The sequence below is a fragment of the Paralichthys olivaceus genome, chromosome 18 (assembly GCF_024713975.1).
Source record: "Paralichthys olivaceus isolate ysfri-2021 chromosome 18, ASM2471397v2, whole genome shotgun sequence".
Classification (NCBI taxonomy): Eukaryota; Metazoa; Chordata; class Actinopteri; order Pleuronectiformes; family Paralichthyidae; genus Paralichthys; species Paralichthys olivaceus.
Genome location: NC_091110.1, coordinates 7,066,934 through 7,191,723, shown reverse-complemented (window position 1 = coordinate 7,191,723; position 124,790 = coordinate 7,066,934). Strand labels below are relative to the sequence as shown.

Sequence of the window (124,790 nt, the reverse complement as noted above, 5' to 3'; positions counted from 1 at the left end):
AACTTTCCTTATGCACGGAGGATGGTTTTTGTCAGCTCTGTGGCTTTTGCTAATTTTGTTAATACATTCAGAATCAATATTTTGCAGTGTCCTCTTAATGTAAATTAAAAAAACTAAGACTAAGAAGGTATTTATTGTAGCAAATTGGTTGTATAAAATGTTTGGCCCATATTGATAGAACTTAACTGAAAAGGGAAGTTTTATTAGCAGGAATTAAAATGAAAAACAGGTACTTAAAGGTCCAGTGTGTAAGATTCAGGTGAAAGGGAACTATTGGCAGAGATTTTATGTAATAATCCTCGTGTTATAATCCTAAAGTTCAATAAATAATATAATAATTAATTAAAAACTATTTGCTACATTGAATTGTTTTTCTTATAATAATTATAATTTTCATTTTTTTTGCATTAGTCTATAACTTATTTTTTTCTGTTCATATTTGTTATGTATCTTTATAAGCTTGTCAAAAGAAAAAAAACAGCAGGTTAAAGTGCATCAACTGTGTCACACAAATTCTTAGTCGTCTTTCCCAACAATCAACCATCTTTAATATTCTGATTCATTCAGTTATTTTGAGCATATTCGCTGGAGTGAAGAGACCCATCAGCATTCAATTAAACCATAGATTTCATAGTTAATTTAGTTTCTGTTGGAGCTTAAGATTTCCCTACGGGACCCAGGGTCTATCTTCTTCAGGAAATGCAACAGGAGGCATAAGGTGTGATTGTAAATGAGGTTATTACAATTATTTCATCATGCAGTAAAACCTTTTTGCTTTATAGGTTTATGTCGAATGACTCCACCGGTTGCACTGCTGACGGCAGATTATCAGTCTGTCCTCACTCTGACTTCCCCTTCCTTAAAACTATATAAACTGAATTATACATATTCATAGTAACAGAGGCTGCTGCTGGATATTTGGGTGCCTCCACCCCCCAAACAAATATTTAGCAGTGAAGATGTCTGAATGTGTTTTCAGAGGCGGACTGTTGAGCCTTTTACTATAAGAACCAAACAATCATGTGCAGGATTGACAACATATAACTGCTTATACTGTAAAAAAAAAATGCTTCTACTGTAAAAACAAACATAAAAAACTAATATGCAATATTCTATAATATTCTATACATTAACAACTCTGTACCAAAGTTCTTTTAGCCTTATAGAATCTATAAACGTATGCTGATAGTGACAATAGCGCATGTTATTACAATCTGTCTCGAAGTGGCTTTGTTGCGGTTGTAGCAGTGCATACATAGAACCATCTTGACAGCCTGTGCAGAGGGTGATAATAAGGTTGGTCTGTGGAGAATGATGCTGAGAGAGAGAGAGATGCTGTGATCGAAGCTTTTTCAGTATTTAGACAGAACAGACCCACAAACAGGAAAAGGTGCTGCAAGAATCGGGAAGACGCTCACCACCAGATCTACACCATAGTGATCAATTAAAAGTGTTTATTTGCATATGCCTTTGCAGGGTTCGTTTGAATCTGTGGTCTCTGACACATTTATGAGTCAACTGACATTCATCCCCCTCCCCCTGTCATGAGGCTGTTTCTTCTGTACAGCATGTCCGGGCCCCTCGCTCGATACCAAAAGCAAACAGAAGAGCTGAGGAAGACTGCAGCGCTCAGATTGTGTTTTTTCTGACAGCACACGGGGCAAAGACAAGGTTTGAGGGGGAAAAAGTGAGAATGTTTTTTTTTCCAGGGGTGGTGTTGCTTTCCTGAACTCATTTGACGACTGGCTGTGAAGTGGGGTGAGAGGCGCAGTAGGGAGGGTGTCAGTAACTATCTTTGATGTTACGGTTTTCAAGCAGCTAATTTGACATTGATGTGTTTTTCCTAGGAATGTGTGACCACTGCATTCAAACGGGTGAATGAGAAGATAGATGTCAAAGCCGATATACAGTAATAGTTATTTGAAGGGTGAGAGGTTAGTGGATAGAGCTGTGTTTGCCAAGTCGGACCTCATCTTAAAAGTTTATTTCATTTGTAATATTGAAAGAGAAGCTTATTGAACTTTCACACATGAACAACACAGCAGGAGATTCTCTGCTCTGTATAATAATGGATGAACTCAAATATAGATAGTTTTCAGGAATTTTGAGAAAACAAAATATAAATGTCACCAACTAAACTCTTATGTCATTAAAATTATCAAAAGAATTTCACATCTTCTGCATTAACACTTCCACACCTCCAACACCTCCACTTGTCCCTGACATCGTACCTCCTGGGGGTACACCTGTCTGCCATACGTTACCCAATTACCTTCTTATGTGATGTTTAATGTTTTGACAACCTCATCCTTACCTCCTGCAGGTTACTTATTCTTTACACATTCACAAATCACATCTTCAGCTGTGAGTTCAATAGAAATCACTTCCGTTCAAAATAAAAGTGTGCTCATTAAAGAAAAGAAGAGCTGCAGGGAGCAGATCTGGTGAAAAAACTCCCACTGCTATTCCCATGTCTTACAACAGCAGAAATATTAATTAATGCAATGTTTTTAGGGTGTTTCAAGTTTAATTTGCAACTTTTGAAGACCGATGAGGGAAACTTGACACTTTCCCATAAATGAAAATGAAGTGAAGCAGCAGGTAGAGTGTTGATTTGCACCCCATAAATCCTAGTAAATCTACCTCGCAGCCGCATTAATTAATTTCACTATATCTCCGGTAAACAGAGATGTCAAAGGTACAAGTAAAGCACGCTCGTTGCTATTCATGTTGATGGATGCACAAATCTTAAGTCTCCATAATTTACCTGCATGTGAGGAATTTGAAGACCCTCATTTTATTTTTGATGGAACTAACTAACCCTAGCATTTCAACGACTTTTTAAAGGTCTAAAATTCAGATTATTAGATTCTATATTATTTAAACCCTCCAGAAACCCTGTTATGTTGAAGCTGTTGCTGACGCGGCCTGAAAATCAAATCCAATGATCGTTTGCGGTCGAGCAGGTGTTGCATTCACTCAACGCTGATGTCTGAGTAAAGGGGAAAACTGTGAAATGACACCCATCCTCAGTAAATACCCACTGTTGCTCTGCATAAAACTGTTGGTGCCCATTATTCCATGCAGACACTGTAATTAGGAACCAAACCCCCCCTGCTTTTAATGTGGATGAGAGCAGGTGATGACTCCATTATTACTGTTGTGAGCTCGTGCTGTGGTTTTGCTGCACTGGGTACCTCGAGCCAAGTTATCACAAATCTAGGTAATATCACATCTGATGTTAAACAATGCGTTACTTCACATATTAGTCTAACTGTTCGATATTGATTCAAATATCAAGTATTACTTAACCATTCACAAATAACGCTGCTATATTCACTCCAATATGAAGCATGGATATTGTACTGACTTTACAGAACTGTGTGCTGCTCTCTTATGCTCATACTTATGCTCTCAACAGTCATGAATTTAATTTTCATTTGGTGATGAAACTCATCTTTACGTTGTCACTAAACTGACAGAAAATGACTTCTCTTTAAGTCCTAAAACCTCCAGCTGCATTCCTCCACATGATGGATTTCCATGGATGTCTGCCCCTACGCCATCGCTGCAAGGGGATGAGCACATTTTATTTAATGCTGGAAGTTACAAAAATAAAAAACTGACTAAAAATGTTATAAAATATTAAATTGGAGTAAAGTTTGACAATAAGTGGGTGAGCCAATATCTGCTACAGTGTTCTGTTGTGTACTTCAATTTTAATGCGATTGCAATTTACTCAATAGTAAACACCGCACATTACTGAAAGAGCATATTGACTTAATGCTTTAACTGCTCAGTGGTGTTACAGTAACAGTTTGACATTTTGGCAAATATGGTTCTTTGCTTTCTTGCCCAGAGTAGGATGAGAAGATCAATAACACTTGTCAGTTAAATTTAACCAAAGGTACAAACTTTCACCTACCAACTTTAAAGGTCAGAAAATTAACATGTTGTTGCAAACTTTGCTCAGATATAATGTTACACAGGAAACTGCTGTCTCTATGCTATGCTAACAGTCACCTCGCTGTCGCGTCACATTCAATTAACAGACATGATGGTGTATACAGTCTGTATATGAAGATGGACAACATGACCGCTCTACAAAAGAGACCAGCTTCCTCCATGTTAGCAGATGGACACAGACCAAAATAAAAGTCAAACAAACATAAAATATTTTGTTCAAGTGCCATATTTCTGGTATGTTTGAACGGGTGAAACGTCATGATTGACAGCTGACACTCATGACAGCTGACACTCATGACTGGACTGTGTATCCATGGGACCTTGCTATTTTGGCTCAATCCCCCCATCGCTATGCTGTGCACAGCCTGGCTTCAACTCTGCAAGATAGCGTCATTCACGTTCGTGAGGTTTTGGCTTTATTTTTGGATAGTGGGAGGCAGTGGAGACGTGTTGTCCATCTTCATATACAGTCTATGGGTGTGTCAAATGAAAAAAAAAAAAATCACCCAACATGTTGCAGTTATCCTTTAAGAAATATTGACTACTTCAGTGTTGCAGTTTTGTACATGTACATAAAAATAACTATTTGAACAGCTAACAGACAATTAATGTTCCTTACCATTCTGTATGAGGAGTGTAAATAGATATCAATTCAAACTTTGAAGCAAAATCGCCAAATTCACTTTGAGAAATTCACAAACAACAGACAAGTGCTCCAAGCATTGAATACTTCTTTAATTGTTTGTTTTCTGAGTGTTCCTTGAACCACTATCTACAATTTCAAGCTTTTTTATCAGTTAAATGTACCTTCACCATCATGCAACACTTTCCATAACAAATTACATTTTGGTATGTAATTACACTTTCTCAAAAACACTTTACTTTGAAAAGGTTTATAATGATTAAAATTAGATGTTGATGTGTATTTGTCAGTCTCTATTCTCATTCCTTATCAGTAATTCAGCTTTTGTAAGAACAGAAAAATCTCTCTTACATAATTTAAGTCTGTCACCATTTCCAAAGTCTCGTCATCGTGACTAAACGTGACCCACAGACAGGGGATGTTTGAGCTTTTGACAGAGGCAGAAACATGGAGGAACTATAAAAACAGAGAGGTAGGCACTGTAAGTAAGTACGACTCCTGAACACGGGTAGTGTGCTGTTGAAGCCTGACCCCAACCCCACAGAGGCCAAGAGGACTAATTGTTAATTATGCCACGCTGATGAAAAAGAGCTCAAGTGTAAATGAACGTGTCAGTCTGGAAGAGCACTCAGACACACCTTTTACCTCCGCAAAGGAAAATCAGCATTATTTTAAACTTGACAGTGCACTCCAGCAGGTCAGAGCGTTGGGTTATTGTTGATGGTGAAATTAAAGTTTGGATGTTGTTTGTGTCTTAAATCTTAAGAGACCTTGTAGATTTCTGTAGCTTATGGTAGAAGAGTGTGTGTGTGTGTGTGTGTGTGTGTGTGTGTGTGTGTGTGGATGCAGTGATAGTAAATTGTACCTTTGGGCAAAAGGTGGAAAGAAGAAAGAATATAAAAGGATATCATTGACTTTTTTGAAGCGGTATAAAAAAATGACCACAGATCCTTTTATTAACAAAATCCTCCCAGACTTTTCTGATGTTCAACTGTCTTATCAATAACTAAATCCCCCCATCATCCTCAGGACCTACCCTTTGCCTGCACCTGAAGCCTGGGGGCAGGACTGAGGCAAGTTTAAAGTAATATCCCTGAGACTGTCTCTCTCCTCCGTGATCTCCTGTAAATCCTGTTCAATGAGGGACAGCCGGCTCTGCTGCTCCTTAGCAGCCGACTGCAGCTTCTGGATCTTCGAGCCCAGCGTCGGGCTCTCCACGCTTCCGCGGAGCATGCTTAGGCGACGCGCTGTCTCGTTCAGGATTCGGTCGAAGCGCTCCAGCGGCAAGTTGGCATCTGGTCCGTACATGCAAGAGAGAGGACAGATGGAAGACACAGGCTTCAAGAGTTTGTTTTTCAGATTGTAATTGGCGATCCTACATCAATGATACAACTAGTAGATCCTTCTGCCTAATTGCAATGATTTATCATTATTCTTGCTGTCTGATATTAACATATTGACCATAAATCAGTGCCAGAACCTTGCCTCGCATATTAACTCTACAAACTGTTTAATATATTATACATTAAATGAGTCTGAATAAAGAGGTCAGATAATAATAGGCTAAATACAAAGCTAAATTATTTTGTTACACTTAAATTTACCCACAAAGAAAATGCTTCTGGGCGCCATGAACTGCAGTTATTCTTGCTCTAACGTGGGGATACAAAATCTAGGAAATATTTCCATGTTAAATGAGGCAGTAAAAAGCACAGAGCACTTTAGTGATCTGACATTTAAGGTATAATGAAGATTAATCGGTTTATAGACAAAGAAGAACCAAAAGGTAGCCACAGTGGAAATCATGTATAATAAAGTGACTTACCAATTTTACTGATTAGGTCAGTTAGTGTGACAGAGTAGGTCTCCAACTGGAGCTTGGCTGCTTCCATGTCGTCCCTCATGTTGTTTAGGGATACCTCGGACTGGGAATAAGAAGACATACCGTAGTGTATTAAGCTGTACACAGGAAGTGTAGATCAATACTCAAAGATTATTCATGTGTCTGTGTTCAGTACCTCTGAAGGGATTTGGGACTTTGCGATGTCAGTTAGCGTCTCCTGTTCAGCCAGCTGTTGTAAAGCAGAGTCAATATGGGAACTAAGGTGAGCGGACGCAGTCCTGGTGTGTTTGGCCTGGGTCAAAACGGCCTTGGATTGCTGAACACAAAGAAAAGAGGAATAATTGAAGTGACTATTGATCGTTAACCTACTTAAGGTAACAAGAGTCTATTCTGGAACTGGTGGCTCTGTCAGGCTGCACAATTTTAGCTAGATTCTAATGTAATGTCATTTCATGCTGCTAACATGCTCAATGACAATAGAGACATACAAAGTTTAGCAGGTGTAGTATTAAGCATGTTCATCTTCTTAGTTAGCGTGGCAGCATGCTAATATTTATAATACTATTAATGAACAATATGTACTTTGTTTTTGTGCTAAAATTTGCTAATTAGCACTAAGAACAAAGTAACGCTAAGACTGACATGATTGATGATGTTAGATGAAAAATGAAGGAATTACCAATGTTGAACTCAAATAATTCATCCTGCAGGGACATTGATGATCTAATATATATATATATATATATATATATAGCGTCAGAATAAACATTTGAACTGCAAGTGGCATTGCATGAAAAGATGAGGTCATTAGGACTCATCTATGCATCTACAATGCAGCAATGCCACACCCAAAGCCACTCTGTTAGCATGACTAATATAAACAAAGTCTCATGCCTTTGCTGCATTCTTTGCTGTTTTTTCTGCCTCTTTTATGGTGTTGCTGGAGAGGCTGGAGTTTTCCAGAGCTGGTTTTAGCATCTCCTTGATCTGCGAGACCCTTTTCCTGACATCAGCCAGGACCTTTTCCTCCAGGGGTCTCTCCTTCTTAATTGCAGCCTTGGTCTGGGCCTGCCGAAGGGGCCACTCCCTCACCATGTCTTAGTTGAGATAGGGAAGAAAGCAGATGGTGAAAATAAAACAGATTCAAAGGTGTAAAGATTTAATAAAGATTTAATACATTTATGGATCAGTGTTAAGTCCACTTGCCGAATTTTATGCTAATATTTTCATTATCTAACATATGCTTATATTATTGTATGATCTCTAGTATTATTTCAATAAATGTGTGATCAGACAAAACTACTACAGATCCTCTTCATGTGCCATAAAGCCAATGTTTAACTCATTTATGCTTGAATTCCATGCCATGCCATTGCATTCTTCACATAAGCTGCTCTGCATTCAGTACATGTCGAGCAGGTCAAAAGTTTACAGTGGTGATGAAACATTCATTACAGAATCTGCAGTTTGTTTTCACTTTCAGTATTTGACATTTGGATGTTCAACAAAAGCAATAGTGAGACGGTCAGATGAGCTAGATGGAGACTTACTTTCTAATTCTTTGTGAAGGTAAATGGCTTCTGATTCCACCTCTTTCCCAGCCACCACGGACGACAGAGCCAAGACCTTTGCGCCTTGAGCACGAGCTTGAAGCTTCAGAAATAGACACATAGGATCCAACTGTATTCAAAGCTTATTATAAAATCCAAATTCCTACTGTGGAGGAAACTGAAAGGAGGACAGCTAATGATCAAAAATTCTGACGTCATGCAAGTAGCGGTATGAAGCTTGGGCATAGCAATAGTTTGAGATAAACGTTAGCGTGCTAACATGCTCCCAATGCTATCTAGAGAGTAGAGTCAAGTACAATTGTACAAATTTAAATTTTGAGACGATGTTTTGTAGAGAGTTCAAGGTTCAGTGTTAAAGATTTAGGTGGAAATTATCTATTGGCAGAAAATGAATATAAAATAATCCTAGTGATGATTTCACTAGTATGTTTCATCTCAATTGTACAAATTGCTGTTTTATTTACCCTAGAATGGGCCCTTTACATTTAAATACTTTATATTTACATCTGGAGTGGGTCCAACCATGATTTTTACAGTAGAAAACTGTACAAACTAAACACCTTTTGAGTTTTTATGACAACTGTATTCTCCCACAGGTTCTCTTTCTTTGGAAGGGTTGGGCGAGGTAAGGGGTATTCAGCTACAACATGAAAGTTCACCACTAGATGTCACTAAATTCTACACACTGAACCTTTAAGGGATCAGCAAAGCCTATATAATTTATCTGCTGAGGAAAATGAACATCTAAAGCAAATCAGTCCCATAATCTCAATGCATACAGTATATGTAGCCTACAATAGATAGGTAGATATAGGAAGATTGGTGCTTTATTTGTCCTAGTAGGGTAAATTGGTTTGTAGCGACAATCTCAGGACCTTTTCCAAAAACCAACAAAAAAACATCTCCAGACATGACCAACACTTAAACTTAGATTGCACTTTGGGCAGTCCAACATTTGATCCCAACCAGCTGGAGATCCGTGCCTCTCATCACCCACAAAGATATTTGCCCAACTCGTGACTCCCTCTTTGTATGTGCATTCCACACTTGGTCATGTAAAACTCAGGTGCTCCCTGGCTGTTGATAATGTGACATTAGATCAAATATTGATTTAACTGTCTGAAGATCACCAAAGTTAGTCAACCAATAATAAAAACCTTCACATTCCCTTTCCACTGAGCATTAAAAAGATAATTCAATACATAGCTAACATATCTTAACACAGCACCACTTGTTGTACTAACCTCACTGATGCCATCCACGCTCTTCAGATTCACACTGACCGTCTCTTTCAGAGGCTCCACCCCGTCTGTGATTTTACTGATGAGATCATCTTTGGTCTGAATTTGCTGCTCCAGCTCTTTCGTCTTTTTCATCAAGTCATCACCCCACTGAACAGGAAGCAGGAATATACAAATGCTTTGGTTGAAATCAGCCTCATTTTGCTTCCTCCCGCAAATTTGCAAAAACATTTACACTTCACAACAGGCACATTAGCTTCAGTGTTTTGTCTGCTCAAAGATGCTACGTTGGTTAATCGGCCTCCAGTGGAACAGCATGTACCCCATGTGCTGCAGATCCTGCCAGAATCTCCTCTCGTGTGCCTACTCAGTGTCCCCCTCTGAAGGCTCGCTTGCCAAATGTTAAATCAAGAAAAATATTAGGCAGAGTTAACTGCCCACTCATCAAAAATCAAGAAATATGCTTTTATCCCTACATGAGTCTTGTTTGAATGACAGGGAAGCGTTTTCTTGTATAAAGCGTGCAGCTTTAATTCTACTAAATGATTCACTCATTGATGGATAATGTGACATAATAATGCTTCAAATCTCATTTGCACACTGCAGGTGCTTTCCACACTGACCTGTGCTGTGTGGTTGGTGGGATGTGTTCGGTTGAGCTGTGTTTGGTCGGGCTCTGGTGATGGGCTGGCATCTGTCAGAGCCAGCTGATGTAAGGATGATGTGATGTTACCCAGGGCAAGCTTTATACCGGCAGCTTCCTTCTCCAGGGACAGCTGTTTGGCAACAGTAGCGTTCACCTGCGCTGTCAGATTCTCCTTCTGCTGCTGCATTTGTGTTATTCTGAGGATTAAGATGACGAGAAAAAGCAAAGGAAATGTAGTAATATACAATTGTAGTAACAACGATAATAACCTTTATTCATTTAGCTCCTTTCATAGCATGATCCTAGCTCCTCCTTTCTTACTTTGCAAGAAAAAGGTAGTTACAACCAGAAGAACAGATGCTTAAAGACAGAACATATTCAGACAATAAAGGACAATAAAACAATAACATAATCTCAAATAGCTGATAAAAGAAGAAGACACAGGCAAAAATACATGTGGTGGAATTAACAATAATGTTAAGTTTACAACAAAAAGAACAGATGAGGTTGAAATGACTGAAAATCGAGACCATAAATAAAAGCTTAGACCGTTTTTTTTTAAATACACTTACAGAGGTTGCTTTTCCAATATGTGATGGGAGGATGTTGTAAATTAAGCGTACAGAGACATATAATGTAACAGACACTTTTTTATATGTATGTTTGTATTATATCAGGATGTCCTCTGTTCATCTGATTGAATAATTCTGTTGAGAGAAGATAGAGATGCTTTGCTTCAGCCTGACACCTTGAAGAACTCACGAAAGGTGTTAGGCAGAATGTAGAACATGTACAGGTGTAGTTATAAACAATCTGTTTTCCCTCAGCAGAGCAGATCCCCAGAAATGACAGTAAATATTTCACTCCAGCACAAACATTTCTCAAGGGCCACTAAACTTAATTGCAGTGCCAAAGCAAAAAGTATAAAAATAATTTATTGCAAGTAAATGTGCAAAAATGACATTGTTAGTCATTCAGTCTGTACTCCTGAAGTATTTTATACAACAAGCGGAAGAGCGAGGATGGTAAAACTGTCACTCTTTAAGAATTCAATTGATTTCTCAGGCTTATCATAGCTAAATAAATTTAGCGGAGTGGGAACTAAAATAATTTGTTGTGAAATTGATTGGTGTAGATGTCTAAAGAAGCAGAAACTAGTAGTAGTGTGTGAGTATCTATAACGGAAAAAAAGTACCCAAGTAAATGTACTTGATTAGTTTCCATCACTGAACTGTGTTAAAGTCACACACTTTCCTTGCGGTGTGATGTAATTCTGCTTCTGCTGCTGCTGAATATAGACATAGAGATTGACTGTAAATAAAAGAACAATAAATAAACATTAAGTTGGTCTCTAAGTTGGTGTTAGAACAAATAAGTCTCCACTCCTGTTGTTGGTCCTATCTGAGGCTTTGTAAAAAAACAAACTCTATTGACTATTGTTGTCATTTCTTCTGATTGGATGGCCGTCCTGTCTATAAAACCCATTCTATCTGAAACATGCGTATGTAAGTGTGGGAAATGCAATTTTATGCTGTCTATCTGTGCATAAAGTGCTCAGTTCTACAAAGTGACACAAACACATGCATGTGCTGTCGTGCTCCGGAGATTAACAGAACTGTCCCGCACCCCGGCTGACGACTCTTAGAAGTGGGTAATCAATTTTGAGTTCCTCGCCTCTTGCTCTCGTCATGGCCACCGGAGGGCTTTTTGCATCATTCTGTCTAGCATTCAGGATAATCCTCAGAGCAATCACACGCTAGGAGATGCAGCGAGCGTGCGGCAAATCCAAGAAAGCAATAGGCTTACAGTGGAGAGGAGCCGTCCCCCTGTGGCTAAATGTCTTACTCCTAAACTCCGATGTGCTTTAAAAAGGCTGCTGAGGAGACCTTGAACTGTAATACGGGGATAGGTGCACTTTGTTTGCAATATACCGAGAAAAGCAGAATAATCCGGGGAGTAATGCGGCTTGTTGGGATTTCGCAATAAAGGCTGCCCCATGAGAACAGGAGACATTCTTTCTGCTTGTGTTTGTCGGCGTGGGCGTGTGTTTGGGTTGGCTGTGTTGTGCTCACCGCTCTGTTAGGTTCCTGATGTACTCCTCGGTGGAGTTGTCCTGCAGGAGATCCATCAGGAAGGCCAAGGTTTGCTTTGAGGCTCTCACCGCCCTGTGGGCAACGGCCTCAATGTGGTCAGCTGTTTCTTTGTGTCTACACAGGAGGAAAAAAGAGGAGGATGGGGGGGTGAGAGTAATGTACAAATAATAGACTATTCCAACTGCCTTAGGAGATATGAAATGGATTTCGGCATCAATGACTTCCCATCGCTGGCTCTCCAGTTCAGATTTCTGTAACTACCACATAATAGCCCTGCATACTCTGAGCAGCTGAGGGCATCGATTCACAGTGGCCTAACCACAATGTAAGTGACAAGCTAAAGGACGGAGAGAAGCCAGGAGAGATGAAGTTCCACAGATTACTCCAGTGGTCTCTGCCGATAATCGGCCACTGAAAGTCCATTCACCGAACTCACCTTTGCATTAGGACCTGTGAGTCATTGACCATTATGTTCCATTTGTTAGGTCCTGACACAAGATCAAAAGGAATGATCTACGAGAAAAATAGAAACGGAGAAATCAGGTATAATAAGAAGGCGTAGAAAAAATCTGAAAATTCAAGAATAATCATTATATTTCGGGAATAAAGTTGTAATTGAGAAATGTAATAGTCATAATGTGATGAGGAAAAAGTCACAACATCATGAGAATAAAGTTGTTATGGTAGATTATCTGTATAATATCATGGAAACGTTAAAGAAATTAGGAGAACTGGTTCTTGCTGACATTCCACTCCTTCTGAATCCAGATCTTGAATCTAATCGTTTCTTGAGAAACTATGAAACTGCTTTGAATATCAGCCAGATGTAATCAACAAATACCTCACAGTCGACCACTCACATTTCCTCCACATAAGAGGCACTTACTTATAAGCCTGTGTGGCTGTTTCTTTTGAAAAAACAGTTTCATACCAATTTTTTTCAAACCTCTGATACTTCTGATAATGTGGTGCCGACGACCCAAAAGATATTTAAAGATAAAATATATCATAGAGTATTTTGACAGTTGTGAAACTTATTCTAAAACGTAACTGAATGCTCCACATCCCTCATTTTAACGCAGGCGACAGGCTGAGCTTCTGAGCATATATTCCTCTTCTGAAATGACACGCAGCTTAAAATTTTTACTTTATCCGAGTACATTTCTTTTCCATCTAATTTGCCCCAATACACCGTTGTAGAATTTTGCATCCATGAAAAATCTGGTGGGAGTCATAGTGTCTGCCTCAGACTGTTAGTGTGGAGGTTTGCTAACAAACAATAAACCTCTCCACAAACAATGAGCCTCTCCACTTAAGTATATGTAATCAGAAGGTTCAAAGCAGGGGTATATGGGAAAAAACCTCCCGCAAAATAAATCCCCTAAAGTTTTAGTCTCGATAAATGTAATGTGCGCACAGTCGAATGCAGAATCCTCCCCCGAGTGACATTTAATTTGAGAAAATGCAAATAAAAATGGGAAAACTAAATCAACAATTGACACAGTGGCATTTTTTTCTGCTAAATAATATGGAATTAAATTGCAGCTGCTTCAGGCTTAGCCAAGTGATAAGGGCTACAGAGGTATTCATGCACAAACACACACATGCACAGTCGCACACAATCAGAAAAAGAGAGCTACTGTATATACTGGCAGAACAAGTCCTCTCATCTCCCCAATGCTAAATAACACGGCAGCGGTAACCATAATAGATTCCGTGCGAGCATTGAGGAGAGACAGTGAAAAGCCTCACGGTGGGTGAGGAACAAGTTGTTAATTTTAGCGTCCGTCAAACATCAGTTTGCGTTTGCCACTCACGAGGAGGGAGGGGGGGTTGGTGTGAGGCAGGGTGAGAAATATTGTTTTGCTTTGGGGGATCTTTATGGATCTATATGAAGGAGTTCCACCATGGGTAGTAAACTGCAGCTTCTCATAATACAGACAAGAAATCAATCACGTTACATACAATAACAGCATGCTTTTAGAACGAGGGAGCAATTACATCACAGCCACCCTTGAGCCTTCTGTGAAATTACCCAGAATCCCTGCTACCTTTGTGCACAATGAACACAAGGTTGAGGATGAGGTGTGTTTGATTCGCCTACCATGGTGTCCAGGTCCACTATTGCCTGCTTTAGCTGTTTCTGAGATATTCTGATCATGAGCACAGTGTCTGTGAGGGTCTGACACACAGCGCTGCTCCCTTCATCCTTCCCCGCTTCCTCTGTCATGCTGATGCTGCAGTTCAAAGTGGTTGTAATGCCATGCAGCTGGGCTAAGAGCGCGCCCGTAGAACCTTCCAGCGAGGAAAATTGCTTTATGAAGGCCTCTCGAGCTTCTGCAAGAACAAAGAGCACAAAGCAAATAAAACCATATTCAGACTGTGGCACATTATTCCACCAAGAATATTCTCCCTCCAACTCTTTGTAGCTGGTAAACTGGGTTTAAACACATCTCTCTGAGCTGATGTATGAAATCAGACTCTTGTCCCTACTATCTCTCTCATTGCAGACAGAAAAAAAATCAAAGCCATAATGAAATACTGTCCAGATGTTAATGATTTGTCACAGTCTCACTTTGTATTCTGAGCTGTTTCTAACTGGGTGCATTGTCAGTTTAGAGACAATAAGTACATGTGTGGATGCTTTTTGCTTTTCTCTGTCTCTGTATTCAAATAATTCCAGAAATGTCTGTGAGAACTGGTCATCTTCTCAGCTTCACATTTGGCATGTCTGTTAAAGGCCTATCAGTGCAGTGTTGAATTCGGTTTGGACACGAAATACATTACAAATATTGATATAAACAATAACTGCAGGTCACTTTTACAGATTTTAGACCAAAAGCTGCAACCAACATCACCACAGGACAAGCAAACAGCTCATTCCATACAGGCAGGTTTAGAACACATGCACTCGTTTTATAGAATGAGAGATAAATGTGTGTGTATGTGTGTGAGGCTGTGGGTGTGTCCACACAGTGAACCTGTCGCTCCTGCATACTCATTAAAACATTAGTGGGCCAACCAGGGCCAAAAGAAGCACGACTGGTAACTGTGTGTGTGTGTGTGTGTGTGTTTAAGTATGCAGAGGGGTCTTCGCGAAAAAGGTTTCTGTGATTGCAACTATAATCATAATAAACCAGAGATTACAGATGTGCTGCCTGTCACATAAATAGGGATTAAGTTGGTCACATAGCGCCTTGTTCTATATTGTTATGATTTGTCTCCATTTGGCCTGTGCAGCTGAGACTGGAAGCCCCTTCCCCTCCAAAGATAATGACGATCTATCAGCATTGTGTTAAAGTAATTGGGAGAGGTTTGCATTGTTGCCTGCCTCCTGATTTAATTGCTTTGTTGTGGTGTATCTGTAACGGCGTCACACTGAGGAGACACAGACAGAGCAGCAGCCCATTTGCAGAACGCCGGGGGCGGTTTCATGTCATTTATCTGAGCCATGCTTGCTGGTTTTGTATGTACTGATATGGCATGTTATCATCTCATAGCCAAAATGAGACACAATAGTTACAATGGCACATTAGAGAGAGAGAGAGGGCTTCATGTTTTACAATGCAACAGCGGCCAAGCATCTCTTCAGCTGTCATGACCATATAGGAAATATTAAAAGGAGTGACAGGCCGAGCGGAGTTATCTTGGCTCGTGGCTGCTGTTACCTTGAAATGCCAGGAAATCCTCCAGAGCGTTGGGTAGAGTGTCCTCCCGCTGGTGATCAGGCTCATAAAGCCTGGCTAGGTGATACTTCAGCAGGTGGTGCTGCTTCCCAAATCTACCCCGGCAATCAAAGTGAGCCAGGAGCTTCTCCAAATCCTGCAGGCGAGTCTTCAGCTTTTCCGCCTGTAATAGCACCGAGATATATCACTGATGGTGTCAATGAGAATCCAAATTTTGTGAAACCAAAAGAAAAGATAAAAACAACAACCCCACACACAGGGCTGCTACAACACATACCACAAGAAAATATCTATCCATCCAGATCTGTATTTATTTATTCAGACACAGGGATTGAGATAGGACTCTGATTCTTGCTACACCGTAACATCAAAATGTAGTATTTCAACAAAAGCAATGAATAAATGAATATCAACAACGGGATAAGGATAGAATACGGTTTTCATACCTGCACCCACTCTCACTGTTCCCTGCATAGCATGCGGCCTGAGGAAGGCATTTCAGGAGATAACTAGATAAGACTTCTGTGAGAATGGAAGTGCAGGTCTCCAAATGGAACGGAGGGGCTGTGATTGGCACCAATTTCTTGACCCGGGCACTTAAATGGTCCAGAGCTATAAAAAGAGTCTGTGAATGTGGCTGTGAACATGAATCTTTCTTCATGTCCCACATTTCGCACACCCGAGGATGCTAAGCGATCTGAGCTTTAAGGTGTTAATGAGTCACATCTTTAATCCAGTTAATTTAACACCATGTACAACATATGGTTTATAACAAATCACATCCTTCCCTGCAGTGATTTATTTTTGCTTTTGAACAAATACGGGATCCGTTTCATTAATTTCTCTCCAGGTTCTTTTGAATATCTTTCTTGATCATCGATCTCAAATCTCTCATCATTTCCAACCTTGTTCTTTTTGTGCTTGTTAGTCTTTTTTTAATCCTCCTCCCTGTGCGTAAGCCAGAGGAAAATGTGAGCGGAAAAGATAGAGAGTGGGCAGCAAGGGAGAGCTGGGGGGAGACAGAGGACAGTGAGAGTAATTGCAGGTGTTCGGAGCAGACAAGGCTAGGGATGTTCACTGAATTGCTAACACTGTGGAAATCACAGCATGCATTCACACAGGTACAAGCTTGTCCAGAGAGAACACACGGCCACTTTACCTCAAACAAGAATATGTACAGAGGGAAGACAGGACATGCTGGTGGTATTTGAATGGCCTCATAGGGCAAATCCAGGGAAGCAGCACCTTAGCAAAGGGACGTGGGTTCCAGCAAACATAAAGGGACAGAAAGACGCTGCACAGGAGATCATTAGGGCAAATGTCTCTTTCACTGCACATCCACTGTTTACTTGCAATCTACAAATACAAAAGAGCCATATGGCTGCTGTGAGGGTCTACAAAGGCAGGATGTGCTGAGGGAATGAGCTGTTTCAAGAGCACATTGCACCTCATCATAGTGAGAACCAAGACACAGTCTACACTTGATACAGGTTTGCAAACCATTGATATGAAGATGTGCAACCATAAATGCAGCAAAAGCACATGAATCAACCTGGATAAACACGGGGAAAGATGAAGAAGATAAAGATTCAAAGCAGAGGCATTAGCCCATTTACTCGAGTATGGCTGCAATTTTAACACCGACACTTACTTGGAATGTATTATAGAAAATGACTCATATTTTCCCCACTTCATTTCAGAGGCTATAATGACACTTTGAGAATCAGAATCTGACAGCGGTGTTTTCATGTGGCTTTGCATGTGAACATTCAACAAGTAAAAACACTAGTGCTGAAAATAATTGATTGATTTAATAATCAACAGGAAATTAATCAACATTTTTGCTAATTAAAAGTCAACTTTCAAGGAAATGTTTTTCTTTGACACATTAAATGTGAATGAAAAGGCATTTTTCAGTATTTTGGAATTCTGCAGACTGGAATAAAAATAAATATAATTAAAAATAAATACTAGTCAGTAGGTAGTCAGTGACCAACTCCTAAACTTGTGTCTTTAAGTGGCTACAGTCAACATTTTTATTTGATCAGTTTTGTGTTATATTAACAAGACCACTTACACTGTGAGGTAGCTCTACAGAGTGTTTCTTTTTCTTTCAATTCACTTGTGTAGTTTTCCTGCCTGCAACATAAAGGTTTTGTTTCACTCTGTGCTCTAATAGCTCTATTTCTGGCCAGTGAAAAAAACACCCAACACACAAAGCCTGTCCAACAGGAACCACCAGAGAAAGTGACATTTTGCAGCTCTACTTCTTCTTCTCTTTCACTTCTTTTTATGGAGGTTGGCAAATAACTTTTAGGTACATTACAGCTACCTTCTGAACTGGAGTGTGGAACATATGCATGATTCAATAGGACTTTATAACTTCAAATTCTTTTGTGGGGACCCCTTAACTGTCAGAGACCCCTTGGAACTCTCAAGGACCCTAAGGAGTCCCCGGACCCCACTTTGAGAACCCCTGGTTTAAAGACCTTCTGCAAAGCTAAGATGAGCATGCAAATAATTGGCTAAAAATCTAATATGCTCTTGAAGGATTAAGTTGAGTAATAATTCAAATGAATTACTAATATGTAATAACTATGCAATGTGGATGGATGTAAGTTGTCCAACAATGTCCATATCTACAGGAGGGCAATATTTTCCTCACAAGTTTGCCATGCCATCTTAAAAGGTGATAATATGTTAAGGTTGCATTCACATCTTGTTTCTGTAGGCTTCGGATCACCATGTTTGGTATTTTAAAATAATCACAAGCAGCCATGAACTCACCTGTTTCTTGACGAGGCCATAGCAAACTGGGCATTCCTCACACTGGTGCGTGGCTCGGTTGTGGAAATAGTTCAACTCACATTTGTCACATTTGTAACCCACAAAGCCCTGGCGACAGTGGCAGGTGCCGTTTCTGTGACACTGCATGGATATGGAGCCCATAGGGTCACAGTTACAGGCTGGTGGAGGACATAGGACAGGAAGGAAGGATCAGGGACCACGTGGAGATGGGGGAGCAGAGATAAACATTTAAAGAGTTAAAACTTCCTCCATGTGTGATCTGTATTAAGAGGATTAGAAGATGGTACCAAGTGCAGTTGTGGTGCCTCAAGTTAAGTCCTGTACCTCTGCAACCTTGAGAAGAGAATCCAAAGAAGCCCACGCGGCACAGATCGCACAATCTCCCTTCCACTCCTGTGCGACACACACACTGCCCTGTGATTGGATGACACGCGATGGACGACGAGCCAATTGGATTACACTTGCACCTTAGGGAGTGGCAAGAAAATGATTTTTTTTTAGTAGCCGATTTCGTTTTTGAGTTATATATTTTCACATAATGCACCATGAATGTTTTTACCTTTCACATCCTACACTGGGTTGGAGATGGAAGAAGCCAACTTCACAATAACTGCAATCCCGACCGGTCACGTGAGCGAGGCACGGGCAATCTCCTGTCTGAGGGTGGCATTCATTTACATGCCCTGAGGTTCCATCAGGGTTGCAGCTGCAGGCTAGAGAAAACAAATAAAGTGATTTCATAATTAAAACACATATTAAATTATTCATCTTAAATTTTGCCAATGGATCACCTTGTCACCCTGAGGATATTTATTGACTTGATACTGCTTGAGGCCAAATGGGAGGAAAAAGAGAGCCATTTGCCCACCCTGTTTTCAGCTTTTACCTTTCATGAGTCAAGACTGCAACATCTTTTGAATCTGAACTCCTCAATTAGTAAAGTTTATTTCATTGCACTGCACGCTACGTCCCTTTGAAAGCTAAAACCCGAGCCATGTTCTGGATATTCTTCAGACCACTACTTGACCTCACCTGTTCTAGTAAACAGAGCAATGTGAGCTCTAACAGGATTGTTTGGCTTGTTTATAATATATAATTGTTTTTTAAAGTTTTTTAATTTTCCTTCTCCAGCCACTTTTGATTACCACCAACACCCCTGACATCAATCAACTCAGCATTCACGCTGCATTTTCAACAGGAAATACATTTTTTTGTATAAAAATGTTTTTCACTCTCCCATTGTAAAATACAGAATCTACTGAAATTCAATTATTAAGTTAAACCAGTGGATGTCTCCTACTTCACTTAAAAGTCAATTATCAGTGTGGGCACAAGTTCAGACATCATACTAGTTCAAGTGTAATACTGAAACCAATTAGCTCCAAAAACTAGTTCCAAAACACTTGCTCAAACATCTTTAGCATGGATGAAAATTTTTCACTCTTCGGGTGATTCAGGCAACAGAAAAGCAAAATACATTTTTCAAGTGGAGGCAGACAAACAGTGTTTTACAGAAATAAAATCTTCTCCTCTCTACATTTATGTCAATAAACTAGATACATTATATTAAAGAAACTGACGACTGATTTACCCTTGCACTTCTGACCAGCTGCCTGGCTCAGCGCATCGCCGTAGAAACCCCGCTGGCAGCGTTGGCAGTGCTCGCCCTCTGTGTGTCCCAGGCATTTCAGACATCTCCCGGTGACACGGTCACATATTCCCACCGCGTTGAAGTCTGCGTTGCCGTTGCAGTCGCATCTCACACATGACCGAACTGCCCCAGATTGTCCCAGCGGATCGCCATAGTAACCGTCTTCGCACATCTGACAGCGCATTCCTACACAAGGGGAGAGGTGGAAGAGATGGGCAGGAATTAGATGGAGGTCAGTCTCATGTCACCACAAAGAGTCTGTGTTCCTGGATCTCAGGTGGCACCATGACACAACTGTGAATGAGCTGCCTTGAAGCAGCAGACTTGTCAGCATCAAGATCTCATGTGGAAATGCTCATATCAATTTGTTCTCGAAACCAAGCTCATTATTTACAATTGAGTTCGATTTTACACCATCGGCCGTCTCATCTCACCTGTCTGTCCGGGTGGACAGTTGGTACAGACCACCTGTCCCGTCTCCGCGATTTGTGCACAGCTGGTACGGTCCGGGCAAGGACAAGGCTGACAATCACCAGGCGTGCCAATCAAAGCGTTGCCATAGTAACCATCCAGGCAGCGTTCACAGGTCGTCCCGGCGGTGAAGTCTGAGCAGTCACACACACCTGAAACAGAGAGAGGAGTGTAACAGTGACCTGCTCCTACTATAAATAACACACACACACAGAAACACCCACACACGCGCACACACACACACACACACACACAGTACTTCATTGTCTCTCGGACACAAACACACTGCAGTGGGTGGCGTTTTCCTCGTCTCCAGCAGAGTGTGCTGTGTCTCCGACCAATAACTGCAGCTCCTCTACAACAAATCCTCCACTCCACAGCCCAACCCTGTATGAAACCATCCCCACAAACCCACCATGGAGAGCAGAAGACAACTAAATTCACCCTGGCTATAATTGCTTTGGGAAATATAAGAGCCAAATGCAGTCCGAAAGACCTTCAAGAAGTAAAGCAATTCCCCCACCAAGCAGGAGAGATTACCAATTCTATGATGTCCTAAAAAAGGAACTGTTGTTTCCAATGCCAAAGAAAAACAAGTCAGGGTTTTTTGAGTGACTTTAAAGTTCTTCTCTTGGCATTGATTAAACCCCTAAAAACTCTCTGTTCTGCAACATTACATATTTATGAGTTTTATTTATTAGCCCTGCCAATCTCTTCCCACCCCTCAACTGCTCGCCTGCAGCGCCGAGTCTGTTCATCACACACAAACCTCTGGCTGTTTTATGCTTTGATAGCTCCTGAACACTACAAACGGTAATGTAGGAGAAATTCAGACATACATGTACACCTGAAAACAGACTCCGGAGATGAAAATCGGTGAGGGGTCGCCTTCAAGTCAATGCATCAAAATGTATTATCTCTCTGCAATGTTAGAAAAGTATCTAACATGAGTCTCAGGCTTGATCACATTTTCAAACAGCTAAATAGAATGGCACTCAGAAGAGCACGTACCTCCAGCAGGGCCCAACAGTCCCTTAAAATTCAAACAAATAGCTAAAACTCATAAATATCACTACCCTTTTTTTCAACAAGATCCAAGAATGATTCACTGTGATATAAAACAAAAAATCAAATAATGCTCTGTTAAAGAAGACCCAGATCCATTCCGAACATTTTGTGGTGATTCGTCCTGTACTTGTTGCGTAATCCTGCTAACTAACAGACAGACAGACAAACAAACAAACCGACTGAGGTCAATCCTCTTGACAGAGTTAATATAGTTTTTCTAATGGGATATTAACCTTGGCCCAGATCGCCACCATTAGTTAAAGCTAAAAGGCTTCGCTTGCCACTAACCCTAGCTGATATCCCTTGCCTTGCCAAGGCAACACAAGAGAGCTATAAAATGTATGCTATGGTGAAATGATATTGAAAGACGTGATTGGTTTCTAAACTATGAAACACTGGCTGTCTGAATCTGATTATCTGAGAGCGTCACTGGTGCGCTGCAGTTCCGAGGTGGAAATACTCTCCTAGCCGAAGGCCTTGGCACTGCTTATTACCGCTGTCAAGGATATTATGTTAATATGATTACTTAAAAACTACTATTTTGTGAAGGGGTGGGTCAAGACCCAGGGGACCCATACGATTTTGGGGCATTTCTGGATCGGGGGGGCAGATTGAGGATTTCTTTTCACTTTCTTCAATATGCATGATTTTTTAAAAAACATTTTCATTGATTTCTGAATGAAAAAAACATATATTTTACGGGGACTGATATTTATGAGTGGACGATTTGGTGCAGATCCAAATAAAAAAATCTGGATGTAGTGATTTTCATAAGGGGACTGTCGGCGGCGGTATGAGCTTAACTTAGATTCGTTCTAGTTTTGCTCATGATATGAGATAAAAAACACCATGTGGACAAGTTAAAACAAGGTTAAAAATGTGATTTTCATCTTTTAAGGATTTGTTCATGTCCTACATGTGTAATATAATGAGATGATTGTGAGTTTGATTTACTGTAATTTATGGGCTCTGTAGCTAGTACACTGTTTTCTTTAAGTACTGGTTGTAAAAGTGCAAACGGATGAAGGTGTAAGTCACACATACAGATGTATGCACGAATAAATTAACATAATAATAGTTAAAAAACAATCAATTAAGAGGGACCAGACATTTTATTAACAGACTTTCTGCAACTGGAGTACTTTTGAAACTTAAGGCTTATTCCCTTTCTTACAGTTTTTTTTATTATTTTTTAATGAGAATTAAAGAATGTCATTTGTCAGTTTGTAAAGTAGACTTATGCCCTGTTCGGATGAATGTGGATATTTTGCAAAACAAACTTTTTCCTCTCCTCCACATGCAAACAGCATTTTAACACTTTAACATTCCAGTTTATCCACGTGTGCATTTAAAAGTGTTTGGGAAACAATGACGTCACAGCTTACATCACGTGTATCTACCGTTGCTTTGTGTAATTAGCATGCACCGGAAACAACAACAAGTCTAAAAATATCTCAGTGTCTGTGTGCTCTGTCAACACCGAAAACAAAGCATGACAATGTTGAGCTTATGTGCTGAGAAGACGCAACAATATTTTCAGTTTATCATGAATCGTAGACTTTTGCATATCACACATCCTTCTTCATTGATACATTTTTAATGTTCTGATGAAAAGTTAGATTTAAAGGTACAGTGTGTAGAATTTTGTGATATCTAGTGTTGAAATTGCATGTTGCAGCTGAACACCCCTCACCTCAGCCTCTCCTTCCAAACATGAAAAAGAACCTGTGGTAGACTTTAATTGTCATAAAAACTCAAAAAGTGTTTAGTTTGTCCAGTCTGGACTAATGTAAAAAACATGGCGGGCTCCGTAGAGAGGACCCCCTCAATGTAAATATAAAGTATTTGAATATGAAGGGCCTTTTCTGGGGTAAAGAAAACTACAATTCATACAATTTAGAAGAAATAAACTAGTGAAAACACCATGAGAATTATTCTACATTAAATTTCTGCCAATATATCTTTTCACCTAAATCTTACACACTGGACCTTTAAACGCCAACTGACCGTTATTGCCACAAGACTCATGTGACGTGTGTCTCTGTAGCTGGGCAACATCCAGCTGCTCTGATATCTGCAACAAATGCAGTGGTCACCATCTGTAAAGGAAATCGCCACCTCATTTAATTTTGCACACAGGTGTATGTTGAGTGCAAATCTCAGGTGTTTGCACGTGTTGAGATCTATGTGTGATGAGCAAGGAGATGTGTGACGCTGCAATTTCAAGTGACAAAGAATTTATTGAAGTCTCTCAGAATGAGTCATGGGTTTGGTGGTAGGAATTACTCTGCTCTTTCTTTGCTCCATCTCCTTTAACTCCTCCTCAGAGATTTCAAAACTGACATTAATCTTTGGTCACTCCTTGCAGAGCTTGAAGACTCCACAAATAAAACAGGCTCCTTTTCATCCAGCTTCTCCTGGATCGTTGTCTTTTCTTGTGCATTTTGATCCAATTCTATCTGTGGTTTCTTATCCACGGTAGGCTAACTTGGACGAGGCAGTTGAGCGTGAAGCTATATCCTTGGCCTGAGGAACTTCAGAGTTCTTCAGTCCCAAGAATGAATTTTGCCTTGACTTGATTGTGCTCTCCAACATGAAAGAAATCCTGGGGGACATCTTATCTTTTGCCATGGCCTCCATCTGGTTATAGTATGAATTCATGACTGACATGGGTGTTACCACCTCAAGACCCTGGCTGATAACCTTGAGGAGCTCACACAGGCACTCCAGAGACTCTGCATCTTTCATATTTAGAAGTCCCTTGATGCAGCTGTGCATGGCAGCCTGGCTCAGAAGATTTCTCTTATAGAGCTCCGCTATGAACTGAATGGTGCTCACTGAGCGACTGAGTGTTGTCTCCCTCTTCTCATTGAGGTTATTACTGCCAAAGATGCTGTTATACTCTGTTTGGCAGAGTCTACCAAGCAGAGTTTGGAAGCTGACAACAACTGTTGGATCGGCTGTGGATGGGACTTTGACCTATAGACGAGAAATTCACAGGAGAAACTTGTTTAGACAATTTCAACTCACATTCCTTGGGAAACATAGTGAAATTATATGATTATATATGTACAGTCTAAAAGGATTGCATGACTTACCATAGAGAGGCAGTGGCAAATGTTGGCATAGAGTCCAGTGCATTTCGGCCTGACCATCGCCTTCTCAAAGGTGAGGTTCACCAACTCCTTCAGACACTCCTCAGTAGACAGGTTCAGTGTCTTCAGCTTTGTGATCGAATCCTGAAGAGTTTCAGGAGTCAGCTCACTGAGGAGGATTGCAGCAAAGTTCAGTCTCTTGTTATTGAGTTGCTCATCGCTCTCAGCTTCCTTAACCATCTTGGTGGATGAGGAGGCAGTTGTAACCTGTGGCTGCTCAGGCTTGGCTTGAGCACGTCCCTTCTTCCTTTTCAGGTTAGATGAAGCCTTTTGTTTCACAGGCATCACAGAAACAGCAGGCTTCTTTGCAGCCATACTATTCTGCAAGGTCTTTCCTTCACGCACAATATGCGCATACGTCAACGGCATGGTCTTCTTCTCTTCCACTGCCATGTTGTTTGTGTTAGCATTGAGTGCAGGGCAGTTAGGCCTGACCATCGCCTTCTCATGGGTGAGGTTCACCACCTTCTTCAGACTCTCCTCAGTAGACAGGTGCAGTGTCTTCTGCTTTGTGGTAGAATCCTGAAGAGTTTCAGGAGTCACCTTAACCATCTTGGTGGATGAAGATGCAGTTGTAACCTGTGGCTGCTCAGGCTTGGCTTGAGCACGTCCCTTCTTCCTTTTCAGGTTAGATGAAGCCTTTTGTTTCACAGGCATCACAGAAACAGCAGGCTTCTTTGCAGCCATACTATTCTGCAAGGTCTTTCCTTCACGCACAATATGAGCATACGTCAACGGCATGGTCTTCTTCTCTTCCACTGCCATGTTGTTTGTGTTAGCATTGAGTCCAGGGCAGTTAGGCCTGACCATCGCCTTCTCAGAGATGAGGTTCACCACCTTCTTCAGACTCTCCTCAGTAGACAGGTGCAGTGTCTTCTGCTTTGTGGTAGAATCCTGAAGAGTTTCAGGAGTCACCTTAACCATCTTGGTGGATGAAGATGCAGTTGTAACCTGTGGCTGCTCAGGCTTGGCTTGAGCACGTCCGTTCTTCCTTTTCAGGTTAGATGAAGCCTTTTGTTTCACAGGCATCACAGAAACAGCAGGCTTCTTTGCAGCCATACTATTCTGCAAGGTCTTTCCTTCACGCACAATATGCGCATACGTCAACGGCATGGTCTTCTTCTCTTCCACTGCCATGTTGTTTGTGTTAGCATTGAGTCCAGGGCAGTTAGGCCTGACCATCGCCTTCTCAGAGGTGAGGTTCACCACCTTCTTCAGACTCTCCTCAGTAGACAGGTGCAGTGTCTTCTGCTTTGTGGTAGAATCCTGAAGAGTTTCAGGAGTCACCTTAACCATCTTGGTGGAGGAAGATGCAGTTGTAACCTGTGGCTGCTCAGGCTGGGCTTGAGCACGTCCCTTCTTCCTTTTCAGGTTAGATGAAGCCTTTTGTTTCACAGGCATCACAGAAACAGCAGGCTTCTTTGCAGCCATACTATTCTGCAAGGTCTTTCCTTCACGCACAATATGCGCATACGTCAACGGCATGGTCTTCTTCTCTTCCACTGCCATGTTGTTTGTGTTAGCATTGAGTGCAGGGCAGTTAGGCCTGACCATCGCCTTCTCATGGGTGAGGTTCACCACCTTCTTCAGACTCTCCTCAGTAGACAGGTGCAGTGTCTTCTGCTTTGTGGTAGAATCCTGAAGAGTTTCAGGAGTCACCTTAACCATCTTGGTGGATGAAGATGCAGTTGTAACCTGTGGCTGCTCAGGCTTGGCTTGAGCACGTCCCTTCTTCCTTTTCAGGTTAGATGAAGCCTTTTGTTTCACAGGCATCACAGAAACAGCAGGCTTCTTTGCAGCCATACTATTCTGCAAGGTCTTTCCTTCACGCACAATATGCGCATACGTCAACGGCATGGTCTTCTTCTCTTCCACTGCCATGTTGTTTGTGTTAGCATTGAGTCCAGGGCAGTTAGGCCTGACCATCACCTTCTCAGAGGTGAGGTTCACCACCTTCTTCAGACTCTCCTCAGTAGACAGGTGCAGTGTCTTCTGCTTTGTGGTTGAATCCTGAAGAGTTTCAGGAGTCACCTTAACCATCTTGGTGGATGTAGATGCAGTTGTAACCTGTGGCTGCTCAGGCTGGGCTTGAGTGAGTCCCTTCTTCCTTTTCAGGTTGGATGATGTCTTTTGTTTCACAGGCATCACAGAAACAGCAGGCTTCTTTACAGCCAGACTACTCTGCAAGATTCTTCTGTTTCCTTCTCGCACGATGTCCGCATACGTCAACATGGTCTTCTTTTCTTTGTGAGTTGCTAAGAAATCTTGAGAAACTCTTATTCTTTGTCGTTGTTTCAGTTTTAATAAAAATAACTTGACCGTAAGTTATTTCCAAGCACACCAAGTAAATTTCACGTACCAAGAAATGTAAGCAAAATGGAAGTTGTCTGTAAAATACCAGCAATAAGCTCAACTAAAGTGTACAAAGCCAAGTACTGCAAGTGAAGACTGAATGTCTTAGTCAGGGTTTTATAGCTTTCGGGAGGTCGGTAGGGCTTTTAATGCCTTTGATACATTTTTATCAGCCATAGCTTTGATCCATAGCTACGATGTGGCTTTGATGTCACTGATCCCTGTTGCCCAGGCAACAGTGGGTGTTTGGGGGTGGGGTGAGTGGTGGTAGTGGTGTCTGTGTGTGTGTGGGGCGGGGCATAGAGTAAGATGTAAGATGTATGCTATGGTGAAATGATATTGAAAGACATGATTGGTTTCTAAACTATGAAACACTGGCTGTCTGAATCTGATTATCTGAGAGCGTCACTGGTGCGCTGCAGTTCCGAGGTGGAAATACTCTCCTAGCCGAAGGCCTTGGCACTGCTTATTACCGCTGTCAAGGATATTATGTTAATATGATTACTTAAAAACTACTATTTTGTGAAGGGGTGGGTCAAGACCCAGGGGACCCATACGATTTTGGGGCATTTCTGGATCGGGGGGGCAGATTGAGGATTTCTTTTCACTTTCTTCAATATGCATGATTTTTTAAAAAACATTTTCATTGATTTCTGAATGAAAAAAACATATATTTTACGGGGACTGATATTTATGAGTGGACGATTTGGTGCAGATCCAAATAAAAAAATCTGGATGTAGTGATTTTCATAAGGGGACTGTCGGCGGCGGTATGAGCTTAACTTAGATTCGTTCTAGTTTTGCTCATGATATGAGATAAAAAACACCATGTGGACAAGTTAACAAGGTTTAAAATGTGATTTTCATCTTTTAAGGATTTGTTCATGTCCTACATGTGTAATATAATGAGATGATTGTGAGTTTGATTTACTGTAATTTATGGGCTCTGTAGCTAGTACACTGTTTTCTTTAAGTACTGGTTGTAAAAGTGCAAACGGATGAAGGTGTAAGTCACACATACAGATGTATGCACGAATAAATTAACATAATAATAGTTAAAAAACAATCAATTAAGAGGGACCAGACATTTTATTAACAGACTTTCTGCAACTGGAGTACTTTTGAAACTTAAGGCTTATTCCCTTTCTTACTGTTTTTTTTTAATTTTTTAATGAGAATTAAAGAATGTCATTTGTCAGTTTGTAAAGTAGACTTATGCCCTGTTCGGATGAATGTGGATATTTTGCAAAACAAACTTTTTCCTCTCCTCCACATGCAAACAGCATTTTAACACTTTAACATTCCAGTTTATCCACGTGTGCATTTAAAAGTGTTTGGGAAACAATGACGTCACAGCTTACATCACGTGTATCTACCGTTGCTTTGTGTAATTAGCATGCACCGGAAACAACAACAAGTCTAAAAATATCTCAGTGTCTGTGTGCTCTGTCAACACCGAAAACAAAGCATGACAATGTTGAGCTTATGTGCTGAGAAGACGCAACAATATTTTCAGTTTATCATGAAATCGTAGACTTTTGCATATCACACATCCTTCTTCATTGATACATTTTTAATGTTCTGATGAAAAGTTAGATTTAAAGGTACAGTGTGTAGAATTTTGTGATATCTAGTGTTGAAATTGCATGTTGCAGCTGAACACCCCTCACCTCAGCCTCTCCTTCCAAACATGAAAAAGAACCTGTGGTAGACTTTAATTGTCATAAAAACTCAAAAAGTGTTTAGTTTGTCCAGTCTGGACTAATGTAAAAAACATGACGGGCTCCGTAGAGAGGACCCCCTCAATGTAAATATAAAGTATTTGAATATGAAGGGCCTTTTCTGGGGTAAAGAAAACTACAATTCATACAATTTAGAAGAAATAAACTAGTGAAAACACCATGAGAATTATTCTACATTAAATTTCTGCCAATATATCTTTTCACCTAAATCTTACACACTGGACCTTTAAACGCCAACTGACCGTTATTGCCACAAGACTCATGTGACGTGTGTCTCTGTAGCTGGGCAACATCCAGCTGCTCTGATATCTGCAACAAATGCAGTGGTCACCATCTGTAAAGGAAATCGCCACCTCATTTAATTTTGCACACAGGTGTATGTTGAGTGCAAATCTCAGGTGTTTGCACGTGTTGAGATCTATGTGTGATGAGCAAGGAGATGTGTGACGCTGCAATTTCAAGTGACAAAGAATTTATTGAAGTCTCTCAGAATGAGTCATGGGTTTGGTGGTAGGAATTACTCTGCTCTTTCTTTGCTCCATCTCCTTTAACTCCTCCTCAGAGATTTCAAAACTGACATTAATCTTTGGTCACTCCTTGCAGAGCTTGAAGACTCCACAAATAAAACAGGCTCCTTTTCATCCAGCTTCTCCTGGATCGTTGTCTTTTCTTGTGCATTTTGATCCAATTCTATCTGTGGTTTCTTATCCACGGTAGGCTAACTTGGACGAGGCAGTTGAGTGTGAAGCTATATCCTTGGCCTGAGGAACTTCAGAGTTCTTCAGTCCCAAGAATGAATTTTGCCTTGACTTGATTGTGCTCTCCAACATGAAAGAAATCCTGGGGGACATCTTATCTTTTGCCATGGCCTCCATCTGGTTATAGTATGAATTCATGACTGACATGGGTGTTACCACCTCAAGACCCTGGCTGATAACCTTGAGGAGCTCACACAGGCACTCCAGAGACTCTGCATCTTTCATATTTAGAAGTCCCTTGATGCAGCTGTGCATGGCAGCCTGGCTCAGAAGATTTCTCTTATAGAGCTCCGCTATGAACTGAATGGTGCTCACTGAGCGACTGAGTGTTGTCTCCCTCTTCTCATTGAGGTTATTACTGCCAAAGATGCTGTTATACTCTGTTTGGCAGAGTCTACCAAGCAGAGTTTGGAAGCTGACAACAACTGTTGGATCGGCTGTGGATGGGACTTTGACCTATAGACGAGAAATTCACAGGAGAAACTTGTTTAGACAATTTCAACTCACATTCCTTGGGAAACATAGTGAAATTATATGATTATATATGTACAGTGTAAAAGGATTGCATGACTTACCATAGAGAGGCAGTGGCAAATGTTGGCATAGAGTCCGATGCATTTCGGCCTGACCATCGCCTTCTCAAAGGTGAGGTTCACCAACTCCTTCAGACACTCCTCAGTAGACAGGTTCAGTGTCTTCAGCTTTGTGATCGAATCCTGAAGAGTTTCAGGAGTCAGCTCACTGAGGAGGATTGCAGCAAAGTTCAGCCTCTTGTTATTGAGTTGCTCGTCGCTCTCAGCTTCCTTAACCATCTTGGTGGATGAAGAGGCAGTTGTAACCTGTGGCTGCTCAGGCTTGGCTTGAGCACGTCCCTTCTTCCTTTTCAGGTTAGATGAAGCCTTTTGTTTCACAGGCATCACAGAAACAGCAGGCTTCTTTGCAGCCATACTATTCTGCAAGGTCTTTCCTTCACGCACAATATGCGCATACGTCAACGGCATGGTCTTCTTCTCTTCCACTGCCATGTTGTTTGTGTTAGCATCGAGTCCAGGGCAGTTAGGCCTGACCATCGCCTTCTCATGGGTGAGGTTCACCACCTTCTTCAGACTCTCCTCAGTAGACAGGTGCAGTGTCTTCTGCTTTGTGGTAGAATCCTGAAGAGTTTCAGGAGTCACCTTAACCATCTTGGTGGATGAAGATGCAGTTGTAACCTGTGGCTGCTCAGGCTTGGCTTGAGCACGTCCCTTCTTCCTTTTCAGGTTAGATGAAGCCTTTTGTTTCACAGGCATCACAGAAACAGCAGGCTTCTTTGCAGCCATACTATTCTGCAAGGTCTTTCCTTCACGCACAATATGCGCATACGTCAACGGCATGGTCTTCTTCTCTTCCACTGCCATGTTGTTTGTGTTAGCATCGAGTCCAGGGCAGTTAGGCCTGACCATCGCCTTCTCATGGGTGAGGTTCACCACCTTCTTCAGACTCTCCTCAGTAGACAGGTGCAGTGTCTTCTGCTTTGTGGTAGAATCCTGAAGAGTTTCATGAGTCACCTTAACCATCTTGGTGGATGAAGATGCAGTTGTAACCTGTGGCTGCTCAGGCTGGGCTTGAGTGAGTCCCTTCTTCCTTTTCAGGTTAGGTGAAGCCTTTTGTTTCACAGGCATCACAGAAACAGCAGACTTCTCTGCAGCCATACTATTCTGCAAGGTCTTTCCTTCACGCACAATATGCGCATATGTCAACGGCATGGTCTTCTTTTCTTCCACTGCCATGTTGTTTGTGTTAACATTGAGTCCAGGGCAGTTAGGCCTGACCATCACCTTCTCAGAGGTGAGGTTCACCACCTTCTTCAGACTCTCCTCAGTAGACAGGTGCAGTGTCTTCTGCTTTGTGGTTGAATCCTGAAGAGTTTCAGGAGTCACCTTAACCATCTTGGTGGATGAAGATGCAGTTGTAACCCTTTGTGGCTGCTCAGGCTGGGCTTGAGTGAGTCCCTTCTTCCTTTTCAGGTTAGATGAAGCTTTTTGCTTCACAGGCATCACAGAAACAGCAGACTTCTCTGCAGCCATACTATTCTGCAAAGTCTTTCCTTCACGCACAATATGTGCATATGTCAACGGCATGGTCTTCTTTTCTTTCACTGCCATGTTGTTTGTGTTAGCATTGAGTCCAGGGCAGTTAGGCCTGACCATCACCTTCTCAGAGGTGAGGTTCACCACCTTCTTCAGACTCTCCTCAGTAGACAGGTGCAGCGTCTTCTGCTTTGTGGTTGAATCCTGAAGAGTTTCATGAGTCACCTTAACCATCTTGGTGGATGTAGATGCAGTTGTAACCCTTTGTGGCTGCTCAGGCTGGGCTTGAGTGCGTCCCTTCTTCCTTTTCAGGTTAGATGAAGCCTTTTGTTTCACAGGCATCACAGAAACAGCAGACTTCTCTGCAGCCATACTATTCTGCAAGGTCTTTCCTTCACGCACAATATGTGCATATGTCAACGGCATGGTCTTCTTTTCTTTCACTGCCATGTTGTTTGTGTTAGCATTGAGTCCAGGGCAGTTAGGCCTGACCATCGCCTTCTCAGAGGTGAGGTTCACCACCTTCTTCAGACTCTCCTCAGTAGACAGGTGCAGTGTCTTCTGCTTTGTGGTTGAATCCTGAAGAGTTTCAGGAGTCACCTTAACCATCTTGGTGGATGTAGATGCAGTTGTAACCTGTGGCTGCTCAGGCTGGGCTTGAGTGAGTCCCTTCTTCCTTTTCAGGTTAGATGATGTCTTTTGTTTCACAGGCATCACAGAAACAGCAGGCTTCTTTACAGCCAGACTACTCTGCAAGATTCTTCTGTTTCCTTCTCGCACGATGTCCGCATACGTCAACATGGTCTTCTTTTCTTTGTGAGTTGCTAAGAAATCTTGAGAAACTCTTATTCTTTGTCGTTGTTTCAGTTTTAATAAAAATAACTTGACCGTAAGTTATTTCCAAGCACACCAAGTAAATTTCACGTACCAAGAAATGTAAGCAAAATGGAAGTTGTCTGTAAAATACCAGCAATAAGCTCAACTAAAGTGTACAAAGCCAAGTACTGCAAGTGAAGACTGAATGTCTTAGTCAGGGTTTTATAGCTTTCGGGAGGTCGGTAGGGCTTTTAATGCCTTTGATACATTTTTATCAGCCATAGCTTTGATCCATAGCTACGATGTGGCTTTGATGTCACTGATCCCTGTTGCCCAGGCAACAGTGGGTGTTTGGGGGTGGGGTGAGTGGTGGTAGTGGTGTCTGTGTGTGTGTGGGGCGGGGCATAGAGTAAACAATATGAATATGAAAATACAGTTTGAAATAAATAGGGGGAATTAAGCCTTCTGAAGAAGTTTGGAGAAGAAGAAGACACAGTAGATGGCGGTTATGCACATTGATGTTGGTTGCCACCTGCCAATAAACCAAACAAAGAAGGAGAACAAGAAAAGCAGAAATAGATAGGCAACACAAGAGAGCTATAAGATGTATGCTATGGTGAAATGATATTGAAAGACATGATTGGTTTCTAAACTATGAAACACTGGCTGTCTGAATCTGATTATCTGAGAGCGTCACTGGTGCGCTGCAGTTCCGAGGTGGAAATACTCTCCTAGCCGAAGGCCTTGGCACTGCTTATTACCGCTGTCAAGGATATTATGTTAATATGATTACTTAAAAACTACTGTTTTGTGAAGGGGTGGGTCAAGACCCAGGGGACCCATACGATTTTGGGGCATTTCTGGATCGGGGGGGCAGATTGAGGATTTCTTTTCACTTTCTTCAATATGCATGATTTTTTAAAAAACATTTTCATTGATTTCTGAATTAATCCACTAGTCTTGATGAAAAAAACATATATTTTACGGGGACTGATATTTATGAGTGGACGATTTGGTGCAGATCCAAATAAAAAAATCTGGATGTAGTGATTTTCATAAGGGGACTGTCGGCGGCGGTATGAGCTTAACTTAGATTCGTTCTAGTTTTGCTCATAATATGAGATAAAAAACACCATGTGGACAAGTTAACAAGGTTAAAAATGTGATTTTCATCTTTTAAGGATTTGTTCATGTCCTACATGTGTAATATAATGAGATGATTGTGAGTTTGATTTACTGTAATTTATGGGCTCTGTAGCTAGTACACTGTTTTCTTTAAGTACTGGTTGTAAAAGTGCAAACGGATGAAGGTGTAAGTCACACATACAGATGTATGCACGAATAAATTAACATAATAATAGTTAAAAAACAATCAATTAAGAGGGACCAGACATTTTATTAACAGACTTTCTGCAACTGGAGTACTTTTGAAACTTAAGGCTTATTCCCTTTCTTACAGTTTTTTTTATTATTTTTTAATGAGAATTAAAGAATGTCATTTGTCAGTTTGTAAAGTAGACTTATGCCCTGTTCGGATGAATGTGGATATTTTGCAAAACAAACTTTTTCCTCTCCTCCACATGCAAACAGCATTTTAACACTTTAACATTCCAGTTTATCCACGTGTGCATTTAAAAGTGTTTGGGAAACAATGACGTCACAGCTTACATCACGTGTATCTACCGTTGCTTTGTGTAATTAGCATGCACCGGAAACAACAACAAGTCTAAAAATATCTCAGTGTCTGTGTGCTCTGTCAACACCGAAAACAAAGCATGACAATGTTGAGCTTATGTGCTGAGAAGACGCAACAATATTTTCAGTTTATCATGAATCGTAGACTTTTGCATATCACACATCCTTCTTCATTGATACATTTTTAATGTTCTGATGAAAAGTTAGATTTAAAGGTACAGTGTGTAGAATTTTGTGATATCTAGTGTTGAAATTGCATGTTGCAGCTGAACACCCCTCACCTCAGCCTCTCCTTCCAAACATGAAAAAGAACCTGTGGTAGACTTTAATTGTCATAAAAACTCAAAAAGTGTTTAGTTTGTCCAGTCTGGACTAATGTAAAAAACATGGCGGGCTCCGTAGAGAGGACCCCCTCAATGTAAATATAAAGTATTTGAATATGAAGGGCCTTTTCTGGGGTAAAGAAAACTACAATTCATACAATTTAGAAGAAATAAACTAGTGAAAACAACATGAGAATTATTCTACATTAAATTTCTGCCAATATATCTTTTCACCTAAATCTTACACACTGGACCTTTAAACGCCAACTGACCGTTATTGCCACAAGACTCATGTGACGTGTGTCTCTGTAGCTGGGCAACATCCAGCTGCTCTGATATCTGCAACAAATGCAGTGGTCACCATCTGTAAAGGAAATCGCCACCTCATTTAATTTTGCACACAGGTGTATGTTGAGTGCAAATCTCAGGTGTTTGCACGTGTTGAGATCTATGTGTGATGAGCAAGGAGATGTGTGACGCTGCAATTTCAAGTGACAAAGAATTTATTGAAGTCTCTCAGAATGAGTCATGGGTTTGGTGGTAGGAATTACTCTGCTCTTTCTTTGCTCCATCTCCTTTAACTCCTCCTCAGAGATTTCAAAACTGACATTAATCTTTGGTCACTCCTTGCAGAGCTTGAAGACTCCACAAATAAAACAGGCTCCTTTTCATCCAGCTTCTCCTGGATCGTTGTCTTTTCTTGTGCATTTTGATCCAATTCTATCTGTGGTTTCTTATCCACGGTAGGCTAACTTGGACGAGGCAGTTGAGCGTGAAGCTATATCCTTGGCCTGAGGAACTTCAGAGTTCTTCAGTCCCAAGAATGAATTTTGCCTTGACTTGATTGTGCTCTCCAACATGAAAGAAATCCTGGGGGACATCTTATCTTTTGCCATGGCCTCCATCTGGTTATAGTATGAATTCATGACTGACATGGGTGTTACCACCTCAAGACCCTGGCTGATAACCTTGAGGAGCTCACACAGGCACTCCAGAGACTCTGCATCTTTCATATTTAGAAGTCCCTTGATGCAGCTGTGCATGGCAGCCTGGCTCAGAAGATTTCTCTTATAGAGCTCCGCTATGAACTGAATGGTGCTCACTGAGCGACTGAGTGTTGTCTCCCTCTTCTCATTGAGGTTATTACTGCCAAAGATGCTGTTATACTCTGTTTGGCAGAGTCTACCAAGCAGAGTTTGGAAGCTGACAACAACTGTTGGATCGGCTGTGGATGGGACTTTGACCTATAGACGAGAAATTCACAGGAGAAACTTGTTTAGACAATTTCAACTCACATTCCTTGGGAAACATAGTGAAATTATATGATTATATATGTACAGTGTAAAAGGATTGCATGACTTACCATAGAGAGGCAGTGGCAAATGTTGGCATAGAGTCCGATGCATTTCGGCCTGACCATCGCCTTCTCAAAGGTGAGGTTCACCAACTCCTTCAGACACTCCTCAGTAGACAGGTTCAGTGTCTTCAGCTTTGTGATCGAATCCTGAAGAGTTTCAGGAGTCAGCTCACTGAGGAGGATTGCAGCAAAGTTCAGCCTCTTGTTATTGAGTTGCTCGTCGCTCTCAGCTTCCTTAACCATCTTGGTGGATGAAGAGGCAGTTGTAACCTGTGGCTGCTCAGGCTTGGCTTGAGCACGTCCCTTCTTCCTTTTCAGGTTAGATGAAGCCTTTTGTTTCACAGGCATCACAGAAACAGCAGGCTTCTTTGCAGCCATACTATTCTGCAAGGTCTTTCCTTCACGCACAATATGCGCATACGTCAACGGCATGGTCTTCTTCTCTTCCACTGCCATGTTGTTTGTGTTAGCATCGAGTCCAGGGCAGTTAGGCCTGACCATCGCCTTCTCATGGGTGAGGTTCACCACCTTCTTCAGACTCTCCTCAGTAGACAGGTGCAGTGTCTTCTGCTTTGTGGTAGAATCCTGAAGAGTTTCATGAGTCACCTTAACCATCTTGGTGGATGAAGATGCAGTTGTAACCTGTGGCTGCTCAGGCTGGGCTTGAGTGAGTCCCTTCTTCCTTTTCAGGTTAGGTGAAGCCTTTTGTTTCACAGGCATCACAGAAACAGCAGACTTCTCTGCAGCCATACTATTCTGCAAGGTCTTTCCTTCACGCACAATATGCGCATACGTCAACGGCATGGTCTTCTTCTCTTCCACTGCCATGTTGTTTGTGTTAGCATCGAGTCCAGGGCAGTTAGGCCTGACCATCGCCTTCTCAGAGGTGAGGTTCACCACCTTCTTCAGACTCTCCTCAGTAGACAGGTGCAGTGTCTTCTGCTTTGTGGTAGAATCCTGAAGAGTTTCAGGAGTCACCTTAACCATCTTGGTGGATGAAGATGCAGTTGTAACCTGTGGCTGCTCAGGCTTGGCTTGAGCACGTCCCTTCTTCCTTTTCAGGTTAGATGAAGCCTTTTGTTTCACAGGCATCACAGAAACAGCAGGCTTCTTTGCAGCCATACTATTCTGCAAGGTCTTTCCTTCATGCACAATATGCGCATACGTCAACGGCATGGTCTTCTTCTCTTCCACTGCCATGTTGTTTGTGTTAGCATTGAGTCCAGGGCAGTTAGGCCTGACCATCGCCTTCTCAGAGGTGAGGTTCACCACCTTCTTCAGACTCTCCTCAGTAGACAGGTGCAGTGTCTTCTGCTTTGTGGTAGAATCCTGAAGAGTTTCAGGAGTCACCTTAACCATCTTGGTGGAGGAAGATGCAGTTGTAACCTGTGGCTGCTCAGGCTTGGCTTGAGCACGTCCCTTCTTCCTTTTCAGGTTAGATGAAGCCTTTTGTTTCACAGGCATCACAGAAACAGCAGGCTTCTTTGCAGCCATACTATTCTGCAAGGTCTTTCCTTCACGCACAATATGCGCATACGTCAACGGCATGGTCTTCTTCTCTTCCACTGCCATGTTGTTTGTGTTAGCATTGAGTCCAGGGCAGTTAGGCCTGACCATCGCCTTCTCAGAGGTGAGGTTCACCACCTTCTTCAGACTCTCCTCAGTAGACAGGTGCAGTGTCTTCTGCTTTGTGGTAGAATCCTGAAGAGTTTCAGGAGTCACCTTAACCATCTTGGTGGAGGAAGATGCAGTTGTAACCTGTGGCTGCTCAGGCTGGGCTTGAGTGAGTCCCTTCTTCCTTTTCAGGTTAGATGAAGCCTTTTGTTTCACAGGCATCACAGAAACAGCAGGCTTCTTTGCAGCCATACTATTCTGCAAGGTCTTTCCTTCACGCACAATATGCGCATACGTCAACGGCATGGTCTTCTTCTCTTCCACTGCCATGTTGTTTGTGTTAGCATTGAGTGCAGGGCAGTTAGGCCTGACCATCGCCTTCTCATGGGTGAGGTTCACCACCTTCTTCAGACTCTCCTCAGTAGACAGGTGCAGTGTCTTCTGCTTTGTGGTAGAATCCTGAAGAGTTTCAGGAGTCACCTTAACCATCTTGGTGGATGAAGATGCAGTTGTAACCTGTGGCTGCTCAGGCTTGGCTTGAGCACGTCCCTTCTTCCTTTTCAGGTTAGATGAAGCCTTTTGTTTCACAGGCATCACAGAAACAGCAGGCTTCTTTACAGCCAGACTACTCTGCAAGATTCTTCTGTTTCCTTCTCGCACGATGTCCGCATACGTCAACATGGTCTTCTTTTCTTTGTGAGTTGCTAAGAAATCTTGAGAAACTCTTATTCTTTGTCGTTGTTTCAGTTTTAATAAAAATAACTTGACCGTAAGTTATTTCCAAGCACACCAAGTAAATTTCACGTACCAAGAAATGTAAGCAAAATGGAAGTTGTCTGTAAAATACCAGCAATAAGCTCAACTAAAGTGTACAAAGCCAAGTACTGCAAGTGAAGACTGAATGTCTTAGTCAGGGTTTTATAGCTTTCGGGAGGTCGGTAGGGCTTTTAATGCCTTTGATACATTTTTATCAGCCATAGCTTTGATCCATAGCTACGATGTGGCTTTGATGTCACTGATCCCTGTTGCCCAGGCAACAGTGGGTGTTTGGGGGTGGGGTGAGTGGTGGTGGTGGTGTCTGTGTGTGTGTGGGGCGGGGCATAGAGTAAACAATATGAATATGAAAATACAGTTTGAAATAAATAGGGGGAATTAAGCCTTCTGAAGAAGTTTGGAGAAGAAGAAGACACAGTAGATGGCGGTTATGCACATTGATGTTGGTTGCCACCTGCCAATAAACCAAACAAAGAAGGAGAACAAGAAAAGTAGAAATAGATAGGCAACACAAGAGAGCTATAAGATGTATGCTATGGTGAAATGATATTGAAAGACATGATTGGTTTCTAAACTATGAAACACTGGCTGTCTGAATCTGATTATCTGAGAGCGTCACTGGTGCGCTGCAGTTCCGAGGTGGAAATACTCTCCTAGCCGAAGGCCTTGGCACTGCTTATTACCGCTGTCAAGGATATTATGTTAATATGATTACTTAAAAACTACTATTTTGTGAAGGGGTGGGTCAAGACCCAGGGGACCCATACGATTTTGGGGCATTTCTGGATCGGGGGGGCAGATTGAGGATTTCTTTTCACTTTCTTCAATATGCATGATTTTTTAAAAAACATTTTCATTGATTTCTGAATTAATCCACTAGTCTTGATGAAAAAAACATATATTTTACGGGGACTGATATTTATGAGTGGACGATTTGGTGCAGATCCAAATAAAAAAATCTGGATGTAGTGATTTTCATAAGGGGACTGTCGGCGGTGGTATGAGCTTAACTTAGATTCGTTCTAGTTTTGCTCATAATATGAGATAAAAAACACCATGTGGACAAGTTAACAAGGTTAAAAATGTGATTTTCATCTTTTAAGGATTTGTTCATGTCCTACATGTGTTGATACACAGCGCACGTACACACACACCAAATCTCTGATGAATTCAGCTCAGTTTATTGAGCAGATTTTCAGTCCTCTGTATGCCATATTTCAAATCCAGTAAGCTACAGGCAGTGCTGACTGATAGAACATGATAATCAGAGAAAATACTCACAGCAGTGAAGTGAAGTGGTAGCATGACTGTAAAATAGCTCAAACATGTTTGGAGTAAAACAACCCCGTCTCCTGCTGCAGTTCAGTGACCTGCTTTGGCTCCGACGTCAGAGATAATTGGAGCTATATAGAGCCTCAAAACTTTTATTTGAGATGCAAGAGTAAAAAACTGACATGATGTAATGTGGCATTTTGATCTAATGACTGAAGGACTAACGTTCACAGACCATCACAAAGTAATAAGTGTTAACATCCTTGGAACACCACAAAGACAAAAGCAACTGCTCTGATGCGTGCAAAGTTAAAACCATCATAATGATCACAATGAGCAGATATTCATCACAGTTTAATCACCACTTTAATCTGCAACAAAACAATAGGTGCTGTTGTGCTGCAGAGTATAACTGCAAGGAGATATTTAGCATTCCTGCTGCACTGCATGATTTTCTTTTGCTTTCAGTATTCACAGAGCGTCCGGATGTCGGAGACCCTACACCAATTTTAATTTTGAAAATTTCAAAGTTTCTCAAACGTCCCCGGTGTGTGTTGATAACAATAATTGTGCCGATTTTCTAGTGCAAACCAATAAGATCTCAATGAAATTAATCACAGGCATGCAATTTTTTCATTTGACTTCTCATTAAAATTTCCCAACACTCCCTAATAGCCTACAGTGTTATTCACAGAGAAGCTCTTTGCTGCATTTTTAAATCAGCTCCCACCGCTGAATATTAGAGTAAAGAAATCCTTGCCTGTCGTTAACTTCGGACCTGTAAGTCAAGTGTATAGATAGAATAACAGCAGCAATGATCAATTGGGCACATGGCCATTAGGGGGAACAATTATCCTGTTGAAGTAAAGACGTCTGGGTAAAAATCATTAGTTCTTCAGTTGAAGTGAGGTGAATAATACATTACTTCCAAGCATGTAATGCAACTCTATAAAAGAGAGTATCAATATCCAGTAATAATTATTGTTCCGAGCATAAAGAAGTGAATTTTGCTTGAATTTCACAAGGCATTACAATGACACTGATGGTGTGCAGTGTCAATCCCCAATGAGCCATAGTAAATTTAATGGCAGCAGAAATGTGCTGACTTTACTGGGTGTGAAGATGACTGAGCATGATATGAGGCAGCGGAGCCACCGAGGGCCTCCTTGACACTATTATCATTCCGCAGGCTCCTCGGAAAAGCTAACGGTACGCACCACAAACTGTCGGGCGAAAGGTGGGATCGACGATATTCCTCATGGTCATGCTAATTCTAACATTATACTACATAACATCCGTGTGGAATAATCTTTTATCAATGAATCAATGACCGTTCATTCAGTTTTAATGAACTGGGATTTCTGTGAAACTCCCCCGCGGCGTTGCACTCTTTGAATTCTCTGACAAATCCGCACAATCCCACTGTTCTGCTCCCGCTCTCTTGTAGTCCCTGCTCTTTCAGAGATCGGCACTTCAGCTCGCCGCTCTCTGCCTCAACCCTGCGTGTGTTCTGTTGCGGCAAAGCGATATTTCTATATAGGAAACAAGCCTCTGAGTTTTTATTTATTTTTTAATCTTGTTTTCATTCCTCCTCTGTGCCCCTCATTGCTCTCCACAGAAATACACATATGTTCAGGACTAATGCATTACATTAAGGTAGCCACTTGTGAAGGCTGTGAATACATCACTCTATGAAAGCCACAGAGGAGCGGACAGGCACCAAAGAATGAATAAAACACTGGTGGTTTTTGCATTCCACTATTTTTTCACATTTCTTCTTTATTTGGCGTAATTATACTCCACCATTCGATATTGCTCTCAAACTAGTGCGTTGAGTACCTCTTCCTAAGATAGTAGTTATCTTTGTTTGCAGAAGCCTGTAATAGACTTATCACCAGAGGGGCACAGAAAGAAAATCCGAGAAGAAATGGATTTTTAAATAAGTATGTTTTTGTTTAGGAGAAAATCAGAGCGCCCCGTCTTCTGTTCTCGCTCTCAAGCTCTCCAGATTTATTTTCTAATCGAGGTGAGTTGCTTAAGATCACCGTGCGCCATTCTGCACCATCTTGGGAGGTCTCGGCGAAGGAGATGGGCAACATGTGAGGTCTCTGATGTGTGTGTAAAGCCCAGATACACAAGGAAAACAAAGTCACAAGAGTTCAAAGCAACATGTGACTGCTCATTTGTGTGACTGCTCAGACAATGTTTAACAAAATAAATCAAGCCCGAATTTGGGTTATGTAAGCAAATTCACAAGGATGTCAAAAATAGGAGCTTTTCAAGACCTCCATATTTTCCAAGAGGCTTCTGAGCCCACTGGAACATTAAAAAGCTCCGGGCCAAGGGAATCTATTTACTAATGCATGTGAGCACCCTGTTCTAATGAAGGGGAGAAGGAAACAAGACAGAAAGAGAGAGAAACTTTTTGTCTGCCGCTCTAAAGGCTCCAGGGTAGAAGTTGGGGTAAATCTGCTGCAGGACTGTTTGAGGGTGATGTTACTCTCTAATTCAACACAGATATGCTGCCAGCCCCGGCAGCTGCAGATGTAGCTTGTCAGTGGGGTCTGAATGAGTGGACTGCTGCAGAGGAGAGAGGGAGGATGTTGAACGAAACGAGGAGGGGCCGTATATTCTGTCCACCTCCGTGCATAATGTGCACAATACGGATGACTTGGGAAATATGTTTTGTCACACTGCGACTGAGGAAAATAAATGCATCAATTCCTGTTTTGTGTACAGAGGCTGTCAGCCAAATTGTTATGGCCAAGGCCCTCGGGTGTCGGGGACGGGAACACTAACAACAGTGGCTGTAGCTCATGTTGACTCGCCAAAGTTCTGGGTCACCTATAGAGGAGCTGTGCAAACCTCTTCCTGTTTACTGTGCAAAAATGTCAATGCATTCATGGAACTCATGGAAGCAGATAATTATCATATATTAATAGTGTTTTAATATTTACACTTATTATTATAGTACTTTTACATCAAAAGCCACAAAATCAACGGTGACGGTGGTGCTTTCTGTTTTCTTGAACCAAATATAAAGGAATTGATTAAATTCCACCTCAATTAATCACGATGTAACCATCCAAACGTGTCAAAATTAGTCCACCATTGTTATCACTGACTCTGCATGTTAACACTAAACATCAGCATCACTGCAGAGACGTGGTAGCATGTTAATGTTAGCACCTAGGTCAAAGGACAAAAGAAAAGTGATCTAAATTAGCCTCTTCTTTAAATCTATTGTTGAGGGAGTCTCTGTCTCAGTGGCTTTCTCCATTGTCTTCAACAGCAAGCACTGCTACAGAATACACCATAGTATAATTTACATACACAATACTATGCTAATTTGGCCAAAAACTATAATTGAATGTTTTTTGATTTCAAAAGCCAAATAATCAAAGGCAACAGTGGAGCTTTTGTCTTTTATTGAACCAAACAGACAGAATGATTAAATTAATTTCCTTTCAGCTTAATGAAATTATTTAAGAGAAACATCACTGAGGCCAAAAGTGATTGAATCAATATCAGTTTTTTATTCATCTACGCTCAAAAGGCTATTGTGTAGATTTATAAGGTGATACACTTAAAGCATGAAGGATTTAAAGATGAAACCACATTGTCACCCCAAACTTTTAATCATGCTGTTATGAAGAGGCTCATCTTTATTAGCTACATTCTGCTAACCACAAGTACCTGGATGCTGCATGTGCATCTGCTCCACAAATCCTAGCATAAATAAGGACTTTGTGTTCCTTGTTCTGTTTCATAACAGCATATGCTTGTTTCCAGCTTTGACATTTGTGCTGGGCCAAATTTTTTGAATAATGCACAGTGGTTTTGTACAGCTAAATGTCACGCCCACTGCAGTCCAGTGGAGGAGACTTATTTGGTCTCTGTCTGGGAGGGGGAACGGACCACCAGGGGCTCCTGCAGCGAAATGCATTGAAGTCGGCCTAATAAAGGCCATCACCCAGAGTACCTGTCCCATTGTATCAATTAGGGTGCGGGTGAAGAAATGACCAAACATGCTGCTCATTACAATCTCATTAAAATGCGTGGGTAAAGAGAGGATACTGTGAGTCACTGTTTACCAACAAAGGGCTGCTTTACAATGAGAGAGAGGAAGCCAGGGCGTGTATTTCCCACTTGCCTGCTTAAATGCCATCTTCAGCCCTCGGAGGTCATTAGTTACAAAAATCTATGGGAGAAAGTTGAGGCAGACAAACTGATGCGGAGTGAAGCTGGCTCTTCCGCTGGCTTATTCAACCCGCTAATCTCTCTGGTGGGTTGTGTCTGTTGCAGGCTAAGCCTTGAGATGCCTGGCCTGTATCAGCCTGATGGGATACAAGCAGCGACAGCGGGGGGAAAAGGAAGTGAGAAGGAGCAAAAAAAAAGATGGATGTAGTCAGCTTGAATGAATCTTACCATGTAATTTCTTCTGCTGATCCTATTCAGTATGCTTTACTTATCTGCTCACAAGCAGCATATTCGTTTTTACACAAAAATAAACAGAAAGATAGACAATGTGCACACTCTGACTGCCTGCCTTGGTTTCTAGGCACACAGTATGAGATCGCTGGTTTGAAAAGGCTTCAGATTTTTCCCTTAGTGAGTTTAGGCAAAAAAAATATTTTGCACAACCAAGCTGGTGCTGGCAAAAAAAGTGTTCTGATTCTAAAAATAGCCAAAAAGAAAGGAAAACCTCTGGAAATCAGCATGAGCACCATATCTGTGTATTAGGTCCACAGTGAAATACATTTTGAGAATAATTTCATGATTTTATGATAATAAAGTAGTAGTATTACAAGAATAAAGTCAGAATGTTAGAATATTAGACCCTTACTAAAGTATAACTTCACAAGATGCTGCACAGTCTTTATTTTAACACAGGCAACAGGCTGATATTACTTAGTGTAACTTATGATTATTATTCTTGTAATATGACTTATTTAAATAAAGATTCTACTGCAATTTAGTGCTGCACTTTCTTGAAGTTGGGAGACATAGACTGATTGAAGAAGTCAAAGAGTCCACAGCCAGGCTATAGCTGCTCTGTGAGGCCATAATTGGGCACAGAGGTGCTGCACATGTCTGTTAAAAAGTGCAGCCCCCTCAACAATAACACTTGAGTAAATTTCTCAGACTTAAGAACGTGCTTCCCTCTATATTCACTTACAGTTTTCACAGGTTGAGGATTTGAGTGATTTGACTTTGAGGAGTGTCCCAGTAAATCAGTAAACCAGTAAAAAGTAATTTGGACTCGCAGACAACCTCGACTACTTGGACTTGTTCTCTGAGGATGAGAGTGTGGAGGACTAACACAGGTCCATTAGGATGCATGGACTAACAGAGGAGCTCTAATACAGCACCCGAGCGCCTAATGTCCAGGAGAGAGAACACTGTCGAGAGCATCATGTGTTTCATTTGTTTCAGTGATTAATGATCCCTCCCCTACAGCAAGAGAAAATTGAGTGTCTCCATTTTATCTATACATTACAATCATCTTTCTTCTTCCTCAACACTCTCCCTGGAGCTTGTAAATCATGGCCTCTGCCTAATTTTATGGATGGTGTGTATGCAATTAACACAGTGTCCACACTTAATGGACGCATATCCACTCCACTGGTGCACCGAAGCCAAAGTTTTGTCCAACAACCCACACATGGTTTTGTATCTAAAGGACATATGTTTGACTTCATCATCCCAGCAGCACCGGCGCTCAGCAGAAGTCGCGACACACTCGTTCCACCACAAATATTAACATTTCCAATCTGTTGTGTTGCTCTACAAGCAAATAGAACCGACACGACTGAGGGAATGTTAATAAATCATGATTATGAAGCACCATTGGCTGCGGCTTCCCTCGGCAGCCATCGAATAAACTCCATCCCAGTTTTGTCGGCGGGCACACCCTGCATGATGATGCAAGTCGCTGGGTAATTATACAGCAATTAGGATTCTGATAGGAGAAACAGCAGGTTTGTCCGCCCTCCCGGTGACAGTTGATGAACAGGGTGTCTCTCGTCGGCTTACTTTGATAGCTCCCCTTGACCTGAACTTATAGATTTATGGCCAGCTTGTTTGCTTCATTCCTTATTAAAGAGGAGCCAGCGGGCCTTCGGAAGATGACATGCCATCATCCATTTCAAAAGGAAAGGCTAATTTTAACTAGCTTTCTTTTGCTGATTATCAGCTAATGCTATTCAACCCAGGAGCCTCATGCCAAAGGACGCAGCACACAAGGGATTTTTGATCCATGACTCATCGTGTTCCATATTTCACGCTCATTCATCATTTTTGTGTTGCTATAAATATTTTTTTAAATATCCTGAAAAGCATGTCGGAGAAAAGAATCTTTCATTTACGGAGATGTGTCAGGTGGAAACTCTGTCAAGATACTGCATGCTGCTGAGCTCCACCTGCTTAGTGCAAACCAAAGCCACTAATAAATACAGCTTTTCTTCCAACAGCTCAGAACGCAATCACAAAGTGTTCAGATATCCCAGGAACAACGAATCATCTTCTGACACTTTCAATCTTGCTTTTTATCCAGTGTTTTCCTCTCATATCTGCTCTCACAAGTTCAGGTTATTGCTGAAACTAAATCCTGTTCTATAGTAAAACAATTACAAATCAAACATTGCATGAGAAAAACAGCATGGATCCACCTGTGTGGATGTTGGGGAATTTGGTAACACAAAGGAAAGACAGCTGCGAAACTCAGGAAGAAATCCAAAGAAGAGTAGACTTCAGAGGAGTAGGCACAGAAGGGAGTCAAGGACGCCAAAAACTCAAATGAAGGTGACTGGAGGGAGCAGTTACAATCCTATAGCTGAGGAAGAAGTGAGGAGAAGAGAGGCTGACTGGAGAGTCTGGGGAAACGAGAGGAGTCTGACAGAAATGTGTGTGTGAGAGCGAGCGAGCGAGACAACCAGATTGAGAAGAGACATAAGAGACACAGGAAATCTGCAAGCAAATTAGACATCATTAGCCGAGAGGCGGTTAACAAGTCTAATTAGGGGGGAGGCAGGCAGGCAGGCAGTGATACCAGACTTGCTTCCGGACCTTAGACGCACACACACACACACACACAGTCATACAAACACAATATAGTCACAAACATAACGCACACACAGCCAAAGCTTCAGGCGTCTCCTAACTAGGTCAGATCTCTGAGACTTTAAGTTGGAGGGTGGGAGAGGGAGATCGAGAGGAAGAGAGAGATTGAGGAAAGATAAAAGACGGAGGGTGAGACCTTGGAGGGGATAGTTGTCTGCTCTTGGTGAGATGGAGAGACTTGTTTAAAGCTGTGAGAGTGAGATAGTGTGGAGAAAAAAAGAAAACTCAGAGAGAGTGCATCTAGTACACACCAACAGACACAGACACACATAAATAAGTGCATCCAGGTTGTTTACACACCCAACAGCTGTTGTTTTACTTCTGTCATTTACTTGACGTTGTGTTTAGGATATGAACCTGAAAGAGTGCGGCAACTTGCTGTTGTTATCTCCCGTAAAAATGTCAGGTGCATTAAATACACACTTCTACTTCGGCTGTTATTACAAAGATTAGCTGTGTGAGATGAGGGTATTGCTGTATTAGTACAGCCATCCAGTTCTCATTTTGAGTGATAGCTTGCCAGTGCCCCAGAGGGATGACTGAGTTATGTTCCCCTTGATGCGATGATGACTGAATGTCAGTTCTGGAAAGACAGAAAAATGCTTCAGTCGAACAGCCTGCATCTCTTTTCTGCTCCCTCTGCTCTCTCAGAGGCGCAGTGACAGAAAATATTGTCTCAACAACCTCTGATGATCCCTCATCTCATGTTACTCTGGCTGGATGCTTCAGAGGAATGGCTTTATTGTCCAACCAGCAACTTGGATGGCTTTTATGTCGCACAATACCATGGTGCTACTCTAAATTGTTCAGTTACCAATAAGAAAATGTTGTCATATCCAGTCCCGAGAGCAGCAACATTGAGCAGTGACTTGTGAAGTGGTCTGCCTTTTAAATCACTTTGTGAAAACTCTCTAAAGTTACTCAAGCTACAGTATGTTATGTGGGGATTTAGTGTAAAATGGGAAGTTATGGTTTTTACCCTGTGCGCCGGCTTAGCTGGAAGCAGGGTATTGTTCTCTCCCCTGTGTGTGTGTGTGTGTGTGTACAAAACAACTCAACAATGTACGCATGGATGGATTTTCATTCAACTTGGCAGAATTATTACTTGTGAAGGAATCTCCAGATGATTCAGTCTGAGAGCTGATGGGTCAAAGGTCAAGGTCCAAAAAAACACATTTTCCAAGACTTCTCTGCAAATAATATAGCAAGAGAGACAATCTAAAACTTATATTGAAAATATTTTAAGAAGATGTCGTGAAGAAGTCACACTAACAATAATACACAGTTCAAACTTTTTGGAGAAGTCTCTCTGCATCTTAAAGGACTATAGACAATTGATGATGTCATCATGAAATCTCATTCCGACAATATAAAGAAGTCTGATTGGGGTATATTCAGATTGGGTCATAACGGGATGCAAGTGATTTACTTTCTTTCTTAAATGATTCCTCCAGCACACAAAGAAAGGTTAGACTTGGTGCAGCAGACTCTAAAAGTGCTGGACCCGACACTTCCCATATTGCCAGCTTGATAGCCTTCTCTCATAACGCGCTGGTTATGTAATGGTTACGACTTGCAAGGAACTCGACAACTCCACAACAGAGATGACTGAGTGATGGTTGTGTAATCCATAAAGTTTGGGGTTTAACGCCTTGAACATGAGACTTCTGCGTTTGTTTGGTCAACAGATACATGTTGTTAGAAGATAAATCTTTCTGCTAATGATCCGTCAGTTGTAATGAGACTTAAATGCTGTTTACAAGATGGAAACTGGCAAACATGAACACAGCATTAGACCATTCCTGGTTGTAAAATGTAAACATAGCTTTCCCTTATGGCTCAAGTTTCAGCTGACACACTCAGCGATAAAGCCAGAGCAGACACAATACGGCTGTTTTCAGTCTGCGAAAAAAATCACCATGACTCCTAAATATTCTGCAATTGATTTATTATCTCACCTTTTCAGCCTTTTCTACCTCAGCAGCAGCATTGAAACAGAAACACTGCTGATTGTTTGTCAGTGAAGTGACACCAAAGTCATCAAGACTGACATTATTCCAGATTGGCTATTGGAACACAGTTGTGTATACGAACCAAATATACTGTAAATGTTTCACACAATACCTGTCTCGGGATGGCAGGTTCCGTGCTGGTGGCAGCTGCATGGCACGCATGTTGAGAAAGGCCCCCTTGCAGGGACTTCCCACGTGAATCCTGGGGCGCACCGCTCGCAGAACTGCCCTGCGAAACCTGGGGGGCAGGAGCAAGATTCCACCCATGGAGCAGGAGGGCTGGCCGGACCGGTGGAGATTAAAGCAGAGGTCAGGGATACAGCCGAGAGCTGTGATGTGTCTGGAGAGGAAGGAAGAAATAGAAAAGATTGCTTAGTCATAAATTGGACACTTAAAAAAGTCAGTAGTCAACTGATAAAGTGTTTGGGGCACCTGAATGATGGGTATATACATACACACTGTATATAGTTTGTGTGTGTATGTTATCAAGCAGTAGGTTATCAGCATTTGTTGCAGTGCTGTCCCTCCCTCCGTCATTACAGGTTGTGGCCTAGGTTTACAGTGTGACACACGCACACACACACACAATAATAGGTTTAGCCACCCACATGCCCGTAAATGGCACACTTAACGCTCACTCACACATGCAGGCACCCACACACACGCACACCAACCAGGTAATCTTTGATATAGCAAACGAATAAATCACTGCAGCCAAGCAAGACGAGAAGAAAAAGAAAACCGGGGATTCGGTGGAGGTATGTCAGACGTGCAGCTCCTGCAGGGTTTTCAAGATCCCTCTCTCCTCTCATGAATAGTGATGGGGCAGGACATCCTGAACCTAATCACTTTCACCCTGTTCCCGCTAAACCAAAGCCACAAATGTATATTTGTTGCCGGCCCCAGAGAATGCACGAGACGGACAGATAGACAGATGGACAGATGCATGGATGGAGAAAGAGAGAGTGTGAATGAGCTGCTGCATAAGAAGGAAAATTACAATCGAAGAAACAGTGAGTAGCGAGAAAGTTGAAGAACCAGAGGGAAGGATGGACCTTGACTTCTAACAAGTCGTGATCCAGCCATTCCTTCCACGGTGATGAAACCTGGTCTGTGTGCCGCTCTGAAGGATAATGAGTTGGCGAGTCCGTCCTCTTCCCTTTTCACAACTCGCCTCAGTCTGTACCTTTCACTCTCCTTTACCCCTCCGAATCCTATTAGCTCATTTAAAAGGGGAATAAATTTGTGATTTCAGTTAATTAAACACTTCTTATTTTAAGTCACGCTGTGCAAGTTCTACTGATCAATCCTTCCTCCGAGAAACCTTGTCAGACAGGCTGAGTTTAAGTTTCCTTGACTGGAACCTCGACAATTTAGGCGTCTTTAGGTACCTGTAAATTAAGTCATTAAGCCACTGTTTTCTCTGAGACATCAAATATGGCCACTCTCCAGTCAATATGTATTTTTTTCTGGCTGAGAAAATGAATAGCTCAGTGTGACTTTATAGACTAAAAACAATACTGTCATTCCAAATACACCTCTGTTATACGAGTCGCTCTGTGGTGAAGAGTGAAATCTAAAGATGAAAGGAGTACGTGAGATGGAAAGCGGAGAGAAGATGACAACTTTAAGGGAATTTGGGAAGTTTCTCATGCAGCCTGCAGCGATAAGGCAGCCCCCCCCCCCTTGTGATGATGTGGTGCAAAATGTAAGCTTGACTTTGTTTGCACTTTCATGTGGGTGGGTGGGTGGTTACAGGAAAACAGTTTAATGGAATATGCATGACTGTGCTTCTGTGCCTCTACAAACTTCTGTCTTTTTTTTCACGCCCAACTGCACGTGGAGCTACAGGCCAGTGAGTGTCACACTGCCTGCACTGCCTGCAACTAATTAAAATGGGTGTAAGTAAGCGAGAGAGCTGGTGATTTTTGGCCAGATGTTCTGTGTTGCCGTTGCCTTAATCCGCCATAATGCTGCTCAGATCCTGCCCGTGCTTTACAATGCAGACTATCAGATAGAGAGGGAGGAGGAACAAGATAAAAATAAGAGGAGGATTTTCAAGAAGCAGTTACAAACATCTGGGAATAAATGTCCTGTTTTCTGCTAAGCCAGATTTGGAACAGCTGAACTCGTCCCTGAACACAAACACTGTGTTTGTTTAAGAAAGTATGTTTGGTGCAAATTGAACAAGTTGTGCTGCTTGGTGATGAAAATCTACTTTTTTCTATTGATATGTGAAAGTTTTGAAATATTCTGTGGCACATTCGGTTTTATTTGAAAATGGCCATGCACGCAGCAATAACGTTACATCATATTTATTTTTCTACCGAATGTTATCACAACCATGCACCTAGCTGAGTGACAATGCTTACAACAACAGGAACACATATGGTATACTCTGTGTGCAGCACAACATATATGTGCAGCTAAACAACATTAAAATAACAAATGCCTAGATCCCACACCAAAGACTGAATATAGATACACTACCATCAACCATCTTGAGTGTGTGCAGCAGCGATAAGAGGGTGAAAGCCCTGCTAGCAAGGTCCCGCTGATCCAGGCACTCAACCAATCATGAGTCAGTCTCAGCTGTCAATCATGGCACGTCACCTGGCCTTTATAGCATCAAGTTACTATTTAAAACTAAACTTGCCTGAAACATGAGCACTTGGACGAAGTTATTAGTGTGATAACATTTTGCACGTGCACTTTCAATTTTTATTTTGTGCAATGCCCCATCCACCAGCACGGAGGAGGCGGGATTTATGACCTTCACTGCAGCCAGCCACCAGGGAGCGATCAACACACTTTGGCTTTACTTTGTAGGAGCTGCCATATCTTTATATACAATCTATGTCCCACACTGTTTGTGTTGCACACATCGATAGCAACGTCTGTGCACACACTGGTACACACAAACACACACTTACAATTGTGTCCTCCAGCGTTGCTGATGCTGATGGCAGTCAGGTTGTACAGGAGATGCTGAAACTGAAACGCAGACAACGTAGGTCTGAATCTGGACTCATGGAGCCTGTGAAAGAGAAGAGAAACAGAGAATTTATAGTGTGTTTGTTCTGTGTGTTCAAATACAACTAAACTTTGATTAAACACCAAAGGTTCCACATGTTAAAAACCTCAACAGAGTAAATTTGTTTGTGAGGCAGATTTATGTACAACTGGAGTGGCTTTTGGAGCTATTTAATTACTCTCCATAACTAACTAGGAAGATATAAAAATGCCCTGCCACACATGCGGTTGATTTTTTTATGGTAGGCTATATAAAGCACTACCATATAGTGGAAGAAAAAAAAAATGAATGTGCTGACTTCAACACATATTCAAGGTCTTGATCACTGAGCTCTGCCGTCTGCTAAAGGATGTTCTGCAAAGCCAGACTGTGCAGCGGACATCTGCCCGTTTTACTCCAGGTTTCATGCACTCTTTCTATCTTGATGACAGGTGCTGTGTCAGCCTCACACAGCTGATGTTATGTTACATTTTCCACCTCAGTATAGTTTGAAGGTCCCAAGGGAGAGGAGCAGAAATGATATTCATATAATCTGCATGTAGGGAAAACTTTCAAACAGGAGAAACCATTATTATGAATTCCAAAAATTTGATTAAGCCATCAAATCTGAAGATGTTGATGAAACAATTTACGGTCCAGATGCTCTGCGGCTCTTATTCAGAGGTTACACGTCTTATACAATATGTAACAGCTCTGGGTCTCTCAATCAAAGCTTAGTTTGATGATGTTGTGGAGCAGTGTGGGATCATGGGAGTTGCTGAAGTTTACTTTATTATCCCAGATGGGAAACTTCTAGTAAGCTACACAGGACACACAAACACAAAATGAAAAGAACAGCATAGATACATACACAATATACATAAATGATCCCTAAAATGTCTAGAAGTCAGAAATAAGATGCCAAGTATAAAAAAGACCTGAAACTGAATTTAAAATTACATGTGCAAGTTTAGCAAAATAATTGCACAGGGAACAAAATAGTTTTTACTCCTTTCTCACCACATGAGAAATTAAAATTCACAGTGGAGGAGGGGCTTCTTGTAGTCCACTATAGACATACGGAGGACCTGCTGGTGTCTTCAGCACCATTTCTTCACCCATAATCCACTTGGGTCATTAAGTAAAATAGTGGAAGTGAAAAAAAACAGCTAACTAACTGGCTAGAAGCGTGCTTTAATAAAGAATTACTAAATATTATATCTCAAGAGGCTGTTACCCCATCAATAACACAGTGGATAATTTCTAGATGCACCACTTGTGTGGCTCCATGGAAAGCCATACTGGTTCACCACATTCGTTCAGACTGAAACTGAAACTATGGGATTAACAACCATAAAGGTTTTTGCAGACATGCAAGGGATGAACCCTAACTACCACTGTTGTAATCTATAAACCATATTTATAGTTTTTAAAGGTTCAGTGTGTAGAATTTAGTGACATCTAGTGGTGAAGTTGCATGTTGCAGATGATAACCCCTCACCTCATCTGTAGCCTTCAGTTGTCATAAAAACTCACAATATAAATATTATGTATTTAAATATAAAGGTCAAGAAAACAACAATCTGTATAATTTAGTAATTACACACTGTGAAAACATCACTAGGATCATTTTATATTCAGTTCCTGCCAATAGATCCCTTTCACCTAAATCTTACACACTAAACCTTTAATTGAAAGTGGTGTCCAATTACAAAGCACGAGTGTTGCAATTATAGGCTAAAAGAATAAAATGTAAAGCCTTTGGTTTGTTGACCATATCAGCCTGAGGTCAGGCCTTTCATGTCTTAGTGTTCAATGGCCTCCATTTTATTAGGTCAATTGTTTTCAGCACACCACTAACACTCGTTTGCAAACGGCCTCTGTCTTAGATTCCCATTTACACTGTTTGTGTGTATGCACATGCACATTCCGAGCATGCCATGCAGACTCTCCATTTATGCGGCTGGTCCTTGTTCCCTGGCCTAACATGTAGGCATGGTAATAAAGAGAGGCAATTACAAACTGGGCCTGAAAGCCATGGTAATGAAGCTGGTCAGAAAGCGATAAGCAGAGTGTGCATGAAAGTGAACAAACTCCATGTCATGCTTTCCCTATGGAGCATCACTGTCCCTTTTAATCAGCACCGAGCAGAGAGCAGGGAGCCGCACTGTAATTAAGCCTGCTCTGCGGAGGATGTGTGGAGATCATCAAGAGAGAAAAGCCCAAAAGAATACTGCACATACACATGTCCACACACACAGTTTACAGAGTGTGTGTGTGTGTGTGTATCCGTAGAGAAAAGAACAGATGAAGATACAAGGTGGGCAAGAGAGCAAGACATAAACAGTGTGTGAGGGAAACAACCGATAGAAATGATAAGGTACTGGGATGGTTAGTAAAGCATGTAAGTGATTTGAAAGATGGAAAATAAAGATAAGTTACAGAAAGTAAAACATGTATAGTTATAATAGTCTAATTGTTTCATTCTGCTCAAAAACACTTTATATTCAGATTTATGTAAATTTTAATACATATTGTTACAGTGTAGACACGGCTTGACTAAAGAAATGAGTGTTTGTCAACATCTCAAAAGCCTTATTCTTTATGAGTAAAATGAGCTTATTAAGGCGTTTCAAGTCAAAAGACAGTTCAGTTACAAAGTGTATTTACTTTATTACATTTTTTATGCATCAAGTATTTTTATTTTTAACATTTTTTAAGTAATCAATATCACAAAGGGAATTGGTCCACTGATCCAATCATTAATTAATATGTCAATGCAACTGTTTTCAGTAGTATAATTTGCAGTATTTTCTTTATTTATATGACTTTGTCTTTACTATTCTTTTGTTAAACCAAATATACAGAAGGCACAGTTAATGATGATTGACATTTGCAATCGGTAGTAGGGTACATTCTGTACTTTTGGAAAAGTTAATCTGGTACTTTTACATTTACTTGAGTACATTTTTGTCTATTTATTTGTACTTTTACCCGAGTTAAATGTTTGAGTATTTCGTCCTGTACTCAGAATACGAACTGCCTAAAGCACAAGGTAATGTGATGTTCCTCCTGGCTCTGTCACCTGTATTCTGTCCAATATATTCAACCGGCCCTGATCTATGATCAAAGTCAGTGAATTTTTGAAACATGACAATGTTTGAAATGAGAAATGAGCTCAGTGCCAGATGGAGAAGGTGCCCACTCTACTAAACTACTGCTCTCCTGTCTGCTGTGAATTGGCCCGCTCCCATTTCATTTGAGCAGTTTTCTGAAACACTTCTTTTGGCTGTTGGAAAAGTGGACAGCTGATCACCGGTGAATCACTACATGTCGAACATTTATCAGTTGATTGTACAAAGTGGCTGAGCATCTGAGGGGCGCCTTGTGGCATAAATATTATAGCTTCCGAGCTGGAGACGTGCACACGCAGCTACAAGAAGGGCAATAAAACCTCCCCGCCTACGTGTTCCAAGGAAACACACAGCGAACCGAGGGAACATCGGAGAATGGATGCTACCTTACAAAAGCTGTTCACCTCCTCCTCTCATCAATCCCTGCTGCATGAATCCCCACGCTATCACACATTTTCTTCCTCATCTGATTTTGCAATGCTCCATATTTACCAGCTATGGAGGCCAGTAAAGGGAGCTGTGGGGTGTGTGTGTGTCTGCTCATGTTTAATCATGCTTTCAAATGCCTTTAATGAAACACTTTGCCGAAACATGATTATATTTGATGCACATGTTGCACCTGACTGTTTGAAATCACACAGCCAGATCAGCTTAAACTTCCACAAATATGTGTGTGTGTGTGTGAAAAAGTAGGAGACAGAAGGAGTAAGAGAGAAAGACAGAGAGCATGTGCTGGGGTGCATCTGTGCATGTACTTGAGGAGTGTAATGAGATCCGTAGAGAACTTCTCCAGAGAGGAACACTTCATTGCAGTTTGTGTCCCCCCCCCAGCTCCACTGAGTTTCACAGAGTGAACCACAGAGCACCTTTGGCCTGTGCTCTCTGTGCTGAGGGGGAAAACTCATTACGAGAGCGCAGACACCGGAGTGTGCCATGGAAGTATTAGAGGGGACAGAAAGAGACAAGCTGTGTCCCATTTTTCAGTTCGAGTTCAGGGCTTCAGGTTAAGAGGGTGCCCTCTTCTGGAGTTAAAAATAACCAAGCTCAAGTCAGCAAGAGTCTGAAGCACAGAATCAAACTAATGGTGCATCCAAGAAACATCAGCTACGGCTGATATGTTTTATGGAAAACTCTGGCCAGTGACACATTTCTGTCTCTCTTTCCCAACACCTGACGTTAGGGAATACCAAGTTTCTGCAAGACACAACTGTCCTTTGTCAAGTATGGTTTTCCACAACCACAGAAAACAGTTTGAGTATAATGACTCATGCCCCAAAACGATTCCAGAAAAGCAACTGCTCTGTGGAGCCTTCGATGCAATCACAAGCCGATCCTGTAAGTTTCTTCTTTACAACATTTATCAAATCAGACATTTTCGTGGTTGAGGATTCAACCTAGGGACAACTTACTCCCGATGCTACAAACCTACATTTTCTTCAGCTTAGCATTTTCTTATCATTTATCTGCCTTCATAGATACCTTTCAGCAGCAGTCAACAGCCTGCTGCTCATATCACTCAGTCAAAGATTGTGATCCCAGAACTAGGCAGTATTGTCAAGTTTTCAACTAATAGCCTGGTAAAGCACACAGAGACGGCAATGGAGATAATCCCTGTGCGCAACATGTCAATTTCCATGTGAAGCCTTAAATTACATTAAACCATTTGCTCTTTCCTTTGATTCACTTTAAACAAACCCCGGAAAAACAAAGAGAAATGAAATCCCTTCTTAGGGAAGAAGAGGGCTTCCCGCACTGGCTACAGGGACGAAGTTAAGTTGCTCAGCGGGCGCTGGAGAGGAGAATTTAAGATAGAAATAAATTGAAGACAAATTACAACAAAACAGTATGAAGGAGGTGCTGAGTGGGATGAGAAGGATTACTGGCTACAACACGCCAGGCCAAGCTGGAGACGAGAAAAAAAAAAAATGGAATGACTTAATGCCTTTTTTTTTTTTCCCAACAGGTTCAATGTGGAGGCCGGGCCAGCTGCACCCACTCCCTAAGGTTGACAAACTTATTGAGATCTCTCCACAAAGAAGTGACTGATTACACTGCCGCTTCCCCACAGACTGTCACACCGGGGTTCACCTCTTCAAACCCAGACTGCCTCCTCCAACGAGTCACGCCTCCGGATTGACCACTTAACCATTAAGGGGAAAAAAAGGAAGCTCTGCAGGAGTCTTGCAGGAGAACCACTGGAGGTCTAATATGAGATGAATGATCCGCCGGAGCATTTCCAGCAGAGAAAGTGGCGGTGGCACAATCCTACGAATAGCTGGGGGGGGGGGATGCCCTGAGAACACAGCCTTTTGTCATGTTACCTGTCATCTCCTCACCATTTAGCCAAAACTTTGACCAGCACCTTTCTGCTCACTTCCTTTTCTCATTCTCTTTACTTTGAGCCCCTGGTTGTTGGTGACTCTGCGTTTCTACTGAAGTCAGTTTCTGGCATGTGATTGGAACACCTGACTGGCAAAATGCAGCATATAAATGGTATTTTTCAGTGATAAGTAATTCCCCTAAATGATCACACTAAGGGGCAACCGGGATCAACCATAGACCCTTTTCTACCCCACTGCCCACTGTCCATTTGACTACTTGCATTAACACAATACTGCAATGTTTACAATTCATATGTGCAATTTTAACAGTGCAATACCTTTTGTACTGGCCACCCCTAAGTACAATAATGTCTTTGTATTTTTTACAGGGATACTTATTCATAGGATTTGTCTTTTTCTTTCAGTGGATGTCTCTACTCGCACAGTGGATTCTCTTTTTCTTTGCTGAATTATAATCTTGTCGTACGTACAATGACAACAAAGGGAATCTTGCTATCTACATGACCTCAGCATGAGCCTGAAGGTAGCGCTGCTTTCAGGAAGGACAAGGCTGATATTGTCACTAAGCTTGACACAACAGCTCGAGGATACATGCAGATTTTTTTCTGGGTCTGTCTTAAAAGAAAAATCCCAAACCCTAATGTTTTTTAAAGTCAGGCTAAGGCTAATGTGAGTCTCAGTGAAATCAAGCCTTCAAAAGTTACATCATTTTTTGTATGAAATTCTGTCCTTGTGTTATTATGACTAGAACTCTGAATGGCTCAGAAGGAAGAGGTTTTGCACTAAACCGATTCTACTTGATGTTTTAAATGAACACTGAGGTACAATTATATGTTTTATATGTATCTGAACTATTCAAATGTATTATTATACAACAATAGGACTGTGGAATTCATTATCAGTACAGACAAGAGGAAAATTACAGGCTTTTTCAGTATACAAGGCAATGTTAGTATTCCTCAAAGATAAAGTATAAAATAAAACATCAATTTTTTAACTCAACTGAATCTCTCACTACCTCAGATGCACTTGTTTAGACAGTAGCATAAATAAACTAAGGGACATGGCGCAGTGAAAAATAAAATGCTGGGTGTCTCGAGACAATCGGTGCTTTAGTTTCATTTTCCAAATAGAGATGCTAATCAACCATCTACAACACAAACATACTATTACAACTGACACATGTACAACTTAATAGAAACTAACAGCAGACAGGGAGAAAACAAGGAGCAGACTGCCAGCTGAGGGGAGTTTAAACACCATCAGCTCTGTGTGACAGGAACTGTGTCGCAGCTTGAGTTTGATAGCTTCTATCTTTATTACAATATCCAGCCTCTGATTGCTGCAGTATTCACAGAGGTGCACTAATACTTCAATTATTTAAAAACTACAGCTTACCTACCTGCAAAGTCTAAATAATAATAATATTTTTTTACATAAAGTACTGGTGAAAAAATACAAAATGTGCATTCACATGAAATCGCATGAATAGATCTGTATATTTGGAGGTGTATGAACTTGAACGAGTGTGCTTCTATAGCAGGTGTGGGAGGCTATAGAATCCATTATACCCACTCTGACATTTGAAAGCTACAGCTCTTAACAGTAAAGTGCTGTTGAAGGTCAAAGATATTTCAACCCATAAATTTGTGGATAGAAAAAATATGAACAAAAATTTTAATTCAAACTTAACTGTGCCGTAAAGTATGAAAATCACTGAGCCAAAACCTGCAGGCTTCAGCGGTCCACACCATATGCATGCAGGGTACATCACACACACACACACACACACACACACACACACACACACACACACACACACACACACACACACACACACAATAAATATAAAGACAGACTAGAACTACTTGCCCTGAGGTTGTATGCCTCTCCCAACCATTTTTTTCCCCCACTGTGACCTTTGCCCCCTGAATCATTTAATGTTTCCAAAGAAAAGAAAAGATTTTCTCTGGATGTTCTTAAGCTAAACTGTTCAAAAGAAAAAGTGCTTTGTTAGATCCCAGTGACCTTGACCTGTGATTTCCAAGATCTAATCAGTTCATCATTAAATCCAAGTGAAAACTTGACAGGCGGTAAATATAATTCCTCCGGCTGCTGGCTGTCTCTGATGCAGTGACATAAAAATCCATGTCAAAAGAATGTATTTGTATGAATTTGCACGATCTTCATATGAGTATTTTGGTGCAATATCATTTATATTCTACTTTGCCTTTGCTCCCTCAGTGGCCTCGTTTTCTCATTGATTTAAATACTGTTTCATTCGACTGGCTGGCTGGAGCTGCTCGATTCCAGGAAGAAACCATGGTTTTGGCATATTAGCGCCCACTACCCACATACTGTACCTCCAGGCCATGAACTCCCCATATTCACTGGATCTATGTGCTCTGCGTGCTGTTTCCATTATCCACATGGCTCTAATTTCCCTGCTCCGACATGATCGTCGATCCAGGAGGACCCCCCCTTCTGCTCCCTGGAGCTTAATAACGGAGTGACGTCCCCACTTCGGTCACAATATCAGACTTTAAGAATCTTAGATTGCTGCAGAAGAACCCAATATCCTCCTCTCTCCACTCACTTTATTTGTATCTCAAATCTTTGTTTACCATGATCATCTGAGGTCCATGATGAATTTCTCATTTGAGTGAATGTTTGATTGTTGCTCTCCCTTACTCTTTGTGACTTTCCACCGCAGCACACATTTCCTGCAACTCTGGGTGGGACAAACGTATAAAGAGTAAATATGGAAATGTAATGCTGCAGCTCTGTACCTGCCAGACCTACAAGACAGCCAGCGCACGGGGGAGCTGGCTCATCACTACATTCATGTCCTGACATCGTGCAGGGACCATGACAGCACAGTCAGTGTGGGTGAGCCGCAGTCACTACATTGGGATCCAGGACAGTCTTACTCTGCAAGGCTCGATATATATTATATAACAAGGAGCGAGTCAGGCGAAGGGGAGAGTCAGATGCAGCGAAAAAACTAACATCACAACATCTATTGTTATGCACAGATTCGGGCAAACACTTTGGTATTATCCATGGAGACTCAAGTTCAACAGTGGGGAAAAAAAACTAAGACAGAAGGACGGAAAGAAAGAAAGAAAAACACATGCACAGACTCACAAACTGACAGCAGCATGCCTGCATCTAGTACCTGACGACGAAGGAGTGCCATGGGGAGCGGCCGGGGTTTTGGTGGAGCACTGGTTGCGGTGAGATGTCGGCGGACAAGGTGATACCGGAGCCTTGGAGGTGCAGGGCGACGTGGTCGGGGAGCAGCTCGGGGGTCTCGGAGGTGAAGGTGATGGAGAGGAGCTGGCCGTAGCTGTGATCACGGCGACCCAGGAATTTCTCTAATGGGGGGAAGAGGTGGGGTCAGCGGGGGGAGGGTTGAGAGGTGAAAGGAGCTTTATTATTGAAGTCTGAACCAACTCAACATCTAACATCTTTTAAGTAAAGTGCACACTGTTGTCAGTTCATTGAACGGCTGCCATCAAAACATACCAATGGGCTACATATGTGCTAGTTTAGGGGCCTACTAAACCTAGACCACTTGGTTAAATAGGATGTCATCACCGGTGGGGTAGGAAAGGTTTGGTATTGAATGCTTAATGTTTCGCCATTTCTCAAAAAGAGATGTTTTTGGTAATCGACATTTTGGATTCAGGTCGAGGCCGAGTTCTCTTTGTTGCTCATTCCCTAGAAAAAGGCAATCATTACTCACTATATGGTCCACTATAAAGTGAGTTTTGCCATTTTGTAATCCTGTCAGAATGTTAAGTGCAATTTTGCATTCATCGTTTTGCACAATGCATCACCAAAAGTCGCATACAACCGATCACCGTCACTAAGCGAGCAATATATACCATCATGCATTGCAGGAGAGGAGAGAGGACAGCAGGAACATCCGGACCTGTCGTCCAAAACTGAGGCAAACAAGTTTGTTTCTACATTTAAACACAGTCATTCAACGTGTTTCTGACCTATAAGTATTAATACTAAGTGTAAAATAAACATTTGAAATTTATTGTGGGAATTTCCACAAACCGAAGTAATCGTGTTATAATCGAGTTGAGTAGTGTCTGAAAGCTTTTCCTTCTTTTGCCAATGAGCTCATTAATATAGTCCTCTACATAGAAGTCACTGTATAGTATAGTCAGGGTTAGTGAATGAGTTGGTAATTTCAGACATGATATGATGACTTCTCTTTTCAAAACATTACATTATTTTTGTAAGACTTTTTAAAAAAATGAATTACAACTTTATTCTTGCAATCTTAGGAACATCTTTTCAGTAAAGACTTTCTTCTTCATTATTTTCAAATTTTATACTGATACATCTTTTTATTAAGAGTTCGTCGTGATTTCCCAAACTGCTTTCTTCAAAACAATATTGTTTGATTATCTTGTAAATATAATTTCTAGTTGCTGGCAGCCACATTTGCAGACTGCTCTCCAACAACTTTGGCTCAATGAAGTAAAGAAGGCTTAGTAGGCTGCTTCTAGCTCAGTATGTGACAGATATGTGATATAACGTCCATTTACTGGCCTGATAACAGTCCAACTGTATGCAAGTGTGTTGTGGTAGAGGCCGAATTAGTATTTATTCAGAAATTAGAATTTAGAAATATTCTCCCTGCTCCTTTCTCTTCCAATCTCTGTATGTGTTTCTTAAATCCACAAGGAGCACTGCAGGAGTCTAAGTGTAATTACCCACCCACTCATCTCTGCCTCATTACAGCACATTAACAGGACTTCAAAGATTCCCCCCACCCACACATTCTCCCTGTTCCCAACCCCCCGAAAAGGAAAAACACAAGTTTCCTTTAAAAAAAAAAAAGACACAGAAGTCTCAGCCGCCCTCAGTGTGAATACATGGGACATCAGTATTACAGAGGGCTTTAAAAAAAACTGATTAGAACAAGAACGACTTCGCTGGCTGCCAGCTCTGGATGAGTGAGTGAGTGTGCAGAACCTGACATGGTGCATGACTGGTTGCCACCTTGTTTTTGAGTGTAATCGCTTGTGAAGTTCATCCTGAGCTCCTCTGGGGGCTTCGCGAGGGTGATTTTTGCTTCGCGAGCGGCCTCCTGCGTCATTCGGACCAATTCAAACTGATCTGTCTAATATCTGCTCGACCAACAGCACCTCTGCTCTTTTTATTTGACCTGCACCACTTTGCTGAGGACCCACGTTATGAAACTGAATTGAGCTTGTTGGCTGCTCATGGTAATGTATTACTCAGCGATGTGTTAAAGGGATTAGTTAAAGTTATGAGTTATTACTTTTTAAAGTAAAATGCAATTACATTAGTATTTCAATTAAGTCTTTCTTTCATCATTTCACGAATTTCACAGTCCAGTACATAATGCTATTTTTTTCACAAATCATTTAATGGGCTTTATTATACATTAAATATACATTATTTTGTTCAATTAGTATCTCCACTGTATCATTCATCTGCTTTCACAGCTGCAGTGACTAAAATTCTTTTTTTAAATTTGAAGTAACACATACTGAGTCCATTTCCTTTCCAATAAACTGCGATTCAAACCGAACTGTTTCAGCTTCTTTTTTACAACATGAACCAACACATCCTGCTTTCATCACAGGTTTTAAACACTTTCATTTTCACTGTGGGGACACACAAGTGATTGAAGAGCGAGAAAGTTGTTTATCATTTGGCTGTGGGATCAGTATTTGTAGGAAATGAAAAGCAGTCCGAGCTGAAAGGGGAATGCTTCAATTACACGCCTAATCAATAGCACTTTCTGTTCTTTGTCCAATAGGACATCATTCATGTCAATGTGACTTGAGAATCAATGGAAATAGATAATTACAGCCAATGAGTTGCAGAGGAGCGGCTTTTCAGCAACCAATCATCACTGGTGAGGACGCAACTGTTTCTCAGTGAAAAGAACTGCCACACATCTCAGTGAAACTTCAGAATCGATAAATATTGATGACAAGGAATAAAATAAATGAATAAATCAGGAAGAGAAACGCAGATTAAATTCACCCACAGACAGGAATGCTTTAAATTAGCCTTTTCATATCTAAACTTCTTAAGCAGTGGAAAAACAACCAACAGAGGGTGAGAGTTCTAAATGAAATGAGTGATCAATACGTGCTCTGAGTCTGACACCACCACTCTTACCAGGACCAGACCCAAACATAAATGACTCGATAGGATGTCGTGAACGGAAATAAACAATGTGTTTATTTCATGACTGCTTTCAAAACACAGTAAAGACACTTAGGTCTGAATAGATTCTCCAGTGCAAATTAGCATCAGGTAAAGATGATTAACATTAGCTGCACTGGGTGATGAAGTAATATAAATAACTAGCAACTAACAATCGACACCTGGTGGTTGGCTGCAGTATAGGTTATAAATCCTGCCTCCTCCATCAGTGGATGGGACGTAGACCAAAAATAAAAACTCAAAGCACACATCATATCATTTTTTTATGTCAGTTAAGGTAGTTCTTCTCAAACTGATGTATGTCCAAGTTTGGTTTAATTTGTTATTAGATGCTATAAAAATGGGGAGAAATGTCATGATTGACAGCTGAGATTGGCCCACGATTGGGAGAAGGCATGTATCAGTGGCTCCAAATGTGAAAGATGGCAGTGTTTATATGCTGGAATTTTTGGTTTAATTTCTGAATAATGTGGAGTGGAAAATTGTTAACTGTGGTGATGTCCACCAAAATCTTGAAACACGCAAGGGTTAAACAAATAGGGTTTCATTTATTTAATATAATTATAATCATATTATATATTATATAATAATTGCCTTTTCTCAATAAAACACCTTTGTGCAACCTTTTTGTAAAAGTCATCATCGCTGTACTCTTATCCCTCCTCTGTTAATTTGCCATTAAATAAAACGTGGCCTCTCTAGTCAGTCATACACGCACACCCACACACAGTAGAACAGCATCTGCCAGCAGATGATCATTGTTGCATTAAGTTTACAAATGAGAACACTCAGCAGAGCCACCTTTTTTTTGTGAGCAATTACCTATATTTGGGCAGTGACGCACTGTAATAATGAGTAATGTAAGAACTCGTGTTCACAGAAAATAAAAGTCAACGAATATTACTTTTGAAATGATTAATAGGAAATATACGCCGCACATTCCTTGCATAACGGTGGGTAATGAGCCCAGTAATGCTATTGTGTGACTAAGCTAATATTCTCCCATAAAGTGCACCCTTACAGTTGTGAGTGGTTATGTTTCAGGTATGCCCTGCTGGCCATTACTCTGCTGGGGTCAGTGTGGCATCCTGGGAGTTCTCCCTCTGCCTCTGATGATAGAGGCACCAAAGCAATAATTACTCACAACCTTAATAGACCAACCAAGAATGGCCCCACTGGCGGATGCCTCTCCAAAGCAATGAATCACTATGAAAACACAATGAAAGGATTATTCATGTGTAAGTGATCAAACGTCCGTGTATTGCCGCGGATTTATATTCATTATTTTATCTCACATGAAAAATAGGAGGAAATTAAAAAGTTTAGCCTTCTCCAAATACCACAGTGTACAAGCTCTGCATATGTGAGAATGCTGTATACTGTATCTCCTATCATACTATTTGTAACACTCAGTGCACTGCTGGACCATTTGTCACTAAAATATTTGCCTTCTTGCCAAAAATGTATTTAATTGCTATTTATTTCTAGGATCAACAGGGAGCCTACACCATAACCTACATGCCGACATGCCCTCTTGACTCATCAGTAAAGTAAGCCAGTAACGTTACATTATTTTGCTGCGGAAAAAATATATGTACTGGGAGGTGCACATTAGGAAGAGGGAAATTGAAAACAGGAAAATTGCATAATCAAATGTTGTGGCTTTGGCATAATTCTATACTTTGGTTTTCATAAGGTTCCTAACAGGATATGACCTTTTTATTTGTTAGCTTTGGTGGTGCTAGTAGATGGATTTTATACCTTTTGACAGAACCAGGCTAGCAGTGCTCATCCCCCAGTGCTCATCCCCCTCGTATGAGTTCTGTATTTCCAAATATGATAAAGTTATATTTTTTGTCAAAACAGAAAACATTGTCTGGTTTCATGATCTCTAACAAGCTTTTTTAAGATGTCAACATTAGGCATGGGATCTAAAGAAATTATCAGCAGATTATCCGACATTACAAATAAAGTGTTTTAGCCCTCTGTTCCTCCAAATAAAAGCTGCATCTATTTCAGTCAACATATTGAAGAAACAGAATGGAAATAAAGCACAACTTCAGTCTGCGCCACTCTTTTTCCATTTTGTCTCTATGAGTCTGTCAGAATGATGTGAAGTCCACTGACTGTGCTGCCGTTGACATTCTGCCAGGAACACATAAAACCACCATCACAACAAATGATAGATGCCCGAATAACTTTTGGGGAATGGCGGAGGAGCTCACGATCAATCAGGGGGTTTAGACTTTGCTCCAAACAAATTAAATCAACTCCGTTTCAATTAAATCACTGCCGCCTTGCACAAACACTGAGTTCTACTGAGGCTCTAAGATCGACCACCATGCAGACAATCTGGAGGCAAAAACTGAATGGAACAACTTGGGTCAGTACTGTCAGGACACAGAGTCCAATACTAAACTACACTGCCTGCAGTCGCATTATGGGTGACCCAAAACACGATTACATAAAAGGAACATCTTTAAATTCAAGGGAACTGCTAATGCAGGCTGATACACATGCACATTCAATATAGCTATGAAACCAGCATAACATATTTCTGTTCTGTAGTTGAAGTAACAGTCACAAATTGGAGTGTGGAGAAGAGTGAACCCGGGGTCGAGTGGAAGCAGAGAACGACTCAGCAGACTCGTCTCGGCTCTGAGGGTTCTTAACCAACAAGCACAAAAGAGGTTTGGCACAAATGAAAATTGAGTCATACTGTTATTTTTATTGAAGTGTTTAGATCAAAATAGAACTGCATTAAAATACAAAGTGCTTTGTCGGGAACATCCACGATGCTAAGTCTGTGGTCTGTTATAATAGAAAAAAAAAGCTATCTGCTGGTCTGAACCATAGACTGAATGTAGAAATGGACATAGAAACAGGGTCTTGAAAGTGAAGCCAAGTGCCTGAAACCTGTATTCTATTAAATGACCAGATGAGGGAGACTCCGCTGATTTCAAAAAGAAGTCTATAGAAGGTATGGATAGCATGTGATTGACATCTTATACCATCCAATGGGTGCAAGTTAGTCAGGCTCATCCCTGCTCCTCCAAATATGGCTACTTCAGGTTTCCAAAAAAAAAAAAAGCTAGCGCTTGTCAAAAGGGAAAACTCAAGGCTTGGCACCAATGGTTGTCACAATGGGTTTCCACCTAAACTGATCAGCCTTAATCCTAGTACCTTAAATGAAATTGCTTGTCAGATTGTCCAACAATACCCAACACTATTCTGACAGTCTCCAACATTTTTAGTTGACTTTCCAAAACAGACAATGTAACCATCACATCCACACAGCGATTGTTCAGGTGTTCTAAGGTGAAGTTGTTACAGTTTGAATTTGAGTACAACATCATTAAATGCAGTAAAATACTTTGTAAAAACGCATTAGACAGAAAGAACTACAGGACTAGGAGATACATTGGGGAGGTAGTGTCATGCATCCAATAGTACACTATAGTGCCAGGCTATTCACCAGTGAGTGTGGCCATTTGGAATGGGTATCAACATTTTTATTTCAAAATGTGCTGGGAAGACATGTCATCTCACTCATACTGAACTCCTTTCTCTCCAACACGAGCTGCACTCAAGCACTCAATTCAAACCAGTCTTCATTTGCAACTCATTTCAGTTCCATTTTGTATAAAGTCGGATCACGTATTATCTCAAGGTAGTGAACAGCAGGTTGAGACCTTACAGTATGATAGAGGGACACCCAACAGTGACAGAGGAGAGAAAAGAAAATTCCCTCCAACCTCCAACAGACCCACACTTATTATTAGGTTATCTGCTTTTAAAAGGACAAGACATAGTGGAGAAAGGGGAGAAGCATAGATGAGTTGTATACTGTATAGCAATGTCAGATTTGTTCTTAGAATGACAATAATATTAATGCAATAGGATTAAAGGGACAAATTAATTATATTTTTAAATCATTTTTCAAGTCAGGTGACTTGCTTCTTTTCTCTGTACTCCATATTTCTTGATTTCATTCTCTTCCCTACCTCGCTATTTCTATGTCTCCACTCAGTTCTTTGATTTCGCTTTGCCCCAGCTCCTTTCTGTTTTGCTTATTCTTCCAGATGACAAGGCCTCCAGACTGGATTACACGCAGACCCGGGTGCAGGTAGCGTTCAGGTTGTGTGAAACTACAATTGCCGCTTGAATCGGAGTGACAGGTCGCCTGGAGCTGCTCTCATGGATCTTTGCTCTTCTTTCTCCCTTCCACTCCTCAACTTAACACAAGAGCAGCCATATGCTGCTCTCTTACCTTCTACTAGAGGGTGATCTCATTAAAATTCTGTCTATCTTTCCCTCCTTTTTCTCTTCTAACCTTTTTTTTTTTTTTTTTTTATAATTCAGCCTCCCTGCTGCTCCAGGCTAGGCAGGTTGGCCTGTGCTGCAGATATGAAAAGGGATCAATGCTGCAAGCTTCTCAACAGATGGCTGCAAGGACTTATGTTAGATGATGTCCCCTTCAGCATGCTGCTCGGCCAAGAGAGCCCCGGTTACTGTCCAGCAGATTCAAGGGGTGACCACAGTTGCTGGAGGCAGGTCAAAGCAACTGTTTAGGGAGGTACTTCATGTTTGTCTATGATAGTTCCTGGCAGCTGCGCTCAAGTGTTCAGCCTGTTGAGTCACTGGAGGGGCTTGAACTCAGCTAGTGTCAACTATCAAGCAGATGTCCAGGATCAGGATGGAGACAAGTGCTGATGCACATGTTTCGGAGGAAGAATGTTCCCATGTGCACACACACATTCACACATAACTATGTACTACCGATAAGCAGCTTAATGTTTTTAATGATCCACACCCACCTCATCCATTACGAGTGCCAACCCACACCACCTGATCTGCATAAATGTGCCTTAATCTACAACCTCAACCCAACTGACCCTCATTGCAAGACGCTTTGCCTATAATTATGACATTTCGAATTCTACAATGATCTTTAACCCAGTTTAGTTCCATCTTCCCTCTCTCCCTGTTGTCTTTTTATGCCTGTACATTAAAGTAATGGTCCTCACAATACACAGGCCTGCAAGCGGGGGGTCATTTTAAGTTACATGACCTTGAATTATGTAACCAAGGCAGTTGAGTGCAGTCCAGTCACAGCAGGTTAATTTCCTCGCATTACTTGCTCCACTGTAACATTACACCAAACATCTATTGTAAAATCTACACCGGATTACAACTTCAAATTGATGATAGAGTTACTGATGAGGAGGACAAGACCAGGCTAATTATAAACCGTAGTTTGGGTGCAGAGAGATGTGTGATAGATGCAGGTGATCATAGGTTACTTTGTATTGCAGTAATGCAGTTAATTGACAGCCAAGGCAAAAGGGGATCACTACTCTTCAGTGCAGTAGAGTGGGCAAGTCACTTTTTGACCCACCCTGCACAGAACCCACAGTAGTTTCTAGAAAGCTGATTAACCAGGATTAACCAAAGTTCACAATTCTCCAAAATAAAAGCTCAATGATTCCCCTTGGTATAAAGCATTGCAGCGGCAAAATCAACATGTACTTTTTTTAGTAGAACAATTGTTAGATAGGAAGGGTTGTTATAATGATTGCGATCCACACCCGGGACATCTGTGAATGACTGTGTCAGTCTGATATGATGAAATAAAATAATAAAATGATCAATTATCTGGTGGGATTTCTGGAATTCGTAGATAGATTGAATGTCTTCATGTAATGAAAAAGAGGATACAATTATGATGTCCTGGCACAAGTAATGTGTTGGCATGGTTTTCTTGAGTTATATTCTTTGTCCCTCTCTTTTTTTTCATGCTGTCAGGCACTCTCTCTCTCTGGTCCATCAACTCCTTGTCAAACGCAGTTGAGACTCTGTGATGTCTTGTCCTTTATCAAGGACCAAGTAATATCTCTGAAGCCAGGTGAGCCACTCAGATCCCAAACACTTCTCTCTAATGCTTCATCAGTTCAATAAAAAAAAAAAAAAAAATCACCCAGATTGAATCCTGTCTACTATGTGGCAGCTTAAGCCCAAGAAAAACTATGGTGACAAATACTGTACATTCACAGGAATCACAGAAATTGCAGTTTGTGTGATGTTTGACATTGAGTTGTCACTCAGAATTATCTCTTACTTTGTTGAAGACACACAGTGAAGGGATTTCAGCACAAATCAAAAGTGAAAAAGAGCAGAGGCAGCGGCTGAGTGAGAGAGAGAATTCCAGAGCTACTTCTAAAGCCTGTGCCGCTCTGGTCTAATCTTTAAAGTAACTATACACATGCACCGCTACAAAAAAAGGCGAGAGAAAATGAGATCATTAATAGGGATGGCAAGGCAATAGATTTGTGCTTTTATTACGTGGAGAAACAACATAAACAAGCACTGGGCGAAGTAGATAAGCAGGCTGCCACAAAGCTGTTCTTGGCCAGTTGGGCCACTAATCTGTGTGGCCTACAGAGACATCACTATGGACTGTGTGAAGAAGAAAGCAACTTTAAAAAACACCATAAGCCATGTGCATTTATAATTATACATATATATGGGGGAGGATGCAAGTACTCATTATGGACTTGCCTTGTGTACATATACATGCAAACAAACAGTCACACTTACACATTCATAACCTATGCATTTGGAATGTCGTTCTATAATTTATGCCTGACCACCAGGGTTTGTAATATCTTTCAGCTGTGGGCATTTTATCGTTCTAAAAAAAAGACAGAAAAAAGATGTCTCCAAATGGAGTCGTTCTCTGTGATTGTGCGGTTTGGGCATTAAACCTCCAGGATGCGGAGTTAATGGGATTGCTCCTCTTTTGCTTCTGGCTATGGACAACTCTGGGCCTGGAGGGGCTGTGAGTTGATGTCTAGAACCGACTTAGCGGAGACAAGAAGAAACCAAGCCAATTTTCCCTTTGTTGCCTCTCCAGCATGGCCGAGACATCCAATTCCATCAGGCCTTAGCTGCTGGGGCAGCTGATAGAAATGAGCCCTAAGTCCTGTAGCTGGGCCAACTTATTCCCTTATCTTCTAATGGCTCTGATAAGGGCTTGGAAGGAATGGTGTCAGAATAACCGCCGTATGACCCACTGCCAAAGAACCTGATTAATCTCACTAAGGAACAACAGGAACAAGCTATGGGTATTACAGATGCTCTACTAACACTAATATAATTCCCACATTTGCTATGAGTGCGACAACTGGAGGATTTCTTATCAACTAACCCTGGAAAACACGCACACACACCCTCCCCTCAGTTGACCCAACCTGAGGTAACGATATGTCCTCGTGAAAGAATTCAAATGTCTTTTATTCTCTGTTGTGACTCACCAGGAGCTTTGTAGACACCGATGTCTTCCTCGCTAAGGGGCAGCAGGTACACTTCTCCCTCCTTCCACAGCAGGGGGTACTCTTGTCCCTCAGAGAACTTCCCCAACCAGTCATCTTGATCTGAAGAGTCAAGGTAGACAGTTAAAAACATGAGCATGCTTTGCTCCTCTGCGTCAGAGAAGATCAGGATCAGTGCTAACCCAATACAAATGTTTGAATATTTTTGTTCTTGTAAGAGTTATGTCCTGTTTATTTAATGTTTTACTTTTGTTTGTTTTGCAAGTTAATAAGTGGATTTGAATACATAGGCAGATCCAAGAATTTTGTTTCAATTTCTCTGCTGCGTTTCCCACAGAATTCATTCAACCAGTAGCAGAAGCTGGGAAAAACACATACCCTTTAATGCAAAACAGATTCCAGGTGGCAGATAAACAAACTAAAGTGTGAAAGAGAAATTCTAGATTGACAGAAAACTGTATTGCATGCCACAACTGCAGCTAAAACTATTAGACTTTCTGCATGTTTCATCTAAATTATACGAATTGTTGTTTTCTTTACTCTAGAATGAGCCCTTTATATTTAAATACTTTATATTCATATCAGAAGCGGGTTCCCTCTTCGAGGCTGCTATGTTTTTACAGTAGCCCAAACTGGACAAACTAAAGACCTTTTGAGGTTTTATGACCACTAAAGGCTACCACAGGTTCTCTTTGTTTGGATGGGGAGGGTGAGATGAGGGGTATTCAGCTGCAACATGCAACTTCACCACTAGATGTCACTAAATTCTACACGCTGAACCTTTAATGAAAATGAGGAGAATGAGGATTCAAAGAGAACTTCAACTGATAATCTTGTCAATAAGGAACCTTATTAATGGCTGCATATTGAGAGAATACCTTCCATAAAGTCAGAAGTGATGTTGACAGCAGCAAAGTGACCGGACGACGAGCAGGCCAGCGAGTGGCCAAAGCAGAAACAAGGCTGGCAGCCTCCTGGGTTTTCCTGTTGTAGGTTGAAAAATCCCGGCTTGCATCTGTGGACACACACACATACACACCTTCATGCATAAAATGCTATTAACGCACTAATGCTGCACACTCTCCTCAGTGCAGCTATTTACCATACCCCCGCAGTAATGTTATTCTTACTAATCTCTTTAAGTTGTTCTCACTGCAGCAGCAGAGGAGGCCCGCCCCCTGAGTCTTCAATAATAAGTAAAAAGGACCAAATGGAGCTTAGCTGCACAGACCTTGACCTCTGACCCACAGATGCTAACTGGTACATGGTTGGAGAGGAACACTGCTAAAATTCAGGAAATACACAAGTCACATTACACAGGAGAGGCCTGCCCAACGAGCCATGAAATCAGCAAAAAAAAAGTCAACAAACAGGGAGCACAGAATTATTCAATAGTTGGAGACCTGGGGCTGTGTGCATTGCTAATGTCCCAGTGAGTTTATCTTGTATCCCAGAGGAGCAAGATAGAAACACACAGCGAGAAGCAGAGACCTGACTGCTGACATATTGTAACTGTCATATTCAAAAAGTCAAAATGACAGATACCCCAAAACCAAAAGTATTTTCCTGCAACGAGGATGTGCCGACCCATCTGCTATAATTATTATAATTCTTTATATAATTACATCACTATTGAATTAAGGAGTGATAATATAAATGTTGTATTCATAAAATCAATATTTTGAACAGAATGTATTATTAAGGTGACTATATTATGTCCATAAACCAGTGAATGACTTGAATTCCTCTGTGGTTCAGGAATTTAACAGTTGCCTAGGTAACCACAATGTAGTGCGTCATGCAAGCATCAAGCTTAAAACACACCTGTCACAGCTCTGTCCCTCCACGTTGGACTTGCAGTGACAACGTCCATCCAGAGGAGAGCAGACGTCCACAATCCCGCTGGGGTTACACTCACACAGTCTACAGACAGAAGGTGATGTGAAGATGACAGATTTATATCCAGGAAACAAACATTTGTACAAACAGGAGCCAATAATTTTTAAGATACAATTTAATGTTTTGACTCATAAGGTTATTCTTAATTTGCTTGCTACAAAACAGCAACTCTGCAACCAGTAGGGTGTCTTGCTCTTCAACAACGTGGATACTTGTCCTGAGGCTCAATCCTAGGGCGCCCTGACTAGCCGACCCCGTAGATGTGCTTTTTTCCATGGCTGCGCTCGTTCATAAAGCACAACAAGTGTTCGTGTGACAAATCATCAACGCCGAGATGCTTGGTAGCACACAATCCATCATACAAAGTTTAAAGTCCGTGCCAACAACCTTGATAAAAGCAAGTGAGTAGGTGTATGGGTCAGCAGTGTCTTGGATCGTGTCAAACTGGGTTTGATCATCTTCACTGATTGATTACTTTTGTTTGGAAATGTAACACAGGATCTATTTTTAATGAGGCGCTATTACAAATAATTCAATTATCCCAAGGCAAGCTGTCTCTGCTTGTTTCTGCTTCACTGGTCTGAGTAATTCACACCTCAACTCAACAGCCTGATGTTGCTGCATGAATGAGAGAAAGGGGTGTGCATGTGTGCATGCACATGTGTGTATTGCACAATCTTGTTATTGCCAATCTTGCGATATCTAAAAAAGGGATAAAAGCAGGATGTCATTCCATAAAGATTTTCAATAAAGCTGCCTTCACCTAGAGCCTTACTGAGGACCTGCATTATTGATGTTTTTGGCCATGTGTGACGAGGAAATGAAGTGTAAACAAAACACCGACATATTCTCACCTCTTAAGCTGACATGTTAGCTAACGTTTCCTCACACATCCCTCAGATATGGAGCAGCATTGCCCTGCTTGTGTTTTTGGCAACTTGGTTAATTCAGATTAAATGTGCACTCTCATTTTAGATCAGATTTGGTCTCCACCAGCTTCTGAGAAACATATCTGGCTCTTTATCTTAACCGTCTTTGGTCTCTTAATGTTCCACTGTGTTGACAAGCAGCTCACTCACATTATCAGTCTGTCGGTGCTGGATAGGAAGTGTACAATAAGATTTTAGAGCTGATAAAAGGACCCTGTTGCAGCTGAAACAACATCGATGAGAGCCGTGAGAGTGAAACTCAGGAGCTGTAAAATGAAAACAATTAGAGAGATGCTAAAAAGCGCAGATGAGCTGAGGGAAGCGGCAGAGATTGGTAATCGTCTGTGGTTCATAACTATGAGCGACCCCTTTCACATTACACGGAGTGATTAGATTCATGTATAAATATTTATTAGAGCAGGTTTAAAGTCACGAGAATAAATATCAAGACGGTTCATCGTTGATTTTCAAAGCAAAAGCTGAATGTCTGTTTGTCTGTCAGCCCACTGCCCGTTGTCACAGTGTCCACAGTTAGGTGGTGGTAGAAATAATATTATTACCAAACAGTCATTGATATGCGATTCAGCACCATCACAACTTAGCATTCCCTCAGTGGGTGCAGGGGGTCAGGGAGAGCTGGGATGGTATATGAATACAAATACTGCATCATACTTTTCACACACACTCAGACACACATATATGCACTATAATGGGGATTTAAATGCAGGCTCGTATGTGCACATACTTAGTGAAAGAGCTCTCAGGTCAGAAAGTTGGAATGTGCTTTTCATCCTCAAAATGTATGCGGCGTATGAAAGCTGCAACAACGGACTCAGAAAAACACCCAAATAGAGAGAGTGAGTGTGTGAGTGTGTGTGTGTGTGTGTGTGTGTGTGTGTGTGTGTGTGTGTGTGTAACACTCTCATATCTGAGGAATGAAAGCAACTTTGCTTATCTTACAATGAGTTTACCCCCTGAGCTTAGCATAAAATTAAATTATTAAAATCACAGAGAAGTACAAATATAGAAAGACGTTTTTCAAAAGATGTAATATTTTATTGTTATGCAGGGTGCCAACTCGCCTAATGGGGAACATTTACAATCAGCCATCAATCTGACCACTGTGATGTTAGTGATTAGTTTTTCTCTGCAAGAAAAATAAACAACTTCATATGAATAATAGACATTTATTGACACAACACACCGTTGTGTCCATTTCTCCATTTGTGTGATATTTCCTGTTTTAGTCTTGTGTCACTTTCCCCTTTCCTCTCGTCTAAGACCCCCACTTGAGTTTTTCATGTCTCTGTGATTACCATTTGTTGTTTCTGGATTTTAACTTTGATTTATTCTGACCACTTCACCTCACATGCATATTCCTTGCAAAATTGTATTGTAACAATGAAATGAAAATTCCCTCATTATCCACTCACCACTATGCCGATGGAGGGGTGGGTGAAGTGTTTGAGTCCACAAAACACTTCTGGAGTCTCAGCCTTGCAGCTGAATCCAGTACAATTGAAGTCAATCGCGATGGCTTCTTCAGACGTAATCCATCGGCATAGTGGTGAGTGGATGATGAGGGAATTTTCATTTTTGGGTGAACCATCCATTTAAAGCTATTCCATTAGGTTTCTGAGGTCAGCGAGGCTGGATCCAGTCACCATGACAACAGATGGAGTAAACCATACGGTCTCTGGCTTGGTTCTAAGGGATCTTCAAACGCCAGATCTCCCTCCCCTGTAGGCCAAGACAGCTGGGTGACCAACCAAAACACTGACCATGTGCTGCAGAAGATAATTCACAGCAACAGTCGGAGTTGTGGTATATTTGTAATCTCACAGCATCAGGCCGGTCTTTGTTTTAAAGTCATAAAGAGGGGTGGTCTGGTTAACTAAATCTTAGTGATGCAAAACATAGAAAAAATTGGTTTGCTGTATAAAGTGATTTGTATGTGTTTTGGACATTGGATTCAATATTTAGGTATTGTTTCTTCAAGCTCAAGTAACCTGTTTTTGGCACTATAGTGGCAATATAAAAAATATATATAAAGAAATGACAAACCTAAAGTTGAAACCTACCATACATAAAATTAATAATTTGGAGTCATGTTTTTGGTGACAATATTCATCCTCTCTGTAGCTCTGTTTTGTTTTCAACCAACACCTGAGGCAAGTATCTGGCTCCTTCCACGTTAAGTGCTCCACAATGTTTGCCAGCTAGCAGCTGACTTTTATCGGTCTGCCTGTTACCTGTAGGGTGTAATGAGAGCAGCGAGACCGAACAAAAACAATAAAGCTGCGGGCCATAAAAACAACACAATCAGATGAAAGACAGTTAAAAACTCCGGCTGTTTAAAAGGGGACTGCAGAGTTAAATGCTTAATCTCTGTGGGTGTATCACAAACCTCTCATATTACACCAAGACATTGATCCATGATGGGAAATCTTTATTTAACTTTATAGTTATATAATATTTCCACAGAATGAATGTAATCGTTTATCTGTAGCTTGCTAATGAAATCAGAGAAATAATGATATACATCAAGTGTGCTCCATGAAATGCAGCCAACATGATTTATTCAACAATGTGGAGCTGTGATAAACTGTCCTGTCACACAAAAAAAACATTTTCAGAAGTGAAATCCAGAAACTGGCAACATGCCATGGCAGGACATAATGTTTAAATTCTGCAGAGGGGATCACGTTTTACACATTAACAGCTTTTATCACCAAAAGCTATGGAATCGATTTGTCTTTCCAAGTTGTATTCTTCGACAGCTTCTTCTACGTGCATCGTACCACCTTTTCATCCTAACGCTTTTCATGTTTGTGTCTGTTGCTTGTTGGAAACATCAACACGCTCAGTCGCTAACAGTGCATCTTCCCAATAGTCTCCTGCTGTTTTCTCATATGGAATCATTGGGACATTATCCAGTTTTTACCAGGAAGCAAGCAGAAAAAACTCCACAGCAACTGTTTCAGACATTTCATCTCACATACACATACAGCCCGGCAAATGTATTTAATCTTGAGTTCAGTGCATGTCTGTGAGCAGCATTACTTCAGTGAGGAGATTATATTGATTTAAGAACTCAACGCAAATATTTGCACACAGACCAGAAGAGACCGAGTAGATTTAGATATAAGCATTTTACAGATTCAATTAGTGAATGAATACAATATGTTCTGTGTTAGACTGAAATTTTGGCTAAAATCTTTAAGTTGGAAATTTAACTTACCCCCTGTTCATGTTGCTGTGTGGAAAAAAAGACCAGTCTGGGTAGTGGGAAAAGTTTGATACAGTTTTTTGCACATCCTGGTACTCAATGATAAGAGGGTCTCTAATTCACAGTGGTGTCACTTAGAGAAATGAGAATCCTCCTGTTTACAGCTGCCTTGTAGTTTGATAAATTCAAGCTGGGGGAAGTCGGATGGTTACTGCAAAACAGGGGAGATTTATTGACCAAAGTCTGTCTGCTGGTTTACTTTGTGTTTGTCTTAACCCCGTCTCTCTTTCAAAAGCTCTTTGCAACATCTTCAGCTCTGCATTTGCCTTTTTTAACACGTCATGTGTTTCAATATGTGCCTGCATCTGTGTTCACGACTGTGTGTGTTGCTCACCTGCAGCCACCAGGACCCAGCGAGTGAAAGCCCGCCCGACACGTGTCACACTTCTCCCCTGTCACGCCGACTCGACACGCACACCTTCCTTCTACATCACACTGCAGACTCACCGAGCCTGAAGGGGACAGCCGATGAATAGTGCAATAAGGAATTAAAAAAAGGAAAAGAGAATGGAAAGAGGTCAAAGGGGAAAAGAGGTCAATCAAGAAAATTGAAAACTTCAGAATACATCTGAAATAAAATGGATCAATATATCAATTAATAATTTGTCATTGCAGGGAATTCCTTTGTCAGAAACCAAAGAGATGAACATGGAGGATCTGAAAACAACATTAACAGAGACAACCACTCCATCAGGGATGTTGTGAACATGAGAGAAAAGTGCTTTAACCTTTGATAAATATAATGGACTCCTACAGCACTGTGCAAACACCATTCACTATTTCAGAAAAGGCATTTGTTCATTTCTCCCTCTGGTTCTCCCCTCTTCACCCCGAGGACGTTGTAATTAGGGGCATGATCATTTAATGTCTCTGTGTTTAACGAACACTGGGCCTTTTCACTGATAACGCTCAGTGACTCAACTGGATCAATTTACAACAGCAGGGCCGAGGAGAGTCATGGATTTCTTCCGTGGTCTTTCGGGGAGCTAGAGCGATAAATCTGATGGGATGAGTTAGACATGAGAGGAGATTGGATAAATTATGAATAAGAAAAGATTCTACTCTCAGGAAAGGTTTGGTAGTTGAGTTGCTCCATGAGTTGGACTAAATATTAGAGTAATGTTATTCATGAGCATTTGGCTATAAAAGTTGCAACAATTAATCCTTTTGGTCCTTTTTGCCTGTAGCTAAATCTCACTTATGGCGCTTTATTATGCCCATACAACATCCCAGTTCAACCATAATTATTTGAGTCATACCAGGGAAAATAACAGTAGTGAGTAATGATGTTGGCGTGGATTATAATTAATGTTCTCTCATTGGTATTTGAAACAATTATAGCTTTTGTTTCTGCAGCTTACCGTCGACGTTACAGTCGCAGGGAAGGCAGGGCGCTAGAGAGGATTTCCGGTGGTGGTTCTCTCTGCAGCGCTCACAATGGGGCCCGTCGGTGTTGTCTCTGCAGCTCACGCAGCGCCCCCCACTGCCGGTGCTGCGGTACTGCTCCATGTCAAACACGCACTGGTCTGATCTCTCGCTGCAGTTGCACTCTGCGTGCGAGGGAAAGGAAAAGCAAGAGAAAGCGAGAGCAAGAAGTCAAGTGAGGAGAGACGCGAGGAACGTGGAAAGAGCAGCCACAGGGGAAGAAGCAAGCAATGAGGAGGCAGCAAGGTAGAAAGAGAGATGGACCGAAATAGACAAAAGGGGAGAGACAAGGGGAGGGCATATGTGTGAGAGATTATGTGTTCTGGGATTGGATCATAATTTAGAGGCTCGTTGCTAATCTCATTTCACACAGGCCTAATGAGGAGCCAATCGGCTGTCAGGGGGCACTTAGATAACAGTAATTCATGTTTATACAAGAGCAAATTACTCAGCTGATAACACACCATCACTGCTCTCGTACCCCTCTCATCAAATCCCTCCTCAGTTTACCAGTTACCCTGAGGGGGGATTTAGGGGAAATTGCCCATTTTATTATGAATCAAGCTGGCAACAGTAAATTATTATTTCTCCCTGTTAATAAGGAGTCTGAGGAGGTTCACCTGATTTGAACGATGACAAATTATCACTAGTTGCTCAGAAAACAATATCGACAAATTTGGGATTAGTGAAGAACTTGAAAGAGACAAAATAAGAGTTCTGACTTGACTTTGACTAATTTTGCTCAAAATTGAATTCTAATTAAACAAAAGCCTGCAAAGTCTAAAAAAAACATGCACTCTTTATAATTGGATACCCTTTATGACCAGCATGTTGGCAAACATTTGCCTATTTAAATGACATTGTAAACTGAATATTTATATCGTGCTTTTCTCATCTTATTGACCACTCAGAGCACTTTGGATCACAAGCCACCTTCACCCATTCACACGCACACAGTAGTATAATCTATCACACACACTGCCTGCATTTAAGGATTCAGTATTTTACCCAAGGAGACTTTGACTACAAGAGTTGGGGATGGAACCATCAACCTTCTGGTTAGTACAGATGACCCTCTCCAACCCCTGAACTGGTTGCTTGTTACTCTTCGTACAAGTGCTAAATAGAACGTGACAGATTTGGCTCATGTTTCATTTGGATTTTAGGTGTGTTTAAGGACAGAAGCATAAAAAAGTGTTAAATAAATTATTTTTGCAATTTAGTTAGTTTAAGTAATGGACTTTTAAGTAAAGCAACTTGTCTTTTCAGAGCCTTCTTCACTGATAATAGCTGTAAACGATGAGCTAAAATATATTTAACAGCTCAGTAGAGATGAGGAGAACAACATATTTGTGTGGGTTCAAGCGACTCCTGACACATTACACATCGTTATGTCCTATTGTTAATATAAAAATATTGACTGGTGCAGCTTTAAGCATACGTGCTGGAATTGTAGGTGTGATGAATAAAGGGAGAAGATGCTGTGGGAGCCAGCCTTTGCACTGCTCGCAGTAGTCTTTGGAACACAACATGCATCATTTGACAAATGCTGAGTCCCGTGTTATCGCATCTGCAATCCCTCTGCCCATGGGGCAACAGAATCTGACAAACCTGACACCCTACATAGAAAGGCGCCGCAGCACGACTCAGGTCTGATTGGCGCTGGCAGGCAACTAGTGCACAAATACCACCAGCCCACTCTACTTTCCAGCTCCCGTCCGCTCATATCTTTATCATAGCATGGATAGTTGAGCTGCAACTGACGGTCAGGCTAGCTGTTAGCTAGGTAGCAGTTCTGCCAACAACTGCAGGGGCCTCTGTTGAATTTACTTCAGTGGTAGAAATCCATGTTTGACAACATCTCTCAAAATGTGATTCTGGATTTCTGTTGCTATTCTGGGAGAATGTACGAAAGTCTCAAGAATGAAACAATTATATACAAAATATATTTTATTAAATAGGTTGAAGAATTTAAGTGGATAAATTTAGTTTTCTTTTTTATAATGGTTTATCATCCTATACCACCTTGAAGCACCTAGTATGTAACTATATAGATATATATATATAAGATTATGTTTATTGTTATTAGCTTTGGGACAAACTGAATTTTGGGTTCCTGGTCACTCTCTTTTATTTTCTCTATTTTTAATTTGTTATCTGATTTGATTTTGTGTAAGATCTAAAATATGTTTTATATGTATTTTTAATGTGTGTATTTAAAAAGCTTTATGACTAATTAGCTGCATCAACCTCCTTACCCAAATACAAATAAACTTAAGAATTAAACACATTACCATTCATTCATCGGTTTAAAGGTAGCATTAACAAAAACTGCACACATACAGTAAAGGGAAGTGAGACACAGCTAATCACTTGAAGCTGTTTTTTAACAGGTTTAACACAAAGACCACTACATCACTGCACAGCTTTGTTTGGCCATCTTCCCCACAGTTATTCGTCTGCCCACACACAACCATCACTTCCACATGCTGCTTCCATCAATCCTGTCCCGGAGACCACACAGCATGTGCGTCACTGCCACCGGGGAGAGCTCCATGCAAGTACAGAGGCAGATTTAGCTTCACACTCAGCACTAGAGGTCGACTGACGCCGGATCATTACAGGGCGACACAGTGACGTTAATCTGGAGCAGGACAAATCCGATTTATAAGCCGATACCCTCTCACCTCCCGCTGTAAAATCAGCTGTTCCAACTGTTACCCCAGGACCACATAGGTAAAGCTAACCTCATTGCAGGAGTAATGCGGTGAAGGTTTTCTTTTTCGAGGAGCAGAAAATTGTCAAGTGAAGAAAAATCTCTGATGTAGTCAGAAAACGCAATTTAAAGCCTGACGCACAAAGAAATATAAAGGTTTATAATACAAATAACTCTAAATGATACGTTGGTTGTGAACTGCAGTTTTCACGGCCATAAATACTATTTTTCAAAGTGACAGGTTTGTTTTTGCACTTCATGTCCTCTATCCACTCCAACCACATCCCGATGACCTACATGTATTACAATAAGGTGGCACTTCATCCTCTCTGCTGTATATCAAGCAAATCAACTAGAAAAACACTCAGTAAAGCTCATACCTCCACCAAGGCCCAACGGTCTCCTTAAATTAATTAAGCTGCACCAAATTTCACGTACACTCAAGAGATATCAGTTCCCTAATTGTGCCTCATTAAGATACATGCATTATACATACATACAAATACACTCTATCTTGCAATGTTAAAGTAAAAAAAAAGGTCTGCACCATAATTATATTTCTGACCCATACTGCATCCTTAGACAGAGTTTCATAGAAACCCATTTTGTTTTTTGGCGGAGGTAATTAGGAGTATAGTATTAGTAATGTAGGAGTCAGCGTAGGTGTTAAGGATGACAAACTGTCACTGCACTATTGTCAGAATTCTTTATCCTGTGTCAGACATGTGCTTTTATTTGGTAACAGAAGTCAGGACGGTATCAAAAAAGATCGTGGTCAGGATCCATCTTAAAATATTTGAATCAACCTTCACTACAGATTCTGAACAGCTTCACTTTAAGTGCATATCAGAAAAACTTCCAGGAGGACAATCTCTCTCCAGAGGTTGGGCCTGTAGCACTTCAGACTCCTGGAATTCTCTGTTCATTAACATGTGATGTGATCACATGTTAATACCAATATAATAAGAGTCTACCCATTTGAAATAGTAGAAGAAAATATAGAAATCAATGCATGGCGGTCAATACAATTATTTTTGGTTCATTATAAAACTGTGTTAGGTCAGAGGACCTCAGCTGCAACAACTAATCGATTGAATCGATTATAATCGATTATAAAAGTAGCCAGCAGGTAATTTAGTAATCGATTCGTCAGGTCTGTTATCATGCACAACACACGCTGTGGCAACATCTCCTGAGGTGGGAGCAGTAAACCAGCGAATCCCATTCCTTGTTTAGCTCACGGCACCATCTCCCTTTCTGGAGTAAACATTTGAAAAATGGGACAAACGTAGCTCTCAACACAGCGGGGACAAGTTATTCTAAAGTGTGGGATTACTTTACATTAAAGCCTTTAGAGAGTTTAGCTGCAAACTGTGTAAAGCTGATTTCACATGGAACAGCAGCAGAATATCACTGTGGTATGAACCTGACAAGAAATCATGGAGCAATTCGTCTTCTTCTTCTTCATCTTTACTAGAAAACCTTCCCTTCCTTCCCAACACAACAGCACACAACATAGGGGCCAGAATAGATGACACAAAATCATGAAAATCAAAGCTAAATTAAGTCGATATAAGATGGATTACAAGAAATATTGAACCCCAGACAGCAGTTTTTTTTCTGATAATTATTTGCCCTGCTGTTGCTCCCTCTCTTTCTTGCTCGCTTTTTCTCTCTTTTTCTTATCTGTCATAGTCAGACTGGCCATTGGGAGCACAGGGAGAAATCTTGTCTCGTGAGTGAGCTGGTGGACCATCAGAGAATCCATAAAGTTTTCACTGTCCTTGGCAGGCAGAACTCGGCATAGCATCAGTAGTTTCCACTTAAGCTGTACTAGTTTCCACAAGGAAGCAAGCAGACCTCAGCATAAAACCTGAGTTAGAGGTGATGCAACCCAATCTTCTTGTTGTCTTTTGCCCTTCACATGAAATGTGTCTCAGTACTGTTGCGGAACACATTGCAAACAGAAAACTCAACCCCTGCAGGCGCGATGATTCCTCACTTTTACATCTAATTTGCCAGATGAATGAGATGTCACACTAGCCAAAAGAATAGAACATCAGCAGTGATAACAGCCATTCTGTAAGAGACTATGCTGCATATAAACCTGCATGACCTTTAGTGTAGAGCTAAAGACCTACCTCACACATTTATCAGCTATTTCGGCTAATATATGACTTTTGTTAAGAGGCCTTGCAAAAACAGCATTTGCAAAGTTCAGCTCATTTTTTAAACATTTTTTAAAATCCTCATAATTTATGTTCTGATATCTCACAGAAATATGTCTAAAGCAATATATAAAAAACTGGGTCATGTCCTATAACATATTTTTCTACTCCTTAATGTTTCTTGATACAGCAAAGAAAAAAGACATGGCAACTGCTTTTCCATTTTGGCAGCATTACATGTTTACATACAGTCCCTGGCATTTCACAGGTTTGTGGGAGTATCATTTACTCATACAGAATGTTTACATAATCAAACAGTTTCTGCTCGAGTTACCTGTGATAGAGATATAACATCTGGTGAAATAAAGTGAAATTATATTGTTTAACATTGATCATGAAGAAAGTGTATGTGTAGCATTTGAACGCGCAGTGCATGATGAAGAGTGTTTTCAGGAGGATGACACTTTCCCCTCATCCATACTTAAATAGCTTCTAATTACAATTGAGGATTTCTTTTGATGGCCAATCACAAGCCCAAAAAAACCCTCAGTTCTTCACTCAACAGATAAACAATACAAACTGTGTTTTTGAAAATTTTGACCCTGGACAGAATTTTGGTAGAGCTCAGATTTTGAAAACATAAAAAAGGATGAAAGGGAAAGAAAAAGTTTAATTTAATTTACTCTGTACATGTCGACAGGGCCTGTTCCTTAGAAATGATGAGCTAGTGCTAGGTTATTAGCATTCTGCTATCAGGAGATATCTGATGACTTTCACATAACGTCAAAACCGTTATTTCTTTACATTTTTTAAATCATTTTCAGAATATTTTGATCAAACTACTGATGTAGTTTGTCTTTTTAATAAATCACAATAAATAAACAATAAATCGTGTCAATGCGAAAAATTACTTATGCCTCTTGCATGATGAAATCTAGGGGTTCAGAGGATCATGTGTTTTTGTATCATCCTAAATTGCTGAATATAGTGGAGACCACAGAGCAAACAAAAGTAAAATAAAAAATACAGGATAATACCACCAATTTTTAGCTGAAATTTACTTCTATATCTACTACTTTCAAGAGGCTTAGATTATAGATATTGGGTTTATCTACAGTATCATAAACTGCACTATTCCTATCTGAGAAAATGATCACAGTCTCCCATTTACAGCTGCAGCCTTCAAACTTAAATCAGCGGCAAAAAAGGGTTTAAAGTGTCTACCTACTGGAAAAGCCTCGGGCTAAGCCGATGACAGCGTCAAACAAACAACGGAAATCATGAAGACCTGCGGGGACCTGCTCAGGCTGTAAATGATTTCAGTCTCAGAGAATCTTGAGGAGAATGACATCCTATTACACACACACAAAGCAAACTGCACAAACCTTTGCATATATTTCAACTATTTTAGTACCCTAAAGCCGTAACAATCAGACGTCCAATATCAAATTCAGACAAACAACCTCGTCTGATAGCGAAATCACGACAAAAACACTGAAACATTCATGTGACCTCAAGTAAAAGGCCCCCTGAGGCTTCGATTTACCACCTGCTACTGCTGTTCGCATATTAACAATAGCAAAGATAGTTGTAATAATCACAGATGATTATCACTGCTTCTCAACATTTGCTTTTAAAACTGTCCGCCTAGTTTTTACTTCTTTGATTACAATGATAGCAATCAACACATGCCTGTTTTTAAAAGTCAGGATATGTAAACGTGATGTTTCTTTATAATCTGGAGAAAGAAAAAGACGAAGGAAGGACTGCCATGTGTCAGTGTTGCTGTCAGATGGCGTTTAGCAATAGAATATGATGGAACCTTGCTGTATCTTTAAAGTAGGTCGGTACTGAGTCATAGCATATGGAAGGACAGAAAACATTAAACTGACACACTCCATCACGGGTCACACCAGTGGGGTTACTTCAACATGTGTGAGCTGCTGTGATTGTTCACTGTCATTTCAGGTGTTCTGGTTGATGTATGTTGTCTTTTGCCTATAAAACAAACCACAGAATTATTTCTCCCCTCGTAGAAGACATGGATGCTTGATTCATATCGGTGCATTTCCAAATACGCACTGCAGAGACCGAGATAAAAACCAATAGTACAAACAGAGTGTTGAATATAGTCTTTTAAGGTTGCAATGTGGTGCTGCATGCAAGTACAGTTTGTGAAAGAGAGAATTTGAGCAGTAACTTTCAAATCCTTGCAGTTAGAGCTGAGCCAGATGATAAAAAAATACCCACAGATAAAGAGATAGACACCAATGCAAGAAAATAAATGGTAAATGTATTACATTAATCTAGTGCTTACCCAGTCTTAATGACCACACAAAGTGTTTTACATTCTTTAACACAAAAGACAGTACTTGTTCTATGTATGGGGTATTGCTCCTACACACACACACAATATCAGGGGTAATTTGGGCCCAAGGAGCCAAGGGTCGACCAAACCGCCGTCCGATCAGTGAACAACCCGCTCTACCTCCTGAGCCACAGCAATCTCGATAATACATTGTTTAATAATGGTATACCACTTTGTGTTTATTTTTCTAAAGTTCAAGCTTTATCTTAATTATTTTCTAATTGTTGGGTTTCATGGTTTCATAATCCTCCAAAGGTCATGAGTCTGTTACAGTTTATTCTCCCCGCTAAAGAATAACTGTGTTTTGTGTGAGAGACACTTGACATTCTTGGCAGATTTGTTGGAAGTTGTCGGCTTCTATCAGCAGTGACAGCAGTCATCATGAATAGCCAGTATAATTGCACTGCATGTGGTTTGTCTTGCCTGCACCTTTCTAAATGTCTCCTTTGTGCTTCAATAATTGGCGTTGATCTGTTTGTGAATTAGTGAATTTTATTACTGCCACTTATTTGCATGAGTGCACATATACATAACTTTAATATCTCTGTCAGCTTCCGCTGTTGTAGTGTTGTCAATCCACGCTGCTGTACTCTGCTCAGGTAAAATAAACTTATAACAATTGAATACACAAATCCTATATTACCTTCTTTAATGCCTGTATTGCAATTTTGATTATTTTTGTTATTTTTTTGATGTGAAAGAATAATATTTTACATGCACACACATACTTGAGAATGTAAATGTATGAAATTAACTTGACAAGCCAATTTAGTCAGGGAAAAGTTCAGCATCATGGATAAAATGCTTCTTGCAGCAAGTTGGTTGAAAAGATTGATACTATTTTTATATCCGTCAGCTGAATATATAGCTACAGTCAGCACCTGGTTAGAATGGTTTAAGAACCAGTGTGGAAACAGGAAGACACAGCAGGACTGACACTGTCCAAAGATTTAAAAAAACATCTCATCTGCAGTTAGTGAAGAGGGTTTTTCACTCAAATCCCTGTTTTATTCTTAACATTTCTAGCTGCCTCACAGTGAACGGATCTAAACTGGTTTAACAGTCTGGCAGGTTGTATAATTTAAAATGAAAGTCTTATTAATTGACAGAAGCACTGTGATGCAAGTAGCGAGAGGCGATGGATATGGAGGGCAGAGCAGCGCTGGACAGTGAGAGACACGACAGCATGACTTGATTTTTTTTTGGCCATTAAGAAACTTAAAGCTCAACATCGAACAGAGATAGAGATGAAGGAAGTTAAAAGAGAGGGGAGAGGGTAAATATGGGAAATATTTCACTGAAAGATGTACTAATACACGGGAAAATATTTATAAAGTACACTACAAACCAAATACCACACTATTGATTTTTAATGTTTTAAAGAATGTGTAAATATATACAATATACCTGATTAAGGACAAACAGAAAAATATGTTAACTAAAACTGTGTACTAGTAGAGTGTATACCTCTACCAAGGCCCAACACTCCCCTCAACAGTTTCTTCATAGAAATCAGATTTTTTTCATCAAGACTCATGAGTTATACCCTGGGGAAATGATGGAAATGTTGAACAATGCCCAATCTCACCATGTTAAGGGATGTGAAAAACAATATTCTGGATCTGCACCAAAATGTAATGAGTTCTTCTCTGACTCCTACGGCATCCTTTCAGCAAGTTTCATGGTAATTAATTAACTTGTTTTAGGGTAATCTTGCTAAGAAACAAACAAAGAAACGAACAAACGAACAGAGAGGGAAGATTTACCCCTTTTTAATGGAGGTAATGAATACAAGAAAACGTGTGTTGCAGCCAAGTGAAGTCTAATTTTTACACAGCCAATCGTATGTCAATATGAAAGTCTGTCAGGTCTCTGTATGCTGACCATGTCCCTTGAAATAACATGGCACTAAGTTGCAGTCAAACTAATTTTCCCTCCGAAACCTTGTTAATAATAGCGCTCTTACAAAGCCATAAAAATACAAAAGGTCATGCTACAACAAAAGTCACTTGAGAAGTCTTGTTACACAAATACTAATCACACACCTCTTGATGTTTGAGATTAGATGGAGCCCTACGTATGAAGATGAAAAAAAGCGTAGGACGTGTTAACTTGATGATAATGTGTGACTAAATTGATGCCTATTACTCGCTACTATTGAAAAGTTCCACAGCAAACGCAGGCACGACTGGAAAAAATATGCTCACATGGCTGGTATGAACAACTTTAATGGCCTGAATTAAAACAAATCAAGTAAGTGCTAACATGAGACAGAAGATTAGCATATCCATATAGCAAATAAAACCACAGCATTTTCTTGAACCACAGTTACGAACCAATTAAAAAAAATACACAAAATATGGTGGTTCCGTATTTATTTTCTATGGCTCCTGGATTTTTACAGGTCAAACCTGACTGCTGAGTCAGTTGCTGTATCTGACTGTAGACTATATGGCATCCAGAAGTATAGCTGCCCTTATGGTGTCCCAATTGCATCCAAATATATCAGCAATTAATAAAACAGTGAGTTAATTAATGGCTGCGCTAAATATAAAATCCTCAGTTCCTGCAGAGCCAGAGATCGTGTTCTTTTCATTCCATTAGGCCGAATTTATATGTTCTGAAAATGCACATTAAAGTGGAGTCTAAAGTTTCACACAGCCAAAGCAAACGTCTCACACTGGAAATGCTGCTGCTGCTGCTGCTGCTGCTGCTGCTGAACCATTTTAGATTTCTGGTGCAACTAATGTCTCATCCCCCTCAAGCCCACAGATGTTTCAAACCATAGACCTCTGACAGCTCGGCCTGGATTCGTTAGCATGAAGACATCTCTCCCATAACTAGCAAGCAGAGGAGCAAGACAATTTGGACCTTGTTTCACATTGAGTAAGAAAGTGTGTACGTGTTTTTTCATGGTACAAAAACTATCCAGCAAAACACTTGATACACAACGTGGAAACGAGATATGAAAGTCTGTTTGCCTGTGCAAAAGTGTGTTCCATTTTTCCTCATGTTTTGTAATGCTGAACTTATTTATAATCTTATATATCGAGTGTTTATGCTGTTACATATACTGTAAGTTACTTTTAAGACTTTTATGTAAACAGAGGAAGGAGATCCTAGTGTTAGAGGAAAAATAATGAAAACCTTTCTCACCTTTGTGTTGTCTAACCAGCCATAACTGATTTTTGATGACAAAAATGTATAATGAATATAGACTGTGTAATAAACCATTGCTACTATTTCCTTTTTTGTTCCAAACCACAAAAATTACCTCCGACCCTCTGACAAGGAGGTTATGTTTATAATTTTCATGTCCCACATTAGAAAGTACCGCCTGGTTCAACACAGCAAATATCAAGCTCTCCATCTTTGCTATTTGAAAACTAATGCCAATGAAGTGGGGGTCACCAACACAAATGTTGTTGCTTTTGGTTGAGGAAACTACATCACAATCAAAGTTCACCAACACAGGAAGTATACAGCATTGCCCCCTCGGTCGCACACAGCAAATATCGTCCAAACAGCTAAACAAAGTTCAAACATTTCTTAGGTTAGTTATGAAACTGTGGAAGGACAAATTACAATATGGTGGGCGGCCACAGTATAGATAAATAATGGGTAACTCTGTTTTGACATGGCGAGATAGGGCATAGCCTTGGTGGAGGTATGACTGTCGCTATTTTTACGTTTTACATATTTACACACACATACAGGGTTTTATTTATTTTACTGTATACTTTAACACTGTGCTATATTTAATGTAATTATTTTCCCTGACGAAGATTTGCTGATAAAAGTAAAAGTGTCTTTGTTCTGGCCGAACACTGAGGGTATATTATGATTGCTGCTCTGGTGCATAACAGAAATATAAGAGTTTGGATCAGGCAGAAATAATTTTGTGCCAAATTTGCAATTACACTGAGTATTCATTTTTATGCTTTCACATTCTGCCTTTCTTCTATACGGTGCATGTTTATTTATTAATATACTCCATTAATTGAGTTGGGTGCTGTACTCTATTTAAGATGCCATCTGCTTGGAACCAAGAGTAAGAGTAATTAAAACAAGCTTGCTACTTAACAGAATTCATGAAAAAAAAAAGAAGTGAGCCACTCTCCTTTTATGGTTTGTACCTCTCATCCAATTACAATTCATCCTCGACAGCATTCAGTTAGAGTGCAGTGTGATAAGGCAGACCAGATAAAGCTAATTTATACATACACTTAAATTAACACACGTCTTGCAGGAAGCTTTCGTTACCAATGCTTGCAGGCATATTCATATAGGCTTTAAAATAAAGCAATATTTATTAATTACTAAGATTTGATGGTAGACAAATAGTTAAATTCTGTGTGATGCTGAGTTCAACATAATAGAACACAATTCAATTCACAGAAAAATGCAAATCAATAAAGTTGAGCTGTAATAAACAATCGGCTGCCAAACAGACTGCACTCCATCACCTCTGTATGCAGTATCTACTCACCCAAGCAGCAAATATAAAAGCTGCATGTGAGGAAATCAAAATTTCAACATATACTGAAGACTGATGGAAGGTGGTGTACTGATTTTTCTTGTGGGCCTTTGAAAGCCTGACTAGAGCTTGACACTTGGATTTAACACCGCCCTGAGGATTTTGCAGACGGCTGCACCCAATGGGCTTTGTGACAGCGGCCCAGAAACAGACTACTCACTCAGACACTCGTTGGCGGAGTCCCCAGTGGCTCTGGCCCACGGTCTGTCCTGGTAGAAGGGGTGACATCTCTGGCAGTCGGCTCCCACCGTGTGATGCTCGCAGGAACAGACCAGGCCACCATGTTCCCCATCAACGCACTCGCTGGCGTGACCGTTACACTTACATCTTAAGGGAAACGTAGACAGATAGTTATGTAAAGACTGCGAGTAGTTTCCCACATACACACTCCCTCTCTCCCTTTGCTGATTCAACTTATACACACAGAGAATGGAGTAGATGGCAGAGGAGAGGGTAGAGTAAAAAGGTATTTCCACTGAAAGGAGTTGTCACTTTCTATTATCCTTCACGGGCACAAACGTGTCCTGAAATGAGGTGGGGTTTTCTCTCCTCCTTGACCACTGCACTATTCATTTGTGCAGCCAGTGTAATAAAATGCAACAACAAGCATATACAGCAGGTCTATGACTATCAATGTGTGCATTAAATATATCATATTTACTTAAACTGCATATTTTGTGTATGCTCATCATCTCCAAATAAGTGTATGTTTTTTTAGATTGACTTTTTATGGCCTTTATTTGATAGGACAGAGAGAGAGAGAGAGTTTTAGTAGGGAAAGGAGGGCTGAAAGAATGGGGGATGACATGCAGCAAAGGGCTGCAGCCTGGAATCGAACCCGGCCCGCTGTAGAGGTGTACAGCCTCGTGGGGCAGTGTACAGCTCACAAAAAAGTATGTTTTAATACTTTCAAAAACAAACGTAGAATAAGTCAGTGTTCAATGGTTTATATCTAATTACTTAACAAGAAACAAAATATCTGCCAATAGAAAGCCCATCATTTCCCCTGGACCCCTGTGGCACCTATGCCTCACTGTGTGTGTACCGTTTCATTACAGAGTTGTTGTTGACGAGTGGCTGTGAAAGGGGACGGGGACACTGAGTGGCAGGTTCTGTCAAATTTAGCCAGCTGTCCGGGATCCAGACGTACGCTCGCCTGAGGCTCAGACCCACTTATTTCTGTGCTGGTCGAGATGACAACAGCCTTGTGGCTCAGAATCCTCATATCGCATCTCTCTGCTGGAGCAGACTTGAGCTGCTCAGTGATAATTCTAACTGAATATGTTATGAGGGAGGTGACCTGAACTGTACAGGCAACATATGTGCTGTGCAAAAAAGCGATGAGCAATATGCTGAGTTGTTGTGTTGCACCAGAATGAAAAGATGCACATACTGCATCTTCCAATATATGTGGTCCAGCTTGGGTTGTGGTTCCATTGATATTCTGTAAAAATCCCCTCATCTGTGAGTTGGACGGGTCGATTAGTGAGTTGTAGCACCAAGGTGTAAAGGCATGTGTCCTCGTACAGAAAGCTGTGGCACAAAGCTAACATGTTGTCATGAGGGTCTGTCCCCCAGGTGTTGTGACATTGATGGGTAATTTGTCATGTTGCTGCAGTGATCCTAACTGTTTATGACAGGTGTCGGATCACGTTTATATTCTTTCTGAAGGCTTCATCTCAACTATTTAATCGTCCACTTCTTTCTGCAGTACTAAGGTGCAGCCTGGTCCTTGGCGCCACGTCCTCTCTCATTACTTTGAGTTATAAACTAAAAGAACTGGAAGGAGGTTGGAGGACTATCTTGGTTTACCCTCTCTGATGGCAACCTGACAGGAGACAAGGTGTTTTTTATCACTTTGCAAAACAGCTGTCCTTCTGAAGATTATGTTTAGACAGCTAATTTACACTATCAAATATGTTTTGAAGGAATTGCAAGTCTTCCTGAGAATGATATTCATCAACGTAACAAGGAAGAAAAAAAAGGTTCATCCTAAAAGAATCTGGAAAAGACTGATATGAAACGGAATGAAAAGTCATACTGTCACCCATGCACTGTTACAAATGTCCCCAATTGTAATCTTTAGTTTAGGATTGGGGGTTTAGTTTAGCCAAATCTTAAATTCAAGGGACACGTCTCAAGATTAAGCTTTTAAATTACCCATTTTGAAAGTTTCAGAAAGGTTGCTGATAAAGCGTGATGACTTCTCATAGAGGGCACATTGTTAAGTGTCTCTTACCTGCCCCCCACAGAGAAATCAGAGATGGCATAGAAGTACGAGCGTAACACTTTAGCGTCCTTGAAGAACTCGTCTCCAAAGGTGTTAATCCTGTCCAAAGAGATGAGCAGGTCAGTGGCGGTCACCCATTCCTGGAAAAAAAAGAAGGTTGGGAAAGAGAAAGGACCAAGAGGGTGAGAGGGATGTTAGAAACACCTTTAGCTGTTGTCCACTTAAAAAAAACTGGAATAAAAGCGAACCAGAGGGGGACAGTGTTTCTGCTAGTGCCGCTCTTTGAGACACAAGGACACAGACAGTAAGCAGGAACAAGAAGAACAGAAGCATCCAAAGGATTTGTGAGACAGCAAATGTTGGCTGAGGAAAGAAAAGAAAAAATTTGGAATGGAGAGTTGGTGGATCAAGGATGGGAGACAGGGGTTATGGTGTAATGGCAGGAGAGAGAGCAGATGTAATGGTGGGATAATGAGTATGGTGTGGTAAATAGAGTTGATGTCAGGAAGAGAAGAGAAAAAAGAAGGGATTAAGGCAGACAAAAGCCAAAATTTGAAAAAACATGAGAAAAAAAGACAACACCGCAGCATTACTTCAGAATAATGGATAGCACTTGGCAAAGCTCCCTTGCCTGATATGATTCAAGCTCCTGTTTGAACCCACTGCAAAGGTAAAGACGATGAAAAGTGGGAGAAGAAAGTAAAGAGGGATAACACAAACGGAGGAAAAGCAAACGGGAAGTGCAGTAGTGGGTGGAAGATAAAAGTGAGGCCAGGTAACGGGAGAAAATGACATGAGGAATCTTTTACCTGTGAACCAACTTTAAAACAAATAGCTGGAGAGAAACTTTCTGTCAGATTCTTGGCTGGTTTGGGACTCTGTGGCAGGCCTGAAAAAGCTTGTAATGCTGTACGTTTTGAAGATCCTCCCAGAGGTGCCTTTGAAGTGTGGCGAGAGAAGGCGATCTGAGCGGACGGGCCTCAGACTAAAAACATGTATAATGAGTTCCTTCATTCATGTTTTTCTCAGGAGCCACAGTCTGTCGTACTGCTTAAGCCTGTCAAATAACACCAGTCAGGTAGGACTGGGTTTTGCCTATTTTAGCCTATTCTTATATACATATTGTTACCTTTTGGAAAGCACACCATATCAAGTCTGAGCTCTAGACGTTAAAATCCATGTTACCTATAAAGGATGCATTTAACTCATTTTGATGATCCAAACTTAACCTGTAGCACCACCAGCATGGTGACATTTTTGCATTTCAGTCACATATCATGGCAACAATTGGATGAATTGCCATTTAACTTTGTACAAACATCCACAAACAAGATGTATTCTAACAACTGAAGTGATCCCCTTGCTTTTTCTCTAACTTTGAGTGAAACATCTTTGAAACTTTTAAATAGATTGCCATGAAATGTGTTTGATGATATTCATGAACCCTTGGGATAAATGGTATTAACTTTTGTGATCCTGTAATTTTTTATCTCGCACACAAGTCACACAAGAATTTGTCTGATATTTACCTCTGCCAATGAGGTTATGTTTTCACCTCTGTCTTTTTGTTTGATAGGTCAGTTTTTTTTGTCAGCAGGACAAGACAGAAACTACTGAATGGATTTCCAAGAGACTTGATGGAAGGATGCAACATGGGCCAAAGAAAATGCCATTACATTTCAGCGTGGAGAAGCAAATGTAGGATTTTTTGTTTAAACACTTTCTTTAAAATTGTGAGATGTGTCAGGAAATATATATAATTTATTTGTTTTATTTGTGTGTGTTTAATGTGGTGTGGATCCATAAAAATCCAGATCTAGAAGATTGAAATGTGGTTTATGACGGGACTTTTGAACAAATCACAGTATTAATTGTCAATAAACCAAAAAGCACAGCACCCGAGTGACCACAGATGAAATGTACTGACATTTTCATTCATTTGTGTCATAATGATAACCACGTAAAAGAAAACCCTGTTTGACTCTTTATTCAGCAAGTAAGGCATATGGCTTAATTGCTCGGTAGCAAGAAAAAGGCGACACTGCTGAGCCCTCTGAGGCTCTCTTCACAGGTACCCAACATGATCTCTCGCTGCTTAAAATAGCTTTAGCAGCAGTGCAGTAAAAGTTTAGAACTGAGTTATCTTGCTTCTTGAGGCCTTTTTTCCTTCCCTTCCCTTTTCCAAGGAGAGGTTCTTGGGAGTCAGACCACCTGTGTGGTCTGTGCCTGCAGTTCTGAGAGAGGTACTGCTGTGGCCTCGAGAGGTCACAGCCCCTTATTGGAACATCTGGTTTAAATCTGTTACGCATGTCTTCCTGATTGGTTTAACCCTTACACGGACCGTGGCAGAATGGCCACTGGACTTCGGTGCCACCTGCAGCTTATGTTTTTTCTGTAAAGATTATAAGATGAATTTGAATGGAAAATATAAATTAGTTGGGCCTGACGAAAATGTAGCAAAATGTTTATTTCAATGTAAACAGTGGCGGGTTGAAGACCCTATTGTCTTTTAAATATGGCATTTATATACCTGTCGCTGCTGATTGGGTCACACCCACTGAATGAGAGAAGGCGTACCTTGAAGCCTGTTGGACACTGTTGTGAGCACACAAGCAGTGTTATTAAACCTGGAAACTGTCGCATAATGGTGCAAAACATTTCAAAATTGAACATGTTGAGTCATGTTCAATGGAAAATATTTGTATGGAGGGAAGATTCTTTTTTAAGGCTAACTGGTGTCTTTCTTTCAGCCAAAACTTTGCCAGTCCTGCTGCTGTAAGTCATCCCACCTTTAGTTTTTTTTTACTTGAAATTGCCTCTTCACTTTACCTCATCTTTATTTTCTTCTCTCGCCCTTTGGCTGAAGTGCACTTTAGGATTTCCAGACAGTTGTGCCTTGGCAGCCCATTCAAAGCTATAGAGCAGCTATTTTGCAGTAACCGTAACTACAGTGTGGCAGAATTGAGTGCAGTTGGCTGGTGCACAGTTGTTCCGGCTCTAGCTTATCGACTTTGCCCCTGCTTGACATGGCTCCACTGGCTAATGGGGTTTGGACAACAGTGAAGGACCCAGTTGCAATGCTGTTGCCAGGGAAAACAGATGCTCATTCTTCATTTTGTGTTAGACTACCTGGACATGACAAGATTTTCTCCCATGGTTTATGAGAGAGGCTGTGCAGTTTGAGATGTGAAACAAAGTTAAATGAGGGGCAGTAAGTTTGACGAAATTGAAATACAAATTATGCTTTAGCCTCCCAGTGAGGAAAGTGGTCAGAACAAAGAAAGAGAAGGCACAAGAAATTATTCAACAGTAAAATGCTCTATCAATGCTTCACTTCTACATTTCTACATCTGATATACATTTCCTGAAATTCAGTGAGATGAGAATAATTGCTGTCTTCAAAGGGGTCTTGTAAATTGTGTTCAGAAAAAGAGTCTATATGAACCTACTCTGTGTGTGGTATACACAACCTCGTACCTCTGAAACTTTGAGATGTGACGTGTTTGCTTGAGACTTCATCTTCTTCAATTCGATAGTACATATGAGAAAAATAATTATATTTCCAAAAGCCACATAACGTCCTTCTGACGTTAGGCCTTTGTATTTCCTACATCCCCTTACCCGACTGTTTGCTAAACTGTTAACCTCTGCTGCATCAATATTGCTGTATGGCCGTACGAGCCTAACCACTTGAACGACAAGCCTACCCTGTCCAAGACTTCATTACCACTAGCTCTTGAGTTCCATATGAAGACAGCAAATGTCTTCAAAATGTCCTCATAATTATATTGCATGCCCCATGCGCAACAGCAGAGGTAATCAATCAGTGGCGGAATTACACACATGGACACAGGAAGGAGTTTGACACAGAAGCAATGTAGTGGAATACAATAGGGAAGGGGACAGTGATGTGCACAGGTTTTATATCTAAATTTCACTAAATTGTGAAGTACCCAGTCTACAGCATATTGAATTTTTTTCTATATCAATTAATAGATATTATTAATGACTGAAATTTGCCTCTAAAGCACAGAGACTATCTAACTAAAGACTAAAATGCTGTGGTGAAAGCATGATGAGGTACAGCTCCTGTGTGAATAGAGGGTAGACCGACAACACATTGAATCTTAACAAGATATAATTGATGCTGGAATCCCTTCTGTTTAGTTAAACAGCCAGACTCTTTGAGGTTGTACTTGCACAGCAGCAGTTTGAGCTAAATCCAAACATCCTGATCCCCCACCCCCAATTTTCTCTCTCTCTCCCCCATTTCTGTCCTTCTAACCCAGCCAGAGGCAGATGGCCGCCCACCCTGAGTCTCGTTTGAGGTCTCTTAATTTGTTTCACTACTGACAAAAACTTGCCAATTGTGAGAGCTGCTGGGCTTGTAATATTGTAATATTCCAAAGATTCAACCTTACTATGTAAAGTTCCTTAAGACGAAAGTATGTTGTGTTTTGGTGCGTTACAAATAAAATAGAATTAAACCAAAATAATTTGGATTAAATGTACAGTAGTGTTGCCCAGTGTAACACCTATTGTTGCCATCTGAGTTGGTCCTTGATCATGCCTAGATGATTATGATGACAGCACTAGATGAAAAGTCAGAGGATCACCTTGGTCCATGCAATTCATCATAAGTGGGACACAAATGCAACAAGATTCTTGGCAACCACTTGAGTAGATGTTGAGACATTTCACCTTGAACAAAAACCAAAAGTCAAGTGATCACAAAATCAATAAGACTCATCCTCTGGGATGAATGTCTGAATAAATTTCATACCAATTGACCATAAAGTTGTAGAGAGATTGTGGTCTGGGCCAAAATGATGGATTGACAGGATGACATTGGTGGCTCTGGAGCCTCGCTGCTACCTAGTGGTTAAGAAATACAAGTAGACATAGCCAAAGTCAACAAACAATATAACTGTCAAAATGTTTGTTGTGGAATGACTTTATGCAAAGCATTGGTATTCACAGGGGTGCCTTTTTGGTTTTGATAGACAGACTCAGGGACAAAAACTTTACAAGAGAACTGTGTCTCTACTCTTTTAAGGTCATATTTATTAACATGTTGGATTTGATCCACTCATGACAAATTATTCATTAGTTTGATAATTTGTGAATCTCCTGTTCCGCGCCGCTCCCCTTTTTTCTTCAGTGTTGCTTTTATGTGCTCTTAGGTTTTTTGCTTAGCCAGACAAACTTCCTCTATTCCATTTCCAAATGTGATCAAGCCTCAACTTATTGCACCAATTTATAACAAGAAAAGGGCATAGTGGACATGACCTGCCCTTTTGTTAAATTATTAAATAAATGATTTGCATATAGTGATGATCATCACAGTGTAAATGCATGAGTTTCATGCTGCTCTACTAATGAGGGGACATTCTGGACGCTGGTGCATCGCTATTGTTTCCAACGAGTCAGCTTTCATGCTTTGACACACTCAGATGATGAAATGATTTAAATGCATTATTAGCATTTCAGAATTCTTCCACGCCATAAAAGCAAATACTCTCTTCCATTTATCATAAGAGTATGAGACCATTATCATATGGAAGAGTTATTAGTTATGCTTGGGAGAACAGTGCTAATTGTGTAAGGAAAAGCAGACATAGTTCCAAATATCACTTACTCCACTGAAAGGAAGCAGTTTCTTAGGGTTAATTAGTAGTCAGCCCATTACTTATTATTTGTGCGAACCGCAGCAAAAGCTTAATTAACTTTGATTCTCACTCCCTTGGAATTTGGGCTCACAATGCTACAATGATGCTGACTTAGTATCGGCTGAGGCGTTGAGGGTGGCAATGAGCCAGTCCTTCGCCGAAGACAATAACGGTCTCATGAGCAAATTGGCAGCTTCACATGTATACGTCAGCTCACGCACAGCAACGTTTTTGAGGAATCAAACAGTGTTTTAGAGGTCATCTCTGCTCCGGGCGTTATAAACCTTCACCCTCACCTGTAAAATCTATCTTGTCTCTCTCTCCCCCTGCCTGGCTCCTTCCGCTCTCCGTCTCACTGTGTTTTCCTGAACTCTGAAGCCTCTGGCTGCAGGCGGTGACAGGAAAGAGAGCCGAGTGCCTCATTCCAAAGTTAATAACTTTTTAATATAATTGCTTAAGTTCACTGTGCCCTCAATATATATTTTCCCCCTTTAACTCATTGTCATTCAATGCTGGAGCTCCAATTTGCCACACAGATTTCTAGAGAGAGAGTGTGTGTGAGAGAGAGAGATGGAGGGAGGGAGGGAGGGAGAGGATGGACTGGTGGCAGGGGAGACAGACAAACTGTTTTAATGGATGGCTGAACAAATTAAATTTGAATTCATACAGCAGCTTTCATCTCCTTCCTGATTATCGAAAAAAAAAAGAAAAGCTTTACAAACTTGACAACAGACCTTCCTTTGAAGTAAGCCATTACTTGAAGAAAAACATCTAAATGCCACCTCATGAGGTGACTGTTGTTTATTCCAAATCAAATAATTTTCCAATGAAAACATGACACATGAGATCACTAGTATAACACAGACCACTTTGTGCAGATGATTTACTGCATACATGAGAGAGAGGCACCTGCAGATTTAAGTGTCATCCGATTTTTAAGCGTAATTTTGCTTTGACCTCTCAAAATGACAAGGAGATATATTTTAAAAGCATTGGATGATGCGTGTGAAGTCTCTATATTGAAACTACGCACTCCTCCGACTGAGGCACAAGCGGCAAATCTGCAAAGGGATTAAAATGCTAATAAAACAGGCAGGATGCAATTCCTGTTTTAAGCCTCATGAAATATGCATAGCTCAGTATGAGCCATATGCAGAGGAAATGGCACACTGACATGCCACAGAGAGGGAACAGGGATCATTTTATGCTCTGTTGACAATCTGTATGTAAAGAGTGGGGTTTTAACCCCTGACACAAATGCCCAATCTTTGCCTCCCAGCAACAAAAGCCAACAGAAATGTGAATTCCGAGGATAAAAATTCCCTCTGTGATCCGTCCACATTATTATCTGTCACTGAAGCAATTTGAAAACATGTGTTTCTTAGAGGAGGGGCACTTTTTTACATAATGTACTCTTATGTGCAACTAGACATCAAGACTATTCACTGATGTTGAATTTAAAATGCCTTCTTTGTCTATGGTCATCTAAACAGTAAAAAAAAAAAAACACACACTCTGACAGTCAGATGGAATATGTTAGGTTACCGCCTCGTATGTACCTCCAGGCTTGATTTTACTGCATTAACTGGATCAGTGCCCATAGAAATGTAATATTATTACCAACAATTGGGGGAAAAAAAACAGGAGAAAGAGCTTGGGGTGTTTACTCTGATTACATCAAGTTTATGAAAAACACATTCCGCCTGAGCAACGGCTCTCACAAATTCAGGGATTAAGGCATGTTTTATAGATGTGTTTTCATAGAGGAGCATCCCTGATCGCAATCACGACACTGAAAGTCTTTCTGCTTCTCCACCATTGTGCGTGAATGAAAAGAGTTAAATCCAAGTGATCTTACTGCAGGGTATTAGTGTTCTCCAGCTCCTTTACCTCAGTTCGACATGAGAAAAGGTCAGTTAATAACAATGGCAATGTATGATCACGTGTATTATGGCGGTCGTGAAGCATGTACTGAGAGTAGAAGAGCCATAAAGGTGCTAAAATGTGACATGTGTGCTCCATTTATTACCCTAGTACCATATAAGCCATACAAAAAGCTTCCAGTCAGACAATATCACCTGCATATTGCAATATAATCATATTCATACAGACGGGTTTGGCTTAATGAAGAGGTATGTGGAGATGACTGACTTCTTCAGGGAGTGTGAGTGCTGCCAAAGTGCTATTTAGCAAACCTGCCAGACTCATCCAGAGATGACAGCAGTTGTGCATTTGATATGTGGACGAACAAAATGGGATTCACAAAACTCTTTTGAGACTGAGACATGATTAAAGTATCATGATGTCTTTTCCTGGAGTTATGTTATTCAAACACCACCTTTTACACAAAGGCATTTGATGCTTAAATTACTTAAGAGGCTGACTTTGGATAGGGCACAAAATCAGGAAGCTACAATAGCACAGCTTTGACTGTGTCTTATGTTTAGAATTATTTTTACGAGAAAGAAGTCTGTATGTTCAGTTTTACCTTGCACTATTGAAGCCACAAGATGCCACAGGGACTTGTGCTTGAACCCTTACCGATCTGCATATATTTTACATTAAGTGACCCTCCAACACAGCTGACAAAGTACAGAATCCATATGTATGCTGCTGATACCGTTCTCTACTACTCAGCAAAAATGACAGACAGATGTCAGCAGGTGCAAGCACAGGATGTGGACAGTGCAGGTTTGTAGTTAATGAAATGTCTAAACCTCAAAAACCAAACTTTATATATGCTCTTTTAACTTTTCAGAAAGTTTGAAGCTCCAGAGACACCTTTACATTTCGTCATGGGATTAACATCTGTGGGATTCTTGTTTACATGCTTAGGGTCTGATCCTTTCCAACAGTAGAGGCTAGATAAGACCATGGTCATTAAACATTTCGTTGCAGGTCTGGATGCAATAGTTTGGTAAACAGGAAAGTCCCCCTCCAGATCATCATCACCACTGCACACATTCCCCATCACTTTCCTCAGATTACTGTGAAACTGCCCTCCACCGCTGTATGACAGCAAAGAGTTAGACCAGGTTCAGTGATAAACAGAAATTCACATCTAAAGATAAGCCACAGTGTGAAAACCCTGACAAAGCTCATCGACAGTGGCCTTTATAGATCAGTGCATCAGACTGCCTCCCACACCTGGACAGACAGAACCGTGCCGGGGAGCTTCTACCATCAGCCACTAATGGTCACACGTTGGCAAAAAAGGTCTAGGAAGGTGGGATTTGAAATCCTGTGTCTTCCCAAAACAGCTGGTACTGTCTAGAAATCACAACGCAGATTTCAGTGCCTCAATTTAGTGCCTGAGCTATTTACTGAATTAGATGCCCTGCATAAAGGGAACGTAAACATCGACACAAATGCCAAGTTAACATTATATCCAACTCTGGTAGCAACACACTCTCGACATGGCTCTGTCAGCACGCAGCGTTAGTCTACAGTTGGTTAGCTAATTCAAACTCAAATCGACAACTAAAGTTGTGATTCTAAACGGTCAAACGTGTGGCTGTATTTCACCTTCACACTAGAATGTGTAGCAAATGTTGTGTGTAAAATTTAGTGACATCTAGTGGTGAAGTTGTATGTTGCACCCTCCCCTTCCAAACATGAAAGAGAACATGTGTCTTCAAGTGTTTAGTTAGTCCAGTTTGGGCAACTGTAAAAAAACATCGCGGCCTCCGTAGATATATAAATATAAGTATTTCAATATCAAGGGCTCATTCTAGGGTAAAGAAAACAACAATTTGCATAATTTAGATGAAACACATTGGCGAAAACATCGTGAGGATTATTTTATTTAAAATTTCTGCCAATAGATCCCTTTCATCTAAATCTTACACACTGGACTTTTAAAAGTATCACTTTAGCACTGGTATCAGAACAAAACCCCAAATGATACCCAACCCTAGTAGTCCAGCTTCCAATAAAAATTTTAATCTGGACACAAGAACATGCAAATCATCAATGTGAATCATTAATAAGATTAGCATGTTTTATTATACGTCATATTTACATTGTATGTACCTGGGAAGATTCCTCGAAAAGCAGCATTTCTATGGGATTATCCTTGTAAAACAAAGTACAACTATTCAACATTTACAGTACAAAGGGAAGTGCTTTTTTGGATTTGTGTATGGTGTTGCATTTACTGTCTAAAACAAATAGCTCACCATGTTTCCCCTCCCTTTCCCCCTCTCCTCCATCCTTTTTACACCTTTCTTCTTATATTCAATAAATAGTGCTGTTGTGGGAATGATATTTTTGACTACTCCCATCCCCGCCCCTTTGTATTGAGCTTCCTGTTTTCTTCTTGTTTTTGTAGTATTTGTAGCTCAAGCGGGAGTATGCCTCAACTTTATTTTTATGATTCACTATGTGGGAGAAAAAACAAAAGAGAAATATTATTTTGCATTCTACTCGCACTGTTTTGCATCAGGAGAACGGCTCATGTGTGTTTGTCTTTGCACACGATCCCCGGCTGCCCCATCACCATTAAAATAGACGGTGGATGAGAGATTTAATGAAAGAAATTGATCCGCCTTTTTATTCTAATGGGAGGACAGATCACAGTCAATTATGGGCCTTCTCATCTTGTTGTTTAAGAGGAAGGCTGAGAGGGAGCAGTGGAGTGAGGGAGAGAGGGTGTTTGGCAGGTCTGTTGAGAGATTTGCCACCCAATCTATGTATTCTTGGCTTATATTGATCCCCCGCAGCTTTATAATCAGTGGGTCGATGACATCCAAAGCATACGGAAATACAGCCAGGAGCACCATTAGTAATCTTTTAATGTAACTAAGGCCAGTCACACGTCCAGACACAGACTTTGTGTCTTTACATGACCTCATCATGACAATTTAATTAAGGACATGTTACAATATTCCTGGGTATTTAAGGAGGTTTAAAATCGATAGAGTGATACAAAAAAGTGTTTTAATTGCCCTTTCACTCAGCAGGATTCCACAAAAAACAACTCAGTCTATTTCCTTGGTACTTGGTGGAGTCATGGGCCAAGGAAGAACCCATTCATTTTGCTGCAGCTATGGAAAAAAAGGTGGATCCAGGAATTTTTTTGCTCACTGTCTTGAACAAAAAATCTGGCATATTTAATTGGCTGATGAGTGTGTGCAACTTGGTATTGATCCTAATAAAAACCCAGATCGATTGAATTCAAATGTGATTCAATAAGGGGCTTATCTAGTCTTAGAGTCTGTCCCTCCAAGGTCCATTTTTCATTTTAAACAGAGCTTATTTATTGAATATGTGTTTATATATTTTGAATTAAAAATGTTGAGTGCAGATAACTTATTATAAAAAATAAAAATTCCTGGGCTACATCCTGTGGGAACCATCAATGTCTGGATATCTCTCCAATAGTTGACATATTCCAAAGTGGTGGAACCACTGTTACGACATTTGCCATCTGCAGAATGACTGTGTGGTTAAAAATATTCATTCAATTTATGTTATGATCATTCATTGCATGTTCACACAACAAAGTGCTTTTTTGTATGAATTCACTTAACAAGGAATGGATTTTTAGATTACACCGTATAATTAACGGATCAAGATGAATAAAAATATCCGTCACTTGTGGCTAAATGAACAAACAAGTGAATATAAACAGTGAGATAACAAACTCAAGTAAAGGTTGTTTTGCTCAAACAATATATTTTTTCCATTTCTTTTCCTTCCATGATTTACAACAGGATCTGTGTCATTAGAGATTAAGGCAAGTGTCCACCCTGACCACAATGCTCTTCATTTTATTACACTATTGACTCAACCTGCTTCTTACCATGCCTCCTTAGCAAAATGTCCTTAATTCCGTAATCCTGCATAATCTTTGTGTGGTGAGAAAAACTGCCCATGCAAAACACTGCTCACTTCACAAAATGTCAGCAGACTATGGGTCGATCCAGTACATCATGACAAACCCAGACTTCTGCTTGCTATTGTCCCAGCCTGCCAGATTCCACATTTCTATAACAGAGAGATAGAGGGGAAGGAGTGGCACAGTGGCAGAGGGCGAGTATGAAAGGATTAATCAGAAAAGAACATTTTAATAATCACTAAACGAGAGAAAAGCTTTGCAGTTCGAACTTTTCCTGTAAGCACTTTAAAACTGCTCTCAAGCACAAAAAAAAAATGTAGAACTAGCAGAGCAGGAGGTGAAGCAAAGTAATACACACTGAGCAGGAAGAAAAGGGATGAATCAGGGAATAACGGGGTGGATGAGAGAAGTGGAAACTTTCAGAGTGTGTGTGGCTACTGCTAAGCCACAGAAATATCTTTTCCCCTTTAATTCACACTTATTTTAATTCACTCTCTTTGTTGTCCTTGCAAGACAGATAGAGCAGAATCTCTGGACTTGAAGCTCAGGAGGCAAATCCAGTCCAGCGTGCAGATTCCTCTTTCATGCGGCTGCATGTCGTCTTACTGACAGCAGCCTGCCACACAATGTGCCCAGCCCATAGCGGCACTGGAGCTAATCCAATAGTGCACTTTATTTCTATTTTCACACGCTGCAGATGCACGGGGACCTCGCATATAGCAGAGACGAGGAGGAAACGTCTTTATCCTGCTGCTCAGCGCAGCTTAGCATATGCTTGAGAGCTGATGTGGCTTCACCACTTCTGTCTTCCCTCCATCCTTCCCCTGTTTAAAAATGGGAAGGCTGCCTCGTTCTACTCTGTCGGAGGTTGAAGATATGTCACCCACTCTCAGTGCCGTGCCTGATGAGTGAGAGGTGTGTGGGGGGGGTTTATGACGAGACAGCATCCGGCACACCAGGCATGAGTGTGTTCGGTTGGGAGGGGTTAAGGCATTTGTGCAGACAGAGATACCATATGTAGCCTCAAGGTCTTGTCATCTGCATCACACCCTTTTAAACAATAATTAAAAGGAACTTTAATAGTGTGAATAAGAAGTCAATGGTGTCACAACACATCCTCATCTTTGACAAGCTGCTAGAATCAGCTGATATATGCGTTATGCCTACAAATATAAAGTCAATGTTTGAAGATTTAACCGACATTTATTATAATATCACTTCACGTTTTTAATCTTACCTAAATAAAACTGCTGTTATTTACAGATTAAATATATTTTTTGCGGGAATGGCTCAAACATTACTGAAAAGCACCAGTATTGGTGAACAGAAAAACAATTCTCTGCTAGAGTCAGGCTTCAGCAGTTTCTCTTTTTCAGAGATTTGAGACACAACGTGTTTCACAGACCAGTGTCAAAACTTAAAGAGAGAGCTGCGGAGAAATATTGGTATTTTGAGTGTTCTATATATAATTGATTTATAACAGTCCTATTCAGTAAACAGGAAATACAGTGGGAGGCTGAGCGATGAACATTCTCAAAAACATTCCCTCGTTCTTATAGTTAAGAAAGATGTCTTTTTTTCCTATAGGGCTGGGAGCTGGTTATGCAGCCTTGCACTGCATACCCTCCACATATCCTCCAAAAGACATTCTTATTCTTCGTATTTAATGATGTGGAGGAGGACAGCTTCCCTTACAGAGGTGACACTTGCATTTCCAGACATATCTCTACACTATATGTGCCGAGAAAGGTCAGAAAGAGGAACATGTTATCATTATTATTGTCTTAAGGAGCGTTTAGCTCATGGCAGGGCTGGGGCATGACTGTAAACGGGTCAACATAACATAAACCCTCCCTATGAACTAATGGGAGATTATTGTAGAAGATGTAAGGTAGGAGTTTTTGTTGTTGCTGGTTGATCACATCCTGTGGTGGAGGAAGAGGATCTAAGATGCTAGGGCCATTTATGTGGGGTCATAGACCTGTATTATTACTGCCGTTAGCTCATCTTTGATTGACAGCGTTTTTGATTGATTATGTCGTACGTATATATATTATATAATCCTTGTGTCACAGCCCTATGTTTTGTATGACCACCATCTTACCCTAACAGCTGCAGGGTTCGTGTGATACGCAAAATCCAAACATAGTGCTGACTGCAACTACATTTTCCACTTAATATACTTGGCATAACAAATTAGAATTAACACACAGTCATTCTCCTACAACATTTGCAGAACCAAAGAATACACGACATGAGCAATGGACTAATTACTTGTATAGAGTTTAGCTTGAGACTGAAAATCAGAGGTAACTAGACTTCTTTTGCACAATTATAATTTTATATCCTGATCTGCTATTACTGGAAACATATGCACATGTCTCATCTGCTCAGAAATGGGGGTATTTCTTATGATTAATTTATTTAGCATCATGATGAAGCTTCCTGCAGTGGATGGATCTGTAGGATCCCTGCTCTAATAACCTCACTTATTTAATTTGTCGTGACAAGATTCCATTTACTGTATATTTGGTCCATTACAAGTCGCTATAAGCAACGATGCAACCTGGAAATACATTGTTTTCCCTCATGGCAGATACTGTATATACGTCTATGCACGCACATTAGTGCAATGCTCAGTAATGAATGAGAAGATTTTTTATTTATACTAAAGATTTTTCAGCAGATGAGGAGCACATCCGTGGACACTCAGAGCCCTGTCAAAGGAAGAGTGGCTGCATTAAGGGCTTTATTTACATTTTTAGCCATGCTTTACTGCGCCCATCCCTCCAAGAGTCGCCCTCGAGAGGCTGCCATTAATTCGGCACAGCACTCTCAAGACTTCATCAATGTTAATCAGAGCTAAACATAACATTAGATTCAGCTGCTTTAAAAAAAGGCTCGGAGGCATGCATATCTCTGCAGCAACATTATGTTTGTTTGTGTCAAAATGCTGGGGAGAGGAGAGGAGGGGTTTGAGCCACACTTTAGGCATTGTAGGCAGTTACTACCTTGAGTTCTACAGCAGTGAAATAATGTGCAATTCATGTTTGTGATGAGTTCGGCCCCTAAGTCTAGAGATTAATAATAACTATTCCTTTAGATAAAACTTGTTCACACCGTCAAACTGAGACACATTCACCCACAAGTTGATGGAAAAGATAGAAAGAGTTTTTATAAGAAATTCTATTTTAAATTTGTATGACAGATTGTAAGTTAGTTCTTTCTGTACAATCAGTGGAGGGGTGTTGACTAATATATGTGTATTGTTCTAAAATGCAGCCTCACCTGTAACACCAAGCTTTGGTCAAAGTTGTACGCGCTGGGTCGTCCCTCCAGGGTGGAGAAAGCCACGTTTCCTCCACTGAGCGGGGAGATGTCGCTGAACTCGTCCGTGCATAAAGCAGTCCTCTCATCATCTCCCGGGCGAATGAAGCCCTTAGCGTCCTTCCTGTAGGTCTTCCCACAAGATCCACTGTAGTATTGGTAAGGCAGCCAGGGCCCGTTCTCCTCCGTGCGCTTGTAGATGGCGAAGCTCTCCGGCCGACTGGTGTAGAATTTCAATCGCAAGTAGGTAATCTCAAAGGCTTTGCCTGTGGAGAACACACACAATTAGATTTAAATGGAATCGCAGAAAGAATAACTGTATAAAATGCATCTAGTGTAGTCTACGGTTAGATCAAGGCTGGTTATGTAAGAGACAAATTCTGTAGGGTGATAGTTTAAGGCCCTGGAGCAAAGAAAAAAAAAAAGACATAATTGCATTATAGAACCAAGGAAAACAATGGGGGACAGGCTTACTTTCCCATGCCTCTGTGCAGGGTAAAAGAATGTCATTCCTGTAGGAGTCGAAGAATCCCCAGGATTCTTTTCTAATTATCCAGATTATAATGAACCTCTGAAGTGAAACATAGGTCAAATAGAAAGAAACAAAAAAGTATATTGTCTTATATTAGCTCTAACATAAAAAAGGCCAATGAGTGCAAAATCCCAGAGGGAGAAAGTGCTGAATCGTTGGAATAGTCTGATGCAACATTTGAGGTGGGATATGAAAGCAACAGATGTGATCAAGAGAAAATTTGATTATTCAAAAAAGCAAAACGCTGACAGCCGTGATGGTTGAATATGTCCTTGACTGAATGATACAGCTCCGATTTTGGCAGTGCACAGGAACAAGGAGAAACTTAGAGGGAAAGAAGTGTGACTTTTTCATGGATCTGTATTTCCCCCTTAAAACAGTGATTTGACTTTAATCTGTGAAAAAGGAAAATTGGTTTCACTTTTCAAAATGGGTCTGTTCTTTTTGAGGATCTGCAGAAAATGAAAAGATACACCCAGATTTCCATTTGGGCCTGTGATAAGGATTTAGCAGATCAGACTAAGATGCTTGGTGTTGCATTGTAATAGAAGAAATGTCTGCAAAGTACTTTTGCAGGTTGACCCTCTGTCTTGGAAATTATATTTCTGTACAAATTAAGTACAACAGGTATATTGTGTAGAAATTGCCATCACTGTATTTTTTTGAATTAATTATGAGGCAAATAAAGGTAATTAACAATGTACAGTCATTTAATTGCAATTCCTTTGCTGTTGCAGTTTAGGTTTAATGTAAATGTAATTTTCAGACAGGATTGTCCTGGTCAATTTTTTATATATTGAGAGGAAATACAGTTTTGCATATTTTACACTCAGAGCACCTAAATTAATGGGATTCTTTTGTCTTTCCAATGCTTCCAAATGTGAGAATCCTTATTTTGGTTTTGTAAGAACATTGACATATTCTTCCTCTTGCACTCGCAGTTATACTTAATATACCCGAGTGCAAACACGCAGTCTGAATTTACCAAGTGTTGTGCAACTCGAGGAGGGGATTAGAGCAGACACGAACCGAAGCCATATTGAGACCAGAGTCAGTAGTAACATGCAGAAACTCTCTTTACAGGCGTCTTCTTCGTTGCACTCTTGGGGATTTCTCTCCACATCATTAGATACAAAGTCTCAGTCACTCTGCATTTTCATGCAGGGATGATCCTCTGCTACAGCCGTAATGACATCTGTTGCTTTTCCCTGCCAAGTCAGAAACGGTCGACTCTGTCTCTGCAGCAAACTCTAATGGTATCCTTCCTTATAGGAGCCCAAAGATCATTTAGCTTTCATTTACTCCCTGCGTGAGGTGAGCTCAGCCCCACTGAGACGGAGGCAAAAAAAAACATAAAAGAGGCATAAGATGAAACATTTGTTGAATACCCTCCTGTGATGAGCTGCAGACTAATTGCAAAGGATATTTGTGTGTTTTTATGCACAATGTTAAATGAACCGTGATTCAGTGTCTTTCAGGAGTGATAAGGATTATCTGGGTTCAGCTGAAAGATTCCTTAGCTGTTAGATTTTAACAAAGCAAAAGGGACATCTTTCTGCTAATGCCTCTGTCTGTCTGTCTGTATGTGGTTCTGATATCTCCACAACCGTTCAGCTCATCAACCTCACACTGGGCATGTGTATTTGGAGGGGCCCAAGGAAGAACAGTATTGAATTTTGTGCCATTCTGACATTTGATTTGTTCACTTTTCAGTATTTTCCACAAAATGTGTTAAATTCGAATCAATGTCCACAAAATAAAGAGTGAAAGGTTAGTTCTCTGGTGAGAGACAGAACTACATTGCATGCCACAGCTGCAGCTAAAAATATGAGGTCTGACTGTGTGGACGGTTCGGACTTCATGGGCCATTGTGTGAACGTGCAGAAGCTCGCTAAAGCGCAACAACGTGGGTGAGCATGTGACAAATATAGCGTAGCAAATAGCTCTGAACACTCCAACACTCCAAAGTGTAAAAAAAGGTTTGGTTCATGAAAGTGACGGGACAAATTAGAATATGGCAGTCTAGATAATCAATGAAAAACACAAAGATTACAAAAATTTACCAACTGATTCTCCAGTTCTGCATCCTGCAAGGAGCTTCACTGAATTTTAAAGAAGCAGTTGAATAGCTCTGTGTGCAGCAGTCAGTCTTTACTGCAGGTCACTTTTACAGTGTCAGAAATTAAAATGAGCTGCAACCAGCATCTTCACGGGCCAAGCAAACAGCTCGTTACTAACAGGCATGTTGAGTAACGGCCCTGTTAGCATGAAACAAAAAAAAGATAAATATAATTCCCACTTTTCTCCCTTCAGTTAGGACTCCCTTCGGTTAGGAAACCCAGTAAAAACAGCTTCTTGTGACTTTACAGGGCTGAGCAAGAATTTTGTGACGTCACAAGTCAATCCAAAGCCGTTGGTTAGAGCCCAGACGCAGTGATTGAAGGACTGTTTGGATGTAGACCACTTTAAGATTGTGGGGCTGTGGGGGCTGCAGGAGAACAGCGTCTGACCTGTTTGTGAGTCACTCATGTCAGCTTGACACAGCTGCTCCCGTCGAGGCATTAGAATAAACTTGCTACAAGTACTGTAGACACAATATTTTCAATGTGTTTACTTCGAGCTGGCGTGTGTGTGTGTGATCAGCAAATACACAGATGATGAGTGGATTTATCCTCTCTAATCTCACAGCGTCTCAAAGTTTTAAAAATGAATTCTCGTACAAAGAGTCGTGTGTCTCATACGCACGCCGGAGATCGGACTGTGAGAGCGGCACGCCGACTGTGGCAGGACTTTTATCATTGTTTTACATGGGAGACAGGATGTTGCTTCTCTTTGACGGTGTTGAATGAGAACCAGCTGTAGACTTCAATGTGTGCTGGTTGAACGTGTGTGCGTGTGTTATCTCTCACCAAGTCTTTGTGGGAAAACCCTGACCCCAATTCCTCACCAGCAAACCACCCTGCATTTCTTTCTTTTTTTTCCCCCTCTCCCTTCGCTCCTTCTTCCTCATTATGTTTTGTTTACTCCCCTTGAAGCAGCCCGACTCCCCGTCTTCTTTCTCCTTTTCCACAGACCCACGCTGACCTGGCTGCAATATGTGTCCCCGCATCCTAGAGCTGTGTTTATCATCCCAGCATCTGCCTGTCTTTCCCTTTAGAGGGACTTTGTTGTGTTTGGAGAGGCAAAGGAAAACATTAATGTCTAAGGCACAACCCCCCCCCACCGACAACCCAGATGGATCACAGAGCCACACATACAACATTTAGGGGTTTTGGGTTACATAAAATCGTAGGTTATGAAAACATAATCATCCTTATTTTTAGAATGCAGAGCGCAGGTACAATAATCCAGAGGAATAGGAAAACATGTCTGTGGAGAAGTGCGGAAAAGGGCAAAGGTCAATTCAGTCTGAGTGAGACTGACTTGTGGGTGTTTGGTATTTCTGAAGAACAACAAACCCTCCAGACAACATTTGAAAGAAAAAAAAAACTCCTCTGCAGCAGCTCCACTTGCAGCTTTCTCCTGGAGAAAAAGAGCTTTAGCCAAAGATTATAAACATCAAAAGGCTCAAAAACACTGCCAGACATCTGCTCGCTATTGGAAATCGATATTCTGCATTTGACAGCAGCACTTCCTGCTTCCAGAGCACGTGACATAACAGTCCGTCAACGTTCAAAGCTCTGACATTTCCAACTTCTGTCGTCATTTTGTCCCTGTCTCTAGTTGCTTTGAAGCAGAGCTTTTTGATGGGGAGCACCCATTCTCCACCTACCGAGGGGAGGGGGGAGGAGATCTGACCTGTCAAGAAAATCTCTAGTTTTGAGCAAGAGCTGCCTACACACACACACACACACACACACACACACACACACACACACACACACAGTACTGAGCAAAGGTTTTAGGTACTAAGGATGTTGAAATGGTTGCACCACCATCAGGAGATTCAGTTCAGTTTGATGATACTGCGCCTCCTCATAATGCACATTATCTGAATGTGCTTTAAACAGTAAGGTTTAGATCTAACAATATGAGATTTGCAATAATTTCCACCATGAGCAAGCAGCTGGTGTCAGTTGAGAGGGAAAAAACATTCTGCGGCATGACAACAACAAACCAGAAACACAAGAGTCGTAAATTGTTTTCAGACATGAACTCTGGAAAATAGCTGGACAACTTGGTCAGAATATCCTCCTGACTTTGCCTTTCACAAATGAAGACCGCAGCAGGAGATCCTCCGAGTCAGACAAGTTCACAACAATAGGAAAACGTCTGGAGCCTTCAGGGGCGGGGAGGCGTAGAGCATGGAGGAAGCAAAACATTCAAATCTGCTGCAGACATCACGCACATCTACACCAATGTTGGCCCTAAAGCTCTTGAATCTCTTAGTCTTTCCAAGTTAACATCTTCTGCATGTATTACACTTCTTTTTCATAAAGAGATATTTCTTTTCTCTTTGTCTTTTTTTAAAACACTCCCACTCACTCACTGTGAATTCTCCAGACATTGTCCTGCAGTATTCCCACATGGATACCTTAGAGTTACTGTGGGGCGGGCAAAGTGTCCAGAGCAACTGCCTTGGAATATTTGCGTTCTCACATTCAGCCTCTCAAATTTCAGGAAGATGTTGTGAGTTCATTTCATGCGTGAAAGCAACAACAGAGAACAAACTTAACTGAGGAGAAGAACAATGAGGCCTATGAAGGGATGGTCTGGTCCCCGCTGACCTCTGCACCCTCCACATTATGGAGTCCTGATGCATTCACATGGCGTCATAATACATTTTAAAAATGGAAATGAGAAAATGAATGCACACCACCTTAAACAACTTGGAAAGTGGGCTGCATACGAGGTAGTGTTGCTGACGTGCATCGTTTAGCATCATTTAGCAACATGTAGCATCATTTAAACTGAGCTGTCCCCCTTCAGCTCCGATTTACATCCATCAGAAGACAGGAAAGGTGACTTAGTTGGTAACACAGGTGATCACAGGTGAGTGTTTGCTACCAAGTTCTCCATGTTGACATAACGTTCAGGTTGGTGGTGTTCACAACTCGTCTGCATTGACCCCCTAGCGGCTAAAAACAGCTACTGCAGGTTATAACCAAATCTTAATTATTCAACTGAATTATTCTTCAATTTATAAACAAGATGGAAAACAGTTCGATCCACGGGTGATGTGGCCCATGTGCACTGGAGGTTTGACAGAGGAGATCAATTTATCAATGCATTTGATTTATCAATGCATCCTGTTCAAAACAGGATTGGTTGAAGTATATTCCTTCAGGTTCCTCAGGTTCACTGAGAAATACACTCAAACCCATTGACAAATTTGAGCTGGCGATCAAAGGCTGTGTAATAATAGTAATAATAAATAATAATAATACATATAATAATAATAATTAATAATAATTCGCATTACGATAAAACAACAAGACTATGAAACAGATAAAACAATTACGTTGAATAAATGTTTCTTTAAAAAAATCTGTAATATATAAGAATGCTTTCAGAAGGTTTAAGCAGATGTAGCATCTCTCATCTCAGCAGGTTAGTCATTTGAGGGACGGCATTCATACAAATGTAGGTTAGCTTTTAGTGAACAATCCTGTGACTTAACCACTATCAGCTGATCAGCTGAGTGTAGGTTCTTGCAGTAACACAACTTTGTCTATTATTATTATTATTATCTTTAAAAAGCTAATAAGCATATTTCTTAAAATATATAATTTCTTAAAGACTAAGCAAAGCAGCAATTTTTGCCTGTGTAGGTTTATGAGTTGTAGATTTGCTTGATTGGACACAATCTGTCTCAGACACTCACACACATTTGGTTTTCATACATTCTCCTATGTGTTGCCTGCAGAACCAGATGGGAGCTCTGTGAATATAAGCAAAGACAAGACAGGGTAAACAGCAAGACAATTGCTGTTTAAGCCTCCCTACAACCCGGGAACAAATTCAATTTATTAAAATGTACTTTTTCCAAAAACTATTAATTAAATTCAGTTCGATAATAAAGGAGGGGCCCGAGCAATTGTTTTTCACGGGGCCCCAAATTGGTGTGAACAGCCTCGTCGATATAAAATCCTCTGTTATAAACACACACATTGAAACACACAGCTGAGAAAATAAATGGAAGTGGGAAAGGTAATTTCATAGAAAGATTTGTATTAATTCTTTGTAACATTAATCGCCACAATTTAATTTAGTTAAAGTGACAAATGTGCTCTGTTACTTCTTTCAGCAGTTTTCCGCAGCATGGTAATGGGATAATGATGTTAATGGCTCAGGCTGCGCTCATAAAAATTTGTAAAAATGAGAAATGTCTTCTAATGCAAATATGTGTGCAGTGCACAAAAAGTGAGGCGAATGCATTCCCTCAAAGGAAAGGAGTGGGTGATGGAGGAAATCCTTAAGGTTGTTGCGCTGGCATCAAAATAATGCAGTGTGATGAAAAGGGATGCATGGTTATATATCGGCTGTCAAGTGAAGTTCAAGTGTTCTAGCTGGTATTTTTCGCTTTTTACCACAAATAAACCAAACATCCAAACATTTAACTTATGTGATTTTAAGAGCTTGGCGGCACGGGGGTGCATAAAAAATTATAATGTTTGCTACATTAGCCGATATATATTATTCTTAAGATGCTTTATGCAATTGATGTTTAATATTTTAGAGTTTAATTAAAAACCTGACCAAAATGGATCTTTGGGCTTGATGCTGATACCACTAAAAAAAATCCATAAATCAGTCTGAAGTTTGTATTCTGTCTTACTTGTGTCTGTGTAGGTTTTCTCTGCAGCTGTGATGGCTACAGCCACCCTTGAAATTCTTAAAGGATAAGCTGCATAGATAATCTTAACAGCTTTAACATGGAATAGTTGATTCAAATGTTTTACTTGCATATATTTGACTTGTTCAAGCTTTTCAAGTGCAATTTCTCTGTCGCTGTACTTTTTTCCCTTTTGGTTGAAATTGACTTTTGGCATTAGCTGTAATAACTATAGATGTTTGGAGTTTTTTGAAATGTGGTCAAACACTGAATTCAGCTTGAAATTGTATGCGTGAAAAAGTTCTGTGACAACTTTCATTGAAGTGAATGGAACATGAACATAATTTCAAGTGACAGCAGACTTGCTGACCAAGTTCCTGGCTTTACATAAAAAAAAAAGAAAAAAAGACTGTTGGAGCAAATTAAATTCACCACCATGAAAAGCAAATGTAATTTTTGAACTGCAAATATCTGAGGAACAGTTGGATCCTCTTTTCTCTCTTCAGTCACTAATTCCTGCAGGTTATTCGCTATTTACGACCTGAGATATTTAGCAGCTCCTGTTACTTTCTCAGTCAGATGTAGTTAAACCTTATGATTCATGAAATGAGAACAATGAATTTAGCATCTGTAATGTGATATGATGTGAGATGTTGATTTCAAGCTATAATGATGAGGTACAGGTTGAATTTATGGCTGTGGCCTATTCGCCCAAGGTTTCTGTGTGCTCTGACTTTATTCTAATCACGTTAGGGCCCAAATCATACCTTTTTAAAAAGCCTCTTGAGATTCAATTGTATTGTATTGACAGATTTGGATGGTCTCATCATCAATACTCTATTTGGGCTGAATGAAATTAAACGTGGGCCTTCACTCAGTGTTTCTTCTTTATCCACTTTAAATCCATATACATTCTCAGACATCCCCTTGTGGCTATGCACTCACACATAATCCTTGTCTGGGCCAAAGATTTCTCTTTTTTCTTCATGACGACAGCTCAGAGCTGTGAGTGAATAATACCCATAATGTGTTGTTAAGGACATCTGCTTCGTATTAAAGTTTTTCCCCATCAATACTCTTGCAGTGCATGAAACAATGTAGTCCGCCACACAGAAAATAAAAATGAACTGATGACACTCAATTGCAGCTACCCTGGAAACCATTTGCTTTCAGTGGACACTAATATTCTATTCCTGGACACAGAAAATGATGTGCACATGAAACGCTTCAAAGTACTTTGAAATAAAGCAGGACATTATGTAATATTATAAAAACAAACCATCATTGAACCCTGAGCACACACATATTAGAGTGAGATCCACCACGATTGACAGTGCGAGTTAAGGAAAGGGGGGTGGGGTCAGACCAAGCGAGGGATGCTCTTACCCAGGTGGAGGGTGAGGTTGACAGAAGTTGGGTGCTGGATCCCATAGAACATGGACTGGCTCTGCCACCACGTAGGCTCCTCGTTCCTGTGGAAGTCCGTCAGGAGGCTGGAGTTGTGGCTCAGCTCTGGGTCTGATGCGTTGCAGTAGGTGCACGAGCGCGTCGAGCCGGTCTGCATGCAGTAGTCCTCGGGTGGGGAGCCGCAAACGTTGGACGCCTCCACGGTGTGATTGAAGGCCACGTTCTCGAACTTTGGCATGCAGCGGCTGGGGAGGCCGTCCTCATCGTAGCAGGAGTCCATCGCGGCCCAGACAAGGAGGTGGCAGTGAAGGTGAAGAGAGAGCAGAAGGGCCGGGAGAAGATGTCTCACAGCAGAGGATGGATCCATGTCTAACACTTAAAAATCCCATTCACACTTCACACAGATACTGTCTTGTACTTTGACACAGAGATGTGAACACATAAAGAACTGAATTTGATAGAAAACTCCAAGGACAGAGAGAATGAGTCCAGTCTGGAGAGAGCTTTGTTCCTCTACTCTGTCTGCATGTCCTGCCTCTTGTTAAGTGTCCAACATGTGTTCTCCCTATGTGCAGTGGAATGAAGTTGGTGCAGGAAGTAACCAGGAGCAGCATGACACAGACAGAGGCGGGACAGGGAGGGGCGGGGGGATGGTTGGTTTAGAGGGTCCCAAAAAATAAAAAACTCCAAAACTTCTCCACCTGCTGGTCGACACAAGCACCGCAACAGCTTTGGATGTAAAGCAGATGTGGGTGGAATAATCCGATTCGACAAGGAGAAAGGCACAGTATAACACAGTATATTACAGAACAACACAGTATAACACAGTACAACACTGTATAACACCTTTAAACGGTGCAGTCTTGATGCCGCGGGGGCACTCAGGTAGCGAGCGCCACAGCACCTGCCTTTGTTTCCGACCGGAACACTACACACACAATATCATCGATATGGTGGTAAGTGGACTTGGCAGTTGCCCCCACAGCAGGACATTCAGGTACATTCTGACTGTGGTGATTCTCAGTGGAGATGAGAGGTAGAATATTTCAGCAGGCACAGGCTATCTAAAGAGATGTCGCCTTTCCGGAAGGTTTTTGACCTAAAGGGAGAATTTATTTAGAAAAGATCTGCTTGGTTCTTTACTTCTTACAGAGTGCCTGTGGTTCTTATGTGCAATGATTTAAAGGTTGCACATTGAATAGATAAGAATAGAAAGCCTTTGACGTTGTTATACAAAAGACAGCAGTACAATGTGATTAGATGTGCTACTTCTGAAAAAAATATTTTAAACTCTGACCAAACACACCACCCAATTCATACACAACCAATAAAAAGTAGACTAATACATATTTTAAAATGGAAGAGTGGCTGGGTATTGCACTAAAAATGTATGAAGCATGGTTGTGTTATCTGAACATAAATCCACTTTGATGATTGGTTCCTGGTTTGTCCAACTGATCAATCACTGGTCACTCAGGCCAATTTTGATCTTCTTCTGCTTTTTGGAATTTTGAAAGATGAAAGATCACACTGATGATCAGACTTTGGAGATTAAAGCCAGTTACTGGTTTGAATGTTGTGACTGATCTGTGCATTGTACACAATCGGACAAGGAAATACAGGATGTGAAACAGGATATAAAGTACTAATAATAAAGCTAAAAACAATTCATTAAAAGCCATTTGGTAAACGTAAGTTTTGAGAGATGATCTAAAGACGTTTTAAGTCTGATTTCTTCAGGTAAACTGTTCCAGAGGGTCTGGGGCCTGGCAGCAAAGACCCATTACCTTTGGTCTTCAGTCTTAACCGAGGAATATGTGGATCTTCACATAGTAATGAATGCTGGTCCAGCTGTGGTAACAGAATATGTTTTTTTGTCTCTGCAGGAGAGACTGTAATGGTGTGTATAAGATTGAAATGAATGACGCTGTAGAGACAGTCTAGAGTGTGTTTGCTCCATAGGTCTGTGCACAGCTCCGGCTGCGATGTCAAAGTGGACTGAGTCTCACGAGTGCAACAAGTGGTTGCAGAGAGCCACGCTCAGTGATGTGTAGCACTCTGCACTCTATTCCTCTTTCTGTGATTTCACTGTTGCTAAATTCCACTTGATGCTTTGACGCAATCATCCAGGAAGCCTGCGAACATTTAAAGTGACGGCACAAATCAGCGCCGGCACAGTTAAAATAATGATGGGATCAATGTTGACACAACAGTGTTTGAAGAAATGAAAGAACAACTACTAAGAAAAAAAAAAAAAAGCAATCACAAGACAGAGTGCGTGAAACACACAGACAGGCAGTGTGGACAGACACATTTAGACGCTGTACATTTATGATCCTGGTGGGATTTACTGCAAAGTCTTTGCCATATCTCCTTGTGATTGCCTTGATTTATTAGGGATCTATCAGTACTCAGGCGGGGACATTGTAAAAGGAACCACATCAATTTGCAGTGAAATCCTCTGCTGGCTCTGGATGAGAGCGAGCCGGATTTCAAATCCCCTCGGCTGGATGTGGATCATCTATTATAATGAAGGATCTAATTCCTCTGCAAACAGACTTTTATTCATCAGGCAGGTTCATTATTGCACCACCTGTATGAGAGGACACAACTGTTGCACGGGACAACATGTTTGAACCATGTGCAAAAAAAGTGTGTGTGCACCGACAAAGGGAACACTTTGAAGGAAGGGAAGAAGTCGAGGTAAAGTGTCTGGATGCAGCAGAAACCTGCAGTGCATTGTTTTCCTGAGTTTGCTGCAGATGAGTTTGCCTGTCAAGGTCTTATACTGCAAATTCATCTGCAGAGAATAAAGGGCCTCATTTACCAACCATTCTTCAGAAGAATTTTCTACTAAAAACCCACTCACATAGCTTTCACAAACATTTTCACAAAATGTTCTATCTGGGATTTGCTCTTAAAGGTTAGAACGAAGAGCTCTTGACTGCTGTCATGCTTGAGCACAATTTTTATTGCTGTGTTTTCTTCAATTCTACTGTTATATAATGTCATGTAATTGCCATTTTATCATTTACAGTATTTTGCTGGTATGAGGTTCTTTATAGCTTATAATTAATCCTGAGATAGAAATCCATAACTGAAACACACAGCGCCCAGGTCCGTAAGCTGCACTGGGGTTGTGTCACTGTTGTCCCTGACACACATGGTTATTGCTTGTTTTCCCAATTACAGATATGTAAAAAATTCAGCCCATCCAACATGATCGATCTGACTCGAAACTGAATATCATCTCAAAATGTTTTTCCAAAGCTGCGTCCCAACAGGCATCGGGTATACACACTCATGTGTTCATGTATTCACCCACAAGTGCTGTGTTTCCAATGATGGCTCCATAAGCTGGTACAGATCAGATAACTCTGAGCAAGTCTGCCTTTCCATTTTCCTTTTTGGTCTCTCTGCTTTTTGATAATATTTCAAATGTGACATGAAACCACAAACTACTTTGTGACTTTCTCTTGATACAGCATTCACTGAACGTGTATTTGCATCCCATTTATGTTTTGTTTTATATCCACTGCTGACACTACCAAATAAAGGCTAACATTTTTAAAGTCTTCGGCCGACTTTAATTTGTTCTTTAGATATTTTTGATACCTAGATGTTCTTCTCACTTTCAGAAGCTGCTATCTCATTCCTTTATGGGCATTAGCGTTTACCTATATATATGCCAACTGGGAAAATGTGAAGATAATGGCATTTATCAATATAAGAACAATTGTGAGGTTTAAGAACACTTCATGAATCTGACTTCGAGTTTTCAAAAAAACAAATTCAAGAGAAAAACTGAACATATTAATGAATTAGGCCAAATGTCTCATCTGACACATCTGAGAAGCTGGAGAATAAAACAAAAACAAAAAAAAGTTAAATCAAGAGAAGAAGTCCTTTTCTTAATTTCAAAACCGTGGCCGATATACGAGTTGACAGAACAAGCTCAGCATGGAGCCGGCTGAAACTAAAGGGGGGAATAGCTGTGAAGTACCCAGGGGTATTGTCGGGGACCCCCTGCTGTTTTATAACCATTCAGACAAGTCAACCACACACTTTGCTGTGACGCAAGGGGAGAAGATAGACCCCACGCTCGAAACTGAAGACTCAGCTTGTCAAAGTCACAGCGCACTGACATCATAAAAAAGCAGTTCTCTTTGTGAGCCACATGTCAAACACAAGCTGTAGGACATCACTGCGGAGACAAAGCTACATCTTGTCGTCATGTACTTTTTCGGCATCAGTGTCACAGTTGGATCACCTGGGAATGTGTAGTTTTACTTGAGAAAACACTTTGAGAGGAGATATCACGATGATAACGAATGCATCTCTGTTCAGGGCCTTTGAGGTAACACTAAGCGTCGGCTGCCATCTGGCTGCTTTGGGTGAGATTTAGAGGCTCCTGTTGAATCCGCGCCTAAGCCTTGTTTTCGGACAAAGTGTGTTAGATGTTAGTGTTTGTGAACACAGACAGAAAATTAATTTCCAATGGAGTTTGTCTCAAATGAGATTACAGACTGTCTGTTCAAACTTCATTCACATTCCATCCATCTGTTTTCTCTGCCTTAACCTCTTGTGTCTCTGACAGTGCGTTTTTTCTTCTTTCCCTTTATCACTCACGTCTTACTCCCTCCGTTCCATTGAACACTTCAAACTCCTCCCTGCCCTCCCGCCATCTCTCCACATTCCCTTTGCTTCCACACCTCTCGTTCCTGTCTCTCCCACCTCTCGGATCCTTAAGCCTCCCACCTGCCACCCACACCTTTCATGCCGCAGATTGGTGCAGCTGGCTGTCATGACGTGAAGCTTGTTGCTCCGAGACTTGCAGGTATGGCCTCCTTTTTATGATGACATAATGTCGTAGCGATGAGTTACGCTTTTAAACAGTGATTTGATGTCACAGCTGTCAGCGCTTCACTTGGCGATGCGGGAGGCGGCTGCCGAATCCCCACGGGGAACGCGATATCTGACAAACTAATGAGCGCTGCAACACCGCCACTTCGCCATATAAATTTCCTGCCACCGCGTGCCCTTATGGAAGTCCTTTCTAGCCCGACAAAACTGAAAATGTTTATTTATAACAACCCCCATTTATGGTGTGCGATGCCTCGGTCACACAGAAATAAAATGTTCCCATGCAACCATGCAGAAAGAGTAATTTTTGAACATTTGTACAAAACATGTAGATTCTTCCTCCATATTCAAATCAAAGCAACATTCCTTGTATTCATTAGTATAATCATGTCAATATGGTCGGCTTTCTAAGGAAATTCAAAATGAGTATAGTCGACATGTGTCATAGCTGTTTTCTCAAGAAATAACTACCACAAGATGACAGCTTTATTAGAAAGCTGCATCACTCACTTGTGGTACAGACTTGGAAAGACGTACCTTCTCTGCCTTGACCAGGAAGAGAGAACGCTATTATAAAGAAGAAGAAAAAAAACCATGAGATGCATTATGGGAATTGACTATATTATCGACCACTCAGAGCTTTTCAGTACAAATCACATTCACACATTCATACAGAGCTTCTACGCACAGCGCTTATTCTATCACGCACCATTCATACACTGCCAGCACTACCGTCACAGGCAATTTGGGGCTTCAGTATCTTGCCCAAGGACACGTCAACATGCAGACTAGAGCAGCAGGGGATCGAACGACCAACCCTTTGGTTAGCGGACGACCTGCTCTAGCTCCGGAGACACATTTGGGAAACTTGACCCATGACGTCAGTATGTTCCAACCGCTGTCACAATGTTTTTGATCGTTCTGTTCTAATCTTTATCTCTGATGAGTCACCCAGTTACTTGCTTTTATCCAGAGGGACTTACAACAATCATGCAAGTACACAAGCTTCAAAAAAGCCAATCTACAAACTACTCAGTTAAAACTAAGAGCAGTATTAGAATACAGAAGTGTTGAATTTCATTAAATGTCATAAGCTATTTTAAAAGAAAAGAAAATGCACAGATGAAACACATGTATGATGCTTTAATATCACGTTTCAATTTGATCTAATAAATGCTGTACATTTAGCGACATGAGTGTTTCACCAACAAAACAAAAAAAGTTTATCATAATTCTTTGCATTTGATATCACATTTATTTGCAACATTTATGGGTTGAACATGGCTCATAATGCCAACCTTTGGTGATGGTTAAAGTTCTCTTGTCCAAGGTGGGTGGCCCCCTGAAACCCCTGAACCTCCACATCTTCCACAATTTAGAGACGTCCCGCATCCTCTCCAATCCTGCCATACACAGCTGCCTCAACCCCAGTCTACACACACACACACACACACACACACACACACACACACACATACACACACTATTTGAACCACTGGTATTTTTAGAATTTCCAGGGAGAGACATTTCAGCCAAAACTTGAGGGGGTGAAGCAAACTAAAGAAAAACTAACCCATTGCATCTGCTTTACTGTTAATCCATTAAGCCGCAGACCAAAAACATAATACTGCACTGACTGTATATACACAAGGAATCAACTGGAAGTAATACAGGTACTTTCAAATACAGTCGGTGAGTGGACACTTACTATGAGACCAATGCTGTTTGACTTCGAAAACGAAGGTTGTCTCAAGTGCAGGGAATCAAAAAAAAAAGGGAGTTGGCAGTCAAATCAAAGTCACAATCATCTGTCATGTTCAACTAATCAAAAGATGTCGACTTCATTTAGATTTGATTTCATTCATGGAATGCATACATAAAAGGATTTTTGATGTGGGCGTTCAAATGAGTAAAACACATAAATGCTTTCAAGCTGTCACAATGAGAGGCCCCTTCTCTGTGATGGGAATGTGAAAGGAGACAATGCGGCAAGCCAAGAGCAAGAACGTGGGCAACGGTGGAAAAGACAGAATTGGGCCGTTGAAATGATTTAACTGGTGGAGATGGTGGAGATAAGCAGCACTAGGATCATGTTTAAAGCTCTGCAGTGATATAAGTTCAAAAAAACTTAGAACAGACATAGAACACTACAGCAGACACACAAGTATCAAAAACATACCATTCAAAGCAAGTTCTGCATCTCTAGATTAACTAAAGCGCTCTCTATGCACTCTATACCTGAATAGCCTCTATTATCCTAATTTAGTCATGAATAGACATAAAAAGCAGCATAACACTTGATGAGATGTGTGAATCAAGAGTGAATGAAAGCTGATGGAGCATCTTAATGCAAACAAGTTAGATCACTGTTTTTTGATTATATGTCATGTTCATTGTCGAGCTGTCATGTGGAAATGGTTTGCATGTTCCAAACGTTTTTTTTTTGTAAGAAAATACAGCCACAGCAACAACGTCTTTGACAACAACTGACCCTAAAATAATGGAACAATCCTGGAAGGCTGAATATGTTTCTCACCTAATGAAACTGACATTGCTGATTAGCCAACCGTGAACCACTTGGATGGATGAGATAATATGAACAACTAATTGTCTAGTCAACCAGGAGACTACAGTGTTGAAGGCTTATTAAAAGACCACAAAAGCCACAGGCACTTTCATTACTGCCTTTAACTGTTGCCTTATGAACCTGAGAGGTGTGTTTTGTAGACAACTTGAATCTGAACGTACAAATAAACTTGAGAATCCCGCACCAAAAGATGGACGACATGACTGCTCCCCTAAAGCAAAGCCAAGGAGTTTAGTTGCCACCTTGTGAATGGCTGCAGTATAGGTTGTAATCCTGCCTCCTTCATGTGAATCGATGGGAGATGGACCAAACTAAAAAGTAAAATTACACATCAAATTTACTCTTAAGATGGTTTTAGGCAGTTCTTACCACACTGGTGTTTGTTCAAGTGTTAATTTTTCTGATAAAAGCATGATGGGCAAGGTGGCGGCATTTGTATGCAGGATTACCTCAATACTGAGTAAGGTACTTTAACTTATTACTTACTTTTGCTCTTGAGTGATCAGTAAATCATCTTATAACTGTGTGTAGAGAGGTGACTTGTTCGGTAAATATGCGTTTGTGGGAAACAGACCTAAGACATTTGTTGAGGGAGTGTGTCTGCAATCAAAGGGGAGTTTTGTTATTCATGCCACTGAGATTAAACTGGATAAACTGTGCCTGAAAGTTTTGTTAGAAAACCCTGACACAGGTTGAAACAGCCGTAATTATTTTTCGTTTTATGTACACTGGTCCCATATATATGTATTTTTGTTCTTCCAGACTCAAACAGAGCTTGTCTACAGCTGAGTGTATTTAATGAGCTCTATAAAGCTTAAACCTCTGACTGTAAACCATGGAATTAATGGCACTGCAGACAGAATTTTAAGCTTGATGATTAAGTCTCTCTTACAATAGTGCTCGCGGAGACTTGTATTTAAATTCAAAACTTGTGATTCACAGTTTTGTACCTTTTACTTTTTTTTTTAATAATCAGGATTTTTTTTTTTCAACATGGCTACTAATTACACACATTCATCTGGAACATTTTGTGCTCATCCCAATGTTGCAAGTGCATTGTCAATGAGAGATAATGCACAAGCCTCTCCAGCATGCCTGGTATAACTCACCCCTACTTTTTCTGCACTATAAAGTGTTAGTCCGCACTGTATCTTCCTTCAAGGGTGATTTGTCAGCTTCCAAGGCTGACGTAAAATTCCATTGCGGCTTCGGGAACACGGAGCAGAATAAACAGATCGATTTAGAGAGTTCTCCAAACTGTTTCAAAGAACCGTGAGACCTGAAAACATGGTAATATGACACCGCTGAACATTTCAAAGATTTAGGGAGCCGAGAGCTGGACAGAGGCCCTGTAACAAACCAGGGATGGTAGATATTTATTGTGTCTGAGTTGTTGTTAAGCTGTTCTCCGAGGCCCCGAATTTGCAGCCTCAC

At 40.8% G+C, this 124,790-nt stretch overlaps 4 protein-coding genes and 1 long non-coding RNA gene across 5 annotated transcripts in view; all 5 read right to left on the bottom strand.

The window, feature by feature from the left end:
• Nucleotides 1–4,680: 4,680 nt before the first annotated feature.
• Nucleotides 4,681–116,512, bottom strand: lamc3 (laminin, gamma 3). Its single transcript, XM_020082516.2, has 28 exons — nucleotides 115,886–116,512; nucleotides 107,154–107,458; nucleotides 92,367–92,497; nucleotides 90,288–90,454; nucleotides 78,275–78,463; nucleotides 77,248–77,365; nucleotides 72,621–72,719; nucleotides 71,675–71,811; nucleotides 70,779–70,898; nucleotides 60,416–60,614; nucleotides 51,682–51,785; nucleotides 48,861–49,088; nucleotides 20,583–20,771; nucleotides 20,089–20,334; nucleotides 19,057–19,210; nucleotides 18,822–18,964; nucleotides 18,477–18,655; nucleotides 15,672–15,852; nucleotides 14,108–14,340; nucleotides 12,440–12,516; nucleotides 11,983–12,117; nucleotides 9,888–10,107; nucleotides 9,268–9,414; nucleotides 8,003–8,105; nucleotides 7,347–7,549; nucleotides 6,628–6,768; nucleotides 6,435–6,534; nucleotides 4,681–5,904 (listed from the first exon to the last, which is right to left on the bottom strand). The coding sequence occupies exons 1-28, from the start codon at nucleotides 116,271–116,273 to the stop codon at nucleotides 5,642–5,644; spliced, it is 4,899 nt and encodes a 1,632-aa protein (XP_019938075.2). The 5' UTR covers nucleotides 116,274–116,512; the 3' UTR covers nucleotides 4,681–5,641.
• LOC138405386 (uncharacterized) lies at nucleotides 23,908–27,345 on the bottom strand. Its single transcript, XM_069513623.1, has 2 exons — nucleotides 24,786–27,345; nucleotides 23,908–24,666 (listed from the first exon to the last, which is right to left on the bottom strand). The coding sequence occupies exons 1-2, from the start codon at nucleotides 27,072–27,074 to the stop codon at nucleotides 24,157–24,159; spliced, it is 2,799 nt and encodes a 932-aa protein (XP_069369724.1). The 5' UTR covers nucleotides 27,075–27,345; the 3' UTR covers nucleotides 23,908–24,156.
• On the bottom strand, nucleotides 29,392–32,774 carry LOC138405385 (uncharacterized). The gene is made up of 2 exons (XM_069513622.1): nucleotides 30,270–32,774; nucleotides 29,392–30,150 (listed from the first exon to the last, which is right to left on the bottom strand). Exons 1-2 carry the CDS (start codon nucleotides 32,562–32,564, stop codon nucleotides 29,641–29,643), a joined length of 2,805 nt encoding a protein of 934 aa, XP_069369723.1. The 5' UTR covers nucleotides 32,565–32,774; the 3' UTR covers nucleotides 29,392–29,640.
• On the bottom strand, nucleotides 35,083–38,495 carry LOC138405387 (uncharacterized). Its single transcript, XM_069513624.1, has 2 exons — nucleotides 35,961–38,495; nucleotides 35,083–35,841 (listed from the first exon to the last, which is right to left on the bottom strand). The coding sequence occupies exons 1-2, from the start codon at nucleotides 38,247–38,249 to the stop codon at nucleotides 35,332–35,334; spliced, it is 2,799 nt and encodes a 932-aa protein (XP_069369725.1). The 5' UTR covers nucleotides 38,250–38,495; the 3' UTR covers nucleotides 35,083–35,331.
• Nucleotides 116,513–121,916: 5,404 nt separating the features above from the next.
• The window catches only part of LOC138405388 (uncharacterized), a 12,574-nt gene continuing 9,700 nt past the window's right edge, over nucleotides 121,917–124,790 (bottom strand). The window contains exon 4 of the long non-coding RNA XR_011239123.1: nucleotides 121,917–122,201. This is a non-coding gene — a long non-coding RNA (uncharacterized lncRNA). The remainder of the gene's footprint in view (nucleotides 122,202–124,790) is intronic.

Excerpts from the sequence above, each read along its gene's own strand:
- lamc3 (XM_020082516.2), bottom strand. The coding sequence starts at position 116,273 with ATGGATCCATCCTCTGCTGTGAGACATCTTCTCCCGGCCCTTCTGCTC. Across the intron at positions 12,118-12,439 it reads TCACAGGTCCTAATGCAAAG|ACACAAAGAAACAGCTGACC; the intron begins GTGAGTTCGGTG and ends CCTCCTGTGTAG. Across the intron at positions 6,769-7,346 it reads CAGCAAAGAATGCAGCAAAG|CAATCCAAGGCCGTTTTGAC; the intron begins GCATGAGACTTT and ends CTTTGTGTTCAG.
- LOC138405386 (XM_069513623.1), bottom strand. The coding sequence starts at position 27,074 with ATGTTGACGTATGCGGACATCGTGCGAGAAGGAAACAGAAGAATCTTG. Across the intron at positions 24,667-24,785 it reads TTTGCCACTGCCTCTCTATG|GTCAAAGTCCCATCCACAGC; the intron begins GTAAGTCATGCA and ends TCTCGTCTATAG.
- LOC138405387 (XM_069513624.1), bottom strand. The coding sequence starts at position 38,249 with ATGTTGACGTATGCGGACATCGTGCGAGAAGGAAACAGAAGAATCTTG. Across the intron at positions 35,842-35,960 it reads TTTGCCACTGCCTCTCTATG|GTCAAAGTCCCATCCACAGC; the intron begins GTAAGTCATGCA and ends TCTCGTCTATAG.
- LOC138405385 (XM_069513622.1), bottom strand. The coding sequence starts at position 32,564 with ATGTTGACGTATGCGGACATCGTGCGAGAAGGAAACAGAAGAATCTTG. Across the intron at positions 30,151-30,269 it reads TTTGCCACTGCCTCTCTATG|GTCAAAGTCCCATCCACAGC; the intron begins GTAAGTCATGCA and ends TCTCGTCTATAG.